This window comes from Periophthalmus magnuspinnatus, chromosome 5, assembly GCF_009829125.3.
Source record: "Periophthalmus magnuspinnatus isolate fPerMag1 chromosome 5, fPerMag1.2.pri, whole genome shotgun sequence".
Taxonomy (NCBI): Eukaryota; Metazoa; Chordata; class Actinopteri; order Gobiiformes; family Gobiidae; genus Periophthalmus; species Periophthalmus magnuspinnatus.
Genome location: NC_047130.1, coordinates 18,504,448 through 18,648,626, shown reverse-complemented (window position 1 = coordinate 18,648,626; position 144,179 = coordinate 18,504,448). Strand labels below are relative to the sequence as shown.

Genomic DNA, 144,179 nt, shown 5'->3' with positions numbered 1-144,179 from the left:
AAACTTGATTGGGCTCTCCCTGTAAACATAAAGATAAATGGGGAAAAAAAAGTGTTTCTTTTGCGATGGATCAGACCTGGATGACAGAGGGAATACACAGATACATGGGGGTTTTAAGCCTCCTGATGTTTTTGATGACCATCATCTATACTATAAATGCAAAACAACAAGACGTTTTATACCAACATTATGATGGTTTTATTAATTGAAAAATGTAAAGAATAAACATAAATAATTTCTGATTTCCATCAATAATGCAATTTATTTTTAAATACTCTATCTAGAGGCTTTCACTCACCAGATTTCAACTTTTATTTGTTAAAAAATGTATTTTTAAATATATATAATAATTGCATGATTCACTGTCTAATCAAAATATAACTGCTGACTAGTCAACTAGAGAAATTATCTTTTATTATCACTTTACCACTTTATTATCTTATCTTTGTATTGTTATCTTTGTATTCTTTGTGATTTTATAACTGTGTGCAATTTGTGTGCAATTTGTGTTGTGTCTCTGTTTTGCTGCTGGACAGGTGAATTTCCCTGGCTGGGGATTAATAAAGTATTTATCTATCTATCTATCTATCTATCTATCTATCTATCTATCTATCTATCTATCTATCTATCTATCTATCTATCTATCTATCTATCTATCTTTTATTACAACTCTATTGCCTGATCACAATCTGGATTCTTTTCCCTGGCGTTAATTCTAGCTAGACACAATATCTTGGTGTTTTATTGGTGTTTTATTGTTTTATTGTTCTTTGCTTATGTTTATTTGTTGTTGACTTTTATGTGAAGCACTTTGGGCATCTTAAGTTCTATTTAAATGTGCTATATAAATAAAATTGATCTAAACTGAACCAATGAACGTGTTTGCATACACATACTTTTTTTGACCTCATGCACTAAACCTCTATAGGCTGTAGGTTAAATCATACACTCAGTTCTCAGAACTGAACCTTTGGAAATCTCTGTGTCCATTGCAATAAAACAGATAACACCAGTGATGCTCTGATATGACCAGTGTTCAGAGCTGTCTCATTGTCCTACTGTATAATCCCAGTATACAACCCATGCAGGAAGAAGCATACAGAAGCTGTTATTTGAGAAACAGTATCAATGTGTAAGTAAATGTACTCTCATATAACTTCAGGTTGTAGTAATAATAGGAATTTTGCTGTTACTCAGACGCATTTATTTATTTATTTATGTATCTTTATACAGGGAGAGCCCAATGAGAGCACTCATACTCTTTTTCATGGGGGCTCTGTTCAAATTACAGAAAAAGATGCAAACAAAAAAGAAACAAACTTAATAAGTCCTATTAAAACATTAAAAACAGGTGTGGGTGTGTGTATAAAAGCTTGTTACCAGATTATTAAATTGCATTAGTGGCTACAAAATATACACTTTTTCTAGTCCTTAAAATATATTCCATTTTGGTGAAGCAAAACAGCCAAAAGCATTTTTTCCTATCTCAGTTCCAGTCCTTAGACTTAAACAACCATGTGATCTTGTATTAAATGCTCCATATCAGTGATTGAACAGCTCTTGTTTGTTTTGGTTCAATAAATCACAATTTCTTCAGGAAGTGTCCTTAACTGTATAACATAATGTAATTCTCTGCATGTTTATCCTATTGACTTGAATAAGCATAAACATGAATACGTCTTTTGTAGAATTTGAGGTTATTTTTTACTATAAATCATAAACCAGATATTCAAAATGTTCATATCTACAAAAGAATATTGACAATCGTATCAATATGTAGCCAATTTATATGGGGGGAAACTTGAACTTTCAGAGATGATAAAAGTAACGTGGTTTTATTTCATTTCCTGGATATACTGTTATTACTCCAGCCATACATCGTGTTAATGTCACTGGTATATTATGTGAAGACTACAGTTCATGGGAGGCTTAAACAGTTGACCTCAGATAAACACAGAGGTACAAGGTTAACTGGGCTCTATATTTCTTTACATTGACCATAATGTGCATGAAACAATAACAATAAGGGGGGAACAAGGAACTGATTAATGAGAGTAAATTCATTTGTTATATAAGTAAGAATTAGTACATTTTTAATTAAATATTTGTTATTCAGACTGTAAAATATAGAACAAATGTTAATCAATCAGCAAAAAACAGACCAAAATAAATGTAAGTTGTTTTTGGTTGGATTTTTTTTTAATTATTATCATTTTGTTTGTGTGTTGTGTTTGTTGTTATTTATTGTTGTTTATTGCAATGAAAAACATGCATCCTTATGGTGAGAGGGCTTGCATCTCCACAAACCTGACTCATATGTGGCATGGAAGAGGGCCTCGTCCTGCTTGTTTCCATGGAAATGTCGTTCTTTTAGCTTTAATATTCTAGAGTATGACATAAAACTCATCTGTCAGGTGATGTGTAACCTCCAGACAGTTACGTATCCTTAAGATATAAACAGAGTAACAAAAATAAATAAATAAAAGCAAAATAACTTTTACAACTTGGCATTAAAGAATTATGTTCAACCTAATTAAAAACTTTTTTTTTTTTTCTTTATAAATAAGGCATCTATTTGTGATTTCTTTGCTATAGGACACATTTTCACAACTTGTGTATTTTGTCCAAAACATTATTAGTGAATGACAATGGCATCAGGATAATAAAACTACTATTACTACCAGCCTGAGTGTTATAAAGGGAGGCAGTGCACAAGATTCTGTCTGGTCACAATCTCTAGTTGAACCAATGAACATATTTTCATACAATCCCACAATACATACCTTTTCATAGTGTTCAGTGATGAGAAGAATACTTTGAATACTTACATGGCACACTGATAGTATTCAAATCGTAGACTGTATATATATTCTTTGTACAGTCTATGGTCAAAATACACTTGACTAAATCTTGTTAAATGAATGCAGACCACTATAGACATTGTATCACTTTACTTTTTCAACACTGGTTAATAAAAAATAATTTCATTGCATTCAACAATTCAACACAATTCTACTTTTTATAAGCCGTAGATCTCTACTCTCAAGGACGTGTTCATTGTAAATCCCTGCACTTTGTATTGTCCATCACAATCAGACAGATAACACAAATGATAATGCTCTGATATCAACAAATGCATTTATTTATAGAGCCATGAACAATAACACCGAGTAGACCAAAGTGCTTCACCATACGCAGAACTGTCAGAAAACATTGATATGATCTGACCATTAAAATAGAAGAAGCTTTGTTATTGTCCTACTGTGTAATCCCAGTCAGTGGAGGGATCTAAAGAAGTAAAAGTAGTAAAGTACTATAGTTAAGTACAAAATGTATGTATCTGTACTCAATTTAATTACATTTTAAAGTGGATATCTGTGTAATGCCTCAGCCGTCCAGGTATGAACCATAGTAAAAGAAAAAATCTAATCTGTTAACTGGACTTGAGAGCAGTATCTGTACTCTTCCACTTATCCGGGGCCAGTTCTCACAAAAATCTGCACAAAATACATTTACTTTTTACTCTTTAAGTACTTTTTTTTTTTGTTACACAAGTAACAAAACTGAGTACTTCTTCCACCTCTGATCCCAGTATATAAGTTAGGCATATGAATAGGGCTGAACGATTTGGGGACATGATGTAAATGCAAAACAAGTTTTGCAGGATTCTCTTTAAAGTTCACATTTTAAACTCATCCTGAATAATTGACGAATACAAGAATCTACAGTATTAGCAGTTTTATGCAGAATACGACAAGAGGCTTCGTTTATATTGGAAATGATGATACTTCAAAAATGGCAGCCTTTGTGTGGTGTAAGTTTTTTATTTATATAACGTTTATTCAACCAGAAAAGGCCCACTGAGACTCAGAGATCTTGTTTACAAGGGGGTCCTGGCCAAGAGGTATCAATGTCAACCCACAGACAAAACATTTCATATAAAACATTTGTACATGTGAGAATCTTCATTTCTGGTGTAAGCCTTAGAGAGGACCAAGAGTCTGAAACATAAAGTCAGAAGGGTTTAATGAGTTTCACACAGGTAATGTGGACAGTGAAGCGACAGACTACGGAAAAGATAGGATGAGACTTGTGAAATGTGCATATTTACAGTTTTTATAGTGACTCTCATGTATGTGTGTGCAGGAGGATCCTCTTCTGGTCAGCATAGCGTTATCTTTGTGAGCTCCCATGCAACGCCAGGGCCGCAGAAACTCACAGTTCTGTCCTTGACTCCGAGCAATAATGTCTGCTATTGTATTTTATATGTAATTTTACCGGTATTCACGTGTTATTAACTTTAGGACATCAAGTTAAAAGTTTAAAGTAGTGTGCACTGCCAAGTGTAGATACTTTACACACACAAACATAGCTACAAAAAGGCGTTTACAATATACATCAAATCTTGTGAACATACGGCAGGTAATATTCCAATCACTGATAAGATGTTGAATGAAGACTTTCTATAAGAAACGTTATTGATTTTTTGTAACGTTCATTGGGATGCTTTGACCCTTCTCATCTAAAAATGGTTCCTTCTTGAGAACAATCCCGGTGTCGAAGTCCGGAGGCACATCAAAAAACAACTCATCGTCAAAACAATCTTCATCCGACGGTGACGCCATGAACTTCAAATTCATCATCAAACCCGTCAGCAACCCTCCCACTGTAGAAGCTGCTATGGTCGCAAACACAGCAGCTAGCTGGAATAGCGCTTGTTCCTTAGCTGTGCGACCCAATCCTGGTTTTAGCCCCGGGATTAGCTGCTGAAGTTCGAGTAGTTTTGGATCTCCTTCTGGTGGGGCGCGATGAGAGAAGATCTGATACAAACTAGGTCCGTACGTTTCTTCCGTTGCTAGCAAAATAGCGCAAATTCCAGCTGTTGATGAAATTATCCCAGTTAATCCATGCAGATTATGAATACCACACTGGTCTTGAATTCTCAATCGTTTCGCCATGAAAGGAGTTAAGTATTTATACCCGAAAAAGCAAGCGGTACAACCCATAATTCCCAATGCGAACGCAGCGGCTGGAGAGATCATCATATCCACGGAAGCACCAACCGTCACTCCACCAGCGAGCGTAACGTTTTGGATGTCCGCCATTGTTAGTTTACCGCGCTTGTTGAACATGGCGGATAGTGCGAAAGCGGTGATGGTTGAGGAGCTTAGTCCAATAAAAGTGTGTAGGACTGCTCGATGCTGGTCGTCACCTTTAAACGTCAAAGCGGAGTTGAACGAAGGCCAAAAAACCCACAAAAATAATGTACCCATCACTGAAAGAATGTCCGAATGATAGCTGGTTGTTTCTTTGGGGTGTCCAGAGTTCAAACATGGTCGATATAACACGAAAGTTACACCAAGTCCAAAGTAGCACGCAAATAGATGGATTAATATGGTACCACCAGCATCGTTGATTCGTATATACTTCAAAACAGCCCATTCGGTTACTGCAAACACTGGGATTTCAAGGGCAGCCATAACCACAAGCTGAACCGGACTGGTCTTTCCGAGAACAGCTCCGTAAGAAATTAGCACAACTGCGCATGCAAACTCGGCATTCAGCAAATTTATGACGCCAATGTGAATCTTCCCATCATAGTAAAACTGGAAAAATCCTTGGACTAAAATGGCCCACTGGATTGAAAAGGCAGCAGTGAGGAAGTTGAAAACCATCCCACTAAACCCATAAAATCTGCAGAACGCAAGCAGGCACCCAAACCCAACAAAAATCATCACTTGGACGTCGGCGAAATAAGGGTAATCCCGATACAGTGAGTTTTCCATTGGGTCTGTCTGGTTGTTTTGTAGCTTGGCGTTCCCATTGTCATCGTAAGTGACAAAAAAAGAGTAAAGAACTAGCATGACAATTTCCATGACAAAAATGAGCACGGGCAGACGCACTTGAAGGCTTGTGTGCGACCTCATTTTGGTGAGTGCACAAAGAACTGCCTGGTCCTAACATTCAGGGCTTTTATGGCTGTTCAAAGAAGAGATAAGCGACGCTAAGATGAAGATCAAATCATATCTATTGGACGACATGTTTATCATTAGGATGCACTTTAGTCCAGAAGCACAAGAGAAAGGCAGAGAGGATTGGGATGATTGATAGGTTGGAAGAGGTTAGTTTTTTCTAAAGGAAGGTACGCCACCTTCTTGGCTCCATCGAGATGTCATTGATTTGTCTGGAAAGTTCTACAAAATTTTAGCCATAAACTCCATGTCCATGGAGACAAGCAGCCACCAAGTTACATGAAAGATCTCTGGAGAGGTGAATTCTCTTACAAAAGTTTTTTTGCAATAAAATCATCTATAATTAAATAATGTTTATTGTCATACTGGTGAACATTCTAGGCCAAGCAAAAATCTCCATGGATACCAGTGGACGGCAGACCCTCCGCCAGAAAAGTGACATAGTGCACTTTAAAAGTGCACTTTAAAAAAGAACAAAGGGATTAGGGATTAGTCTGCTGCAGTGTTATTACTTTTTTGTCCTTTTTTACCCTATGATCAGGTGTTTTGGTTCATTCACACATGTTTGAGTAATGGTCCACATCTACATCAGGTCTTAAACAATAATAAAAAATACTTTTACTTTTCAGTCCTGTTCAAAAATGTAGTGAAGTAAAACTATACACTTGACGTACAGATAGCCTACCTATTTTGTTTTCTTCATTACAGTACTTTATTACTTTTACTTGTTATGTACCACCACTGCATTTCAATAAATCTATAACTTTTTTTTTTTTTCTTTTTTTTTTACCTCAGATCTAGATACACTCTAGAATCTATAAAACATTTTAAGTAGAAATAAATAATTTTTCATAGGTACAGTGACCACCTCAAAACAGAGGCATGGACTCAGGGAACTTAACCTCATTGATAATAACTGAAATAACAATTTTCATGTTTTTATTTATCATAATGCATATACGGAGGTTGGAATAACAATAGGTTCTCAAATTTTTAACATCAAGTACCACCAGATCTAAACCAGAACCACATCAGGTCTGAATTACGGCTAAAATGAGACTAAAATGAGGTCTAAAATGGCACTAAACCACTATATCAGGTCAATATACACAAAAGCAGGTTGATTTGTATAGCATAATTCATACACAAAGTAAGTCAAAGTGCTTTACAGAATAAGAAAGACATTAAAATCTCAATTCAAACAAATCAAAACATAAATAATCATGAACAGAGTGCAGAATAAAACCTGAAAGTCACGAGCTAAACCCCAAAAGTCTTGATTTCTTTGTAAATATAGGTTTATAAAAAGAAAATATAGATTATCATGTAAATATTTTTGAGACAGTGCGTGCATTAGTTAAAAAGTGGGAGATTGTCTGAACACGTGGGACATGTGGGGTAAGTGGCTGTGTATGGGGACCACGTGACCATTGTCCTCAAAGGTGATTGGCGTACTCCTCTTCACTGTCCGGGCTGAGCAGGATCTTGGCTTTGGTTTGGACTGACGCGTACAGATCCGACACGGCCGACCGAACCTCTGCATCATCCGGGTCTTTCTCCAGGTCCGGCTCATGCTCCAGAACCGAGGGGCCGAGGGAAGAACTGGGCCCACAGGTCAACGGCGCCCTCTTCAGGCTCAGGTTGGCATAGCAGTCCTATCAGTCAGAGGAAAAAAAACAAACAAACAAAAAAAACAAAGCTAATTAATATGAACTAGATATTTAGATGCAGAATGTTTCGTCCTTGGAAAACAAAACAGCATGAAAAGTGCTGTTTTGTTTCCCAAGGATAAAAAAAATTGCCTAAAAATAAGATGTTGTTCTGTCCTTGGAGCTCATCAACATTTACTTTGAACATTTGGGCGTACTCTGAAACTTTTCTGTTGTTCCTCTGGAATGTTCCACAGTATGGCATTAAACTTAACTATCTTACATTATTCCACTACAGGCTGCTTTACATAAAAAATAATAATAATAATAATAAAAAATGATTCTGGTGTCACTTTGAGAGTGTCGATGGAGATAGATAAGTTTAATGTCATACCGTGGAGCATTCCAGGCAAAGCAATAACCTCACCATGCAAGAAGGAGAGAAAAGTTACATAGTGCTCCTTCAAAAGACCATGTCCTCTCCTCTCACAGAAGAAAAACTATATGTCTACAAGGTGATATTATTATTATTATTATTATTATTATTATTATTAATTATCTATCTATCTATTATTATCAGTACCTGAGAAACTGCATTGACGCTTCTCTGGTCTCTTCTCACAGATGAAGTGAAGGAGGTTTCAGCATCTATAAGGAACAGAAGTAACAAAGACCTAAACATAACAATAATAATAATAATAATGAAGTTCTTACATATATCATTATTGTTATGTTATTCTCAGAAATGTTGTGGTTGAGTTTATTCCTCCAGAATCTCACTACATGTTTAACATGAAATCTCTGCATTTCTGCTGAATAATAAAATAATCATCGGCATTTGCTGACACTGAAACCCCACATTTTTACACACACACACACACACACACATTTTTTAAAAAAACATATAAACACACACACACACATGCACCCCCCCCCCCCCCCCCCCTCCACACACACACAAGTTCACACTTTGTTGTGGCATTATATTGTACATTGTATCTATTTATTTTCTTGTCCAGTGTTATGTCTGTATGCCTGCACATACACACACACATACACGTACACATGCATGCATGCACGCACGCACACACACACACACACACACACACACTTCCCACTTTGCTGTGGTGTTATATGCATTGTATTGTATTGTATGATATGTGTCTATTTTCCTGTCCTGTGCCTGCTGTATGTCACAAATTAAATTTAAAAATGGTCTACTCACACTGAATTAATAGGACAAAAAACAGACGACATAAACTGAATGGTTTCTGTTTTTGAGAGCGTGTGCCCTGCAGACAATGCACTGCAGAGCTGCTCTACACTGTTCACTGTGGGAAGTGAGCTCAGATTCAAATCACAAATCTTTATTTTAAACCAAACTGTGTGGCTTTTGCTCCACAGAAGTCTTCTGTTTTGTCTGTGTTTATACGTCTGTGTCTGTTTTAAAATTCAATGTTCAGTTAATTGTCATTTTTTATATCTTTATACATTTTTTCTTGCTTTGTTTAACAGAGATGAACAGAAAAAACAAATACATCCATGTATCAAGTGCATTTTGATAATATCGTGCTGTGTAATTTTTCTGAATGGCCTTGATGGAGATGTCAATGCTTAGCCTGAAATGTCTGCAGTATGGCTTATCTATCTAAGAGACAAGAAGATGACGCTACCATGACAAGCTGCAAGTCAAATCTGTGGAGATGCAAGCCCGCTCAATCTAAGGAAGCATGTTTTTCAAGTTGTTTATGTTTTATTAAATGCATTAGATTGAATAACTTATTGTGAAACATTTCCATGCTGACAAGTGGCAGCCTGGCAAGCTGTGGATTTTTTTCATTTGTACCAAAATGACTTTGCAGCACCACCAAATTTTATTTGTAGCACTGATTAAGAAAATAAAATTGGAGACTGAAGTGCGTACGTCACAGTGGTGCGTGTGTCAGTGGTGGTCAAAAAGGGAATTGATCGGCAACATTTCATCATGAGAATAAGTGAGTAAAGATTGATCAAACTTGCATGAATCACTTCAAGAAACACTTTGATAGGGCAAATGAGAAGAAAACAACTATAACATGGTCAAAAGCTCTGAAAGGTCTGCTTTAAGATAAGATCCTTACCTGTCTGTGTGGTTTCCAGAGTCAGATTTCCATAGATGGGGTTCTCCTCCATCCGCTTCTGGTTTTGGCTTCAAACAACAACAACAAACATCTTATTATATTGTTATAATTCTCTTCAATTTTATTTTCTCTGCTCAGAGTTCATACCTTCTTTTAGATTTTTTGCTGGTTCTTTTCCCTAAATAGGTTATACAAAAATAATAAATACATGAATTCATAAGCAAAAAGAAATGATCGAAATGATAGTTTAAAAGAAAGACGGTGATACCTGTGTATGTTGTTGCACAGAAGTAAATGTTTAGAATGACTGAAACTCCGAGAATAAAGACCAGGACTCCGAAGAGGATCTGCTGGTGCTTACATAACTCCTCAATATAAGGGAGCTCTAAAAAACAAATAAATAAATAAATAAATAAAACATATATTCCACTGAAACTTACACTAAGCTCTTAACCTAAACTAAAAGTCTGCATGTTTAACCACCTGCTTGTCTCCACTGAGATGTTCTTGCTTTCCCTGAATTGTTCCAAACTACCTCCTATCTACCTATCTCCATGGAGACAAGCAGGTGACACCTCTAGGCCAAGTTAAAGAGCAGATCTGTGGAGAGGCGACACTGTTTAAATAAAAATATATGGTTTTCAAGTGTTTTTTGATCAATAAAAACACCAGCAATTTAATAAATGCAAGAGAGACGGACAAACACATGAGCTCTGTCTTAAAGTCCAGTTTCTGTCAGTTGAAACGCTTGCCCAAAGTAAAGCTCTACCTTCCACAGGTGGATTTTGAAAAAGCAACGTGGCATCTGGAGTATTCTAACAGTTTGCATGTGGAGCTGGACCAGGGCTCCCAGCAGCACGTCTCCTGACACGAACTAAGAGATGGGACACATTAGGCCTGAGCTGTGTAACCTTCTCTGGCTCCTGTTTCATATCAGGTCAATTCAAAATGTTATTGTGTTTAAATGTGTGACTCTATGGGTCCTCTTTAGCTGAGGGAGTTACTGCAGCTCTATACTCCACCCAGAGCCCTGAGGTCAGAGGTCAGAGGTCAGTTGATCAGCTCCTGCTGCTGAGCCCAAAGCCAGACTCAAGACCAGAGGTGACAGAGCCTTTTCTGTGGCCGCGCCCAGACTATGGAACAGCGCCCAGACTATGGAACAGCGCCCTCTGCTTGTCAGATCCTCTTAGTCTTTAACACAGATTAAGACTAGACTGAAAACTCATCTCCCTGGCATTTAACACTAACTACACAGGATATCTTGGTGTTTTATTGTTCTTTTCTTATGTATCATGTTATCTGTATCTGTTTTTTTGTTGACTTTTATGTGAAGTTCTTTGGTCGGCTGATGTTGTTTTTAAATGTGCTATTTAAAAAACTTGAATTGAATAAGATTAATCCATACTATGGTTACAGGCAATAAAATTACATACATACATACAGTATAATTACATAGTGCACATCTTTGACCCTGGTCACACCGGATGTGTTGACATGGAGCTAATAGATGTGTCAAGTTACACTTCTAAGAATATGCAAATTAGTAAAAGAAATAAAAGTAACAGTTCATTTTTTTCAGTACACATATTTGTATGGATTATATTTAATATATTAATATGATTCAAAAAATATATTTACTACTAATATATTTGCCACGTCAATAGCTACACATTGTTAGCTTCAGTAAAGCATGAACAAAGCCTTAAGTCATGATGAACATTAAGACTGATTCAGACTTAGTTACTACTTAATGAAGGGTTAGTCTTAGAAGTCAGGTGTATGGTATTAATGAGGTAGTTACTAAACCTGGATTATCCATAAATTTACATACACTAGACAAAAAGTTACGTGCTCTTATTTTTCTCACTGACGAGAAATCAGACTAAACTTTTCCAGTTTTGGTCATTTCAGATCACCAAAATTATTTCCATTTGCTTAATGGCAGAATAATGAGAGAAGGATTTAATTTTTTTTTTTTTTTTTTTTTTTTTAACATTTTTTCACAACTTTCTTCAAAAGCAGGTGTTTACATTTCATTAGTATTTGGTACCATTTCCTTTAAACTCCAGTTAAATGTTTTGGATATATCCTTCCACAGGCTTCTCACAATAGTTGGCAGGAATTTTGGCCCATCATTGTCCATTTGGAAGACCCATTTGCGTCCAAGCTTTAACTTTCTGGCTGATGTCTGGAGATATTGCTTCAGTATTTTCACATAATCTATTCTGTGAAGTGCACCAGTCCCTCCTGCAGCAAAACAACCCCACAACATGCTGCTGCCACCCCTGTATTTCACAGTTGGGATGGTGTTCTGAGGCTTGGAAGCTTCCCCCTTTTTCCTATAAATGTAACAATGCTCATTATGGCCAAACAGTTCAATTTTAGTCTCGTCAGGCGACAGGACATGTCTCCAAAAATTAAGATTAAGATTAGTTAGTATTAACTGTAATCTGTCTTTTTAATGTATCTTTTGGAGTAATGGCCTCTTCCTGCAGCCCATGTTGGTACAATAGTCATTTCACTGTGGATAATGACACATTCTTACCAGCTTCAGCAGCATCTTCATAAAACCTTTTGCTTTTGTTCTTGGGTTAATCTGCACATTTCAGATCAAAGCACGCTCATCTCTGGGACACAGAGCCCGTCTCCTTTGTGAGCGGTGCGATGGCTAGACATTCTCATGGTGTTTATACTTGTGTATAATTGTTTGAACAGATGAATGTGGCACCTTCAGACATCAGACTTGTACAAGTCCACAGTTCTCTTCCTGTTATCTTGGCTGATTTCTTTTGACTTTCCCATGATGTTATGCAGTGTGTTTCAGGTGTGCCTTCAAATACATAGGTGTGTCTCAAATTAACTCAAATGTTGTCAATAAACCAATCAGAAGCTTCCAAAGACATGACATCATCATCTGGGTTTTCTCAGATGATTTAAATGCATAGTAATCTTACTGTACGTAAACTTCTGACTTTGAAGAAAGTAATGAAAAATTGTCTAAAATAATCTTCTCTCATTATTCTGGCATTTAACAAATAGAAATCATTTTGGTAATCCGAGTTGATCTAAAACTGGAAAGGTTTAGTCTGATTTCATGTCAGACAGGGAGAAAAAAAAAGCATATATGTTTTTTATGTGTTAAGTGAATGTGAACTTCTGGTTTCAAACTGTATTTGTTCTTAAAGAATTATTAAAATTACACTATATCATACGTCCATTCGGCTCAATGAATATTTAAAAGAACATTTTAAACATAAACTATGGATTCTGCTTCTGTAGACATCTTGAAAAACATGATGTTTTTAGATCCTACATGTTACTACGTAAACCATGTAGCATATATCGCTGTACACGTCTTGGTCATATACAGGCAGACATCTTATGTGAAGATAAAACTAAACTACCAAGAACATGAAGCACAAACATTTAAAGCAACTGAAACTCTGAGAGCAGAGACCAGGACTCCAAAGAAGAGCTCGTGGTAGTCACATAACTCCCAACAAAAGACAAAAATAAATAGTTCCATAGTATGGCATTAAACTACCTATCTCCATGGAAACAAGCAGGTGACACTTCTAAGACAAATTACAGCTCAGATCTGTGGCGAGGCGACCCCATTTAAACAAGAATCTAAATATTCAAACCACTGGGGTAAAAACAGACTTTGCAACAACAGGGCACGATACAGTCATTTATTTTTCTATCACTTAAAAATCTGGGCAAAACTTACTCAGTCCATCTTTAGTGCCTTCACAGCAGCCCATCGTCCAACAAGTGTTACTCCAATAAAAGTCTAAATGTGTGTGTGTGTCTGCTGTAACCCATATAAAAACTCTACGAATTAACAACGCTCCGTGAGCTGAAGCAGGATGTGTGCTGTTGCAAAAACCACAATATGAAAATGCAAAAAGTGTGATAACATCGTCTATTTTTAACACTTCTGACGACAATATGATTTCTGATGGATTTTTCATTTTCATTTTTTTCCCATTTCTTTTATCTTTATTTCTACAGAGAGCCCAATGAGAATACTTTAACATACAGAGATACAAACAAAAAACAAACTGAACAAAAAAACTGCATAAATCCATTTAAAACATTAAAAACAGGAGCAGGTGTGAATATAAAGGTTTATCACCAAATTATTAAAGTGCATTTGTGGCACCAAAGTATTGCAGTAGCAGTTTTGCATGTCCTGTGTTCCATGTATTCCTTTTTTGGGAAGAAAATAACAAATTTCAGCCATGAGATCTTGTATTAGAAATTCTTGTAGGAAATTTCAACAAACAAGGGAGATATTCAGGCAGTCCACAGTCATAGTCCCTTATAAGTATATTTTATACAGTGTTGTTGTAGGTTTGAAGTTCATTACCTGAATTAAAGGCATACTATGTAACTTTTTGTGTCCGTACATCTGCTTTGCTTTGCCTGGATGTTCCACAGTGTATTATTACATTTCTCTATGCTGCTTTTATTCATTTACAAATGTTTTTAATCCTGAAAAACGTTCATTCTTAGTGTGAGCGGGGCCGGCTCTCCACAGATCTGACCTGTAATTTAGTCAGGTGTTGTCTTTCGAGTAATTAACAAAACAGACAAATATTTTAATGACAAAAACAAGTATATTTAACCCACATAAAAATGAACACTATTCTGACTGCATCGACTATGAGGGTATTTTCTAGGAGTAAGAAACAGAAATATTCAATTCACTTCATATTGACAATATAAGTACACAAAAGTAAAACGTAAAGTACAGATACCTAAAATTTTTACTTAAATGTAGTACTTTACTACTTTTACTACATATTTATTCAGTACCTGATTTGTATTAAAGAGAGAAACAATATGACCATATGCCAAGTGCATAAGTACCACAACAAGTACTCAGTAAAGTCCAAGTCCAAGTACTCCATTTTGTTACTTAAGTAAAAGTACAGCAAAAAAAAAAAAAAAAAAAAAAAGAAAACTCAAGTAAAAATATCTGTTTAAAAATGTACTTAAAATGTCAAAAGTAAAAGATTTTGAGATATAATAAATTAATTTTGATAAAGATTTGTGCCAAAATGAGTTCAGTAGAAACAACTGAATGTCTGTTGTTTTGTTTTTTTTTTAGTTGTTTTAATTTGTATATTTTTCCTCAAACTATGAATGTGTTAAAAATAAAAATACTAAGACAATAATAAAAAATACATTTACTTTCCAGTTCTGTTCAAAAATGTAGTGGAGTAGAAAGTACAGATACTGCTCTCAAGTGTAGTGAAGTAAAAGTAAAAAGTGAAGTACAGATACCTAAAATTTGTACTTAATTTGTACTTAAATATATATATATTCCAGCACTGGTAAAGTCAATGGGGCTGATAGAGGTGCTGCAGTATCAATATTAAAATAAATGACGTGGGTTTTAAACAGCAGAAGTGGTTGAGAGTACAAAGTATTGCATTATATATGGCTCTCTAACCACTACTCACTCGCACGCCACATTCATTATGGACCAGCTGGGGGAAGTGTCTTGCCCAAGGACACAACAACAGCATGAAATGGTTAAAGCAAAACAACCACTCTATCATGACACACTTACAATAGCCCGAAAGTACTTGTCTCCATGGGGATGTTATTGCTTTGCCCAAAATGTGACACAGAATAGTTTTAAATATATCTCTTTTTATTTATTCAAGTACTGGTGGTTTATTTTGGACAAATCTGGTATTTTAAGGAGAAGAGATACAGAAATGTTCAAAACCGTTAATACTGTCAACATAAAGCTTTTGCCACTTGTAGAATGAAAGTAAAAACAAAATAAATACAAAAAACTCAAGTAAATGTTGCATGAATGAAACTAACTAATGCAACTATAGAACTATCCACCCCTAGAACAGCTCTGAATCTTTTGGATCTTTTGACTTCAAAGAGCCGTTCAAAAGACTTCCTCTTTTTGTATTTAGTTATATGACAGAAGCCAATGTGAGAACTTATTTTAACAACAAACTAATCACAGAGAGAAACGACCAAGCAAAGATTTGTTTCAAATTGTTCAAACTGAAAGTGTTTACCCATTAAAATGATGCAGAATGTAAATAACACTTTAAACTACAATAATAACTCTTATAATGATGTCAAATATGTTTTTCTGTTCACAAAACTCTCACTCGTGTTGTCTGATCCACTGCTGTGTTGATTCTTGTGTTGGTTTCAGTGTTAATCACCTCAAGTCTCTGCACTGGCTCCTGTGGCTCAGAGAATAGACTTTAAAGCAGCTCTGCCTCTGAACAAGTCTCTCCATGGACCAGCACCAAAGAACATCTCCCACATGTTAGAGCCACATGTACCATCTCACACTCTGAGGACTTCAGGGACCTGCCTTTTTTCTTTTAATGTTCATTTGATGTTGATGTTTATTTAAGTTTTAATTTTTTGTATTGTGATTTTAATGTCTTTCACCACCTTCACGGCTCAAAGGCTTTACATCAAGGAACCGCTCCCCCTTTCACACAGACATTCATACATCAGTGCACACAGACACTGGACAAACACTCAACTGAGCTACTGTCACCCACAGTTAAGGTCTTGCTATGAAATAAACCCCATTTAAATTCCACAAAACCAGGTCTTGATCAGTTAAAAGACTAGACCAGAAATCACCTGTAACAGGAAGTCAAACCACAGATCAAAATCAAATCTTTAAATAAACTGTGTGAATGAGTCTCTCTCTCCAACAGGGTCATATTTATTCAGCACCTGGTTTGTGTTGAAAACAGAAATAATGACCACATGCCACAAGTACTCAGTAAAGTCCATGTCACAATTAGAGGTGCTGCACTAGCGGTATAAAGGCATGCTATGGGTTTTATATGTTTATTTATATAGCACATTTTAAAACAACTTCAGCAGACCAACGTGCTTCACATAAATGTCAACAAAAGAAACAAAAAATAAATAAATAAAACAAATAAATATATAGATAATACATTACATAAGAAAAAAACACCAATATACCCTGTCTGTGCACTGCCACAGAAAAGGCTCTGTCACCTCTGGTCTTGAGTCTGGCTTTGGGCTCAGCAGCAGGAGCTGGTCAGCTGACCTCTGACCTCAGGACTCTGGGTGGAGAATAGAGCTGCAGTAACTCCATCAGATAAAGAGTAACTCCCTCAGATAAAGAGGACCCATAGAGTGCACACATTAAGCACAATAACATTTTGAATTACACTTGATATGGAATAGGGAGTCACTGCAGGCCTGATGTTTCGTCTTGTAGTGTTTGTAGTAGACAAGCTGCAGTGTTCTGGACATTCTGTAAGAGCTGCAGTGCTTCTCTCTAAGAGCTGCAAGGAGCCCTGGTCCAGCCCCACAGACATTTAGTTTAATATTGAGCCCTCAACAATTTGCTGGAATTTGTCCTTAGTTCAACATTCATTGTTTAGTTAAATTCTCCCAAAAAGTTACAAAGTGCACCTTTAAATTTGGAAGGAATCAGAATTAGGAATTAAATACGATCTGTATTTTGCAATATTACAAAAATGGTATAGTTTAATCACAGATATGGTACAGTTTAACTTGCTGAATAAAGGATTATAGAAGCTGATCTGAAGCTCCAGCCTTATCGTGTAAATCTACTGACCACAGTGACATCTAGAGGCCAGAAGCGAAGTTACTAAAATGATTTAAGTTCTGCGTTTGTGGTCCCTCCCCCCCGCGCTTTGTCTCGTCCAATCAGCGCCCGGGTCCACCTCTAGCCCCGCCTCTACCCCGCCCCCTTCTCCTCCTCTGTCCCTTTTTCTCTCTAATGCTGATGTGTTACTAACTTACTACAAGCAAGTCTGCAAAATGTTCAACTTTGTGTCAAAATTATCGCTACTTTTCCTCCTCGCCTTTCCCTGTGGATTGGTATCGATCGGTAAGTTGCATTTAACTTCTAAAAATCTAACTTCAACCGTTCGTTTCTTGTGTAATCTCCCAAAAAAGTTTCTGAACGTTCTAATAACATATTGACGTGGCAGTTCTCGTGTAAAAACTTCTATACTGCTCGTAATACTACACCTGAATTATACAGTTATGGGTACGCAGTATAATTGTTATTGGTTCGGTTGGTTTTACGCATTTGGCTAACTTTTACGAATAACTTTTACGCATAACTTTTACGCATAGCTTGGAATGATTTCAGTCACGTACTGCCGCTCGTTTAGAAGCATTTCCCGAGTGTAAGGAACATATATTGCTCATGAATTGTGTGACTAAATGTGTTGTTTTTTTTTTGGTGAATGAAGTGAAATAAAGTTGAATGGGTTTGAATTGGGATGCTCGTGCGCTGTAGTAAAAAAAGGGGGGGTCACGCTCAGAGACACGTCACCAAAGTTAAGCTTATCAGTGATGACGTTTAACTCACTTTTCCGACTATTTCAACACAAAACAGGACATTAAAAATAATGTTTAGTGTAATAAATTTGGAATATTTATAAAAAATGTGACGTTGTCTTAAGCTTTACTATAGTTGTGCCATAAAAGTTGAAGTGGTTCATTTATTCACTAAGAGTTTATCAAAGAAGCTAAGGTCCCCCTGATTTATATATTGTTTAAAATAAAAATACTTTTGACTGGAAGTGTATGTTTAAACAATGCTTGTCAAAAGTTTGTCAAAAGTTTGGACAGACCAAACTTTTCCTAATTTTTACTACTTTTAAACATTTTAGATACATATAGAAGACACCACATATATGAAGCAGGATTTATGGAATTATGTAGCAAAGGAAAAAAGATTAACATTTTTTGGTAAAGCAAAGGGAAGCTACTTTAAGGATTTGAATATGAAATATACCCTTTTTCTTTGCTACATAATTCCATCTGTGTGTATATAAAATGTAGAAAGTAGTAAAAATAAAAATAAATATACAACATTGAATGAGAAGGTGTGTCTTTTGACTGTTAGTGTATATTTAACAGAAGATAATACCAAGTGAATACCATTTGCATAAGAACCAATTACTACCATTTTGTTTCTTTTCTATGAGTGCTGTGGGACTCGCTTGTTTCCTTGGAGACGTTATTGCTTTACCTGGAATGTTCCACAATATGGCATTAAACATATTTATGGTTAAAAAAAAACAACAACATAAAAACACACATTCTTACCGTGAGCATGGTCACATCTCAACAGGTTTTGACCTGTAACTTGGCCTGATGTCGTCACCTACTTTTCTCCATGCAGCTAGGTCAGTTTAACACCATACTGTGGAACATTCAAGGCAAAGCAGTAACATCTCCATGGAGACAATCAAGTCCAGAACCTCCACCAGGAAAAGTTACAGAGTGCTCCTTTATGTACAATTGTCTACAGGTCCAAGAACCGTACCTTATATCATAGAATAGTACAGCAGTATTATAATAGTAATTAAAATCTTAGTAATTAATTCAAATATTTTGTAATTGCCTGTCTCTTAAGCTCATGTCGGCGCTGAACCAGACTCCAGTGAGGACTTAGATCCAGATGTGGCTGTCGACGAGGAAGAGGAGGAGGAAGATGTCGTAGAGGAAGACCAGCTTCAACAAACTGTGAGTAATACTGAAAAAAATCTAAGTTTAAGAGACAGTAGCTTTGAAATGGGAGACGAAGTCATTTGTACTGCACGATTTATGATGACAACATGAGACAAAGATGCCCTGGAGCTGATTGATAGAAATATGACTGCTCCATCCTCCAACTCCATCCTCAACCACCTGCATCACTCACTCACCTTATTCATACATGGAAGGATGAAGTGTCTTGCCCAAGCACACAATGACAATACGCACTGGTCAGAGTTGAGATTGAACCAGCAACCCTCTTGTTATAGAGTAATCACTGTCACCAAAAGACACTATGGTTATTTGTTAGTTTTTTTTCCCTCAATACAATTATTTCATAGGTACATTTCATTTTTATTAACTCTTATTTTATTAACAATTTGCCTATAAAGTATACTTCAGCAGTCAAACCAGTATATTATAACATACAAATACAATTTATAAATGAGTATCTAAAAGTCACTGGTAATGCGAGATGTAACAGATTATTCCATTGCTTTTGTTTTTCAGGAGGATGAAGAGGAGGAAGAAGCGTCCGATCCTGGAGCCCTGACCTCTCACCCCGACGCAGACACCACCATCGTCTTCACCACCGGAGAAGGTGCGACAGTTTAGAGATTAATTCATGATTAAACTTGGAGTACCTGATTTTCATACTGTGGAAGGAGGAAATAGGGGTTTAAATCTGCCTCTAGCTCTCACAAACCTTTTGGCACATTGTGAATATCCACATGCATTCATTTTGGGACCCTTTAGAACAGATTTTTTCAGACAGTGACATGAAACTGGGGGTGGACCGTCCAAGTGCAGCCAATCAGAGTGCTGCTTGAAGAGAAAGAGAATTTACTTATTTACAAAGTCAGGCACCCCAGCTTTAATACAGAAGCACTGTCAAAAGTGTTGTTCAAGACCATTACTCAGCTCTAGACACTATACACTAGACACCTTTTTTCCACCGGCACTTTTGGTAGCATCCATTATAGTGACCAACCATAGACTGTATAAAGAAGTGGACTAAGGGAGTGTGGCATCGAGTCGGCATAGTCAGAGTTTCATATTTGGAATTCTGACCATGAGTATCATAGCAACCAAAGAGCCAATCCAGAGCGAGGCTGCTCAAAGGTAATGCCCCTTCCCACCCGCACAACTGGTTTAATAGGGAGCGGACGCTTAGCAACATTGTCAATCATACCTGTTAGCTAATGCAAGCGGGAGTGGCCTTGGTGAAAGAAGACGCCTGATTTGTGTTTTATTAATGTTCTTGATTTACAGACACAATAGTGAAATAAAAAATACCAGGATCATGTAGAGCGGGTTAATATGAACATTTAAGATCAAAATGATGAGCTTGACAGCAGCAGTTACAGAGAGAGAGGTGACAGTTTTTTTCAGTAAAAAGTGAATTGAAGCCAGAATCGATAGAGCCGTGCCCATGCTCACTTCCTATTTGGAGCACCGCAGCTAGCAGGTTAGCTATGTACATTTCTATATAAAGTCAATGTGGCCAATCAACTTCCTCTCATCATCACAATGCATCAGGAACTGGTACTCACAACAAAACTATATCTCTCCTGTTCTATCTGGCCATTCTATAATAATAATATCTTTCTTTCTTATTTTATTTTTCCATGTAAAGCATCTTGAGCGTGAAAAATGCTTTTTAAGTTTTATGCATTGTTTACTAGCTAAGTAATCTGTTCCTTGTATCCATAGAGTTCCCAGCCAATGAGATCGTTCGGTTCCTGGTCGGTTTCACAAACAAAGGAAGTCAAGATTTCAGTGTTCAGTCTCTGGAGGCCTCCTTCCGCTATCCTCAGGACTTTCAGTTTTACATCCAGAATGTGAGTACAGATCAGGGTTACCAGATTTTCCGAGAACAACAAGCGATCAAGACTTTGCAAAAAAAAAGCCCAAAGCAAGTGACCCGAGCCTTACAAAAAGAAGGCTGAAATAGGACGTGACAAACATTATGTGCCACAGCCATAGACTGTATATTCTAAATGGACATAGCTAACCTGCTCGCCGCCGTGCTACAAATGCTGTAGGAAGTGCTTAAAGGCGGGGTTCCAGCTCCATCGACTCTGGCTCCAACTCACTTTACATTATAACTTGGGGTTGGTGGTTATATATATTATCTAGACGTCTACAATAAAACATCAAGAAAGTCGTTTTGAAGGCATGCAAAATTAGCACATTAATATATTGTTTGTAATGAGAAAACTTAAAAAAGATGCAAAAATTGTTGATTAAAATAAAAAGAATAGAAACGTGCAGGGTAAGTGAAAAAAGTGGTTTCAGAACTTTCTGTATTAAAATTTATACTTAAATCTCAACCATGACAAGTGCAGTTTTAGTTGATGCATTACAAAAAAACATGGTCTGATTGTAGAGAATAAAAAAAAAAAAATTCAGACATTCTCCCTTTTGAATATCACCCAACTCTGGTATGAGAAATGCCAAAAAGTATCAAAGGATTTAAATAAACGTATAACTACTACAACTAAAATATCAACATAGACCTTAAATCAGACATGTCCAAACTGTGGCCCGGGGGCCAAATGCGGCCCTCAGACCAATTTTTCTTGGCCCTCAAGCTTCCAGGTGAATTGGCCCATATTACCTTGAACATTACTTTTTACTGTATATTTCTGAAAATCTACTTTAACAAGCCCATATAAAATATTTAAAGTGTCCCACTGAGGATGTGAGCATGAATAAAGGTCTAGTGGTTCAGTCTAACTTGTAATAATAACACAGATTTGAAGTATTCACTGTATTGGCAAACAGTCTCTGGCCCTCAATCAGCCCTCAGCTTTGTCTGTGTTTTTACATGTGGCCCTTAATGAGAAAAGTTTGGACACCCCTGCCTTAAATGAAATCTGGTTACAAAGAATTACTAAGAAGACATTTAGGGAACTGTGATATGAAAGTTTTGGTGGGTTGATATATTGGGTGGATATTTGCACTTTTTGGCTTAAATTTAGTGCCCTGAAGATCCAGTAAAGACAAATGTAACCCTAACCCTGTGTGTGTATGTGCCTCTGTAGTTCACAGTTTAACCCTGTGTGTGTATGTGCCTCTGTAGTTCACAGTTTAACCCTGTGTGTGTATGTGCCTCTGTAGTTCACAGTTTAACCCTGTGTGTGTATGTGCCTCTGTAGTTCACAGTTTAACCCTGTGTGTGTATGTGCCTCTGTAGTTCACAGCACTCCCTCTTCAAACTCTGGTGAAGCCTCAAGTCCAGGCCACATTTGAATACTCGTTCATCCCGGCTCAGCCCATGGCCGGACGCCCCTTCGGCCTCGTCATCCTCCTCAATTATCTGGACTCAGAGGTACAGCACTTATGAACTCTATTAACTATAAGTATATTAACTACTACTATTGCTACTACTATTACTGCTACTACTGCTGCTGCTACTATTACTGATACTGCTACTACTACTACTTCTACTATTACTGATACTGCTACTACTACTACTACTACTGCTGCTGCTACTATTACTTATACTGCTACTACTACTACTACTGCTGCTACTATTACTGATACTGCTACTACTACTACTACTGCTGCTACTATTACTGATACTGCTACTACTACTACTACTGCTGCTACTATTACTGATCCTGCTACTACTACTACTACTGCTGTTTCTACTACTACTACTGTTAATACTACTACTACTACTAAAATCTGGAACATAGCCACTTTCTAGCTTCTTTACTTTTTCACTTTTCTACAGTGACTTTCAAAAACAAAACTACACACTCTCTTCAGGAACATGCTGACAGTATAGAAGTAATTGTATGTCATTTAAATATCTATTTTCAGAGTTCATTAGATTCATAGTGTTTTATAATGAATCTAGTCAAATGAGACGTTTGTATGATGCAATCTTAAAACATTTTTTTTAATTGACTCAGAGCTTTGGGTTGACGTGTTTGTTTGTTGTCATATTGAAATCAAACATTAAATCACTGTATTCTCATCTCTTTCTTTAGGGTAACTCTTTCCAAACAGCCATCTACAACCAGACAGTGACCATCACGGAGAAAGAAGAGGGACTGGACGGAGAAACGTAAGACTTTACATTACACGCTGTATACTGGGGTTCCTATTTTTGTGGGCATATTACGTGGCGTGTGTTTTTTCATGACCGATGTCAATACCGATTATTTAGAATACAGCACAGCTGAATGCCCATAAGCTCTGAGCTGATATATGGGGCCAGTTTTGACAATTTTCCACAAATTCTGTATTTTAAATTTACTGCAAACTCACCCAGAGGCCTTTTTTACCTCAAACCTTTAAGAGAGCTGTTTAGTCACATTTAGTTCAGTTGTCTCTTTGTATTAATGTGTTAAAATAAAGCTTTGTGTGTATGTTCTAGGCAGCAAATCAGCAAGTACTGGAAATCTAGGGCCAATAGTTGATACGTTAAAAATTCCAAATATCATCTATATCGGTCTATCTCTAGTATTAAGATTTATATGGCCTACAGCAGAAAGGAGAGTGCTTGGAGTTAATTTGTTTTAGATTAATAGCGATGGTATTGACCTTATTCCGCCCCGCCCACTTTTTCCATAAATGCGACTTTCTTTGCAGTAGTGCTTCCGGTTGAGTGGGAATCGCGTTACTTTCGATGAAGAATTTGGGGAAAGTTTCGCCACCTAAAATATTATATAAAGTAGGTTGTTTTGTGTCAAATGTTCAATGTTTATGTGCAACAACAAGTCAACACTGCAGAGATTCCCTGGGAAGCTTCAAAACGGCTCTGTAGTCCCTATAGAACTTATTTTCTGTCAAGATCGGCAGCTCCATACAAAATAATACAACCCGAATGACGATGGCGGCACCCAAGGCAACAGCCAGAATAAGGCGAATTCAGAGCTTTGTCCCGCGTCACAAACTGAACTCTCTTAGTCGACAACCTGCTGCACAAGGCCCTAGAGCTCAGGACTGAACAAATGTATTAGTGTTTTGATCATCGTAATCGTCATTTGGACTATACATCTTTAGTAGCCTTCAGTCTCCATACTTCGAACTTTATTTGGTTAAAAACATCACTGAGAACAGCACTGTATGAAATGTACTTTATCTAAAAGGGACTACTTCAAAAACTGCCAGAATTCTTCACCTGTTTGTTCATCATTGATACTGGAACAATTAATCCCAGATCACATGACTGCATAAGTCCAAGGACAAGCCACACCAAAACTGAGGCGGGAAAGAGGCTTTTAGCTGTTTTTCTTCACAAAAACACAATATACTCCAAGGAAAAGCAAAACTGGATACATTGCTGACATAATGGCACTTTAATAATCTGGTAACAAACTTTTATCCACACACCTGCTCCTGTTTTTTTATGTTTTATATGGACTCGTATACTTGTTTTGTTTGTCTTTCTGTTTGCACTTACACTCTCTTTTTCACAAGGCGCCCATGAAAAAGAGAGTCTAAGTGCTCCCATTGGGTTCCACTGTATAAATAAATAAAGAGAAAGAAAGAGTAAGGAAAAACATCTAAATTGGCAGTAGAAATCATCATTTGACTATTTCATTGCCCTAAGGCTAGGTTCAATATTTAGCATCTTAAGTCAAAATCAGATACTGAGACTGGTAAATGGTATAAATCACATTTTGATATAGCACTTTTCCACCTTCAAGACACTCAGAGCGCTTTACATCAGGGAAGAGTGGGATTCAAACCTTCAACTGTCTGGTCAAGGGACAAACACTCTACCAAATGAGCTATTGTCGCCCATAATCGTTTGACTTTTTCGTTGCCCTAATGCTAAGTTTAGCCTTTTGCATCTTAAATTCCCCATGGGTTTAACACAATGGTTTAACATATTCTGCTTGTATCACTGTACTCTTTACAATATACAGCGTGATGAACAGTATGTAGGAGGCACACAGACACTTTTAATGACAAGAATGTACAAAATGCATAAATGTGTTCTTTGTGTTGGGCCTTATGTAAGAGGTGTGAATGTGCTACCTCCGTGACCACTGCAGCTCGGGCTTACGAACTGATTCAGCTTCCATTAAAACAATAGGTATTTCATATGTAGTTTTGGCCGTATAAATTCACTTTGTAAATAAAACTGTCCACATCAGGGTTGTCAAGTGTTAAAAATCAGATACTAATCCATACTTAAACCAATATTGAAAATAGATACTCAGTTTAACAAGTGCTGATACTGAAAGAATCCCATACATGGCCCAATTTGACCTTTCTCAGTGTAATTTTGTAGAGCCACATGGTAACTTAAAAAAGTTAAAAAATGTATAAACTTAAAGTGCTGAAAATTACATTACATTACATTACTATTGCCTAAGTGTTGTTTTATCAGAATTAGCTTTGAGCCTTTTAGTATCACGGCAACACTAGTCTACATTACAGTAAATAGTGCCTCTCTATTTCATTATAATGTACAGGAAACATCATTAAAAGGTCAACACAAAACTTGCTTGAATCAAAGTGTTTTTGTTGAGTTAATTTATTCAATATGTTTTTTTTTTTCTTCAGAATCTTCATGTACATCTTCCTTATTGGACTGGTGTCGTTGATGGTCTTCGCCATGTACCAGCTCCTGGAGTCCAGAACGGTACGTCCCACAGGGCAGAACACGGGTCAATGTGACATGAAATTCAAACATAATCTTTCATTTAAATGTTTGAGTGTGCGTGTGTGTGCATGTGTTTATGTGTATGTGTGTGTGTGTGTGCTTGTGTGTTTGTGTGTGTGTGTGTCTGCATGTGTCTAAGCATGTGTGTGTGTGTCAGTGTGTGTGTGTTTGTGGGTGTGCATATGTGTGTGCATATCTGTGTGTGTGAGAGTATGTCTGTGCATGCGTAGATGTGTAGGTGTAAGTCAAGGTTGTATCTATTCAATATGTATTACTTGTATTGCACAGCCTCATGGACATAAACAGTGTAGGACTTTAGGCCTTTAGTCTAATAATCCGTTGATGGTTGTGAATATTTCAGTATTTTGTCTGTAGGTTGAAATCTCAAACATATAGAAAATCAGAAAACAAAAATCCAAAGCCCTCAGTTCAGGATGAAAAAAACACACACACCAAAAAACAAACACATATTTTGGCCAACACAGCCTGATCAATGAGACGATAGTGTCTTAGTACTGATTATTTAATGAGGATTGTAATATGGCTTCCAGTATTTCGCTGTATATACAATAGTGTGTGAGATCCTGGTACATTTGAGAGCTGTGCTGGCGCTGTGCTAAGGCTCCTTTTTAGATAAGTGATGCTCAGAGTCATAAAGGGCCCATATTACACTATTCTCTGATCTCTGTTATAATGTTGTTTCTTCATCACAAACAGACCTGGAGTTGTGTTTTGCTTCATTCACACATGTGTAACACACAAACTCTGCATATTTAGAGTTATTTCCTCAAACTGAAAACACTCTGTTCCACCTTGTGATGTCATATGGTAATACAGGAAGTGCTCCACTGTGTTTTTAAACTCCACACACCTTCACTAGAATCTTTTGGATAATTTAAGGCCTGGAATTGCCGATCTCTACTGAACTAAAGGTAAAAGGAGCTGTTAACTTAAAAACTACCATTCCATGACATCACAAGGTGGAACAGAGCATTTTGAGTGTGGGAGGTGTGTACAGACTAATAATAAAAGATTACTCAAGCATTTATGAATGAAACAAAACACAACTCCAGGTCTGTTTTTGAGGAGGTAACATTATTATAACATGACTTAAAGCTCACATCAATTTTGTGTAAGATGGGACCTTTGAAGTTGAACATTTCTTTTAGCCGATTACAGCCCTGGACCAGAGCTGTTCCTTGATCACTGACTTCAGTGACAGTGGGTGGGGGACCTTCTGTGTGGAGTTTGCATGTTCTGCCTGTGTCACTCTGGGAGGGTTTTTACACAATTTAAATGAATACAATCTAACTTCCCGAATGTCCTCTTTGTTTTATTTCTTTTGCAGAGAAAGCGTCTGTCTGTGAAGGTGGAGAAAGGCACAGGAAACATGAGCGACGTGGACATCAGCTGGATCCCTCAGGAGACACTCAACGTCATGAGTAAGACCCGCCTTCTGTCACCTGTCAATCAATCTATCAAAGAGCAATAATAGGGTGACGTGATATTACAACATTCAAAACTAACCCAAAGACAGGCAAATTAAAACTAATAATTTTTAACTCCTGAAAATAAACAAGACGCATTTTGAATAATTTCTTTTTAGCAACAATATAAGCAAATTTCCAAACTACTTCTTCTGACAGAGGAATGGCTATAGATCTCTCAATTAAAAGAACAGTAAATGATTTTGATTGTGTTTTTTTTAATTTTTTTTTATTCATAAACATGACCTATCTGTGCCCCCATATCAAAATTTAATGTAGCTTTTCCTGATAACCATTCTAATGCTGATTTATTCTTAATTATAAAAGCATTGTCCAAGTTGTTTATGTTGTAAATTTGTGTTTTGGTTCAAGACAATCATCCAATCAGAACGCAGAATGAGCCTCACATTAGTCTCTCATTTGTGTTGCCAATTTTAAAGCTGAAATCCAGTTGGTTTAAACCTAAAATGCCTCTCTCTGATCTGAATTGTCACTACCTAAACCCCAGCACCTGCAGCCAATCATGAATCAGTGCTAGTGCAGCCTTTTCAGCTCAGTGAGTGAATTCTGGAGGTTCACATGAGGCCTGTCCATACACTCAGAATACATTCTCCCTCAGTGCATTCGTTCCTCTTCATTTCCATAGCGTGTAGTTTACTGCTCTTGATATTGCATGGGCGTCTAGGTCATATTTACGTTTGTGTTGCAGATAAGGCCTCTCCTAAAACATCTCCGAGGAAGAGAGCCAAGAGGGCGGCCGGCACAGATCAATAAACGGCTCTCCTCCGATCCATCATGACCGCAGCTCTCAATGCACAGCCCTCTCCGTTACTTAATACCCCACTCACATAAAGCCACAGCCATCATCATCTGCTGTTGTTGTTCTGAGGGTCCGTTTGAGAGCCGGCTTCTTCACGGCAAAAGGAAAAACACCTGCGTTCTTGAGTAGTTTTTGACTCGCTGTTTAGATGTGTTAAAGGTGCATTGTGGAACTTTTCTGGTGTAGGATATACAACATGCTTGTCTCTATGGAGATGTTATTGCTTTGCTTAGATTGAAATGTTCCACAGTGAGGTTAAAACTGAGGTTCAACTGCATCACCAGGCCAAGTTACACCCTGTGACTTTGCTTACTGTGAGAATCTATGGTATTTTTTGAATAATAAATGTGTAATTAAATCAATTCTGAACATAAATGATTAAAGCCATAGTGTGTAACATTGCAGGCAAAGCAAAAACACCTGCCTTCATCTGCTTGTCTCAAACCCTAAACCAGAAAAGCTCCACAGTGCACCTTTAAAGAGGAAATTGAGCATGTCAAACCTGCTTGAATGAAGATAATTATTCTGATTCAATCCAGAGGCACTGCTCTGTATTGTGGAGGTTGTAACACTAAAAGCAGAATTTTAAAGGGAGTTTTTCTGATAAATGTTTTTTTCTTTGAGGAAGTTGTAAAAATGGCCTGGTTTGTTTCATATCAGTGTTGACATTAAAGTTTACACAAATGGTACAGTATTCTTGCTCTAAAGGGAATTGTGAGTTTAAGATCATTCCCGGTTTATCCACATTTTATTTTCAAAATTTTCCATAAAGTTGGAATTAAATATTGTTAATTCATTTAAAACTGTGCCTTAAAAACCTATAGACCTCACCTGGGTACACTGCATCTGGTTTTTAAATAAAAAGAATGTGCCTTACAGTTGCAATCTTTGGCAAAACTATGCATTTAATGAGAAATATTTACATTTCTTAAAACTGCAGCTAAACCAAACAGTGTTTTCAAGTTTTAGGAATTTTGTTTAAATAAAAAAGATAAACAAGCTACTGTCTGTCTGAGTTTATTTTTGCAGAAATCATAATCATAGTTCTATTGTTTTTTCACGTTCTTTGTTTGCAGTTTTTGTTATGAAGATAAGGGGATAGGCCTATGTATTTTTGTGACATAAAAATAAACTTTCCAGGTTAAAATAAGTATAAATGGGCAGAGCTAACCCGCTAGCCACTGCATTCCAAAGTTCTCTTGAGCGCGTTTCCTACTCCATCGATCGGCTCCAGTTCACTTTCTATTCAAAAACTGTGGCCTTTCTCTGTAACTGCTGCAGAGCCTCGACATTGTGTTTGTATTAACTCGCTCCACATGATCCTGGGGTTTTTATTCTGCTATAGTGTCCATAAATCAAGATATGAACATTAATAACACACAAATCAGGGGAATTCTTTCCCTGAGGTCTCTCTCGTTAGCTTAAATAGCCTCATTTCACATTGGCTCTTTGGTTGCTATGATACACATGGTCAGAATTCCTAATATGGAACATTGCGCCAAATTGCTCCTATAACTGCCCTAGCAACGATGAGCTTCATTTGAGTGGAGCCAAACACTGTGGGTGACGTCACTCTCACTTAGTCCACTTTTTTATACAGTTTATGGTTAAAACCCTCAACAGTTTGTATGTTTCAAATGTTTCGTTTGATTAGATTTTTTGATGATTGGAGAAACACTAGTACTTATAAGTCAAAGTACATTTTTGAACCAGGCTTTCAATCCTCCGAGCTCAGAGTAGAGCCGCTGTTCCTCCACATCAAGAGGAGCCAGCTGAGGTGGCTTGGGCATCTGTTTAGGAGGCCTCCTGGATGCCTCTGCTTCATTATTTTGCATTATTGCTGTATTAACACATGCACAAAGAAATCAAACTACTCACATTAGCTTTTTCAGTCTACAGTAATCAGACAACACTAGAAAACACATGTTGGTTTGCACATTAATGTACATAGCCAATTTGCTCCAGTTGGATCAGTCTGCCTTCTTTACATTGGTGTCTTTTGATATAGAGATGCTTCCATTTAAAAGTACAGGCTTTGGGTGTATTTCTTGACTAGAGTTTGCAGTCTAAATGTTGTCTTTTAGGTCATAAATATTGCATCCCTCTCTGCTCTGTTCTATTAGCCTTTTTGCCCCGAGCCTTTTTAGACAGTTCAGTGCAAAAAGCCTGCATCAGTGTGTCAGGTTGAACGAACATCATTTGAATTGGCTTTTAGGCTCTTACATTAAATTCTATCATTCCAGATTCACAGAAACCTCCCGATGAACCGCCTAATGCATTAAAGAAATATTTAGGGTGTTTCAAGCTATTTTTCCAACAGAATTATTCAAGCTTTTTGTATTAAAGGTGCACAAAGAACGTTTTCTGGTGCCTGCTCGTCTCTATGGAGATGTTATTTGCCTGGCATGTCCCATAGAATATGATATTATTACAATGACTTGCTAAAATTAAAATATAATAATAATTAAAACTGCAAGCAGTGACGAAGGCCCTCGCCACCCCTTGCGACTGCGGGGTACACGCCACTGCGGAGATCCTGCCTTTCGTTCCCGCTTACATCGCTCCTCCCCCCAAAATCAGCGACTGAGTAATACTACTCCATTCATTCCAATGAGACCATTTATGACATTGTCACGCCTGCATGGTTGGAAATAGAGGTATGTCTTCCATGGCTTTTTTGTTCAGTATGATGAATTGAGAATATGATGATTCAATGATCTATGACACAGTAATTATTTTTCATCCTTGTTGACCAAAACCCATGTATTTCAATGAGAAATGTCAGACGTTGCCATGGCAACACCTTTAAAAATACAGGTATGGTGTCCTTGACTTTTTTGTTCAGTATCGGAATAGGGATGTCCATGCCAAATTTCAAATGTTTGTGACATAATTTTTTTGACATGCCATTTAAAAATTTCAAGGGGGCGCTGTGGAGCAATGTAATATTTGATATGTGTAAATTGCATATCTATGCACTCAGATCAAGATTTTGAACAAAATATATATTAATGCCAGAAAATAGGAAACTGCATGTTTGAGCTACGGGGCCATTTAAAACTTCAAAAAACGTATTTTTTCTTTGCAGGCTGGCCACACCCACATTTTATAACTTAGAAAATTCCAAAAGAGTTCCCTATAATCCCACATGGGTCTAGTAAATTGTGACCATTTTGCAAGTTTCTTGAATGAAAATTCAAATGTTAAATTTTGAAAAAATGGGGTTCCACCCACAATGGCCGACTTCCTGTAGGGTTTAGGGTGGGGTCATAATATAATTTTTTACTTGTCTTGACATGTTCTATGTTTGTACCAAATTTCATTTGTCTACGATGAAAAAGGTCTCTCATTGCCGCAATGTATTTCAAATGTTGAGGTGGCGCTATTGAGTCATTTTGAAACATTAATTTTTTTGAACATCAAAATAATACATTTTTCACCAACCTTGAATTTTGGGTCCAATAAAATTGACTTTTCGTTAACGTTCAGGTGGTCAAAAGTGAATTCAAAGTCGCGAGCAAAATAAGAATAATAATGGAAACGCATTTTCCACCCATTATTTTTCTATTTTTCCTAAACCGTAAAAGCTACAGTCATGTGACTTTCTCACATTGTGCCCCATCACAAATAAGGCTCCTGTGAATTTTTTCACACGTCCACGACAAATCGTTTGTCATCTATGAATTTTTGAAAATGAAATTTGAAGAGGGCGCTAGAGAGCCATTTTGTGAGAGAGTGCCTTGATTTGCATATCATTGCGCTCAGCTCACAAATGTGCATAAACGCTGTATTAGCGTTTTCCCAACAAAAAATGTGTGAAAGAGAATTTTTTTTTTGAAATTTTCCAAAAATTGCGATTTTGTTGAAAATTCACCCTGACCACACCCAAAGTCATAATCAAAATGTAATTGATAATCTTTAATCACACATGGGTTTAGTGGGATTTGGCCAAATTTGAAGTGTTTGTGATGAAAACCGTGCAAGAAAATGTCCTAAATGCGAGGGTGTGCACTTTTGTCATTTACGGGTTTGATCCAATATGGCCGACTTCCTGTACATTTTAGGGCGGGGCCATAATATCATTTTTGTCATGTCTCGACATGTTCTGTTTTTTGATGTGAGTTTCAGATTTTTACTTTGACTTTTTTCCGAGTCGGGCTCCCATTGGCCCCATGAAAATCAAAGTTTGAGGGGGCGCTACCGAGTCGTCTTTCGTTATTTTTTCTCGGGGTCTTTTGTGACAATTAGAGCTCGTCGAGTTCTAATTTTTGACACCACTCACTGCCATGTCGGGGCGTGTTTACTACTTGATTTTTGCCATTTTCCATGCTCCGGACGCGGTTTTAATGAGTCCCTCGCCGGGAGTAGTCCCAGGCTCGGGCCTAATAATAATAAGAAGAAGAATGGAAACGCATTTTCCACCCATTATTTTTCTCCTAAACCATAACAGCTACAGTCATGTGACTTTCTCACATTATACCCCATCACAAATAAGGCCCCTGTGAATATTTTCACATCTCCACGACAAATCGATTGTTTTCTACGAATTTTTGAAAATCAATTGGGTCTAATGACAGAGACACCAAATCTGTAAGCTAAAGTAATTTCTGTTCATACTCAACACTTCAATAAACCTGTGGAACCTTATTTCTGGACTCGGCTTCTTTCGAGAGAAAGCACCCACACTGACAAAAACATTTCAGAGTGCTTGTACTATTTGGAGACGTTGCCCTACCAGTAAACACACACAGGCTGCTCCCAGAGGCTGTATATCCTCACATATCATAAATATTGTACACCCAAATGTCACGTTGACGCGCATTCATCCTCATATAGACTTGGTTGGAGGGAGGCGGGTCTGTCTCTCTCTCTGGGTGCTGATGCTGCTTGGAGCTGGACTGGAGGATGGAGGGAGGGAGGGAGGAAGAGGAGGAGGTGAGAACTGTCCGGTGAAGAGCAAATCGGGGGGACGCATGAGCTCAGACGCACCGGGGGGCAGGTAACGTCACCAGCAGCAGCAGAATACCGCGCACAGGGCCGTGTTTTTTGGAGAGCGAGCGGTCTATAGACAACACAACCGCCTTTTCCATCGCGTTTAAACCAATTGTCTCGCCTTTAAAGCCACGAATGAACCTTGGACAGCTCATGAGCCCCTCCTCGTGACACGCCATCGCGCATCTCCAGCCGTGCCTCTCTGAAATGGGATATGTCGGCGCACAAGAAGATCGGAGGTGTTCTAGCGACTGCCATAGGTGAGCACGAAATCCACTTTTTAATCACACAAAATGGCGTTGTTTTACTATGTTTGGATGCCTATACGACTGGATAATTTGTGATCTTTAATATGAATGAGAGTAACATGTTGGAGATGCGTGATAGTAGCGCGCGCCGTGGCTGACATCTTCTTTAACACACCCACTATACACATCCGGAGGCTTCAGAGCATGGGGCGCAGCCAGCTATTACTACAACACTATCACATAACCAGAGAAAATGCTCTTCAACGCGGGGCTGGAGTTACATTGTGCCCAAAATAGTCGAGGCTGCCTTAATTATGTCTACTGTGTGTGTATCTGTTTGTCTTCAGCTGCCTTAGAGCCAAATGTAGGTTTCTGTTTCATCTTTAGCCTGTGCAATACTCTAAATACGCTCCAAACACATTGGTAGGCTACATTTAAATATATGATGTCACCTTTTTCATTTCGTAGGTCTGTTTTTTATATATTGATCCAAAACAAATAATTTAAAGGGCCCATATTACACTGTTTTCTGGTCTATGTTATAATGTTGTTTCCTCATCACAAACAGACCTGGAGTTGTGTTTTGTTTCATTCACACATGTTTAACACACAAACCCTGTATATTTAGGCTTAGGAGTTCTTCTCTCAAACAGAGAACACTCTGTTCCACCTTGTGATGTCATCATGTGGTAATACAGGAAGTGTTTTTAACTCCATACACCTTCACTAGAATCATTTGGATCATTTCAGCCCTAGAATTGCCAATACCTACTGAACAAAAGGTAAAACGTAGCTGTTAACTTGAAAACTCCCACTTCATGACGTCACAAGGTTGAACAGAGCATTTTGAGTTTTGGGGATGTTACAGGCTAATAATAAAGTATTACTCAAACATGTGTGAATGGACAAAAACACAATTCCAGGTGTATTTTGGATTAGTAGTAACATAATGGCTATAAACTCAAAGGATCAATTTTGTGTAATATAAGGCCTTTAAATTATAAGATGTATGTATTTCTTATGTAATTATTCATTTATGTTATTTGACAGTGTGGGTGCCTTCTCTCAAAAGAAGCCGAGTCCAGAAATAAGGTTCCACAGGTTTATTGAAGTGTTGAGTATGAACAGAAATTACTTTAGCTCACAGATTTGGTGTCTCATTCATTAGACCCAATTGAGAGAACCCAGACCAGTTCAGTGAGAAACAAGTGGCTCTGAATCTAAAGATGCCCAACAAAGCCCCGAAACCCCAGTAAAAGCCCCAGCAAAGCCCCAGCAAAGCCCCAGCAAAGCCCCAGAACCGGGTGTGGCTATCACTTTTATTAGATCTACTCCACTGGAGGTTCCACCCCTTCCTCGGACCGTCCACCCACCTGACACCATTTGGTGCAACTCTAACACCGGACCTAACTCTGACCATAGAAGGGAGTGAGACGGGGTCTGAGCCCAATCTAGCATCTGGTTCCTCTGGGTCATCGTGACATTCACTTCCAAAACATTTCGCAACATCTTTTGCACAAAGTACATATTCTGGGAAGCAAGATGAAGTTAGCTTCCAGGAATTATCAAAACACCCACAACAGAAACATTATGCAATAAATAGGCATAGACCAGCTACAAATTCACTTTCATCCGTGGTCCCAAATAAGGCTGAAGCAAAGTGACAGCAGGTTAATTCATACAATGACCCGAGCAGCTACAACATTTAAAACAGAGCTATGAAAATAACAAGAAACAAGCAGCAGCATATACAACCAGGGCTGTCAAAACGATCGAGAATCAGATACTAATCAATACTAAAACTAATATCGAAACTAGATACTCATTTGAGCATTTATCAATACTGTAAGAAATCACATTAACATTTGAGCTTTCCTGAACAGTTTTGGTGTGATTTTGAGCTTCATTCAATTCAAGTTTATTAATATAGAACATTTAAAACTTCAGCTGCCGAAAGTGCTGCACATAAACATTAATAAAAAAAACAAATATACAACTCAAATGACACACAGAAAAAGAACAATAAAACACCAAGATATTCTGTCTAGCTACTGTTAAATGCCAGGGAGAAGAGGTGGGTTTTCAGTCTAGTCTTAAACTGTGTTAAAGACTGACAGGCAGAGGGCGCTGTTACATAGTCTGGGCGCTGCCACAGAAAAAGCTCTGTCACCTCTGGACTTGAGTCTGGCTTTAGGCTCAGCAGCAGGAGCTGGTCAGCTGACCTGGGTAGAGTATAGGGCTGCAGTAACTCCCTCAGATAAAGAGGGAGTTACTCTTTAAATGTGTGTGCATAGAGCACACACATTTAAAGAGGACCCATAGAGCGCACACATTTAAAGAGGACCCATAGAGTGCACGCATTTCAAAATTAATTTAAGACCTCATGCTAAGATCAAAAAGTATCATTATTTTGTGAACGAAAATTACATTCTATTACTGAAAAAGGAACTTTTCTTCCTCATTGTGGTATCGTAATCGGTATCGAGTTAATTCCTTAATACTGAAATCAAGTTTGCAATTTTAGTATTGTGACAACACTATATACAACCATTTAAAGCTTAAGCTTAAGACTTAAGAGTAACATTTCTGGAGGTGGGGTTCACTACCTGCTTGATTATGTCCACAGAGATGGAATGTTCCACAGTATGGCATTAAACTGATCCATTTTGAATTTTTTTCAATTACATAAGTTCATCACCCACCTTGACAAAAACACATTCATCACATTCACAGGAAAGATAGTCAAGTTTAATGCCATACTGTGCAACGTTCTAGACAAATCTATGTATAATCATGAAGACAAGCAGGTGACGAACCCTCCACCAGAAAAGTTACTTATTTATTTATTTATTTATTTATTTCAGGAACAGTGCATATTAGTCAACATTTGCAACTGTAGTCCCTCGACAGATGTTAGGTGTCACTTCTACATAACAGAAAATCACAGTTACATAGTGCAGCTTTAAAGTATGCAGTATCCAATTTTTTATTTATTTATTTTTCATAAATTTGTAAATTCAGTTTTTGTATGATTTTTTGTGCAAATGTAGGCCTGTCATAATAAAGACGTTTTAAGTGTGATATGTTGCTGAAGGAAATATACATGATAAAGGATAATATTGAAAGTAACTGATTCTAAATTTACACTCTTGTAAAAAAAAACAAAAAAACAACAACAACATGAGTTGCAATGAATAAACAGCAGAATGAAACACTTTAGTTGTTGGTTTGTATCTGTAATGAGTCATAGAAGTTATTCATTCAAAACTGCAGCTCAAACCATATTGTTTCCTCCACAGCGCCCAGACTATGGAACAGCGCCCTCTGTCTGTCAGATCCTCTCCATCTTTAACACAGTTTAAGACTAGATTGAAAACCCACCTTTGCTCTCTTTTAACACTAGCTAGACAGTATATCTTGGTGTTTTATTGTTCTTTTCTTATTGTGTTGTGTTATCTGTACATTTGTTTTTTGTTTAGCATTTATGTGAAGCACTTTGGTCAGTGCGAGTTGTTTTAAAGCGGGCATATTGTGCTTGTGTCTGCTCTATAGTTATAATCTATGACCCCTGTGGATGATTCTGTTATAATTTGCACATTTTAAAGTCCACTCACTTCTGCGTTAGAAAACTGCGGTGTCCAATGGAAGCTGACGTTGCCATAAACATCATCACAACAAAGAGCTGTCGACTCCTCCTATGGATAGTCGCAGATCAGCGGATTACCAAACACTGCTGAATCCTACGTGTATCACCGATCAAAAAATAAAATTGGAGAACAAAGTAAGCACAGAGCAGTGTGTGTGTATGCCAGCCAAAACGGGGTTGATCGGCAAAATGGCGTCTTGAAAATAAACAATTAAAGCTTGCTCAGACATGCACGAATCACTCCGAATATAAGTTCAAGAGGGTCAATGAGAAGGAAACAACTATAACATGGTTAAAAGCTCTGAAAAGTCCATTTTGCACAATAGGTCTGCTTTAAATGTGCTATATAAATAAAGTTGAGTTGAACTGAATTGAAATTAAAAGTAGCCACAATAAACACAGACCCTAAATTCATCCATCTTTCATACACTGAACGACAAGCCGATATGGTCATTATCGTGACAACCCTACGCAATAGAGCTCACGGATTGCTAGTTCTATAACCCAGAATATGAAACAGAAATGGAGCGATTCTTATGCAAATGGATTCATAGCTTGTGGCTTGTGTTGCAGTGCTGCTGTTCGTGCTGGAGTGGGGACAGGCCGTAGATGTGAGGTGTGAAAGTGCGTATAAAGGCTTCTCTGACTGCGTCCTCGCGCTGGGAGAGAGCCTGGACAACCAACAAGAGAATGTGACCAGCGAGACGGGCGTGGCTGCGGTCTGCGAGTAAGAACCAATCATGTGTTTTAAAAGGAATATGCAGGAATAATGAGGGGAGGTATGGGGAAAAGTTAAAGGGGCACTGTGGAACTTTTCTGTTATAATGCTGTTACATCATCTAAAACAGACCTGGAGTTGTGTTTTGTTTCATTCACACATGTTTGAGTAATCCTGAATTATTAAGCTGTCTACAAGCCCAAAGCTCAAAATGCTCTGTTCCACCTTGTGATGTCATGAAGGGGTAGTTTTCAGGTTAACAGCTCGTTTTACCTTTAGTTCAGTAGAGATCAGCAATTCCAGTGAAGGTGTATGGAGTTTAAAAACACTTCCTGTTTTACCGCATGACATCACAAGGTGGAACAGAGTGTTTTCCGTTTGAGAGAAGAACACAGCCTAAATTTGCAGAGTTTGTGTGTTAAACATGTATGAATGAAACAAAACACAACTCTAGGTCTGTTTGTGATGAGGAAACATTATCAGAGATCAGAAAACAGCATAATATGGGCCCTTTAATGCCCAACCATGGAACAATATAGAAAGACAACTTTATTTTGAAAAAGTAACACTAAGACATAATGAGGGGTGCATTGGAACCATGAGTCAAGAAGTTCTGTCTCTAATGGAGAATGCTTTGTCTGGAATGTTCCACAGTACAGCATTAAACGTATCTATCTTCCACCTATTCAATTACAGGTGTGTTCACTTTTAAAAAGTACATACAGTCTTAGTATTCTTAGTATGAGTGAGCTCTCATCTCCACAGATCTGACATGTAACTTAATCTGCTTGTGCCACCTTCTTGTCTCCATGGAGGCTGACAGAAAAGTTACATGATGCACCTTTAATCAAGTAAAAAAAAATCAACAGATCAACAGTTAACTTAAAATACATGCTGATAAACTAAAAGGGTTGGAGGAAAAATAAAGTATTAAAAATACAAACAAAAGCCTGGTGGAATAAACATTTAGGTCGCATACTTTTGCATAGCCGAATATCACAACAGGGGTCGTCTCTTTGGGCTTCTCAAAAATTGTTGATTTGACAAACAATGAAACATCAAACAGGCCTTTGCCTCAAAAGACTCTCCTTCTCAGCAAGAAATAACTGTGAATCCCATTACAGCCTTGGCCCTGTTTTCCCTCAGATACAAAAGACTTTAGCGTGTTGCTTGTTGATTCTGCATAAATCCACGTTCTTTATCTTTTACTTGTAAGCCGCAATGTTTGTTTTGATATGAACAGAACATGCATTTCTCTGATTGGCTGATCCGCCTGACAATCACATCCAATGGAAATCAGGGAAACAGGCAGCGGTGGATGAAGTACTCCATTTTGTTACTTCAATCAAAGTATAGATACAGAGATAAAAAGTTACTCACGTAAAAGTGTCACATGAAAAATCTACTTAAGTAAAAGTATTTAAGTACGTGTTTAAAGAGTAAAAAGTAAAAGTATTGTTCATTTGTTAAAGTGTAAATGTAGTGATATTGTTTAAAAATGATACATACTTTGGTCAACAATAACAATATGTGTGAAAGTAAAAAGTAAGTAAAAGTAAAAAGTACCCACTGTAAAATCTACTTAAGCAAAGTACAGATACCTCAAAATTCTAGTACAGTACTTTACTACTTGTACTTCCATCACTGGAAACACGTTATGGCTCCAGATCTCAACTGTCTTATAAAGTATTGTGAAAGTGTGTGGTTTTGACTGGCCAAGCTAACTGTTCCATGATCAGGTTGAATTTTTATGTTCTCCCTGTGCTTGGGTTTTAAACACTGCAATATAAGGCAAAACTTTGTGACACAATATCAATATCATGAGGCTGGAGTGCAGTCAACAAAGATCAACAATTCTGCCTGGACAATAGAGGACAGCCAAAGTATTTATTACAGACTAAATACATTGAAGGCCCTGTAGCTGATATTTCCCATGTATTTGAGCACCCCAGTACAGATATCAGTAGGTTAAAGGGCCCATATTACACTATTTTCTGATCTATGTTCTAACGTTTTCTCATCACAAACAGACCTGGAGTTGTGTTTTGTTTCATTCACACATGTTTAGCACACAAACCTGCATACTTACGCTGAGTTCTTCTCTCAAACTGAAAACTCGTTCCACCTTGTGATGTCATGTGGTAATACAGAAAGTGCTCCATTGTGTTTTCAAACGTCTTCACTAGAATCACTTGAGTAATTTCATTTCAAGGATTGCTGAATGACGTAACAACATTCTAACACGGCTTAAAGCTCACAAGAGTCAATTTTACGTAATATAGGACCTTTAAAGTACTGTGTACTGCATCTAATTAGAAAGTGTTTTATTCCCCAGTAATCAGGAAATGAGCATTAGCATGCTAGTTGTTGTTAGCTTTATCGTTACAGCATCACAGTGACTAATTAGGATGTTAGGAATACATAAGGTAAGTGAGGAACATGTTTTGACCACTGCAAACCATTTAAAGGAACTATAGTTTTTCAAGACTCAGTATCAAGAATCAGGTACAGTGCCTTTAACTGTTAACTATATATTGTCTTATGTGAAACATACAAACATGGGAGTTGACAGGGGGGACAAAGGAGTCTGTTGTCCCAGGCCCCAGTGTCTTAGGGGCCCAGAATTGGACCCTCTTCTTATTAATTTATATTGGAGGGGGGCCCAAGTGAGTGTTCTTGTCCCACATTTCTGTTAACGGCCTGACAAGACACATATTGTATTTGCAGATTATAGACAGCGCTCACCATATGATAAATTGTACTTAAGTGGTTCTTACTTTTGCTACTTGAATTACGGATTTAGGCTCAAATTAGCCCTGGTTGAAATGAAGATGTGTTTTTTTAGTTTTTGTCCTGTTCCAGTTATTTAGGCTCTGTTCCTTTAAGTACCTGTACTTTTAAGATGGAGCTGCTCTGATTGATTGTAATTAAACCAGTATTGACCAGGGACCCTCTGAAAAACTCAATCTTCAAAGTCATTTTCAGAACAAAGTGCCGGGTGATTGAGCCACAAAAACACAGCAAATAAGGAAGGCTCTGGACTAAAGTGGAACTAAAAATAAATCAGAGTCAAATTAAATCTAAATCAGGACTAACTTGAAGGACAGGTCTAAAACATAACCGCAGATTAAAGGCGTAATACACAACTGTGCAACCTGATTGTTTCTGCGAAGATGTTACTGTTTTACCTGTAATATTCCACTGTTTGGCATTAAACATATCTATCTCCATGGAGACAAGTTACAGATTAGATATGAAGAGATGCCCTTCTACTTCAAACAGACCACCATCCGTCAAAAGACTCTCCTTCTCAGCAAGAAATAACTATGAATCCCATTACAGCCTTGGCCTTGTTTTTCCTCAGATACAAAAGACTTTAGTGCGTTGCTTGTTGATTCTGCATAAATCCACGCTCTTTATCTTTTGCTTGTAAGCCGCCGTGTTTGTTTTGATACGAACAGACCGTGCGTTTCTCTGATTGACTAATCCATGTGTCAGTCATGCCTAATGGAAATCAATGAGACAGGCAGTGGTAGACACATTTCGCTTAAAGTGTACCCTAACTTTGACCTCCATGAGATAAGCTGTTGGAAGAGCCCTCACCAGAAAAGTTACATAGTGCAGCTCTGTTTCTATAGCGACCTCGAACCCAGGTTTCTGAAAGCCTGATAGAGGAAGAGTGAGCAGATGCCACAGTCTCAGATGGGAGAGCAGATATGAATGGAGCAGAGCCACTGTGAACTACTGTACTCCATAATTTATGACTTTGCAGCAGAGGTAATGAAATTCTCTTCTTCACTGTTATCACACGGACCCTAAAACAAGTCACTTTATTGGAGATTTACACATAAACCCTCTAAAATTATTTCACAAGAATCCCACTGTTATGTGCCGTATATTACACAGCTGCGTCTCCAACAACACAAAAGCTCAAATGGACTTATATTAGACAGAGAGGGAATTCATATATTAAAGTGCAAATTATGAGTGGGTTTTCAAAAAGCTTTAGGCACAACAAACATAACGCAGCGGAAAATCCAGGGATTCACATTATATTTGAAAATAATCCTTGCAATATTAAAAAGTTTGAAATAACTGTTGTAAGAAAGTATTCGTAACACAAAGGTTAAAGGTGCACTATGCAACTATGCCTGTCTGCCATCTGTTTGTCTCCATGGAGATGTTATTACTTTGCCTGGAATGTTCCACAATTTGTTATCAAAACTACCTTGAATTTATTTAAGTACAGGTGCTTTTTTTTGCTCAGAAATACCTTTAAAAACATGCATTCGTACTGTCATCGGCATCACCTCTCCACGGATCTGACCTGTAACTTTCTGGTAGCATCATCTTCTCATCTTGCTGGATATGTTTAATGCCACACTCTGTAGCATTCTAGTAGTACTAATTTGATCCTGCTTCAGTGTAGATACAGTTATTCAGATTGTTATTTCATTGCTAGTAGTACGGTGGTTACAGCTCACATGCTATGAAGAATTGCACTAAAAGACACATTTATTTGCAGTATTGATCTGTTGGGGGCGGCTACATCAAATCAATAGTTCTATATTTATCATCTGTCAGTGATATGTACATTCCAATGTCACACACTATTTTCAGAGGAATAGGAAAAAATGTTAGCATGATGAACAAGAGAGGCCCTTAAATACACCCCTGTGGAACACCTTATTATTATTATTTTGAGGGGAAAAAAAAGTTTTATCTATCTGGTCTGTCCTCTGAAATTACCCCAATGTATAAAAAATCTGCAAATATTAACCTTAAAGATCCACTATGTAACTTTTCCAGTGGAGGCTCTGCAACCTGCCTGTTTCTATGCAGATGTTATTGCTTTGTTAGGAATGTTCCACAGAAAGGAATTAAACTCATCTATCTCCATGGAGAGAAGCAGCTCACAGCAAGAATTCATATTTTGCCAAGGTGTTTTTATCAGCAATAAAACACCTGTAAGTAAATGAAAAAATACAATATCGGTAAGTTTAATGCCACACTATGGAACATTCTAGGCAAATTATTTATTTATTTGCCAAATCCACAAAAACATTAAAGCACATTTTGAAGTTCGATATACAGTATTGCTAAAGAAAATACAGACAATAAACAATCATATTTAAAGTTTTTATGCAACTGACACAATAACCCAAAATTCAGATTATCACCCAAAAACAATTGTAAGCTAATGTAAAAAAAACAACAGTAAAACAAAGAAAACATACCAACTCACTCCTTTCAGTTTGAACCATTTTAAACACCTCTGAGCATTGGTCATTTCTCTGTGATTAGTTTGGAGATAAATTGAGTTCTCACACTGGCTTCTGTCACATAAATAAACACAAAAAGTGTCTCTTTGAAATGAATAGATCCAAAAGATTCAGATCCCATAAAAGAGCCAAAAGTCCCATCACTAATTTTGTTCCATCTATCATTAACACACCTCCTCGTCACAAGTCTTATGTTTATGTTGTTCTTATGTATATTTTCTTCTCTTTATTTCAGTCACTGGGAAAACTTCCACTCTTGTGCCCTCAAAGCTCTGGCCAACTGCACAGGTGAGGTGAGGCTGATCTGGGAGACGCTGCGACAGGACTCCAAGAAGATGCCCTTCCAGGGGAGCCTGTTCGATCTGTGTCCCAGCGCCTCCCCCAGCATCAGTGCTCCTCTCTGGGTCACTGTGCTGCCGCTGCTGGGCTTTCTCCTGGAGCTCGGCGGATCAGACTGGGGAGGGGTATAGGAGAGGGGTAGAGTTCATCTAAAGAGAAGAGTGAAGGTAGTTTATATTTGACACTGAATTTGGTAACAGAATTTGATTGATATGAAATTTGAGAATATCATTTATGGGCATTCAATGGGACTGATATGCAATGATGTCATCAGTCGACATACAGGTCCCGCCTCATTCACTTTAACTGCATTTTGATTATTTTAACTTGCTCCATGGCTTTGTAGAATGGAGTTTAAACAAATATTAGATACGCTGTTTTTTTAGATGATTTTTGAACTAATTATAAAATATGTTACCGTTATAATCTACTCTTTAAAAATGCTAAAACATTCCATTGTGTTTTGTGCAAAAGAAGTTGTGTTAAACGAGCGTAAATTAGTTAAAACATGTCCCCTGATATGTCTATTTAGGAGTTTCAGACAGGTTCAGCTATTTCTACTGTTTGTGTCTAGAGAACTGTTGGACCCATGATGTCACACTAAACATTCCATTACATTTTAAAGGGCATTGCAAAAATATTTTAAAAAGCACATTTTTACCCATAATATTGGTTGGTTTGGGACAGTTATATTAAATCAATATATTTATCTTCTGTCAATGTTTTTACAGTTGAATACGATCTGTAAACAAGTCTAAAACAATAAAGTGGAACGGTCCCCAGATTGACCCCTGGGGAACCCCACGCAGAGCCGGATCTAACATTCAGGGGGCGCTAAGTAAAATCTGACATGGGGGGGTCTTTGCCACTCAGGTTCAAGTGATTATTCAAATACCACAACATGATGCGCAGCTGTCAATATCCACCTAAGTGTATCTGTATAACCCACATCAGAACATTTTTAATATTATATACCTCTTTCCTGTTTTCTAGTGCATTTTAATGTTTTCCAGTTGGCTAAAGTGCAATAACATTCATGGTTTCTGTGATGCAGGAAAACTTCAAATAAATGCGGAACTAATTAGTGTTTGAATCCATGTATAATACGCACACAAACGTACGAGTAGCTGACATTTGCACAAAACTCATTAATTATGTACAAATTATGTACATTAATTATGCTCATTCACTCACCCACCAAAGACAAAGCTTCTCTTATTAACAGCAGTAAGAAAACAGCTGTAGTCCAAAGCTGCTGAATTCCTGATGAGAGCCAAAGTCAAGGCTACAGACAAACGTGTAGTAAACTTATAACAGTCCTAGCGTCCTCGTGCTGTTGCTTAGATGTGTTTAAGAACGAGGACGGAGGGAGGAGGAAGGGATCAAGGGCAGTGTGCCGTATTGTACAAACACATTAACCATTCAGAAGTGATATTTAGCAAACCAGGGCCCTGTTTTGTCATAAGTAGATTAACAGAGAGATATGAATGATAAAACTATCTGGACTCGGGAGGTGGGGCCCTTTGCAGCTTTGGGGCCTTATACAACGTGCATAGTCTGCAAATAGGAAGATCCAGTTCTGATGCCACATACTCTGAAATCTGATCAGTTTACAATTTTAACAGATTTTACATGTGTCATGTCCCCTGGCACTAACAGCCGTTATTTTTGAGTATAATAAATGTAACACGTGATATATTTGGTTTATTTTAGTTATAGTTATATTTTAAAATAGCATTAAAATCAATTCAGTTTTATTTATCAAGCACTTTTGATGCACAGAGACAACTTAAAATGCTTTACACAGACTTAAAATGACAACAATAATATGAATTTATATAATGTACACATCACTCAGTACAGTACAGCAGTCCATGGCACAACGTCTACGTTAAAAATAATAAAAATGAAGCTGGTATCGTGTCTGTTCTTTTAAAAAAAACAAGCTCAAACTGTTCCAAATAAATATTTACTAGCATCAAATTCAATATTCAAACACCTCAAACGTATTACCAAATTCCAGTGTCAAAACAGGTATCAGTTTGAAAAAGTGACACAAAACTACCTTTGTTTACGAGTTTCAAAATGGTGCCGTCCTCTTGAGCACAGAATACACACTAAAGCCAAGGATTTTCGGAGAGCTGAATGTTTTATTAAGGATTTGGTTGGACGCAGAGCCACAGATGTCCACAGGCAGCAACAGGCCCGTCGATGTTTAGACTGAGTCATGATGGAGCCAATGACACCTGTGGTAATGCATCACCAATCCAACGCGGTGGGCAGACTTTCATTTTATCATTTCTGTAACATTTATGTACATTTTTGGGCAAAACACAAAACTCTGCAATAATGAATATGGCTATGTAATGCTTTTATAGTTGAGTTTATGTTTATACTTTTCAGGTTTTTGATAATGTGGATCAGTTGCTGTTGCATTGTTGATATTATGTTTGATACTGTTCACCCCGCTGCTGTTTTAGTGTTTTATAGTGTTAAATATTCATGTTCTAATGGGACACAAATAGGCATGTTTTATAGTGGCCCTGAAGGGAAAGTCGCAGCACTGAATGAGAAATGAGAGACGATATAGTGGTAAACATGGTAATATGCTAAAGCGAATAACAAACGGAAATAATAATTGAACTGAATCAAAACACTGCAAGCGAGAATGCATTTTTATGTGTTTTGTCTGAAAATTCTATTCTGTTAAGTTTAAGATAGACTTTTTTCTGTTGCTACGGATTCTACCAGGACAGGATGGATTACACAGACCTCTTTACCTGGTGAAATAAAACTTATATAATGATACAATTAAATACAAATGAAAAAAAGAAAACAAGAAAACACCCACACATACACAAAAAAAATGTTGACCTTAAATAAACATATGATGCCACCTTTTATATTCTGATTTGAACAAAGAGTTATTTTTAGGGTAAACTTTTGTATGTGTGTGTGTGAAATATAAACACAATATATAGGCTTATGACATATTAAAACAAATTGGTTTGGCATTTTACCATTGTTAAACAACTTTTTGCTGTGACTTGCTCTTCCTGATTTTCCAAAATGAATAATTAAGGTTCCACATTTTAATTAGTTTTCCATAAATCCCAAAACTCTTCAGATGTTTCAGATTATCGGCCCCAACATGAGTATTATTTGTGTTAATGACAATCACAGTGTATTAGTATTTAAATGACCTACTCTTCCCACACTCGGCTGCTACAAGACACCAAAATATCACCCATAGCTTTTGTTTTAGCCTGAGAATATTTCTGTGAACAGGAATACATCAACTTACATACTGTGATGTCATTCATATTGCATATAATAGTTTCAAAAATGAAACAAAATCATTATATTTATTTAGTTACTATGTATATTTACTGGCCACTTTATTAGGCACATCTGTTGTTCACAGTGCACTTATTTTATTAGCTAACAGCGCCCGGCAACCTCACTGTTAGCGTCACTACTTCCTGTCCAATTGTGTCCATAGACTGTATATATAAATGGACATAGCTAACCCGTAGCCGCGACATTCCAAATAAAAAGTGATCATGGGCGCGCTTCCGGCTCCATCGACTATGGCTCCAATTCACTTTACATTGAAAAACAGTTGCCCCTCTCTCTGTAACTGCTGCTGTCAGGCTAGTTATTTTGGCATTAAAATGTTCGTATTAACCCGCTCTACATGATCCTGGTATTACTGTTTCACTATTGTGTCTGCAAATCAAGATACGAACATTAATAACAAACAATTCAGGCTCCTATGTTACCTGAGGTCACTCCCACTAGTGTTAGCAACAGGTTTGATTGACAGCGTTGCTAAGCGACCACTCCATGCTAAACCATCGTTGCGACTGGGAAGGGGTGTTACCTCCAATAGCCTCGCTCTGGATTGGCTCTTTGGTTGCAGTGATACTTGCTGTCGGAATTCCAAACATTTAACGCGGCTCCAGATTGGCTGCTATAATCGCTAGCTTCGATGAGCTTCATTTGTCTGGAGCTATGGGTGATGTCAAGCTCCCTTAGTCCAATCTTTATACAGTCTATGTTTGTCAGGCTAAAATGAACACATGTACACATTTACAAGAAGAATTGCAATTTCAATAGGTTATTTTTTAAGTTTTCTGATTTTAATAAAAGTGACTGTTAGCTTTGAGTCACAGAGAGCTAGCTAGCGTACTGCTGTGGACATGAATGGAAAAAGGATGCCAGATGTACTTGATACCGTGGCCACTAAATCTGAATCATAATGTGTTAGCCAGCCATAGAGTATGCAATAGAGCCGTCTAAACAAGAGCTTATTTTTGTAAATGAGCTATATATGGAGAGAAATTTGTTGTGAAATGACAGTGTTTCATATCTGAATTAGTCTTATTGGTCTAACGGTTTAACGTAAGAGTCAAAGCTATTGGTCATAACTCGCAGGTGGTGTTCACATATAGCCATATACTTTATCACTAATTGTATTAAAATTTTAGCTTGAACAAAGTGTGTTATAATAAGATTTTGTTCAGAAATTATGTGTAAAAGTCAGTGTTGAGTTCCACCATTTTAAACGGTGCCACGTTGTCACCAAAAACTGCAATGAGGTGACGTGTTTATGCGACCTAGGAAGCAATATACGATTTAACTGATTTGTTAAAGCTGATATGGAAGTTGATATGTTGCTATTTATGGACAAAAATCTTGAAATTGTAAAATGTGAATGTATTGTCATAATACACAGAATACTTTGTAGAAGAAGCACAGATTTGTCAGTGATATTAACTCAATGTCTCTCATTGTGTAGCTGTTTTGGTTGAGGCTCCACCACCTGCTTCATAAAGTCACTTCCAGGTCCAAGAAAGGCAAAACTGAGACAAAAAAACAAAAAAACAAAAGCAAAACAAACCTACAACAGTTGTGAATTTCCCAATTGGACCCAGAAGTTACATCATCACTTAACAACTCTATCGCTTTGCCTGGAATGTCCCACAGTATGGCATTAAATCTGTTTATCTAGCATTTATTTCATCACTGTCACTCAGAAATACTGTGCCGAGTTGCAGGCCTCTCCACAGATCAGACCTGTAACGTGGCTTTGGTGACACAAGTGCCACGTCTCCATAGAAGATAATTTTAAAGCTATACCGTGGAGCGTTCCACACACAGCGACAACATCTCCGTGGAGACAAACAAACGGTGTATCCTCGACCAGAAAAGTTACAAAGTGCATCTTCAACAACCAAAAATGTTTCATGACCTGGCAGCATTACTTTTCCATAACGGGCTATTTTATTTGTTTAAATTATGAGTATTTTCAACCCATTTATCTGTTTGTTCATGTTTCTATCCCTCCTTTTTTCTCACAAATGCATGATCTTTGGAAATCGGACCGTTTGTTGATGTTAGCTGAGTCGTGCATGGCGTTATAGTTTAGCTCCTTCCTTAAACCACCGTCTATCGGCATGTTCTCTCTAGCTGTTTCTTAGCTCCCACGAAGTAAAGTTGGTAGCATTTTCGTCACCCACTGTGTATTCAAAATAGTTAAAAAAACGCATGAGCAATATTGACAGGACTGTATTACAAATTTCATATGCTGTTTAAATGAAGCATGAAGCAACGCCATAGGAACTCAAGCCTCGTGACGATTTGTACTGGATTTCAGAGCAGTTGAAGAAGCTTAAATATCGTGTTGTTGTCTGTTTTTTTTAGTTTGCAAAAAGATGCACTCTATTGACAATAAGCATAAAGCAATATATGGCAGAGTTACATACGTGTTTGTATTAATAAAGCACCATGTTTTAAATACATCTGGAGTCTTTTATTTTGAAATATTAAAGTTCCAATACGCTGATCATGTCTTAGGACGGTAGCTCAGAGTGTTTGTCCAATGATCTGAAGATTGGCTGTTCGAATTCCGGTCTCAACATAATTCATAACCCCACAGTTTGGCGGTGCGATTCCAGCTCCCACAGATTAATACTGCCATTGTGTCCTTGGGCAAGACACTTAACCCATTGCATGTCTGAATAGGTGAGTGTTTCCTTAATGTAAAGTTCTTTTGAGTGTCTTGAAGGTGGAAAAGCGCTATATAAAAATGCAACCATTTACCAAACTCCACATTTTTGGAATTTGAACCAGAGATCTTATTGCAGTGAGGAGACTGGATTAACCAAATACAATAGTGCCATTGGTGTACTTTCCAATTTTAAGTTTATCAATGCAGAAACACAACCTAGCAAGCCAAGTCAAAATTCTTGGTTTAATTGGAGTTTTCCTTAAGCAAATCTCTAGTTCTAATAAGAAGAACTCTCATTATCCCAGTCCCATCTGTCTGTGTGCACCTGGAGAAAAGCCTCGGGTCAGAACCTGCAAATAACCTCAAATTACAAAGCTATTTTAAACAGCTAACACCATCTGACTCGTTTAATCTGCCTTATGACGTTGTCTAAATTCATGTCCCTTTCACTGCATCTAAATATCCTCTTTGGTCTTGGTCTAGTCTCTCTAACCTCAGCTAATAATGATAATAAAAACAATACATTTATCCTATACAGGGATGCAGCATAACAAAGTAAACGTAGTAAAGTACATCTGTGATTTTACATTGGATACTTTTTAGTTTTACTTCACTACATTTGAGAGCAGTATCTGTACTTTCTACTCCACTACATTTTTGAACTGGACTGAAAAGTAAAAGTATTTTTTATTATAATTTGAGACCTGCTGAAAAGGCTGAGGGTTTATTTTTAACACATTTGCATTTTGAGCAAACAGAAATATACAGATTAACGATCGATTCAGTTGTTTCTATTGAACAAAATGCAGCATAAAATCACTACATTTGAAGCCTTATTAGGTCCAAAATCTCCATCAAATACTTTTACTTTTTACTCCTAAAGATACTTTTACATTTTGATACTTTTACTTAAGCTGATGTTTACTTTTATTTGAGCATTTTTTTGTTTCTTGGTGTCTGTACTTTTACTTAACAAAATTTTCTTCCACCAATGATCGTACATAGCATTTTTCCAGACAGTTTCACTTTACGGTTTCAGTCCTTATCCAATCACTCTGTACTTAGTTACTATTACTAGTACTCTGGTACAGCTGCAGTGGGGTGGAGCAGACAGACTGAAGTATCACCCCCTCTGCACATTTGTACTATAGTCGAGGTTGGAAAAGTCGTCTTGTAGCTCAGTGAACTTTGGCTAATTAAATGTGCAGCATGTTAAGGTTGACTAAGTCTGTGTCAATGCTTTAAATTGAATGGGAAACGTGTTAAAACCAGGGTAAGCCGTTTCCATGGAGATGTAATTGCTTAGCCAAGATTGGTATAAAAAGGTTTCAGTTTAAGGTTGTCAGTCGGGGTCTCATTTATAAAGTACAGAAAGTGTTTCGTACATGACTTTCTATCATCGACTAATATTAGCGGAAGTCACCTCGGGGAAAGAAGGAGCCTGATTTGTCTGTTATTAATGTTCATATCTTGATTTAGTGTCATAAAAATACCAGGATCATGTAGAGCGGGTTAATGCGAACACTTTAAGGCCAAAATGTTGAGTATGACAGCGGCAGGTACAGAGAGAGAGGCGACAGTTTTTCAATATGAAGTGAACTGGAGCCAGAAAATGAAAATGTGTGGTCCGGTCCAAAAACTCTGAACTTTGGGGATTAGGACTTTCAGAGATGAGACAGGAGAAGAGACAAGAAGTTAGCAAATTTGAGGAAGTTTGTGTTTATTCCCTACTCTTTCACTAAGAATTCCAGATAGTGTTTTATAACAGAGATCCCAGGACAATGTTTTTGAAATTGAGGAATTTTGACCACCCTCTGGAAGTCAATTTCAAACAGAAGTTGGACCAGATTTGACAACTAACAGACAAATGAGGGAGTACACTGAACTTGCACTGCCTAGAATGTTCCATTGTGTAGCATTAAACCTATGCCTCATCTATGTCCAAGGAGATCCGACCAGGATTTACATCTCATCTGTGGAGAGCACTTGGATTATTTAGCTGTGGAACCACCTGTAACTCCAAGATAAATAGGTTAAAGCCAAAGTGTAGAACATTCCAAGCAAAGCAATAAAACTTCCATGGAGACAAACAGGTGGCAGACCCCCTACTGGAAAAGTTACATAGTGCACCTTTAAGTTCAAAAGAAAAGAAACGCAAAAAACTGAGTTGATGTCTGGAAAGTGGTCATGTTTTGAGTATTGAGTATGGAAAGAACGCTGTGCAAAGGAGCTCAAAAAGGCCTTTATGACAAGAGATTTTCCAGATGTTACATATTTGGACAAATTCAAAAATAGTTTGGACACAAGAAAATGTAACAAATGTGAAGCAGCACATAGAACAAACACAACATAATATAAAGAATACGCCCTTTAATGTGCACTTTCTATGTATTGTTTTCAGTGGTGGAATGTAACGAAGTACAAGTAATAAAGTACTATGCAATTTTAGGCATCTATACTTCAATTTTTATTTTAAAGTGGGTTTTACTTTTACTTCGTGACATTTGAGAGCAGGTATCAGTACTTTCTACTCCACAGCATCGAAAAGTAAAAGTATTTTTTATTATAGTTTGAGACCTGCTGAAAAGGCTGAGGTTTTATTTTTAACATGTTCATAATTTGAGCAAATAAGGCAAATAAAAACTAACTAAAATATTGATTCAATTGTTTCTGTTGGGCAAAATTCTTTATCAAAATCACTACATTTGAAGCTTGAATACATCTCAAAATCTGCATGAAAAACTTCTCTTCAAGTACAATATTAAACAGGAACTTTGCTACTTTTATTTAAAAAGATTTTTTCATGTGATGCCTTTACTTTTAGTTGACAATTTTTTATTTATTTTTTTGCTCTGGTATTTGTACTTTTGCTTAAATACCAAAACTGAGCACTTCTTCCACCACTGTTCAGTTGAGATTATTAAAAATTTGCACTGTTACCATAGCAACTCAAAAGTGGTGCCAATTACCAGGAAGTTGAAACCCATAAATTAGACCAGAACAACAAAAGGCTGGTTAAACAAATGTGAACAAAAATACACTTGCGATAGTATTGACTTTTAGGTTCAAATTACAAAAGAGGAAGTCGTTACATCTGACCAGGCTTTATAATGGCATTACTATATATGCACTATGTAGTTTTATCAAGAAATATCAAATGATCTTTTCAACCATTAGGGTGATGCAATTTGGGAAAAACATCTAACAAATTTTTTAGATTGTGATTAGATTTTTTGATTAAGGTTTTAATGAAAAGATTCTGTTCAAAGTTCACATTCTGAACTAAGAAATTACAAAAAGACTGAAATATGAACTGGCAAACTAATACAAGAATCACATTTCAGAACATGTTTATACAGATCTAAACTACAGGGTTAGCAGCTTTGAGTCTGAATAAGATATTTTGTACTTTGTGGAGAAAATTGTGGTACTTCAAAACTATCTTAGCCAGCCCTACAATGTTGTTTATGTTCTATAGTTTATCTCATTTAAAAACTTTGTCGACGTGTCCCAACATTTTTGAACGCATAAAGATTTAAACCTCTCATAATTTACACTGTTGGCTATAAACAAGATATCGAGCTCATTACGTAGTGTGTACAGTATTTCAATGGGTCACTCCACTTACACAAATGCCATTTACTCCCCAGTTATAGGTACAAATGTTTAAAGGTTTCTTCTGCATGCAAAAGTCTGTCAACTGCACATATGGCATAGAAATACCTGGTCCATTCCCAGTCCCGTCCCAGTCCCGTCCCAGTCCAGTCCCGAGCATCAGAGTGTAGAAGCAATTATGAGACTTTAATAGCACTATTGGCCCTCATAATTATGTATTTTATTTGTAAAATATGCAAGTAATTTCTCATGTGGAATCAACACGTCAGGAAAAATGGGTTTTCAAACTCTTCGCACCAATTAGCACCCTAAAAAAATACGTTGGCTTTCTGAGTACCATCGGATCAAAACCAGGTTTAAACATGGTCTGAACCAGGTCTAAAATAGGACAACACTGACTAAAAAGTTCTGAAGAGTTAACCCAAAAGAGGACCATTTCTGGTTTGGTTTAGTCCATATGTAGATTTGGTTTGGTCTAGTCCCAGTCCAAGTCCCGGTCCAAGTCCCGGTCCAAGTCCCGGTCCAAGTCCCGGTCCAAGTCCCAGTCCCAGTCCCGGTCCCAGTTTTGGTATTTCTTCTCCATTCTGATGCAGATTTGTCACAGAACAAAATGCAGTGAACTACCTCTATAATTTGTTGACTCAATACTTGCATTCAGAACATAATAAAGTGACCATATATTCAGAATTTCCATCCACAACCTCTACTGTTACTATAGAAGAAAAAAAAAAAAAGTATCTCTAAAACTGTTCTTCCATAAAAATGCCAACACGAAAGCTTGCAACAATTTCAAATGAAAAACACCTTATATAAAGTTCTTGTTCACAGGATTTTACCTCTCCATTGGTTTCCATTAAAAAGCACAGTCTTATTCTTTTCAATAGCAGTTCACCGACAGCTTTTAATAAATAGAAGTCCATCTCGTCATTATCAAAACAAAAACAAAAATACCCAAGAGTTAGCATGGCACGCTACTTGTGGGCATTCGTAATACTCTTTCAGTGAAAATACTTGTTCACATTGAAGTCTATGGAGTTTTTTAGAGGTTGGATTTAGGTCCCGTGTTGACCGGTATCGCCATGAGTTCAGTTCGCATGCACAAGTATTCGCCGATCACCGCCATCAAAGCCATGGACGCTACGTTGACGAGCCACCAGGCTAGAGAGGCGGGAAGGTGAGAGTTATAGATCCAGCAGCCAATCATGTGGAAGAAGTGAACAGTGACGGTGAAGTCCAGACACTGTTTTCCCCGACGAATGAAGAACCACAGACCGAGGGCGCTGTGGGACAAGGGAAACAGGGGAAATCGCACATGTATTTTATATTGCATTGAAAGCCTAACTAATTGAATTTATAAATAGTCATTTTAGTCAATAAAATCACATACAAAGCATAATGTTGCCGAATATTTAAAGTTCCTATATTACACAAAATGAACTCCTGCGAGCTTTAAGTCATGTTATAATTGTTGTCACCTCCTCAAAAACATACCCAGAGTTGTGTTTTGTTTCATTCATACATGTTTGAGTAATTCTGCATTATTATTCTGTTACATCTTCAAAGCTCAAAATGCTCTTTTACACCTAGTGATGTCATGAAGAGGCAGTTTTCTAGTTAACAGCTACATTTTGCTTTTAGTTCAATAGAGGTAATTTCAGAGCTGAAATGACCCAAATGATTCTAGTGAATAAGGCTTCTGAAAGCTCTAGATTTTTCTGATCTATGTATTACAGAAAATGCAGTTAGCAGGTGGATGATGTGTTAATGTGGACAGGGTTCTTACCAGGGGAGTGAATTTAATATGAATGCCATCATTGACAGCCTGCCTTGCATTGTGGCAAAACCCAGGATCTGTAAAGGATAGATGAAAAATGTTATCTATTACTGTTTTACTCAAATGAAAAATAATGAAGAATATTGAAACATGAAATAAATATATAAAAATATACATGTACACACCCAGATGCACATTAATATATGTAATGATAAGGTGTGGATCATTACAACATTGAAGTTTGGTTGATATTTTAACTGAACTATGTTAAGAGAATTCAACTATAGATATTAAAAATAAACTGGTGACTGGCGGTTTTGCAAATTAGCCAACACATCATTCATATTTTTTTTCTTTAGTTTTACTACTTTCTACATTTCATGTACATACAAAAGACCTCAAATATATGAAGTAAGATATATGGCATGATGTTGCAAGGGGAAAAAAAGTGAAGTAACTCTTTTGAATATATTTGTTTATATTTTATACTCAAATCCTCATAGTAGCCACTCGTTGAAAAATATTTAGTAATTATTTGAGTTGTTTAACCTTTTTTTTTTTTTTACTTTACCACATAATTCCATATATCTTACTTCATATATTTGATGTCTTCTGTATGTATATAAAATACAGAAACTAGTAAAAATAAAGAAAAAAAACAAACAAGAAAGTGTGTCCAAGCTTTTGACTGGTAGTGTATTTCGGCATCACCTCATAACTGAAGATCTGGTTGAGAGAGCGACTAGTTTGGACCAGACCATCGACTCCAGCCAGCCACAGGCCCAGAAAGCTGTAATAGATGCACTGCATGAGGACAATCTGTGACACGATCAGAACCGGGTCCCAGATGTAGCTCCTGAAGTGGGCCATTCTGAGCCGTTCAGAACTGAGCCCAGAGATAAAGGAGAGCCAGAGACACTACACCTGCTGCTGATCACTGCCACTGAGCTGAGAGGAAGAGGTACAAAAATGCATTCAGTATGAGAACAGCACTAATTATGGTTATACTATATGTAGGGCTGAGTCATATGAACATTTATCACTAACTGTTTACTTTTTTGTTTTAGTGTTTATTTGAAAGACCAATGTAGAGAGACATTAAGCTCATAAAAACACATGTTTCCACAGCTAATTTCCATCTGCAGTCCCTGATTTACAGACATAAATAATACAATGCAATTAGGCCTGTCATGATAACAACTTTTGAAGCAAGACATATTGTTATATATACTGCGATAAGAGATAATACTCAAAATACATTATGACACTGACACAAAGTAGGATAATCCCAGTTATCCATTTATTAAATCTACAGTATCAATAAGGGCCTGAGCAGCAACAAATAAACAGCAGAATAAACGAATAATTACCCATAAAAGTTCCTTATTCTACCCTCCACAGCCTAAATGTTATTGTATTATAACAAAATTAAAAAAAAATCATGACCTGGCCTTATTTTACCAAGAACGATCACACTGTTCACTCTCTGTCCCAAACAAACTCATACAATATCAGATACAACCACACCTCAATAAAGCAAGCAAGGTTGACTGATATTTACTAATCACGATTTTCTATGCAATTCTATTTTGTGTTAATAAAACAAAACAAAAATAGCTTTCATACAATAAATCCTACACTTAAACAAAACAGACCAGCTATTTAACAGAAAGTGTCTGAACTCTGTTCTAAACCACATGTTCACTGACAGAGGACTGACTCTAGACTTCTTCATTCAAAGACCCAAGCTGTTCATTGGCGATTAGAAAATACAGAATCTCGTTAAATGTGATAAATTGCACAGGTTTATAAGCCAAAAAGTTCTAACTTGGTCTTCTCAGTTTGAGCAACAAAACAGAAACTATAAGACAAGCCACTGATAGGACAAAACTAGCCACGGTAAAAAAAAAAAAAGATAAAATGATAACTTAATCTCACAAAAGGGGACCTTAACCCTAACTAAGGCTGTTTAGATAAAAGCCAACTGTGCTCTGGATTATGAAAAAACGCATTGACTTAAATTGGCAGCGAAAGGCTTTCGTTGGCAATTTATCAAAGCGAATAACAAATACAAGACAAAGAAAATACTACCTGTAAAATGACTGTCAGCGCTGTTTACCCTTTGACAATTTAACTCCACGAAACAAAACGTGACTAAGTAATCAAAAACACCGAAACATATGCCATAAAACTGTGACTTCGTGTAACGGGACAACAACACGGAAGACGAGCAGCGCCGAAAACATTTTAAAACAACGGAAATCAACACCTTTTATCATTAAATAAGTTCATACACACCTTAAGAATGGTGTAGAATAAACTGTAGTGTTGGTCAGTCCGTATTTTAATTTGATTTTCGGGTTTTAGGCCTGATTTTAGCCACACGAAGCTACGATGAAAACACGGAAGTATCGGCGTCTGACCCGGAAGTACAAAGATTTCATTGTTGTGGTTTATCGCCCCCTTCTGGGCGCAGTCGAATACCACAGTTCATGCAAATCTATAGACTCTCTCCCAAACTTCCAAACTAACTTCGTGAAACTGACAAGCAATACGATATTTCATTACGTTTGACGGGTAAGAAAACAAAACCTAACGCAATTTAAGTCAGATGCGTTGAAAACCTGTCGTTTATTTAAGTGTTTTGTAATTTGGTTGGTTTGGTTGGTGACGACATTTTTTTTTTTTTGTTAGGTGTTTTTTACTATTCTTATGTATTTTGGCTTAAATGAAATGTTGAAATAGCTTAATTTACTAATTGCTTGTCCGCATTATTATTATTATTGTATTATAGTAATTTAAACTAAAATAAAAAATAGGCCAAACTGGTTAATCCATTACTTTTCTCTCAACTCTCCCAACTTTGGATAAAAAAGATTTCTGTAACCAACTGTTTTTATGATTTGATTTCTCGCTTCTATTTTCAATAATTATTGACAGATTTGATCATATTGGTTTTAAAAGAATTTATATCTGCGTTGATTTTGTTGTGTTTGAAGGGAGTGGTCTCACTTCTGAGTTTACTTGCTGCCTAGTTGCTTTGGTTTAAACTTTACATCATCACCATATCTTTAAATCACCATATCTTTAAACTTTAAAGACACTTTGTAACGTTACTCCATTTGTGCACTTTCTTCTTTCAATATTTCATGGCAAAGTACAATGTAATCATTAGGGAAATCTGTCTCAAACATCAGCACTTTCTAGAGTCTGGAAACCATCTATGCAAGTAATTTTTTTAACTTTATACCAGATGTTACAATACTCAAGTACGACGGACTATAAGGGTCACTTAAATTAAAAAAATAAATTAAAAAAAATGCGGGCGCTACGAGAATAAAGTCGTAGCATTTCAACATTAAAGTCGTAATTTTACGAGAATAAAGTCGAAGCCAGAAAAAGTCGTAATATTACGAGAAAAAAGTCGTATTTTTATGAGAGTATAAGCTGCTGTGCGTGAATGAGTGACCAGTGCGTTGTGTGTTATGGAGAATTTGGAGCATTTTGTTCAGATAAACTTTCAACTGGGGTTTACGCAGGGTGAAATACTGTGTCTATTAGCCCGCCATCACCACACTATCATCAGTATAAGTACTTTGAAGGGACACTGCCAGCATTTGAGTTTGTTTAGTCGAAGGAACCATACAGATTTAGAAGAAATTGCTATATCTGAACAAAATGCTCCAAATTCTTCATAACGCACCGGTCACTCATTCACGCACAGCAGCCTATATTATAAAAATACGATTTTATTCTCGTAATATTACGACTTTATTCTCGTAATATTACGACTTTTTTCTCGTAATATTACGATTTTTTTTCTCGTAATATTACGACTTTTTTCTCGTAAAATTACGACTTTAATGTCGAAATGCTACGACTTTATTCTCGTAGCGCCTGCATAATTTATTTTATTTAAGTGACTCTTATACTCAAGCTAATATCACTAGGTCAACTTGATTTTTGTGGTTCTAACTAGTCTTATCTTGTTTAGATCAAAGTTCACATGTGTAATAGTTTATGATTGTCTCTTGGGTTTAATAGTTTACAAGGTAAAGTACGTGTGTTACTATTTCAGTTTTGTGTCATTTGAACAGTACACAGGCAGGAACAGTGTCTGAAGTGAAGTCCAAGAAGATGACCCAATGTCTGCGAATTCCCTCAAGATTTACAAAGCTGCACCATTCTCTGGGTAAGACTGCAGATTGACATATTTCAGTGGAGGGCTGGAACCTATTGTAAAAAGCAGCCGTATTCTTGTGAATGCAGTTTGGGTCAGATACACAGATACATAATAGTTTTGAGAGTGTTTGCCACATCCCCTTCTTAGTCAACTAACTGATACTTTTTACTCGACCGAGAAGTTTTTTAGTTGATTACAGCCTCTTACAGCCCCGGTTCACTAGACAGCAACAAAATGAATGGGGAGGACACAAGCACTCAATATTTAAACCTTCTTTTGGGGCATTTATTAAAAAAGATGTAATGTATTGTAACATTCTGATGTAAGGAAACGTGGCACATTTCTTCTGGTTGCCATCAACTTATCATTCCTATCAACCAAGTGTCACATACAGAAGCAGTTACCTGTTTTCAGATGGCTGTGATTGACAGGTGGATCAGGCAGTCAGTCAGGCAGATGTATGGCCCATCTGTATCAAAACAAATATGGCTGCTTATGAAGAAAAAAGAGAAAAAAATCACAAGAGGTTGAAAAAATATCACAGGTTTCTGCAGAATCAATGAGTGAAGCACTAAACTCTGTTAATCTGATGTGAGAGAAATGTTATTTTTTTGTGAATCTTTGTTTTGCATATGTCACTAAAATAAACAAATCTGATTGTACTGTCATGTTTGGTTTTGACTCAAGACACAACAGAGGAAGTGGGGACCAGACTGATATCACTCTGTATAAAAAATCCATGGATATTATTCTGGATTTGCCTGACAACAGCAAAAAGCTCTCACTCGTGTTCTCTACTTCTGTGCAGATTTTTGTATTGGTTCAATGTTTCATTCATCTCATTCGTGAACATCACATCACTAGTTACATGTTTTCTTCAGGTGTTTTGGCGAGCGTTCGTTGGAGTAGCAGTCTCAGACCTGGCCCCCTGCTTAGTGCTGACCCCTGCAGGGCACTCATCAATGAAAAGATCTGGATCAGAGCCCGTTTCCTGCCCCCTCTCTCTCCGGTGACAGTGTCCACTCAGATGTACAGTGAGGAGAGAGACCTGTGGCAGTCCTACGCACACTACAACACAGACTCAGAGGGAACGGTCAACTGTGAGTCAACATACAGTTCAATACAGTGAATATAGAGATGAAATGATATCCAAATCTGTCGCACGATATTTACTGTTATGGGGAGGCTAACAAAATTGTGAATATGCTACCCTTTAAAATGTCTTGACAAGCTTTTGGTTCTGCCAGAATCTAAATAATTAAGATTTAAAAGTGCTTAATTACAGTTACTTCTTCATGTAGTCTGCATTGAAACATTGCATTGGATCATGGTGTATGTAGTTCCCTCTGTTTTTTAGCGCATGGTGCACCAAAACACTGACTTTAAGCAAAGAGACTTGTATTTCGATATATTGTGATGGACCACAGTTTTATTGTGAGACTTCTGACGATACAATATAACGATATTTAGCTTTTTCTTACATCACTAGTAAAAAATGCTTTCAATATTTGTTCTTGACTTTTGTGTGGTCTGCTGAAGTTGTTTTAAATACACCATATAAATACATTTGTATTTATTTGAATTGAATAGAGGCAATATTTATAACTGGACTCTTATAAATGTTTTTTGCTTCAAGCTGTTAGAAGATCCTAATCCAATCACTTACGTTATATTATTTGTCTTTTTATATTTGCTTGTCTCCTTGGAGATGTTATTATTTTTGCCTAGAACGTTCAGCAGTATGTGAGTGAGATCTCCTCTCCACAGATCTGACATGACCAGGTTACGTTACAGGTCTCAATGAAAATAAGGTTAATTTATGCCATTCGAGGCATAGCTATAACATTTCAAGCAGGACAAGCAGGTGGTGGGCCCTCCACCAAAAAAGTTACATAGTGCTCACTCTATGAGAAATTATTTGTACAAAAACAAAAGCTTTTTATTTATAATTTCTCATTGATTTAATGTCAGTTTACTAATAACTGTTTAAGGAAGACAAAACATTTTCTGTTATACTTTATTGCTTCAGATTCCATCATTCTTCAGATGTAAACCCTGATTATAAAACACCTCTATAATTTCCATGTCAATACAACATATATATATATAGTGACTTAAAATTAGGGTTATAAAAAGCATCAAAAATCCGATACTAATAAATATTAAAACTAGTATCGACACTAGATACTCATTTGAGCAGGTATCAATACTAAAAAAGTCACATTCACAGGACTGAAGTGAACCTTTCCTGAACAGCTTTAGAATGATTTTTGAGCTGTATCAGAACAAGTATAAGACACATAGACTAGTATACACCCATGGACCACTATGAACCTACTGGACACTGAGGGATTGCACAGATATAAGGCCACATGGGAATATAAAACAAAGTACTATGATTTAATGTTGAAAGTCACATTCTATTGTCTAAAAAAAAAAAAAGGTGTTTTTTTTTTTAAATTCTTATAATTACCGTGGTATTATAATCAGTATCGCACTCAAGTTTGACATTTTTGTATTGTGACACTACTTACAATAGGAATAGTTTTTTCTTCTTTTTTCAGCTAAGTTTGATTTCCCTCTCCTCTGTCTGCTCCTGTTTAGTGTGCAGAGATGCTTCAGTCGGGGGCTCGTATGTCGGCTGTGAACCGATGGGGCTGTTCTGGGCTCTGCATCCGGCTCCAGGAGAGAGAGAGGGACTAAGGCAAGTGAAGAAATGCACTACTGACAAACCAGCTGTAACCATGGATACAGGAGGAGTCAACAAGAGCATCATTAATGAACCAGAGGAAACTACTGCATCTGCTAGCTCTAAGCCCAGCTGTCATGTTTTTGTGGAAGTTCCAGTCACAATTTGGATATACATACAAAAATATAAACAGATACTTGTGAAGAATTGGAAAAACATGGTTTCAATATTATTATGAGAATATAAAAAATATTGTATATCACCCACTCCTCCTTTAATGGTGCACTGTGTAACTTTTCTGGTCAAGGGTACACCACCTGCTTCTTTCCATGAAGATATTTTAGCTTTGCCTAGAATGTTCCACAGTATTAAACTTGTTTATGTCCATGTGGACAACCTGGTTCTGCTGCCAGGCCAAGTTCCAGGTCAGATCTGTGGAGAAGAGTAAGAAGTAAGAAAGCAGAAGAAGTAAGTAAGAATGCAATTTTTTCAAAGCAACAACATCTCCATGGAGACAAGAAGATGACATATTCATGGGTTTGAACTTCTGGTTTATCGGCGATATCTTGAGGACTCTTGCCCATTCACTAAGATATAATATTTTGTTTTGTGCTAGATTTTCACCACTCTGCAACCTGTGGATACACTCTGCCATTAAAGTTACACAGTGTGCCTTTAATAGTGGTTTTCTTCTGTTTGTCCACAGGTTAATAAAGAGGGACGTGCGCACTCCATATGAGTTTAAAGTGTCTGTTTCGGAGGGACATGTTTCTCTTGGCCACCGGGGGGCAGAACACTCAGAACTGGCCTCCATCAGCATTGAGCGCTCGTACATGGCTCCAGGAGTCAAGAGGGTGGAGATCCGGGAAAATGGACTCGTGGGGACCTTATTCCTACCTCCAGGTGATCACACACAGGCCGTGTCTCAATTCGCCAAATGCACCTTTTGAAGGGACTCTTCGAGGTACTCCTCAAAGTGTGGTTTTAAGTTTCCGGTCGAGAGTGTGTCCTCCTCAGTGTAGCCGCCATCTTGCTGAAGTGGGACAGGCCTAAACCAGGGACCGCACTTCCACCGCTGTCTTTGAGCATACATACATACATACATACATTACGTACGTTATTTTTAATGATTTATGCTTTAATAGAAGAAAAGTCAAGATGTCGTCATCACAGCCGTTTCTTTTTGTTTAGATTGAATATCAATAGGCAAAGATAAGTTTCAAGGTGATTTTTTTGTCAATTGTAGCTACTTCATAACTTTAACAAAATAAACCTTGTGAAAACGTAATAACAGACGGAGGTAACAATATAATTTTACATTCATAGTCTATAAACCAGAGAACACTGATTAGTTGTACATATAGTGGGATATTGCAGTTTAACATTCGGTATTTTGGCCAGTGGCTACACTACTTTAATAACAGTAGAGGGCGCTGTTTCCCTTCTATGCTGTGCCAATTCTTTTCATCTGATTATTATAAGGTATTTTCTAGCAGTGCAGCGCTACATCAAGCTAGTATCTTGACTTACTAACACTAAGGTAAATGACACATGCCCACGAGGGGCGCAGACGTATGGAATGTACCGGAACACATGAAGATTTTGTGCACGTCTCAGGACTCTCTTCTGTCCTTTCTGGAGAGTCCGTTGCTTCATTGTTCACATTACCTATGTGGAACTCATTAAACCTTCTGACTTTGTTTCAGTCTCTTGGTCTTTGACGCTTACAATAGAAACGAACATTCTTACATTATTCTTATTGCAATAATAATTTCTCATGATAATAATGTCTTCTTATTGTCTAGCAATAACTGCACATTCCTTTATTCCATGTAACTCCCCTCCTTTTTAATCATCAAACACACGGCCTGTACTTATCTTTATTCAGATTTAACAGTTTCATGTCGCACTGTTGTAGATGAGGTAAACCAGTACGAACATTTGAATGTGTATTGCGCAGCAGACTCCATTTTCTTCTCTTTTTTGCGTAGTTGCGGTACATGATGGGATATAGAAGTGCGTGAAGTGTGCATGGATGCACGCTTCGGCCACGTCCGATCTCCATGGAAACGGTGGAAAGGGGAGGGCAGGTTTGTGGGCCCATTCAGTAGGGTGGGTTGAAATGGGACAGCCCTTGTCACGCCGGAAATTACGTAACTGCCCTTTGACGCACACTTCCAATCATGATCATAAGGCCAGTTTGGCGAATTGGGACACGGCCACAGATCCTATTTTTACTTTTAATCTGTGTAGTGCCTCTACACAGATTAAAAGTAAAATAGGAACAGCGTGATTGGCCTAACAGGTATCCACACTTCAAGCTCCGCCCCTGTGATCAGAAACACCTGGCTTTAATCAAGGCAGTTCTGTTTGATGTTACATGGTTCTGGAAATAACTGTGGCCACTGAGGACGCCACATACTTAGATTTAGACGTTTTTGACCTAAAAAGCTGCAGATTTACCTAGTTTAAACTAAAATTGCCCCCCAAAAAAAATGACTAGGAACAGTAGATTTTAGTAGAATTTATTAAATGAGTTAACAGTGTATGCATTTTTTGTAGGTCCTGGTCCATTCCCGGCCGTTTTAGATCTTTTTGGGATGGCTGGAGGTTTGATGGAGTTCCGCTCGGCTCTGTTTGCATCCAAAGGCTATGCTAGCTTCTCCTTGGCATACTTTGGTCACAAGGATCTGCCTGGGCCACTAAAAACTATCAATGTTGGGAATGCATACTTCAAGGTGAGACAGAAGTCCATCCAGTTTTTACTTGGCAGCCGTTTTGAAGTTACTTGAATTTATTTCATATCAAATATTTATCTCAATTTTAAAGCCCCAACATATAACTTTAGCCAAAAACAAAAAAAAAATCTTTAAAAAGCATGATTTTGTTTTTTGTTTTTTATTGCACATGTGTCCTTACTGCAAGCATCCTTGCATCTCCACAAACCTTGACTTCTACAGTCTGTCATAAAACATATCTACCTCCAATGGATAATGCTCCAAAATATGGTTTAAACATCTTCATGCAATTATGCAGGTGATACTAAGTCCAGAAAGTTGAATAGCACTGTCACTCAAATCACGCAATGAAGAAAAGATCCATTAAACATGAACTTAGCAAACTTAGCAAAGTCAACTATTTTGGTGAAAAAATCATTCTCATAATATTTTATAATATTTTAAGTTGTGAGTCCATTGCGGGTGCATGGGAGGGGCGTCTGCACAGTGGAGAGGGGCATCATCACCGCTTGCAGCTTTAATAAACTGTTTGTTCATTATGAATTAACTCTTTGTTCATGCTTTATTTAGGCTAATTCAAGCTAAGGCTAAATATGATTAGGGTTGTGAAAATTACCAAAAGTCTGATACTATCAATAATAAAACTAGTATTGAAACTAGATACTCACAGGTATCGATACTAAAAAACCTTTTACAGGATAGAAATGAACGTTTCCTGAATACCTTTAGAATGATCTTGAGCTGTATCAGAACAAGTGTAAGACATATACACTAGTATACACCCATGGACCACTGAGGGATTACACAGATATAAGGCCACATGGGAATATAACAAGTACAACCATTTAATGTTGAAAATCACATATTGTGTAAATACAGTGTTTTTTATGATCAGCGTGGTATCGGAAATCTGTATTGAGCATCAAGTCAATTCCTTAGCATCAAAATAAAGTTAAAAATTTTATTATCGTGACACTAGTTACTGTAAAGTGTTACCTATTTTTCTGTTGTGAAAACTTGACTTTGACTCTTTTTTTGAAAATATTTATACTTGAACAGTGTGGTATTTCATTTCTAAAATTGTTTTACAGACAGCGTTTCAGTTCCTCCAGGATCACGATCAGATTTGTCAGGACAGAGTGGGAGTCCTGGGCATCTCTTATGGAGGCTACCTGACTCTGAGAGTATCAACTTTACCTGGAGTCAAGGTACGTCTTAAATGTATTCACTTGCATCCTTGTTTAAGCCCAGTTTAGTCCTGATCTAGACTTGATTAGGTCCTGTTTTAGTCCTGGTTTAGGTCTTGGTTTAGTCCTAGTTTAGTTCTAATTTTGAAAGGTAATAGAATGGTGTTGAAACTTCCACGTCCAATAGTATTTTGATTGTTTTGCTCTGATGTCCATGATAGGAGAAATAAAAAAAGAGCTGGCTATAAATCTCTGTAAACATGTTACTTTGAAAACTTAAAGGCATTGTAAAAACTTGAAAAACAGAACTAGTTAATATTAAACAGTTTGCAGTGGTCCAAAGTTATTCCTCATTTACCTTTTTATATTCAGAGTATCATAATTATTCACCACGATGAGTTTATAAACACTCTCCACAACTTTCAGAGCCCAGAACAGAGTTTTGACGGTAAAGCGAACAACAATTAGCTTTCTAATGCGCACATCCTGACAAGAAGATGCTTTACAATTAGATGCATTACATTACACAGTGGACTTATTTTGACCTAAACAGCTGTTTTTTTTAACAATATATTTGTACTGGGGCAAAACAAGAACATGGAAAAAATACAGCACATCTCATATTTATTTATTTTTTTCTACAGCCGGCCTGTTTGATTTGCATAAACGGACCAGTGGGCAGCACCGCTCCACTTTCTGATGACGAGGGGAGAACTAAGGCTTTTGAATTGTACATATAAATCATACATTTACAGCTACCAGTTTGCCCTGTCACGGTAACACATTTTGAAACACAATTTATTTCTACAGAGTTGTAATGCAATAAATGATACTATTAAAGGTACTTTATGCCACTGACACATTATAAACCAAGGTAATCCCAGTGGAGCCAGGGGCAGCAGTCTAAGCAGGGACTCCCAGACTCCCCTCACCTGAGACACGTCCGCCAGCTCCTTCCTGGGACCCCAGGGCGTTCCCAGACCAGCCGAGACATTTGGTCCCTCCAGCGTGTCCTGGGTCTTCCCCGTGGTCTCTTTCCATTGGTACATGCCCAGAACACCTCCCTAGGGAGACGTCCAGAAGGCATCCTGAGCCAATGTAAAGCAAGAATCGAGAGCTTTGCCTTTTGGCTCCGCTCCTCCTTTACCACAATAAAAATAATATATAGATCCCTAAATGTATTGTTCCAGCTTTCATATATTGAACGATAAGTCCATATATAGGCCTAGTAATCGCGACAGGCCTACTACCAGTACAACTGTTGCCCATAAAACATTGCACCTTATTTTGACCTTATTCACTAGCAGGGTAATATGGATAGATGTGGTGGCTGCGGAGAGGCTAAGGATAGGGGTGCGCTCCAAGCCGATTCAAGACACCTCCCCATCCTTTCTGTAGATGATGAGGTCTTCAGGCTGAAAGCGGAGACAGGCGTTGTTGCTGGGATAGGCTTGTATAAATAGGGCTTCTGGGTAATTAGAGGTGTGGTTGAGGTGAGCTGTGGTTCGCTGGCGAGATCCGGGAGCAGGACCACGCCTCAGGCTCCTCCTCCAATCGATCTTGCTTGTCTCCATTTGGACGATGGTTATATTCTTGTTGTGTGGAGGGTTCACCACCTGCTTGTCTCATTGTTGCTCTTGCTTGTCTTTAAACTAAACTGTAGTTAATCTGTTTTTGAGCAGTAAAAACATGTGTCATTGAAGTGATATTTAGAAATGTTTAATACCCTACATTCAAGACAGACGAATGACATAGCCATAGAGACAAGCAGGTAGCAAGCTCCCACCAAAAAGTTACATATTTTCCCTTTTAAGAGGATTACTGATGTGTTAAAAGACAAATATGAGCTTATCGGCAACGGTTTAGCTTTTTTGCTAGACAATTTAGATATATTTTATTTATCAAACACTTTGTATTTCTGTTTTAGTGAACAAAAACACTGGAACTTCACCCCCGAGGGCTATGTCATTTTCAAGGACATCTCGTTCCCAGAGAATTTACCGGAACCGTTGAGAGTCAAGGTGATGCAGTATAATTTTAATAAATATTACCATTTAACTAATTCCTGGTTTTGATTTGAAGATTGAGGAAATTCCTTGTCCGGTCATGTACATTGTGAGTGAGGATGACTTGAGCGCGTGTGCTGCAGAGAATGCTGATGTGGTAAGGGCTTAAATCCACTGCATCATTCATTATATTGAAGTGCAGATGGTTTTCATGTTTTTCTAATTATTACTTGGTTTGATTGAATAGCCTCACAGTTTATCTTTATATCATAGTTTTGCATTAAAGTGTCAGGAAGTAGTGATGAGTTTTCAAACAGAATACTTCCACCTCTCTCGTCAACATAGGAAAATGCCTTCGTTGTGCATTTTGCAAACACATTCATATGGCTCTAACACAAACTTGGGCAAATTACGGCCCTTTGGCCTTATTAATCCGGCCCGCTGAACGTGACCAAATTATATAAAAATAGGTAAGGGTAAGCCTTGTTCAAAGCTTTTCTGCCATGTTTATTTAACTGAAATTTAATAAATTATTAATTAAATGAATGCATTTGGAAAACTATTTGTACAATGAGTCTTGCATATTCATGCTTTACTACATGTTACAGGCCAAATCTCTAATGTAATATATAATGTATATATCCTGGCATTGTGGCCCATGTGTCAAAAAGTTTGCCCACCCCTGCACTAACATGTTCACAAGCAAAGAACATCTCCCACATGTCTCTCCATGGACCAGCACCAGAGCTGCTTTAAAGTCTATTCTCTGAGCCCCAGGAGCCAGAGACCTGAGCACAGGACACATGTGTGAAGTATTTCCTAGTCAGGACCCAAGCAGTAGTGTTCTGGATGTACTGCAGCTGTCTTAACACGCTGAAGGGGGAGTGACTTAGTGTGGAGAGCAAAGGGAGGGGAGAGTGTCAGAAACAAAATATTAAAATGTTAGTGCATTGTTTTTGCTGAATATAGCATTTCAAAACAATAAACATAACATAACATGGTGATCCATGTTATGTGTTATCAGTTAATACCCCATAGAAGTGAAATACCCCTTTGTTTCACACTTTTTCCTCTTGTTCAGTTGGAGCAGACCCTAAACGCCTGTGGTAAAGGTCACCTGTTCACCCGCCTGTCATATCCTGGAGCCGGGCACCTCATTGAGCCGGCATATTCCCCACACATCCGATTGTCTCTGTGGACCGTCAAACCAGAGAAACGTGAGTCTATTGCCACTGTTGCCAATACAACACTGCAGGGGCATTACGGTGTCTGAAAAGGAAATTCACATTCATTACTCTCCATTAAATCAAATGTTTAACATGGGATTAAATGTGTGTGTGTAAGTGGCGTTAAAATTAAATGAGTGACGTTTTCTACTATACTTCAAACTAGGTTAATTAGCAGCATTGTGGTCTAAAATGGTCAGAAATCAAGTGTGTGCTGCCAACTATTGGTAAAGTTGGCAGCACACACTCGATGCCACTGCATTTTAAAAGGCATGTTACACATGTCTCTGCTCCCAGTTTAGTACTGATGTGGACTTCGTTTGGTCCTGGTCTGGTCCTGGTCTAGTCCTGGTCTAGTCCTGGTCTAGTCCTGGTCTAGTCCTGGTCTAGTCCTGGTCTAGTCCTGGTTTTGTTCTTTTTCCCTTTTATACACTGATGTCTCTCCCGAATGTTTAATTAGCCCTGCTTAAATACTCTCCTGTACAGGAAGCACCTCCCCCCGGTATACAGGTGCTGTGGGTATAACATTGGCTGTAGCTCATATTAAACTTTCTCTCAGGGCCCAAGTCCCTTAACTAAATCGTGTTTAACAAAATAAACTATAAACATTGAAACAAAATACATAAGACACTGACACAAGGAAATAAACTTAAACCAGTTCTCCTCTCCACATGGTCCGGCCCATGACCACACCCAAGCCTATAAAAATGGCCGACATAGGGCACGCTCCCTCTTTGTCTGGACCATGTGGAGATTCAGGTAAGTGGATTGCGGAATTAAACTGAATTGACTACATTTAACCAAATAAAATATTTTTAAACTAACAAGTGTGTGTGGTGATTAAACTAATTGAAAAACTAAAAACAAACCCAGGATAGTTCTATTTTGTTTTATATTGGAAAATTATTGAAAACTAACATACGTGTGAACAAACAAAATGCTGGTAATATTAAAAAGGGACAAAGGCCCAAATTGTCACACCTTTTCTCAAATATTTTGTTCTATCTAATTGTATAGAATATAATATAATTTATACATAATTGAATCATCATGAGTTAAAGGAACTGTATGTAAACATGAACAATCTGTGTCCCCAGATGCAAAGTAAGGATCTTCAAATTAAATCTAGCTTTTCCTGATAACAATTCTAACGCTGATGTTGTCTTAACAAAAGCATTGAACATTGTGGCCAAGTTGTTTTATGTGTTTTGGTTCAAGGTTATTATCCAATCAGAAAGCAGAATGAGCCTCACATGAGACTCCCATTTGGGTTGCCAGTTTTAATGCTGCAATCTAGTTGGTTTAAACCTACACACAGGCTACATACAGTTCCTTTAGTTTTCAGAAAAGCCTAAAAAAACAAGTTTGGATAATTGACTTGATTATGTTTTTTTGTGTTAGTGTTTGTTCTTTGGGGGGGGCAGCCAGCCCCTCACGCTGTTGCTCAAGAGGACGCCTGGAGAAGGATCCACCAGTTCTTGGATACTCACCTCAGAGGAGACAGAGTTCACTAAAAAGTTAGGACAATGTGCATGATACATGTATGTATGTCAGTTACTGTGGTGACACAATGCACACATTACACACGGCTTATTGCTAGGATGTGGGGTCGGGAGGATCGGCCTCCTGCGATTGGTCATTTGAAGTGATGAAGTTTAGGGACACGTTTTTTTTTTAAGTAAAGAAGCGGGTTTTGGTTAAAGTTATGGTTAAGGTTAGGGTTTGGTTAAGTTTTTGAACAGGGTTATGTTAAGGTGAAGAAAATGGGTCAAGTTTGGGTTGGGAAAATGTTTTAGGGTAGTTAACATGTTATATAACATCGGCATCGACAAGCCATAACTACACTTGCACTACTTACAAGCCATAACTACACTGTCAAATCACTTTTAACATAGTCAAAAAATAGAAAATGGATTTAAAAAACACATTTTCAGCACCCTGAGATCAATACGAGCGTTCATGGTCTAGTTTAGATGTTTGATTTTCAACAAAAAGGAGAGAGTGACTCACTGAAAACTGTTGGCTAATGCTAGCTTCTGCAATAGTACTATCAAATTCTACCAAATGAGTTATTTTGTTATTGCTTTGTACCTGTGCTGCTGTGAATTTGTAGTCGTGTTGCCAAGCAACACGCCCTCAGAGCTGTGTAGCATTTCTGAGGTAAGACAAACTACTTTAGAGTCCTGACAAAATATTATATTTTTGCTATTGAATGTTCTCTAGTTTCTTTTCCAAATCATTATGTATTGTATTTTAATTAGCTACATTGTATTTCAATGCAAGTTAATTTTAATCAGTATACTGTGAGGTAATAACCAAACAGTTACTATGTTAATTCACAAAATACAGAGAATGCAGACAGCACATGACCAATTAGAAGTGATTGGTTCAGGAACATCACATCACTAGTATTTACCTCCAGTCGGCTCTTTTGAATGGTTCCTTTCTCATTTTTATGCATTTTTACACAGATTAACGCTGAATCAAGAGAAGAATCAGTACAGAACATAGATTGTATACAGTGGTCCCTCGTTTATCGCGGGGGATTACGTTCCAAAAATAACCCACGATAGTAGTAGGATAGTAGTTTTTACAATTATTATATATGTTTTGTAGCTGTAAAACCCCTCACCACAAACTTTATACACTTTTTCTCACACAGGCATTAACATTTTCTCACATTTCTCTCTTGTTTAAACACTCTCAAAGTTCAAACCTTTGTAGATAAAAAAAAGCACAGTATTATAGAACGAAACCAAATACTGTACTGTAAATAAAAATGACAGCTTTAAGAAATACTGTAACAAATAAAATTTTACTGATCAGCCTACGAGGTTGGACACATAAGAAATGATTAATAGTGACTCACGCGTATTTCACAGTTCCTCTGACCGCACCTCTTCGTCCTGGCGCCGCTCCGCTGTAATGTCTCGTAATGTTCTTTTTCCTGCAGTCACTGATCCACAAAGCTAAAGCAGACTCCATTGACACAGTGGTCTTGGTGTGGGCAGTTACAACCCTTTTTCCATTCGTCTTCAAACTTATTGCTGCTGTCGTCCTTATGTTATTTTACATGCAAAGTCTCTAGCCCGTTACTACCGAGGGTCCCCTAATTTGGGGACTCTGGGAAGCGAATTTCTGTTTCGCCATGAGCCAACACACTAATCACGGAAAATACATTAATGTGGCACATCAAATTAAACAGCACCGCTAGCGCTGCAAGGCTATGTAGACTATTTTCGCCGTCCACAAACACAACTCAGATGACACCCAAGAGAACACCTCAAAACAAAATCCTCCAACCTCAGTTTGGCCAAACCACTCACCGCATTTACGGCTCCACAACAGCTGTACTTCATGCTACCCACACAAACAACCGCGCAAAAGAAAAGAAAAGACTCTACCGGTTCCAAAGATGTAAGCCCCAGCACTGTACACCAAAGCATCGCGGAGATATAAGCTTTTCAAGCTTGCTTTTCAAAACCACATTAGTAAAAATTCTTACCTTTGTCGTCTTGCCGTGAAAAGTTTATTCTACTGTAAATAAAAGCTATTTAGCCCCGACTGTTGTCCACCACTTAACAGTCTGAGAGTGGTTCTATCGTGATATATGGTTCCTACTGAGCACTTACAGTAAACCAATGGAGAAGCATGGCACTTTCACATGGCTTTGTTTTCCCCCTTCTGGTTGGCTGACTGTGTTGTCAATCTTGTATTGCAAGTTATAGCCTCATTCTATTGGCTTTCACGATTCCAGAGAGGGGTCACTCATGCATATTGACCAATCCGCTGGGGAGTAAGATCTGCACGCAAAGGGAAGAGGCCAGAAGGACCATTACACACAAGGACGCAGAGCGCACGGGACAAACTTAGTTTTGCTTCTTTCACTAAATTCATTTCTAAAAAATCAGTCAAATGCTTTATGTGGTCATTTTATTTGTAGGGGAAACATTCATATACACATATTTACATTATTGAATTATTAATATATATATATATATTTTTTTTTTTTTTTTTAATCCAAAATGCTTTGGCATTTTGGATTAAAAAATATATAAAAAATATAAAATGTTTTCTTTAGGTCTACTGAACACCATTAGTGATATAAAAATGAAATATATAACTTTTACATGACAGAAATGCAAATGGCACTATGTGTGCCAAATGGTGCCAAAATGGAAACCTCGCCTGACATACCTGTACTAAAATCTTTTTTTGATCTGCTTCATCTAATCAGTTTCAACCTTTGCAGAGATAATGTTCACATGTTTGGTTTCTATTTTATGAAGTAAAAAGGTTATATTGGCAACATTCCAAAGAGTTATTCATCATAAAACATGTTTTTTTTTATAGGCGAGGCTAAAAAAATCTAAATTTTTGCTGCGTTTCACCCTAATTTTCTCTTTATCAGTAACACATACATGGATAAATGACATAAAATTATTCTGCCAAATGATCCCTTTACAGTGGCACAAAAATCATTCAAATACACCTTGGGGTTGCTGAAATAGACCAATTTCTAAATGGATATACATTTTTTGAAAATTTGTCTTCAAAATAGGCTTAGGTAGTAACAGGCTAGTGGACGCATGTCTTGGCCGTCAGCAGCGCAAATCTGGCATTGACGCACCGTGTCTTGAGCGTTCAGGTGTCAGACGCTCTGTTCGTGCATCTAAAAGTTGAAAAAGCTGAACTTTTTGACATTTGATGCGCAGTGTCAACCAATCAGACACTACACTCCAGTGACAGTGACGTCATTATCCAGAACACGTAGAAAGACATCAGCTGCAAACTAGCGGCAACTTAATTGTGCTGGGCGCACCAGGTAGCATAAAAGCTAATCGTGGAGCCGATCACTTCTGTTAAATTTTACAGTATGTAATAAATACACTAAAGTCACTCTCTCAACCTGGTCTGCAGCGTTCACAAAGACACAGGGAAAACAAAACATGCAAAGGCACTCGCAGACCCCGTGTCCGTGACGCGCGTCGGAGGTGTCTGCCCTCAAATGCAGAGGTGGCCAACATGTTCTTGATGCCCCAGTGTTTCAGAGTCACACTGCTAGCATCGAACATTTATGTAAATTTTGGCTGAACGCATTCTGTACTGTAGAGTAGACACAGCACGACCATTAGCCAATCAGGATGCAGAACACAATGGGCGTTCATACACTGTAAAATTGCACACAAAAAAAAATCTGAAACGGCAAGACCGCGAAAAGTGAACCACGATATAGCGAGAGACCACTGTAGACTTTATACAGTCTATACTGAAAACGTTACACAGAAAACACAATCTCTGTAATTAGTTTGTAGATAAAATAAGTTCTAACATTGGCTTCTGCCATATAAATAAATAGTAAAAGATACTTTTTGAACGTCTCTTTGCAAGAAACGGATCCAAAAGATTCAGATCTCATAAAAGACCTGAAAGTTCCATCTCTAGTAAACACATTTCCCGTCCTTTTTTCTTTAACTCAGATATCAGCTTCCTTCAATGCACCAGAAAAAGGGATTTTATGAGGTCAGATATTGAAAGGTGTAAGATTAGTGAATAAGAACAAAATTGAGTGTTAAATATGATCTCTTAATTCTTCAACAAATCAGGCTCATTGTTACTAAGAATCATGTGAAACCAACTGCCTGATATCTCAGACACTTGAATCTCTGCCTCCTGTTTGTTTTTTGTTACTGTTGAAAATGCACTGACAGAGCTTTGAGAACTATGAGGAAACAAAAGCCTGCACTATCCCAGACAGTTATTTCTGTGTCCTGGTGCTATGTCAATGTAGCAGAAAGGACTAAGTGGGCAGGGCTAAAAGTTGGAAATAGATGGCTTGAAAATGCTTTGAAATCGGGCACAAACCCTTTAAACTTGCTCAGGGAACTTAGCAGTAGATGTGATAAATTGCTGCTCAATTTTTTATTTTTTTTTAATTTTTTTTTTCTATTAAAATTTTTGGACTACTTGAAATGGGAAAGAATGTCACATAAACCATGAGTAACTTTTGTTTTATTGAGAGATAAACATGACTGGGTTGTTCTTGGGAACCATTATATTTGTAAGATGCATTTTTAAAAGATGTTTCTTTTTCAGACATTTAATACAATTGTGAATAAAAATAAATAAATAAACAAATAAAAAAATAATAATTGTAAGTTTTATTCTATGATGCCTCTTTAGGGCGACAGGCTTGTCATGATAACACATTTTGAAGTGCGATGTATTGCTGAAGAAAATATAGACGATAAACTAATATTGGAACCACATCCTGAAGTAGAATTACACCAAAAAACTATTCTAAATGCACAATATTGTTAAAAAATATGAACCGCAATAAATAAACAGCAGAAAACAACACTTTAGTTGGTCTGTATCTATAATGAGCCATAGAAGTTCATAATTCAAACTTCTACAGCTCAGATTTGATCATAGTTCAGAAAAATAACAAATGTTCCCACTGGTAAAAAGAAAAAGTCCCATGGTAAACACTGACCCACAAAAATGATTGTTCCATCTGTCGTGTGGAATGATAAGGCGATATCGAGACAGAATTCGTAAAAATCATTAAAAAACAGCAAAGTTGCACTGAAATAATAATGTTCAGGGCTATATTTTCACACAGTAACAAGTTTAAAGTTATAAACAGTGGTGGATGAAGTACTCAGTTATGATACTTAAGTATAAGTACAGATCCAGAGCTAAAAATGACTCAAGTAAAAGTATCACGTGAATAAAATCTAAGTAAAAGTGTTTAAGTTCCCATTTAAAAATGTACTTTAAGAGAAAGTATTTCACATAAGTGTTGTGAATTTGTTAAAGAGCAAATGCAGTGATATTGATTAAAATAAGACATATTTTGGTCGACAGTAGCAACATGAATCAATTTCTTAATGTTTTTTAATGAATTTTGTGTATTTTTGTTTGCTCGAAGCCAAAGCTTGAACTCGAAAAGTTATTTCAGAATGTGGAAAATAACCTCCCAAAGCATATGAAAAGTACTTTTTACTTTTCAGTCCAGTTAAAAGATGTAGTGGAGTAGAAAGTACAGATACTGCTCTCAAATGTAGTGAAGTAAAAGGACAAAATATCCACTGTAAAAATGTACTTTAGTAGAATTTTTAGGTACCTGCACTTTACTACTTTTACTTTATTACCGTCCACCACTGGTTATAAATGATCCATAAACGTTCTGACAGTTGAAGATATAAACAAGCAGTTAGGTGATCAATCGTGTTCAGTCCTGTTGGATACTGCACCTTTCATGTTAATTAATACATTGTGTTTTATCATTTCTATGTCTCGGACTGGTTGAACGTGAAATGAATGCAAAAGAAAATATTAACTTTTATTGAAAGATAAACAGAACTGGTTTGGTCTTGAATCTTGACACTGTGCAGTAAAACTTGTTATGTGGAGCTGACAAACAGAAGTTCAAAACAAAACTGCTTTTAATCTGGTTCTGAGAATGGAGAGAATGTGGAGAATGTGTTGTTTCTGTTCAGGTAGAGCATTCAAAACAAGAGATAAAAGTTGCTCCATTCATAATCCATCCCTTAAAGGTGCACTGTGTAACTTTGTAAGGGAAATGTTATTGCTTTACCCGGAATGTTCCACAGCATGGCATTAAACTGATCTATCTTCATGAAGTTTCCAAGTGATGTCACCAGACCATGAAACCACAAGTTCCGATGAAACCACATGCAACTGAATAAACAGTTTAATGCTGTACTGTGGAACATTCCAAACAAAGCAATAGCATCTCCATGGAGACGAGCAGGTGGCAGACCCTTCACTAGATGCTAAAAATGTCAAAATATTATGTGATATCACAGCATTCAGGTCTGAATTTGCGCCAGTTTTATTTTCAATTTATGCAACGTGAACCCAACCAATGCCATATAAAACACTTTTATGGCAACATCTTTAATTTTTAAAAGTTTTTCATGTCTCTGAAGCCAAGAGATTTTTAAAGCTACCATCTGTTATTAAATTGGCCCCGTTCTCATACTTTACCACATGCTGTCCACATTACTGCTGTCTGATAGTGAAGACCAGAGAACACAGAGTTTGAACAAACGCCAGGTGAGGGGAGGAGCCAGGTGAGGGGAGGAGCCAGGTGAGGGGAGGAGCCAGGTGAGGGGAGGAGCCAGGTGAGGGGAGGAACCAGGTGAGAGGAGGAACCAGGTGAGGGGAGGAACCAGGTGAGGGGAGGAACCAGGTGAGGGGAGGAACCAGGTGAGGAGAGGGGCCAGGTGAGGGGAAGAGCCAGGTGAAGGGAGGGGCCAGGTGAGGTGAGGTGAGAGGCGAGGGGATAAAGTTGCAGATAGTAGCTTTAAAGTCTAAATGACTGTCTAGTTTAGTGGTAGTTGGGCACAAAGAGCTCATGGCAGGCGGATGTCACCATGGCGATCAGAGTGATAAACTCTGGGAAGTCGATCTCTAAGTCTCCGTTCTGGTCCAGGTCTGTGAACAGCTGGTCCAGGGTCTCGTTCTCATGGATTTTCTGAATAAAAGAGACAATATATACATAAATATTTTTGAATCTACTTTCTATACAATTTCAAACTCAACACTCAATACTGATTTTTTTATGCCACAATGATGATAAAAAAACACTTTCTTTACACATTAGAATGTAATTTTCTACATACCATGCAGTCTTTCTTAAATGAATTAAGATAATTATAAAATCATTTAGGAAGGATCCAATTGTGTCTGCGAATTGAAAGCAAACACTAATGTCCCTGTTGCAGATCTGACCTGTATGAAGTGGTTCATCTCGTTGTTGATCAGTTCCTTAAGCTCCGCCTTCTTCAATTTGCACTTGTGTCCGGAATATTTGTGGAAAGCTCTAATAATTGTCACCATCCCGTTCTCCAGCTCCGACATGTCATCCACTGACGCCTGGGGTCGCAAAAAACACTTAATACAAACGGGTTACTTCAATTAGAAATCAGATAACTATAAAATAATAACACAAGAATTCGATCTGATTTTTTGGTGTTTATGGCACAAAAGAAATAATCCAAATTATATAACGCAAAATTTACTTTTATGACCTTTAAGCCCTGTTATAATGCTGTAGCGTCCTCAAAAAAATACCTGGAGTTTTGTTTTGTTTCATTCATACATGTTGGAGTAATCCTGGAATATTACACATCTCCAAAGCTCAAAATGCTCTGTTCCACCTTGTGATGTCATGAAGTGGTAGTTTTCAAGTTACCAGCTCCTTTTTGCCTTTAGTTCAGTAGAGATTGGCATTTCTAGGTCTGAAATCACCCAAATAATCCTAGTGAAGGTGTGTGGAGTTTAAAAACATAGTGGAGCACTTCCTGTATTACCACATGACATCACATAGAGCCTAGGCATATTTAGGAGTTTGCCGAGTATGTTTGTGATGAGGAAACCGACATCACCTTCATCTTCCATTCCAAGTTCTTCAATTTTAAAGGACTTACAATTTACAAAGCACAATTATAATTTTATTATAAATCAAACTGTCTTAAAATAAACAGTCGTCAGATTTCGTTGCTTCCACATTATCAAATGACCTCAATTAACTCAATCACAGGGACATGTAATGAGTCTGTATACTGAATATAACTGTCCAAGAACTTAGTCACTCTACACTAATCCTTGTCCTTTATTAAGTCTGTTTCTCGTCTTTACAGAAAATGATGATGCATGTTCCTTACCTCCATTTCAAGCTGCTCTGTCTCTGCTCCTTCTGCCTCTGACGCCTCACCCTCTCCTCTTTCTCTTTTAACTCCCTCTCTCTCACTCTTATTTCCCCTCTCTCTCTTCCTCTTCTCTCACTCATCTCCTCCACTCCTCTTCCCTCTCTCCCTCTTACCCCCCCTCTCCCTTCTCTCACCTCTCCTCTTATCTCCACCCTCTTTTCCTCTCTCCAATTTCTTTCATTTTCTCTACTCTCTCTCACAGACACACCTCCTCCCCTCCTCTCTCTCTTCTCTCCCTCTCACCCCCTCCTTCTCTCCTCCTATAATCTCCCTCTTTCGCTTTCCCTTTACTCTCCACACCACCCCCTCTTCTCTCTCTCTATCTTTCACTCTCCTTCTCCTCTTCCCTTTCTCCCCTCTCCCTCTCTTTCTCTCTTGTCTCTCTCGTTCTCTCTTTCACTTTCTCGCGCCATCTCTCACTGTCTGTCCTCTCTCTCCTCTCTCTCATCTCTCTCCCTCCTCCTTCTTCTCTTCCCTATCTCCTCTCTCTCCCTCCTCCTTCTTCTCTTCCCTATCTCCTCTCTCTCTCCTCTCTCCCTCCCTCTCTGTCCTCTCACTTTCTCCCTCTCCTCTTCCCTGTCTCATATTTCTCTCTCTCTTTCTCTCTCTCCTTCCTTTCCTCTTCCCCATTTCTCTTTCTCTCTCTCTCTCCTCCCTCTCCTCTTCCCTGTCTCCTCTCTCTTTTTCTCTCTCCTCTCTCTCTCCCTCCTCCCTTTCCTCTTCCCACTCTCTTCCTCCCTCCTCTCTCCCTCCCTCTCCCTCTCTCTCTCTTCTTTCTATCATTATTGATCCTTTGTATTAGGCCTCTGCACACGCCCCACTCGTCTCATAATCGCTCCGGTAATGGACGGCACTGTGGTCAGAGCTTTGACCAAAAATGCATTTCCTGGTTCGGTCACATGATGCGGTTGAAGTTGTGGTCTGAAAGTGCATGTCTGAGAAGGAGAGAGAGAGACAGAGAAAGAGAGAGACGGGGTGAAGGAGAGGGAGGAGAGAGAGCCGGGAATTACATTATCTGAACTTTATAATGCGAACCCAAAAGGAAATATGGCACAGATGGGAAAATTTGATCATGAATTTAGCTGCAGTAGAAGAAGATGCTCTCCATGGGTTTTAGAATGATACAAAATTATAACTGTTTCCATAGCAATTAATAATCAAACAAAATATGGCAAGAAGGCCTCAAGTGTTGCATATACACCGAAAGCTGAAACCCACAAGAAACCACAAAGCTTACACTTCACATCTGAAACTGCAGATTAAAGAAGTCAAATTGTGTATAAATAGAAAGTTTCCTGTGTCAATGCGACTGTTACCAGCAGCTATTAATTTATGCCTGCACAACTCTCTGCAACACATCACTGTTTCCTCCTTTCCAACCCTGGTGTTAAACTGATTCTGTAACTTTCAACTTGTATAAAAACTCTTTCCTGTTTTAAGTTTGTTGTGATAATTTTACTTCCTGGTTGGACATAGAAAAGCTGTCAACGGTTTTTCTGTTGACAGCTGACTTGGCTGCCCCTTGACGATCTTCTGACCGGACCAGTCCTTCTGTTGACTTGCACATTTTGTTTGTTTTTTTTAGTTTTTCTTGTGTTTTAATTATGTATTTGAACTGCTTTGAATACTTACATTTTCCTACAGGGATAAAGACCGTTATTTGAATGATTGGGGAGCAGATGTCAGGCAGGTAGGAGGCAGGTAGGAGGCAGGTAGGAGGCAGGTAGGCGGTGGTGTAAGAATATACGTTTCTGGTGTAAGCTTCAAAGAGGACCAAGAAACTAAAACATTAAGTCTGAAGGGTTTAATGAGTTTCACACAGGTAAAGTGAACAATGGAGCAGCGAACTCTCTGGAAAGGACAGGAAGAGATGTGCATGTTGACAGTTTTTATAGTGTCTACCAATGTATGTGTACATGTGTATGAGGAGGCTCCTTCTACTGATCTGCACGGCGCCCTCGTAAGATCCACGCTGGTCTGCACAACATCTTCATGAGTCCCCATGCATTTCATATGTTTGCACCCCCCCGGTGGGCACGTGTTATTTACCTTAGCATTTGATGTACTGCTGCACTGCAAGAAAATACCTTACAGTGGGACGATAGGTAGGAGGGAGGTAGGAGGAAAGCAGGAAGGCAGGGAGCTTCCAAAAATCAGAGGACAAAGCAACTGAAGCACAAAAAACTTGTAAAAGTGAACTGTTTTTTGTGGAGGTAAACACATCTACTTACTGAAGTAGTACTAACAACGACCTAGCAAGGAGTGTCTTCTTTTTGTTCTGTGACTTTCAGTGTGGACTTATACCCCAACCCCTACCGCAGTCCAAAACAGTTTTAAAATCAATCAGTTCTCATTCTTTTTGACGCATACGTTGGAACAGCTTTTCCCTCTCATTTGAATATCTATCACAGCCCATTAAAATATGTTCTAGCACCTCCAATCCATGACAGTGACGTATTTACCCATTTTAAGCAGTGTCCTGTTTAAGTGTGTCCCTCCTTTTCCCCCATAGTGTCAGAAACAGCCCACAGTTTGTTGAAGCGACTGAAGATGTATCCCCTTTCTTTCTTGGTCCCACCCTTGCGGCCATACTTAATATATATTTTTAGGAATTACACTTTTCTCCTCAGACTTTGCTAATAGAATAACATTGTATACAGAATGTCTTTCCAGTGCTCTCTTGGCTATCCCGTCAGCAGTTTCATTCTCCTCAATATTCTCCTATGGGACCCACACAAACACCTGGCAAGGAGTTACTGCAGGTATCAAGGACGGGGACTGGATCCAGATGTGCCCGCTGCCACATCAGGTAAGGTAAGGAGAGAAAGAACACAGAACGGAGGGGGAGGCGACAGGGAAAATAGCAGACGGCAGGATCCTGATTCAAAGTTTCTGTAATTTACTTAATATCTGACAGATAAAAGCATTCTTCTATAGCAAAACCTAAATGAATGTTTTAACTTCCTCACATTTTTTTTCTTTACTAATGTTAAATAATAGATAGATAAATAGATAGCAAGCAGAAGAATGTGACAATATTTGAACTCCTATGTTTTAAAGATGCACTACATAATTTTTCCGGTGGGGAGTCCAGAAATTGTGTTGCTCTCTGGAAAATGTTCCACAGTATGGTATTAAACTTGCCAATCTCTCCACAGATCTGACCTGTAAATTGGCCTGCACGTCTCCATGGAGGTAGATAAGTTTGATGTCGAACAGTGGAATATTTTAGCTAAAGTAGCAGCTCTCCATGGAAACAAGAAGTTATACTAAGTCACCTTTCCATCAGAAAAGTGACTTAGTATATCTTTAAAGTGTGTACTAGTGTCTGTTGTCGTGCCGCTCTCTTTTCTTGTTGTTCATAAACTGCTCATTATAATGCATCGTTTTACTTCCTCAGAATCTGCAGCTTTTTTCTGACTGAAGGTTGTGCCCTGGGGAAGTATATAAATTGATTTAGTGGTTTTTCAGACATCATCTGATCTGAGTAAACAGTATAATGTAATGTAGCTCGTGTAGGAATAACCTCAGTGAGACAGATGGATTAAGCTCTGTGTTATTGTACTTTGGGTTGAAGTCGACTTGCTATCTTCAGTCCGGGGTTGGGGACGAAGTTTTACAAAAACAAATGCACATAGTCCATACATGTATATTGTTAGATATGTCTTCTTCTTTTTTTATTTTTTTATTTATATAGTTACATCTCAACATCAGCCCAAAGTTATACCATCCTGTTTACTAATTCACACGGGCAAGGTGGTGAGTAAAGTGTATTGCCCAAAGACACAACAACAATAAGCCAGGCAATTGGGGTTCAGTCTTCCCATGTCATATAAAGCACACTACTACCTCACCTAATTCAAAATAGGCAAGGCAAGTTTATTTGTACAGCACAAGTCTTACACAAAGTAATTCAATGTGCTTTACAGAATAAGAAAAGCATTAAAATCACGACACAGGACAACAAATCAAAACATAAATAATCATCACAAAATGAACATTAAAAGAGAAGAGTGCAGAATAAAAAACCTTTCAGTCATATGCACAGATAAACAAAACCCTTTGGAGCCTGGATTTAAACATTGTCAAAGTAGAGGCCTGTCTCACATCTTTGGGGAAGACTGTTCCAGGTTTGAGCTGCAGAAAACTGAAACACTGATTCCCCATGTTTAGTCCTAGTTTAGTCCTGTTTTAGTCCTTACTCTGGGCAGCAGGAGGCCTGTCCCTAAACCAGGATTAAACCAGAACTGATCTAGGACTACATCAGGACTACAGCAGGAGGCCGGTCCCTGAAGTCCTCAAAGTGTGAGATGGTTCATGTGGCTCTAACATGTGGGAGATGTTCTTTGGTGCTGGTCCATGGAGAGACTTGTTCAGAGGCAGAGCTGCTTTAAAGTCTATTCTCTGAGCCACAGGAGCCAGAGACCTGAGCCACAGGACACATGTGTGAAGTACTTGATGGTTATAGCTAGGACCCGAGCAGCAGTGTTCTGGATGTACTGCAGCTGTGTTAACGCTCATTTGGAGAGGTCAGTGAGCAGGACGTTACAGACAAATGCAGAGATATGTCCCTCTAAGTCTGGTTTTGACAGTTTACCTTTGATGTTTGCAATGTTTTTTTAGGTGGTAAAAAATTGCAGATGTTATTGATTTGATGTGGCTATTAAAGTTCAAGTCTGAGTTCATTATTGCCCTTAGATTTCTAGCCTGATTTGAAGGTTTTAAAGAGAGAGAGACTGGAATACTGTTCATTACCATCATTAGGCCAAGCAATTTACCAACTGACTTGTTTTCAAAGCCTTAAAACACTAAATAGTAGTTAGGCTGTAGGGTTGGTCATTTCACTGCCCTGTTATGTTTGTGTAATCCCTCACTTCTTCAGTCGTGATCCTGTACAAAACCAGGTTTGTTGAGGAAAACAACCTTTTCCTCTTGTGTTTGTTAGTTTCTGCTTAGATAAAGAATACATTTGAAACAGAAATAAAGTCCAGATAATTTACTTAAACAAATAGAAGAAAGAAATACTTATACAAGGGGTCTGTGCTGACATTCACATGCAGAGACTGAATGTGTACACCTCTACAGTGAGTTTTATATGTAGAAGAGAACAGAGGCATGACGAGGAACATCACACTTTAAAAGTGTAGTAAGTAATTTTTCTGATGGAGTATCCGCCACCTTCTTGTTTCCATGGAGAGCTGCTACTTTACCTGAAATATTCCACTGTTCAACATTAAACTTATCTATTTCCATGGAGACGAGCAGGCCAATTTACCATGGTTTAGACTGTGACGAGCATCCTTCTGGAGTGTTGTCTGAGTAACAAGTCATGGCATCATCTCTATCAGTATTTTTGGCCTATTTAATTAGTTTGCTCTAAGACTGGAGTATCATGTATTTGTCTTGACATATATCTCTGAGATCACAGTCCTTATCTTCACATGACCTCAGTACAATAATGAACTATAGCAGTGGTTATATAAAATAGAATAAATAACTGTGCTTAGCTAACAGGTTAAAGGTGTAAATTGGAGGGTCCACTGCCTTCTTGTATTCAGATGCTATTTGAGATCCTATTTCTTTGCTTGGCGAGTTCCACAGTATGGCATTAAACTTCTTTACAACCATTGGAACAAGCAGATGCCACCAGGCCAAGTTATAGATCAGGATCTATGGAGAGGTGAGTCCGCTCACAGTGCAAATGCTTGTTTTTCCAATGTAACAGGGCCGGCCCCCAGACTAAGCAGCTGTTTAGGGCCCATTGGCCACCAGAGGGCCCCCAAGAGCCTAAACATTATACATTGAAAATAATATAATTTATAAAGTTATACTAGAAACAGTGCTTGGGCATTTACAGCACCCTAAATATCCCTCCATAAAGATTACATTTGCTTTTCATACATAGTAACAAAATGTCTGCTGCTTGATATATTTCTTTAGCAGTATAAAAACACCTGTTATTGAATAAATGCCAGAAAGTTACATAGTACATCTTTAAATTATAAGCCTTTTCTTTCTTTTGCTGTGACACTAAGTTACATCAAGTCCAATAATAGTGTAATAATAATAATTATGTTTACTTCTATGTTTACTAAAATAATGATTTGACACAATGCAAGAAGTAAACATAAAAGTCAGGTGACAGATTTGTGCTCGTTTGATCTTTACGTTACGTGTACGCGCTTCTGCTTTCTGTACGTGCGCGCTCCCTGCTCTACGTGAGCTCTTTACTTCCTGGTGACGTCGCTGTGACTTTGCCGCTGTAGGGAGCTTAAAAGCCAAGCCCTTCTTCCCCTCAGCGGAAACTTTGCACATTTCTCTTAAAATAAACTAGACCTCCGCGCCTTACCGAGGTCTACCTGCTCACTTTACCCGCCTTAAGGAGCTCACAGGGCGGACAGAGGACGGCAGCGCACCGGGGGGCTACTGAACCAAGGCAGATAGCAGGGTTAAATCAGTTTTTTGCAAGAGACAGGTGAAGTTACCCAACATGTTTTACTTCTGCACTGATTTTTAAAGTATTAAACTGCTATAAGTTCTGCACGATTGATTTAAATCTTTTAAACTGTTTTATACCATGAAATGAAGCTTATAATAATGGAATAAGCTAGCTACAACTGCTATGTTTACAACAGTCCCATCATGGCAGTGGTTATAGTGGCTCCTGTTTTATTTCTTATGAGTGAAAAAGATAAGCTAGGTTACTTCAAAAAGATCCAACATATCTACAGTATTGCTTAGCAGTAAAAAGAAAAAAAAGCATAAATTGCGTGTCTTGTTATTCAATGTAGATGCAAGAAATAGCTTACTATTACACTGACTTAAAGGTATATGGAATTAATTATTCTCATATCTATACTACTACTACTACTACTGCTACTACCTAAATGTATTTGGTTATCAAATCAAGATCTACTTTTGAGTCAGTTAACTTTGAATTTAATTTTTACTTCTACTCATATCAAGTGGTGGAAGTACTGTACTTATTTTAAGGTATCTGTACTTGAGTACATTTTACAGTGAATACTTTTTACTTTTAATTCTTTTCAGCAGGTATCTACTTTCTACTCCACTACATTTCTGAGCAGCACTTAAAAGTAAAAAGTACTTTTCATATGATTTGAGAAGTTATTTTTAGCATGTTTGTAGTAACATGCGGATTAAAGTTTTCAAGTTCAAGCTTCAGCTTTGAGCAAACGAACATAAATACACGAAATTCATATTGCAAGTTTTGACCAAAATATATATAATTTAAAAAATCCATATCACTACATTTACACTTTAACAAATTAACAACACTTTTACCTTTTTACCCTTAAAGTACATTTTAACGGGTACTTAAATACTTTTACTTATGCAGATTTTTTCATGTGATAATTTTACAGATACAGAGGTAAAAAGTAAAAGTAAGTTCATCCACCACTGCTCATATGCATAACTACTACTACTACTACTACTACTTCCACTACTACTACTCCTGCTGCAGCTCTTGTTTCTGATAACAAAGCTACTACTACTTCTATTGTATTTCAAGTCTACTATTATTACAATGTTATCATCCAATTACAACTATGTTTATTTATGTGTATCTTTTCTGTACCTTTATAACTTACATCTCAATATTTAAACTTTTACTGAAATTTAATTTTGCAGATTTCCTATCTTTATGCTCTGCAGTTGAAATGTTAAAAAGTTCCCCACCCATTTCTGTAGTGGCCCATTTTTATAGCCTATAATTAGTCCTCTGGCCTGCTTTCCACACCCATTTTCTCACATTGTGTCACCCTCTGTCTGCACTATGGAAATACTAGTTCATGTTTGTTTAAGCTCCCCTTGACATCATCTTTATCACAGGATCTGCACTGTAAAAAATGTAATAGATTATCAACTTGTCTTAGTGTCCAACAGATCCTAATTGAGTTGTTTTGAACTTACTGTATCAAAATAATCAAAATGTCTTCTATTTAGTCCTAATTGTTCATAATCATTACATTTATATTTTTAAGTTTTATTTTCATGTTGTGCCACTGCCTTAGGAAATTTTAAAACAGGTTATACTGTTTAAGAAGTATAACTGAGTACTGTACAGTATTTTAGGTTGTGTTGGATAATTAAAGTTGCACTATGTAACTTTTCTAGTTTGCTTTGCCTGGAATGTTCCACTGTATTGTATTAAAATAATCTATCTCCATGGAGACAAACAGATGACGTCACCAGGCCAAGTTACAGGTCAGATTTGGGCAGAAGCAAGCCCATTGTGGTAGTAGTGGTCAGAGGGGCAGATGGTGCAGATTGGCAGTCTCTCTCCTGTTACTCTACCCCAGGGCAGCTGTGGCTACTGAGTATGGAGTGAATGTATAATTATTCATCTTTAAATGTCTAAAATATCTCTTCACTCCTGTCCTTAGACATGGCGTACTTATTGAAGTGTCTACTCCAAGTGGCAGAGAAGGCGGCTAATGTTGCTCGAGTCTGCAGACAGGAGGCGCCACTGTTCCAGCTTCTTGTTCAAGAGAAAACCGGAAAGGACAAGAACAAGAAATTTGTCCAGGATTTTAAAACACTCGCCGATGTGATCATTCAGGAGATGATTCGGCACGATGTGGGAGCTCAAGTAAGACACAACATGAATGTTGTATTTTATGGACATTTTTAAATTGGTTTTGGACACCTAAAGCCACAATTTGTAACTTTTTAGCTAAAAAATAGACTAAAATAGAAGCATGTTTGGCAAGTCTGTCTTAAATTAACTGAAAAATATGCGTTCACTTCTTACTCTAAGCGGCCTTGCATCTTCACACACCTGACTCCTCCTGCTCGTTTCCATGCAAATGTTTTTCCTTTGGCTAGAAGCATGCCATAAAACACATCTATCTCCATGGAGAATGTCCACAGTATGGTTTTAGATTTCTATTTTCATGGAATCGGGCAGATGATTTTCCACGTCTATAAAGTTGCATACTGTACCTTTTTAACTGTTGGAGTTTCATATTTCATACGTAACAAAATAATGTGAATAGAAAACTTTAAAAAGCCAGTCCTGAAGTGCCATTTTGTTCTCTAATGGTGTAACTTTATTTCATTTTAATTCATTTATTTCTGTAGTTAAAATGTATGAAACTGTAACAGAACTATTTAGTACATATCATTTTGTTCTGTTTTGCAGTTTCCTGAAATGGCTGGTTTCATTAATGGAGAAGAATCAAACAAGTTTGAGAATGGCCTTGGTGAGTCTGGAACTGCAGCAGCATTTTACTAAAGTCAAATTTAACCACATCATTTGTGTGCAATAGAACTAAAGCAGTGATAATATTTTTGTGATCTGTGACTGCTAATACAAGTCTACAGCAGAAATGCAATGTTAAATTCCCATTCATATTTCTCTTTGACTTTTGTGGAAAAATAAATAAAGACTTTGAAAGCTCAATGGTGGCTAATCAGCAATGAGGTATCTAACAAGCAAAAGACTTGTGACCATATTTCATAGTTTTAGATTTGAATATGGTCACATTATGGAAATTAGTTATCAAATAAAAACTTTAATTTATTTGAATTTTTAAAAGTCTATGGGAAAAAATTATGGGAATTTAACCAGAACCAAACCAGACTCCAAGGTCAACAAGACTGTTGATGTTGATTGGGATATATCAGGGGTCTGCAGCCGCTCTCCAAAGAGCCACATGCAGCTCTTTAAAGCCTCCAGTTTTCACTTTGAGGAAAATAATGTATTTATGAAGTATTTGACAGTGTTTGCAACATACCAAAGAGTATTCATTCTATTTAATTTTTTTATTGTTTTATATTTTTTACTATTTCTCTGAGCAAATCGTATGCATAAAATCGGAAAGAATAATGATCATTTTGCAGAGTAAATATTACACATAAAACGCACCAGAATGCAGGAAATTACATATAATTTGTTCAAAAACCCCAGACTCCATTTAAAAACACCAAATAAGTCCACAAAGTTCATAAATACAAAATTACATATTCTTAATAATGTGTTAATAGCTGCAAACAGCTGACGTCTTTTAAATAATTTTTTGTTTGCCACTTGTTACTAGTTACTTGTAAAAAAAAAAAACATTGACTTTCATTTGGTTTGAAATGGGTCAATGTGGCTCTTTTTCTGTGTAAGTTTGCAGACCTCTGTGTTATATAGTACAATATTCAGTCAGTTTACCTCTCTCTTACATATACGTCCCCAGTAACTATATGATGTCAACTTTTATGAAATTTTAAAGATGCTATTACCATGTTCTCTCTTCATTAGTTTAGTCAAAGATATATTTTAATTCATGCATGTTTGAGTTGTCCTGAACAAAATAATGATATAATAGTAAACACCTAAACTCTTCTCTTGACCTGATTTCCTCTTGTTTTTTCAGGAGAGAGTGTGGAGGTGACCGTGTGCGCCTCTGAAGCAGAAACTGCGTCGTTATTGTCCAGAGTTTTAGACGGAGATTCTACGGCGGCTTCACTTTTGGCTGGAGCGATTCACCAGGACCCCACCTCCATCTGCACAGACGCGGACCAGCTCAGCATCCCCCTGCACCCCTCACAACTGGGCATCTGGATAGACCCTATAGGTAAGAGAGAAGTACGACATTGGGGCTATAAGATCCTTCATGTATGAGGATGATTATTTTATATTTTTCTTGCTCTTCTACCCAAAAACTGATATCTGCCTTTGTCAGTATCTTTTTTTGTGTATGGCCGGGCTCGGAAATTGAAATAATATTGTAAAGTTGAAAATGAACTCTTCACTTTTCACAAAATGTACAGTCAGAATAAACATGTAAAACACATTGTATTGTTTATATCCCTGATTAAATAAATACATGTTGTTATTACATGTGAGATGTGTTTGTGTGCTGCAGATGCCACGAGTCAGTACATTGAGGGTAAGGAGGAGGAGCTCCAGCAGGGGGTGCTGTGTCCCTCTGGGCTGCACTGTGCTCTGGTGCTGATCGGGGTTTACCTCCGGAGCAGCGGGGAGCCTGTGATGGGCGTCATCAACCAACCGTTCAACCACAAGGACCCTGACGGCAGGTGAGTCTGGAGTGGAGTACTGGGATTGAAATATTAGAAGCACACACTGGCTTCTTTGACCTTTGACCCTGTAACGTATATATGGAATTAATTTTATAATCCAAAGTGGTCCTCTGTGTTTTTAAAGTCGATTCACCTTTTGATGTAGTGCTCAGATTTCCTCTGCTACACCATTACTAGTTACAAGCTTGCACTTGTAATGGGCTTATGTAATGTCTTATAAAAGCACTAAACTGCCGGTGTGCACCACTGGCCCCTGACCATGTCCGACACATTCATAAGAGGCAAGGTGGGTGAAGTGGGCATTCATTTGAGGCCCGGTGCCTAGAAGCATTTTTTGTGCTGTCCTAGGACCCACTACACAGCACAACTTGTTATTATAAAGAAAATATTTTTTGCTACAAGTCGCATCTGGACTTGGGGTGACATTGGCTCAGTGGTTAGAGCAGTAACATACCAATGTGTCACTTTGACAGGCTTCGTCAAGATTGTAAAGTGCATTACAAGTGTAAGGCATTATTATTATTACTGACTTGCTAGAGTTGTCTTTTAACAGTACCCTAGGCAGGAATAATGGTTCTGAAAGCTTGTCATTTGAGGCGTTTTAATATAAAATACTAATTACATTATTACATAAGACTTCCCCCATCAAATTAACTTACAAACCGACTTCTAATGATTCTTGATATTGTCTTGTGTTCTTCCACAGTTGGCGCGGGCAGCACTTCTGGGGCGTGTGCTGTGATGGCTTGGACCTGTGCTCTTTGTCTCGGCCCCAATCTGGTTCTGGTCTGGATCTGTCCATGGTCCTGAGCTCCAGTGAAAAACCGTCTGTGACAAAAGCCCTCTCCTCCATCTGCCATCCAGATAGACTCATGTATGCTTCAGGGGCAGGGTTCAAAATCCTGTGCGTAATTCAAGGTTTGGCGGACGTCTACGTGCTGTCAGAGGGTAGCACCTTCAAATGGGACTCATGTGCTCCTCATGTGCTGCTTAAGGCCTTAGGTGGGGGTGTGGTGGACCTGAGTAAGGCTCTGGAGTCTGGATTAAATCAAGCAGAACTGACCTATCACCAGCCCAATACAGAATGTGCAGGAGCGGACCGCTGGGCCAACAGTGGAGGACTCGTAGCCTACAGGGACCGGGATCAGCTGTCTAAAGTTATTACAGCGCTGAAAGGCAACATCTAAACAGAATTTTACAAATTATTTTATCTCTATTTAAAAAGTCCTATTATGCTTTGATTAGAAATTAGAAAAACTTCAAATGAACTGCCTTTCTATACTGAATTCAATGCAACTCTCATAATCTGTAGTCTTATATCCAGACATTATTCATTCACTCCACAATCAGTGTTGATAAACTACTTCTGTAGACGCATTCACTCTTGGCATTGTGGGTGAAGTGCCTTGCCTAAGGACACAACAGTTTTTACGACCATGAGTCCTACAGGGACCGGGATCAGCTGTCGAAAGTTATTATGGTGCTTAAAGGCAACATCTAACAAGCATTCTTCTGATTCTAATTGATTTTCTCTTGATTTTAAAGCTACCATCTGTAATTAGATTGGCCGACCGGCCCACGTTGTATTCTCAGATATCGCCACTGGATGCTGTCTACGTTACTGCTGTGTCACAGTGTGCCAGCTTTGGTCTGACAGAAGACCAGAGAGCACAGGTGAGACTGAACAAAGGCCATCTACTGGTGAAAACAAGAATCAAATAAACTTATAGATGGTAGCTTTTAAGATCCTATATTATGCTTTGATTAGAATTGGAAAAAAACTGTACCACTTAAATTGCCACTGAATTCAATGCAACACTCCGTCCTAAAAAAAAATCTTACGGACAACAATTAGCTATTCTTCCAGCTAGGTACTCCTGACCCTCTCTGCATTTGACCCATCCATTAAATGAGTGAGTGCAGTGGGATGCCCTAGACCCTTGCATTTGACCAGCATTTTCTGATTTTATCTTGATATAAAAGATTGTACATTATGCTTTAGTATTTGGAGGTTTTTACTCATGTCTTATTATATATGTCCTTCTCAAAAATGCACCTGGAGACAGTGTTGTCACGATATTAAGATTTAAAACTTGATTTTAGTAATAAGGAGAATATAACACTTTATTTAATATCACCATATCTGCACTAGTTTTGATCTAGATTAAGGTCATTGTAATATTCTTCAGGAAAGGTTCAATTATTACCACTTCTGTGATTTGTGCGTGCTTAAAGGACCTACATTACACAAAACTGACTCTTGGGACCTTTAAGCCATGTCATTATGCTGTTACCTCAACAAAAACATGCCTGGAGTTGTGTTTTGTTTCATTCACACATGTTTCTGTCTACATCTCCAAAGCTCAAAATGCTCTGTTCCACCTTGTGATGTCATGAACCGGTAGTTTTCAAGTTAACAGCTCCTTTTAGCTTTAGTTTAGTAAAGATTGGCAATTCCAGGGCTGAAATTATCCAAATGATTCTAGTGAAGGTGTGTGGAGTTTAAAAACACAGTGGAGCACTTCCTGTTTTACCTCATGACATCATAAGGTGGTGTGTGTTTTTGTTTGAGAGAAGAACTCAGAAAACGGCGTAATATGGGCTCTTTTAAATGCACGACACTGTGTAGAGTTTTTTTTTTTTGTTTTTTCAATATCTATTGCTAACGAAATTGCTATCAAGTGTCAATCTACTTCATTTCCTATGAAAATCAAGTTTGAAATGTTGGTATTGTAAAAATGCATTTGGGATTTTTGAAATGCTTTACGAAAATGGAAGAATGGTTTTGGGCAGCTGCAAATATCTGTTTTGCTATTTGAAAACTGTAACTATCACGATGGGTACATGGTTTTATACACTGAAAAAAATAAAACATTGGTTTAACTTACAATTTACATAGAAATAATTCACATGTAAATATTGTTAATTGTTCATAATGATGTGTATAAATTGGTCAAGCTATAAAAGTTTAATTTGTAGCAGTGAATGCATTATAAATAAGAAATATTCATTATTTTTCCTTTTTTTACCTTATAGTTTTCCTATAATCTTAGTCATTTCACAGCACATTGGCTAATTTTACTTTTTATCAGCAACATGCAAATTGAACATCACTATAAAATGTATAAAACATAAGTGACACAGGTATGTAGTTCTACTAAACAGTTACATCGTAAACAAATGCCAACGCTCCCTTACAATGATTATGAAGTGTAGAAAAAGAAGAAATATGAGACATTACCTTCATTTTATTAAATGTTGAAACTGAAATTTCTTTCTTGAGCATAAAACTGTGTGACAACTTAGTGCAGAGACCTATACAGGAATCCCTCCAATACTTACTGTCAAATATCCCACTTGACTGATCTACAACAATTTTTATTTTACACAGGTACCATCTCACCAAACAATTTTGCCAAACAATTTTGCCCATAATTCAGGTCTGGCGAAAAATTTATGTTTTTATGTGGTGCATCATTGGACATAAAAAAAATGGCGCAACAGCACCCCCTGCAAAAGTCAAATTTTTGACGTCAATGGGAGACGTCGACGTCAACTTTTTCATACAGCCACCAAATTCGGTTCATGCATTCTTCAAGTCATGCCAAACAAAAAAATATTATTATGGCCACGCCCTCTGACGCACCGGAAGTCGGCCATCTTGGATTGAAAATTCCAAAATGCCGAGTCAGCGTTTTCGCTGACCTCGCATTTTCGTCAACTCCTCTGAAGGCGCATCACCTGCAGAGCTGAAATTCACTGTACATCATCTAGACAAGTGGGGCATCAAAAGTTATCCAATTTATGATGATCCCTATTACGGTTTCCGTGCAGCGAAGCCGCAAAATTCCATCAGAATTTTTGCAATTTTCAAAAGTCAAAATTTGCTCTCGTTTGCACATGCAAAGTCCGATTTGGCTCAAATTCGAATCAGTTGTAAAACTTTTGGGCCTAAAGCAACTCATTATGATAGAAACTAAATTGGCGCAATAGCGCCCCCTACAGAACATCTAATATATTTGTATGGAAGGCCGAAAATTTAGTTTTCCCAAATGTTATCAAATTTGACACAAAATTCCATTGGGTCATCCCAATCAAAAAAGTCAATCAGACCCAAGTCATATTTTTCATTGGGTTGCCATGGCGATGCGCGAAAGCGCCCATGTTATCCTAATGGGAAAATTTCCAAATTTTCGTACATTTCAAAGTCTAATAACGACTTATTACCGTCAACGGCGAACATAAAATTTGGCACAGTGATTCTTCAGGTCGTCCCCGACAAAAAAGTCCAGGGGGCCAAGTTTGTATTTTGCACTGTGTTGCCGTGGCGATGCCTGGAAAACCCATGTTTTTGCATTTTGTGCATCAGCACTTCCAATGTGTTTTGACTTGTTTGGGGACAAGTGCAGCCCAAAGCCGCAATAAAAAAGGGACAAGTGGCGCGTTAGGGCCACCCACTGGGAGTGCCGGGTCGGCCGAGTGTGAAGCACGGCCCGCGAGGGCCGTTCGATGCCGCTTGCGGCTTTAATGTTATAGTTGTTTCCCCTTCTCATTTCCCCTCTCAAATTTGTTTTTGAAGTGGTTTGTGCATGTCTTTAATCTCTTACTTTCATTATTTATTGTCACCATCTTGCCAATCAACTCTCGTTTTCACTGCTACTGGCTTACACCCACTGCTCTGTACTTACTTCAACCTTCAATTTTATTTTCTTAATCAGTGATACACATAGTAATTTTGATGCAAACAAAAAATAAAATAAAAATCTACTACTATATAGATTGTACATGGTTTCTTTGTGTATTCCGTCAGTAGTATTAACAGGGAACTTGGATTATTTTAGTTTGGGAAACAAAGATGAACAGGCCACATTAGAAATCTGACACATTTATTAATTTCAGCCTGGATATTTTAAGCTAGTGGACTTTGAACAGAGAGGGACATTCAGCAAATTGTCAAAGAGAGTCTGCTGTCCCGACATCGAGACAGGTCGGCCTATGATGCCATGTAATGGGAGCTATTGATCATATTTAACAGGCTTTGGGTTATATACACTGGTGGAAAATAAGTAAGTAAAGTTTAAAGTAGATACTTTTTACCTGTACTTCACTTTGAGAGCAGGTATCTGTACTTTCTACTCTACTACATTTTTGAACTGAGCTGAAAAGTAAAAGTATGCTTACTATTGTTTGAGCCCTGCTGAAAAGGCTGAGGGTTTATTTTTAACACGTTCATAATTTGAGCAAACAAAAATATACAAATAAAAACAACTAGATGGAGTCGTTCTTATTGAACAAAATTCAGCACAAATCTTTATTAATCAAAATCAATACATTTGAAGACTTACAGGACCTCAACATATGCGCAAAATGACTTCTTACTCTTTAAGTATATCTTGAACAGGTACTTTCTTTGCTCCTATATGTGGACTTTTACTTAACAAAACTGAGCGTTTCATCCTCTCCTGGTTATAGATGACGCAAAGACGCGCGCGTGGTGACGTCAGTGCGCACCTGCGTCCTCTTGTTGCCAAGCGCGTGTTTCAAACACTCCCGTATCCCTGCAAATTTTGCAAACCTGCGACAAAAATCTGCATTTGTTGACTTCATTTGACGATTTCTTCGGAAAGGAGACCTAACTTTGGACTCAGACTTCACCCAGACGTCTACTGACCGCCTCCTGACTCGGAATAGAGACGTTTGTGAGGAAAACAGGTGAGGTTTGTCACTTTTCATGTTCACGTTATGGGGTTTTACACAGAATACAACCAATATATCAAAATGGCATTTTAACAAAACCCAGATCAAGCTTACAGTGAGTTTATTCAAAGAAATGTGAGCCCTTGTGTGTTTGATTTCCTTTTCATACAAAATGAAAATGATTAGTCTGTGTGTACGGGCCACAGGCAGAGGCTGTAGTGCTCAGTAGACAAATACAGCAGATATTAATACTATATTTACTTGAGTAACTATTTATGTATTTTTTACAACAACTTGAGTAATTTAGTTTTAATGTAAAACGTACTTGGCCTACTCATAAACTGAATTAATTTTTGGGCTAATCCATTCTCAGTGCAGCCGCTATAATGCACAGGGAGTGGCTTCTGCACATGTACTGTTACCATGGCTACATATACTGTTAGCTTGGTAAATATACTATAAGCTTGGTACATATACTGTTAGCTATCAGCGGATGAACGCACTTGGCTCTTTTTGGGAGAGGGCCGTGACCCTGTGAGTCACAGCCAATGTTCCCTCTAATTTTTCACGAGTCTGAGCAAACACACAAACTCCCTGAGCGTCCCCACTGTGGTCATGCTGGAATCGCATTCATCCAAGTTAAATGGTTTATTAAAAGAATCAAATTACTGCATTTACATTTCTGTTATAAGACTTTTAATTAAGTGCTTTAGCCACTTATACAATGAAAATGACAAAAATCTTGCTCATGACCTGTGTAGTATGTTAATGCTATTGGAAGTATAAATATTTCATTTTAACTATAGCAAAACATGAGCTCCCAACCAAACCAAGACAACTGTAAACTCCAATGTTGAAAACACACTTAACATTTTTATTATAAAGCTCTGACTTGTTTTATGAGTATAAGCCATTGTGTGAAGCTTTTGCTGTGCACTGAGTGAGATTGTCCTACTGTGTCTGAGCGACAGTCCGGTAACTCTTTTTCAGTATATGACACGATCATTTGATTTTTACAACTCATAAACTAGTGACAGTATCAATGACCAACACACACTGAGGGGAATCTGTATCTGCACAGCTGCTCTATTACTGTACATTTACATAACATATCAAAACACAATATAAAATGTGTATTTGTATATTTGGATATAAAATATAGTCAAAACGAGTGGTATGGGTCCAAATAAATATATATTTACAAACCACACACTGCAAACAGTGAACAAACACACACACACTTCAAAATGTGTGCTAATGATTACGCGTGATATATTTGACCCACAATTAAGTCAATAGCAGAGTAAACCACACTTACCGATCAGGAACAGCATCCAGTCCATCAGCACATAAGGTCCTCTGCTCCTGAGTCCACCATGAGATCTTCACTCGGTTCCACGAACCGCTCCGGGTCCGAGATGCCTCTAGTTTAACTTGTACAAACATCCACAGTGTCCTCGGTCGCGTACTTCTTTTGTTTTGTCCGTTTCGTCATATTTAAAACGCAAAACTGCTGCAAAACAGTGCGTAACAGTGCGCCCGAGGGCGGGCCGTCGGAACGTTAAGGGGATAAACACTTAGCATCATTAGCATCATTAGCGAGTCTTCACTCCACATCGGCTAAAACTCTGGTAGCGGGACATGAGGAGCCTGTCAATGACGTGGATAAGCTGCGCAAATACGTGTGTGAATCACATAATTGGCTGGAGCAGCTCGTCCCCGGTCACACTCACTGAATCACATTTAAAAATAGCGCAGAATGAATCGTTGTGTGTTTATTTTATTTTCAATTCCGGTTCGATTTGTTTGTGCGCAGCACAGATTTTCTGTGCGAGGAGACCGTGTCAGCAGTGCGCCATTGCGCACGCGCGCAGTTTAGAGGGAACAATGGTCACAGCTCTAATCCTCTTATCATTCACTCTATGGTACTATTGTTCCTGATTTATGTTTATTTATTATCCTTATTATATTTATTCCATTCTAGGGCATGTATCTGCGCCACTTTCACTTGGGCCTACTGGAGCAAAGAGCAGTAGTCTAGATGAAAGTGGACTAGAAGCAGTTAGTAGTGACAGTAATCCTGTGATAACTAAATGAAATCTTAGTTTGGTTAAAAAAAACAAAAACCGCTAAATCGCTAGATCATATTTTACAGGCTGTTATAGATGACGCAAAGATGCGCGCGTGCTGACGTCAGTGCGCACATGCGTGTTGTTGTTGCCAAGCACGTGTTTCTAACACTCTCGTATCTATGCAAACATTGCAAACCGGCTGCGACCAGAAAACTGTTTTTACGAACTTTTTTCGACATTTTCTTCGGAAAGAGAGATAACTTTTGAACATTTTCACCTACACTTCTGAACATTTTCACCTAGACTTCTAGACTACAAGACTTCTGGGAGAAAAAAAACGTGAGGTTTGTGACTTTCCACATTCACGTTCGGGGTAGTTATTTCACAGTGCTTTTCTAGCAGCATACTTTTACTTTTACTTTACCTATTATTGAAGTAACAGTACTCTTACTTGAGTGAAAGTTTTGGCTACTTTATCTTCTCACTGTGAGTAAGATTACAAGCTTTTGTTGACAGTACTACATTATTTGAACATTTGTGTTTCTTGCAGTACTCTTTAAGATATGATTTCGTTGTGCTATTTTTGTGGTCTGTCATTTGAAAATACCACTTTTTATGCATTATTCAATATTTTATCTTTTAAAAAAACAAACAAAACAAAACTATTAACCTTCTGGATTTAACCTTAGACTACCAGAAGACTATATGTTTTCACCTACTGCTTTTTGCATTGTTGCCTTTCAGCAGCTGAGAATACAGTGTTGTACAGGACACTTTAGAGCAGGGGTCCCCAACACTGTGCCCGCGGGCGCCATGTCGCCCCCAAGCCCCACATGAGTCGCCCACAGACCGGTTCTAAAAATAGCACAACTCACTAATGAGCTGCATCTAAAATTTAATTTTATTCTGTTGCTATTTTTTTAATCACCCTTGCGTTTATATAGATTTAAAAATGACAATATCTTAAACATATGTTCATTATACGTGAAGTTTAGATAAGTTAAGGTGAACTTTGACCTACTCACTTCAAAGGTCAGTATTGTGCACGTGACAAAACCAGTGCTCCGCTCGCGAGCGCTGTGAGGATGCGCTGAATGCAGTTTCTTTGCAGGTACTGGGTACCCCTGTGCATAAAAGCACTGTAACATGTCTTCACTCTGCAAATATAGTTGACCTAAAACATGACAAATTCACTATATTAGTTCAGGGTAATACATTAGAGTTAGATAAATAATCAAAATACTGTTGATCAAAATCACTGTTGATCTAGTACTGCAGACATGTTAGACACTGAGAGGCCAGAATAACTGGGTTAAGCCAACTACCAATGTATTATTTCAAAACATTCACATGCATTTGGGTTTATTAAAACATAACAAAACAGTATCTTCTAATTTAACATGTATGCAAAGAGCTCAACAATTGCTGTTTTGCCATGTGCGTTCAGCTTTTGGCATAAACTGAAATTTTAGAAACGAACATGAGAAGCGTTTTGGTCTCTACAGTTTTGTCATTTTGGTTCCTTCTGTTGGGTTTGCTGTATTCTTGTATGTTTGTAGCATCAGTGTCTGACACAAATGTTTCTCTCCACAGATCTGTGTGAGACAAAGCCCAGCTCTGCTCCGGACGTCCAGACCTCCTGCACACGTCCTCACATCAGGAGCTAAGTCCTCACACACTCTTGCACATACACACATACACATTTACACAAATACACACACACGCCTCCGCCTTGCCTACCCCCGCCGTGTCCCTCCTTGCTACCCTCGCTATGCCCCTACCCGCCACTTCCGCTATGACCCTCCCCGCTACCCCCGCCATGCCCACCTCTGCTGCCCCCGCCATGCCCCTTCCCACCGCTACGGCTACGCCCCTCCGTGCTGCTCGTGCTATGCGCCTCTCTACTCGTGCTAAGCTGCGCCGTATACGTCTTGCTGAGGCCCGCGTTGCTCCACATGCTAAGATCCACCCTGCTCCTTCTGCGATGCCCCTCCCTGCTCATCTTGCTAAGCTGCTCCGTATTCGTCTTGCTAAGGCCCCCGTTGCTCCTCCTGCTAAGGTCCTCCCTGCTCATCGTGCTAAGATATTCTCTGCTCATTGTGCTAAGGTCCTTTCTGCTCATCGTGATATGGTCCTCTCTGCTCATTGTGCTATGCCCCTCCCTGCTGCTCAGGTGATCCGTATTCATGTTGCTAAACCCCGTGTTGCTCCCCCTCCTGAGGTCTTCCCTGTTAGTCCTGCTATGCTCCTCCCCGCCGCTCCCGCCATGCCCACCTCTGCTGCCCCCGCCATGCCCCTTCCCACCGCTACGGCTACGCCCCTCCGTGCTGCTCGTGCTATGCGCCTCTCTACTCGTGCTAAGCTGCGCCGTATACGTCTTGCTGAGGCCCGCGTTGCTCCACATGCTAAGATCCACCCTGCTCCTTCTGCGATGCCCCTCCCTGCTCATCTTGCTAAGCTGCTCCGTATTCGTCTTGCTAAGGCCCCCGTTGCGCCTCCTGCTAAGGTCCTCCCTGCTCATCGTGCTAAGATCTTCTCTGCTCATTGTGCTAAGGTCCTCTCTGCTCATCGTGATATGGTCCTCTCTGCTCATTGTGCTATGCCCCTCCCTGCTGCTCAGGTGATCCGTATTCATGTTGCTAAACCCCGTGTTGCTCCCCCTCCTGAGGTCTTCCCTGTTAGTCCTGCTATGCTCCTCCCCGCCGCTCCCGCCATGCCCACCTCTGCTGCCCCCGCCATGCCCCTTCCCACCGCTACGGCTACGCCCCTCCGTGCTGCTCGTGCTATGCGCCTCTCTACTCGTGCTAAGCTGCGCCGTATACGTCTTGCTGAGGCCCGCGTTGCTCCACATGCTAAGAGCCACCCTGCTCCTTCTGCGATGCCCCTCCCTGCTCATCTTGCTAAGCTGCTCCGTATTCGTCTTGCTAAGGCCCCCGTTGCTCCTCTTGCTAAGGTCCTCCTTGCTCATCATGCTAAGATCTTCTCTGCTCATTGTGCTAAGGTCCTCTCTGCTCATCGTGATATGGTCCTCTCTGCTCATTGTGCCACGCCCCTCCCCGCTGCTCCCGCCATGCCCACCCCGTCCGCTCCCGCCATGCCCACCCCCATTGCCCCTGCCATGCCCTTCCCTGCTGCCCCCTCCATTCCCCTCCCTGCTCCTCCCTCTAAGCCCCTCCGTATTCGTCTTTGTGAGGCCCGCCCTGTTCCTTATGCTAAACCCCGCGTTGCTCCTCCTGCTAAGGCCCTCTCTGCTCCTCCTGCTAAGGCTCTCCTTGCTCCCTTTGCTACGCTTGCGGCTGCTACTGCAGGGGCCCTCAGATCATCCATGTCCCGTTTTCTGTCATTTCTGACTCCACAGATGCCAACTAACTATGACATATGACTGACTAACTATGACACTGTATCATAATATACATAAGTGTTTTGTTGTAAATAGTGTGATTCTTGTGTTCCGTGTGAAACAAAAAAAAAAAAAAAATTAAGAAATCTGCAAAAATATGCCTGATGTTAAATTAAGTATAGTGTTGTGTGTATTACTGATCATTCTGTGATTTATGTTGTAAATAGCATGTAAATAGTGTGTGTTTAGTTCTTGTGTTTTAGTGTGAAGCAATCAAACAAAAAACATATAAATAAAATGTTAGGTATAAGATATTTTGTTTTCTGCTCCCCCTCTTCTTGTGTCGTGTGTTTGTTCCCACAGAGCTGGTGGTGACGAGGGCTCCTCCTGGAGCAGACCAGACCAACCCCTCTTCTCTGTTTTTGTGTTTTTGTGTTTGGGCAGCACGGTGGCAACTCTCATGCCTCACAGGAAGGCCTGTGTGGAGTTTGTCATGTTTCTCCCCGTGTCTGGATGGGTTTCCTCCGGGTACTCCGGTTTCCCCCATCAACTAAAACATGAACCCCCCCCCCCCCCCTTTCAAATCTTTCAAATAATATAATATTTTCTTAAAGCATACATGTTGTTTTTGTGATTCTTGTGAAATGCCAATTGAGTGTTTTTCTCCTTTGTGTTCAATGCACTTTGTTCAGTGGAATAGTTCTTGTGAAATATATATAACAGTTACAAACTAATAACACATTAACTTCCAGTACCTGGTTTTCATGATTAAGAGGTCACTAGTGTAGCATTTGTGTACACTGCACTGCTTTTATGTGTGGAGTTTGCATGTTTCTGCCTGTGTCTTAGTGGGTTTCAATGAGCAGCACACTAAACTTTGAGGTGAGAGAATTTTCCTTGTGACCAATGAGCAAGTTTGTTTCAAGCATCACTAAAATAAACAAATCTGATTGCACAGTAGGAGTAGAGACCGATATCCTGTTTAAAAATACAAAGGTATTTACTTTGGATTTGCCAGGTGACTAGTTAATAGTAATTCCACAGTTTCCATAGTCCCCCCTGTGTTTGTGTGTGTTTGTGTGTGTTTGGGGGTGTGTGGGGGTGAGGGTGGGGGTGGGTGTGTGGGTGGGAGTTCTGCACAACATCTTCATGGGTTCAGGTGCATTCCATAGGTGTGCGCCCCCTGGTGGCATGTGTCTTTTACCTTCGCGCTAGTAAATGAAGCTTGATTTACTAAGTTTGATGTAGTGCTGCACTGCTAGATAATACCTTACAATAATAAAATTAAATGAACTGGCACGGCATAGAAGGTAAACAGCGCCCCCTACTGGTATTAAAGTGGTTTAGCCACAGATCAAATGAAACCTGCGCAAATAACGAATTGTTAAACTGCAATGTCCCAACTTTATGTACAACTAATCAGTGTTCTCTGGTTTATAGACTATGAATGTAAAAATGATCTCTGTTATTATGTTTTCACAAGGTATATTTTGTTAAAGTTATGAAGTAGCTACAATTGAGAAAAAATCACCTTGAACGTTATATTTGCCCATTGATATCCAAGCTAAACAGAAATAAACGGGTGCGACGAAATAATAAAAAATAATGTACATAATGTATGTAACGTACGCGCAAAGACACCGGTGGAAGTACGGTCCGTGGTGTAGGCATGTCCCATTTCGACAAGATGGCGGTTACACTGAGGAGTACACATTTTCGGCCGGGTACTTCGATCGGTACTTAGGGGAGTACTTCGAATGGTGCATTTGGCGAAATGGGACACTGCCTATGATTCATCACACTTCGAACTTTGTTGGCTGTAATCAGGGCAGTGATGTATGATGTCAGATAGAAAAAAGGAGTCAGAACAGTAGACCATGCTATTAGAACACCTTATATACAGTTTAGTAGAAAAAAGCAAGTTGATTTAGTGTTTCGTTCAACTTTAATGCTATTCCTGAAATGTGGACTGTGTTGGAATGTGTTTTGTATAAATGTAGTCATTTCAAAGAGAGAAACTGGTCATTTTAGCAAATCATTTGTCATAATCCCTGCCCATGTACTTCAGCACCAAGGTCAGAGACACAAACCTGACAGCGCTACTACACACACTATGGCTCAGGGCTACAATGGGCTTCTCACATGGATCATTAGTACAAAATGACCACTGTGTCTGGCTCAACAGGGACTCAGGCTGATGTCTGGACAGAGGCTCGTGTCTTTTCATGTGGCATTGACAGCTGTCTAAAGATAACACACAGCGCCGCAGATTATCAGACAGTTTTTTGTAGCAGTGTCTCTCAGGGCTGTAGTCTGAATCACAGAACACAGCAGAGGAACAAAGGGAAGCTCTGTCCTCCTTATCACAGGCTCAGGGTCAGGGGTCAGAGGTCAGCTGGGACCGCTCCTTTTCGGTCCTCCTTCGCATCGGTTGATCCAAGGACAGATTACCTCCTCACGCTTATTTCAAGTCCTCATGTGTGACCTTAAGACCACCTCAAATTGTCCTCGGCACTCTAGAGAAGTGTGTATGAGTTTTAAAGCCACAGTATGTAACCTTTTAGCCGAAAGATGACAGCATGTTATTATTCTGGTTATGTTGATAGCTCCGAAAAATGTGTCCCTACAGTGAGCAGACTTGCCTCTCTACAAACTTTACTTTTACCAGTTGTTGTTGTCTTTGGCTGTTATCTTCCACAATATGACATAAAACCCATTTATCTCAATACAGAGTCACATCCAGAAAGTTACATACTGTACCTTTAAGGGCATTATTACAATTCAAGTCTAATTCCTGATAGAAAACACGTTCACATGGATCTAAGGATGCATGTAAAGTAGGTGTACTGCTGTGATTTCCAGTCGTAAGGTTCAGTCCTCATGTATCTGAAACAGTTGGCACACTTGAATAACCAAGACTGCAGGTGAATTAATATAGTTTAAGGTTCTGAATGACCCAAAATTGACTCTTGTGCGTTTTTATCCATGTTATAATGTTGTTACCTCAGCAAAAATATACCTGAAGTTGTGTTTTGTTTCATTCACACATGTTTGAGTAACCCTTTATTATTAGTCTGTCTATATCTCCAAAGCTCAAAATGCTCAGTACCACCTTGTGATGTCATGAACTGTCAGTTTTCACGTTAAGAGCTATCTTTTAGCTTTTGTTACGTAAAGCTTGGCAATTCCAGAGCTGAACTTATCCAAATGATTTTAGTGAAGGTGTATGGAATTTAAAAACACGTTAGGGAACTTCCTGTATCACCACATGACATCACAAGGTGGAACAGAGTGTTTTCTGATTGAGAAAACTCAGCTGATAATGTGCAGGGTTTATGTGTTAAACATGTGTGAATGAAACATGAAATAGGTATGTCTGCGATGAGGAAATATTATAATCAGATCAGAAAACGGTGTAATATGGGCACTGTAAGGAGAGTAGGGTGAACAGTACTCATGTTACCACACCCTCCCAAACGTAGTAGCTAAGTGTGCAGCTTGTTACTGACTACAGACCCATGTTTACTCCATAAATGAATCCAAAAGCATGAGACACTTAATATTAGTCCACTCATCAACCGTGCTCCTGGTGTGCACGTGAGACCAGCCCAACGTGATGAGGACCACCACTGTGATCCCAGAGGTAGTTTACTTCAGCAGCATCTTCACAAGGTCTGTTGCTTTTGTTCTTGGGTTGATATGAACATTTCAGACCAAAGCACGTTCATCTATGGGACACAGAACCCGTCTCCTTCTTGAGCGATATGATGACTGGACATTCTCATGACGTTTATACTTGTGTATAATTGTTTGAACAGATGAACATGGCACCTTCAGGCATCTGGAAATTGCACCCAAGGATGAACCAGACATGTGCAAGTCAACAGTTCTCTTCCTGACATCTTGGTTGATTTCTTTTGACTTTCCCATGATGTTACACAAAGTGTTTCAGTTGTGCCTTCAAATGCATCCACATGTGTGTCTCTGATTAACTCAAATGTTGTCAATAAACCTATCAGAAGCTTCCAAAGACATGACATCATCATCTGGGTTTTTCCCAAATTGTTTAAAATTGTCTAAAAATTCCTTCTCTCATTATTTTGATATTAAAATAAAAATAATTTTGGTAATCCTAATTGACCTAAAACAGGAAAAGTTTAGCCTGATTTCATGTCAGACAGTGAGAAAAAAACATGTCTTTTTATGTAGTGTATGTAAACTTCTGGCTTCAGCTGTATTTTTAACCTGATCCATACATCAGATTATTTCACTCTCACAGACAAAAAGAGAAAAACAAGCGAAACTTAGACCATAATAATACAAATGATAAAAGTTGAAGCTGTGTGTTTGTTGTTCCCAGGTGGCTGACATAAAGCGGCTGAATAACCTCATACAGAAACAAGACTTGATCAAGATCCCGGTGCAGAAACACAGCTTTCTCACTGAGGTGCCCCCCACTCAGGATGCCACCCTCACCTGATGCCCTCCCACCCTCACCTGATGCCCTCCCAGCCTCACCTGAGGAGGGCTCTCCCACAGCGCCCACACATGTCCGGGAGCTCGCACACTTCCTCATGGAGCTGGACAATGACATGGAGAGACTGATCCAGAGCACTGAGCAGGAGGACGAGGAGCTGCTGGAGGTGTGGGACAGGCGGGAGCACAGGGGTCACAGGAGACAGAGGAGTCAGGGGGTCAAAGGTCAAGGGGCATCAACTGTTGGAATGCCGTTATCGCCATGTTGCTCGTAGGCATCGTACTACTGCTCTTCTACATCATCTACTTTAAAACTAGGCCCTCGGAGGGTGGTCCTGCAGTGCACCCTCTGGTCACTAATAGCTCAGGGCCAGCAGGGGGCTCTCAGGGGCCAGTTCAGGGGCCAGGCTAATGTACTATCAGTGTGTGAGAGACGGCCCCCAAATGTGAGCTCATGAGGGGACAGTTAAGTGCCAATTTTAGCCTGGAAGTGTCTGTGTCCATGTTTAATTCATATGTGTTGAGGAGAAACAGTAACAGTGCTGTTGTATAGACTCCTGTCGACCTGTGCCCTGTGTCACTGACCTGCATTAGCATTTTAATACAGAGGATTCAGCAGGTTTTCAGATCCTCTTTAAATTATCAAATGTTATTGTTGTTAGTGATGCACTGATCCAGCTTTTTCTGTTCCGATACTGATACTTTGGCTTTAAATAACTAAAATATAATGTTAAACAGGGTCTGAAAACTTCCTTTCTCCACTGTAAATTATGTAAGATTATGAGGACAGTAAAGTTACTCAGGGAATATTCGGGTCATGCCACTGCACCGTTCACATGCACAATACGGCGTATGTTTGCCTTATATGTACAACAATCTAATTTTTACATGTACAAAATCCATAATATTATCAGACTATGGTATTTAATTCATTAATAGTTGTGCACCAAGTATAAAAGTGTTTAAATGAAAAAACACACAAACCTTGCCTGGTAAATCCAGTTTTGTCACCACTCCCACCATCCTCAAGCCAGAGCCAAACACGAACATCTAATCAGATTTGTTTATTTGAGTGATGTATGTGAAACGAAGGAGCCCATTGGTCACCTATCATTTTGAACAAAATCATACTTCTAATTAAATTCTACTTTCTATTTACACAGAGTTAATGCTTCTCTCATTGATTCTGCAGATATTCGCAATCCACGAGGGCCTTTCGATGCCGCTTGCGGCTTTAATTATTAGGCCCGAGCCCCTACAGGGCGTAGGGCCTATTGCTTCCGCAACGCTGAGTGCATGCCGTAGGCATGGGTTTGCATATTTGTTGTTGCTAGCATGTCAGCGTCACTTTTTGAGCAGGAATTTGACCCCCTGAACATATTCAAAAACTCACCAAATTTTGCCCAAAATTCAGGTCTGGTAAAAAATTTATATTTTTATGTGGTGCATCATTGGGCATAAAAAAATGGCGCGACAGCGCCCCCTGCAAAAGTCAAAATACATTGCGTCAATGGGAGACGTCGACGTCAACTTTTTCATACAACCATGAAATTCGGTACACGCATTCTTCAAATGATGCCAAACAAAAAATATTATTATGGCCACGCCCTCGGACGCACCGGAAGTCGGCCATCTTGGATTGAAAATTCCAAAATGCCGAGTCAGCGTTTTCGCTGACCTCGCATTTTCGTCAACTCCTCTGAAGGCGCTTCACCGGCTGGGCTGAAAATCACTGTACATCATCTAGACAAGTGGGGCATCAAAAGTTATCCAATTCATGATGATCCCTGTTACCGTTTCCGTGCGGCGAAGCCGCAAAATTCCATCGGAATTTTTGCAATTTTCAAAAGTCAAAATTTGCTCTCGTTTGCGCATGCAAAGTCCGATTTTTGACAGAAATTAAATTGGCGTGATAGCGCCCCCTACAGAACATCTAATATATTTGTATGGAGGGCCGAAAATTTTGTTTTCCCAAATGTTACCAAATTTGACACAAAATTCCATTGGGTCATCCCAATCAATAAAGTCAATCAGACCTATGTCGTTTTATGCACCGTGTTGCCATGGCAATGTGCCAAACTGCCAATGTTACCTAATGGGAAAGCTCCCAATTTTTCCCATTCATGGGAAAAATATTAGTTTCATGGAATAATGTGAAATTTGGCACCATGACTCTTCATGTCTTCCTGATCAAAAAAGTCAATCAGACCCAAGTCATATTTTTCACTGGGTTGCCATGGCGATGCGCGAAAGCGCCCATGTTATCCTAATGGGAAAATTTTCAAAATTTCATGCATTTCAAAGTCTTATAACGACTTATTACCGTCAACGACGAACATAAAATTTGGCACAGTGATTCTTTAGGTTGTCCCCGTCAAAAAAGTCCAAGGGGGCCAAGTTTGTATTTTGCACGGTGTTGCTATGGCGATGCATGGAAAAACTCATGTTTTTGCATTTTGTGCATCAGCACTTCACATGTCTTTTCACTTGTTTGGTGCCAAACGGAGTCCAAAGCCCCAATAAAACAGAGCCAAGTGGCGCGTCAGCGCCACCCACAGGGAGTGCCAGGTCGGCCGAGTGCGACTTTAATTTTTATTTGCTTTTTGGTGTTTAATTGTGTATTAATCTTAATTTTATTCATCTTTTTAATGACCGGGAAACTTGATCAACAGCGTTAGTTAAATTTAGCTCAGATATTCTTTAGTCTCTTTGTGCTAAATAATGATCGTGTATGAGGATGAGGTGTTAGTGTGTATGTAGTATTTGTTGGGGTCATTTTTAGTTATTGTGTGATATTTAATCATTGTCTGTTGCAGATTTGCACTTTTATTTATTTTCCCGCTTTTTATGACCTGGCGCAAAGCATCATTTTTCGTTGCCACATCAACATTAGTCTATGGAATTTATGTACGTTTATATTTATAAATTTGTGATTGCATCAATACACTGCCTTCAAAATTGTACTAACCTTTTATAATAATTACACAAATGCAATGATTTATAAATGTTGGTCTAGAGTTATTGACATTTTTATAATACTTGTGCTAACGGCTATGTGCTAACATCACTGCCTTTACTAGCTAAGCTCAATGTTTCTATTATTACTATTTTATTACAATTGAAATAAGCTGTAAATATCTTTCTTGCTGCTTTCAACAGCAATTCACATTGAGTATGATCTGTTTCAGTGTGATGCATCTGATCCACATGGGGCAGGCTGGTGTTCAGATGGGACAGGCCTGCTGGGAGCTGTTCTGTCTGCAGCACGGCATTCAACCTGATGGACAGATGCCCAGTGAAAAGATGAGGAGAGGAGGAGGAGACAACTCTTTCAACACCTTTTTCAGTGAAACAGGAGCAGGAAAACATATGCCCAGAACCATGTTTGTGGGCCAACTGTAACAGGTAAAGTTATATTTTAAAGCAGTTTTTAAAGTGAGTTCTTGGTACTTAAATTGTTAATAAAATGGCTACTACCATTTCACATCTAATGTATTTTTAGATGAGGTGTGTACTGGATCCTACCATCAGCTGTTCCATCCTGAACAACTCATCACTGGAGGAAGATGCTGCTAAAGACTTAACATAACTCTGCTCGTGGATATTGCACAGCTGGAGCAGAAATCATTGATCTTGTATTGGATAGGACTCAAACACTGGTGGGTGCATTTTTATTCTTTTTATGTTATGGTCATTCCATATGGTTATGTTCAGTGTATGATGTTCTATCACCTGTCTGTCTTTAGGTCGGTGCACCAGAAGTCCAAGCTGCAGTTCTCCATCCACCCTTCTTCACAACTGTCCACTGCTGTGGTGGAGTCCTCCATCCTGACCACCCACTCACTCTGGAGCATTCAGACTGTGTCCTCATGGTCAACCTAAACCAGTTTGATCATGAGTCACACTGTGTCCTCCATCACAGCTTCTCTTCTCTTTGATGGTGCTCTCAATGTGGATCTCACCGAGTGTCAGACCAGCTTAGTGCCATATCCTCGGATTCATTCCCCTTTGGCCACCTATGCCCCAGTCATCTCTGCTGAGGAGGCTGAAATAACCAACGCCTTCATTGAGCCTTCCAACCAGATGGTCAAATGTGACCTTCGCTACAGCGAGTCCGTGGCCTGCTGCCTGCTTTACTGCGGGGATGTGGATGCCAAAGATGTCAACGCTGCTATCGCCTCCATTAACACCAAGCACACTATCCAGTTCACAAACTGGTGTCCCACAGGTTTCAAAGTGGGCATCAACTACCAGCGGCCCCACTGTGGCCCCTGGAGGAGATGTGGCTGAGTGTTGAGAGCCGTGTGCATGATGAGCGGCACCACTCTGTCCACTGGTATGTTGGAGAAGGGAAGGAGGGAGAGTTCTCTGAGGCCAGAGAGGACATGGCCTGTAAAGTAAGATTATGAGGTAGTGGATCCTGATTCTGTGGAGGGAGAAGGAGAGGAGGTTGGGGAGGAATATTAACTTGTTTTAAATTGTTGAAAACAATACAATGTTCTGTTTTTTATTTGTTAGAAAAGTTTTATATAGATCTTAAAGTTCATTGAGGTTTCTTGTTCATACCACTTTTATCAGGTTTAGGAGTGTTACGTGATATATAAATAACAAACATGGCATTTGTTCAATAAACCACTTTTATGAACTAAAGGCGTAGTGTTAGCAGGTGTCTGCTTTCTATATAATAGAATAATGCTAAGTGCATAAACGATGAGAAAAGTTTTACTGTGAATCATAAACTGTATATAGGTCATTATTTTAATAGATCCATGATATAGATACTTATTGTAGCTATGATTTCAGAAATCCCGTGCATCACACCAAGAGCGGCCTTACAGCGCCCTTTAGTGGTTTATACTGGGCAGGACAAAGAGGCAGGAGCTTCAGAAAATGCTCTGACTGGAGAGAGGAACATTATTTGAGTCTCGCTCCACCGCGATGTTTTGAGGCCATCTGAACTGGTCTATCTTTACACCCTTACTCTGGAATACATACAGTATTTTAAGTTATTTTGCTTTTTGTGCTCAGGTGTTACTTTTTTCCTTTTAAATTTTGTGCTAGTTTTTGTTTCATGTGGATAGGTCCAATAATTACAGAGAGATTAACCATAAACCAAGTCAAAAAATCTGCAATCTGACAGTTACACAGTGAATTGTACCATAGAGCACATTTGGTTCATTAAAACACTCTAGACTCCTACAGTTTAAAACTGAGCTGGAGGACAGCTGAGAATTCTGTGGTAGATTTTTTTTTTTGCTTGTTGATTGATTGCCAATTGATTGCAAAATACTGATAAAAATATTCCCTACAATAAAATGCACTACGCAAAATGAATGTATTTAACAATTGTATCTAGTGATGGTGGTTAAAATCTAAACTAGACCAGTGAACATTTTTAAAGTATTTTTGAGCAATAAAAACAACAGTGATTAAATCTATGCAAAATGCCTAGCCGAAAAGTTACACAGTTCACCTTTAAATGTCCATCCTGGTCCTGGTGGTGTGTACACAGAAGGATAAAATCAGCCTCCAGACATTTTGAGCTTGGACAATCTGCTCCTTATAAGGAACAGATCAGGTCTTATGTAATCTCCATCTTTTTCCATTGTTTCAACACCTTTCGTCAGAGAAATACCGCGGCCTTATGAGGTAAAACTGATGCGCTGGTCTGAATAAGCGATGATGACTGGTTCAGGCATCTGTTTTATCTCTCAAGTATGTGTAATTTTCTTCAGTTACTTTTGTCCGAGGGGAGGACTGACAGTGGGCCTGTAGTGGTGTCACCTGGTTGTTCTTATGCAGAGAAGTGTTGGGAAGAATACTTTGATTTTACTTACAGAATAGACCAACAGAATCAGACATGCACTCACCAGAGAAAAATATTTTTTCCTATTATATGGTGTCCTTTGCTTTGTTTAAGAAGCTTAAACAAAACATTTAACTTACAATTGAAACCAGAGGTTTACATACACTATATAAAAAGACACATATGTAAACTGTCACTGTCTGACATGAAATCAGACTGAACTTTTCTTATTTTAGGTCAATCAGAATTACCAAAATTATTTCTATTTGCTAAATGCCAGAATAATGATTGAAGGATTTTTAAAGACAATTTTTCATTACTTTCTTTGAAGTCATAAGTTTACATACATTTCATTAGTATTTGGTGCCATTTCCTTTAAACTGTATGACTTTGGTCAAATATTTTGGATATTCTTGCACAAGATTCTTACAATAGTTGGTGGGAATTTTGGCCTAATCCTCTTGACAGAACTGGTGTAACTGAGCCAAGTTTGTTGCCTTGCTCACACATGCCTCTTCAGGTCTGCACATACATTTTCAATAGGACTGAGCTCAGGGCTTTGTGATGGTCACTCCAAAACAGTGACTTTGTTATCCTTAAGCCACTTTGTAACCAGTCTGACAGTATGCTTTGGGTTATTGTCCATTTGGAAAACCCATTTGCATCCAAGCTTTAACTTTCTGGCTGATGTCTTGAGATATTGCTTCATTATTTCCTCATAATGTTCTTTCCTCATGATGCCATCGATTTTGTGAAAGCACCAGTCCCTCCTACAGTAAAACAACCACACAACATGATGTCCTCAGGCTTGCAAGCTCCCCCCTTTTTCCTCCAAACGTAGCGATATTCATTATGGCCAAACAGTTCAATTTTAGTTTTATCAGACCACAGGACATGTCTCCAAAAATAAGGTCTTTGTCCCTGTGTGAAACTGTAATCTATCTTTTTATGTTTCTTTTGGAGTAATGGCTTCTTCCTGCAGCCCATGTTGGTACAATAGTCATTTCACTGTGGATAATGACACACTCCTCAGCAGCATCTTCACAAGATATTTTGCTTTTGTTCTTGGGTTAATCTGCACGTTTCAGATCAAAGCACGTTCATCTCTGGGACACAGAGCCCGTCTCCTTCCTGAGCCGTATGATGGCTCTTCCCGCGGTGTTTATGTTTATGTATAATTGTGGCAGAAAAAAAACAGGTGACAGAAAAGTTACACAGTGCACCTTTACATACATAACTTTCGCACCACTGGCTTTGGTTTTTGAATCTTTGCTGAAGTTGGTTCTGGAGTCAAAAAGTCAAAACAGTAAAGTAGTCTGTATAAGAGAGAAGAAACAAATTGTGCATGTAGGAAACTTTTATTTTGAAAACCAGAGAAAGCAGGAAAAGGACTTTTATTTTGTCTGCCTGGGACCTCCCCTCTGTATTTCCTACAAAACAATGATTGTCATATTTTTTGCGTAACTTCTGCATATTATTCTGTAAAAATTAAATTCTCAAACTCTCAACAGGTCTGCCCTCCTTTCCTTGGGCGTGCTACTGTTTGCCATTAGCGCTAGCCTCTACATTCTTCAAAACAACCATGTGGAGAGCAAAGCATCATGGGAAAAAGGTATATTATTTTCATTGTAAGAAGATTTGCAGATAACTAAAACATAGTTGATATTTTAGGCAGCTGACCAGAAACAAATTGAAATAGAGAAACTTAGCTACAACTTTGAAGAACATTTCTGTCATCGATCACTACAAAAATGCTGTCAACATATGGCAAAAACATGGCAACAAAACAATTTGAACAACATCCTTTCAAAAATAATAAGCCTGTTTCAAAAAGCAGGTTCAACTCAAACTCTGAATATGTTAAGCTCAAACCTGATCTGATGCAGCTCTCTGATTAGTTAATTCACTTCCTTAATTGAAGCTATTGATATTGTGATTGGTTGGATAGCTAACGTATGTGCTATCTACAAAAATATATTACTGACGCTTATTTATCCATTTACAATTTTGAGCCATTGCAAGATAGGGCCAAAAATACAAACACTAGCCACAGGGGGCAGTAAAGGAACAAAGAACTGGTTTTAGTAACTGCTTGGTAATTTTGTGAATGAATAAAAAACCTGAACTAGCGCTTATTTCTTACATTAAATTTTTACCATTACAAAATAAAAACAGTTTGATGATTGAGAGACATGCTTTGAACAGAGCATTTTACTTAAGGGATTTGCCATTGTCAGATAGGGCCAAAGCCTTCTACAGCAATATTTCAGTCAGACTAAAATCTCTTCAAACGTGACAGAATTCAAATTTATAAAAAAACAAAAAAAAAACAGCTGCGTCTTCTTTAGTTGTAAGCTGAACACTTATATTTCAGAGTTAGTTAAAACCCACTTTGCAAAATAGAGCCATTCTTCCAAAACACAAACTCATTAAAGAGGAGGTATTTTACTTCTATGGGGTATTAACTGCTAACAAATAAAATATTTAGAATGTGTTCAGACAAATTTACATAAATGTTGGATCGCAGTGTGACTCTGAAGTGCTGTATGTTTGCAAGTTTTCTCCCCGACAAAACCCACAATGTCGATGAAACAGTCTGCACTGACAAAGACGCCTACGAAGGTTTGAACTTTGAGAGAGTTTAAACAAGAGAGAAATGTGAGAAAATGTTAATGCCTGTGTGAGAAAAGTGTATAAAGTGTGTGGTGAGGGGTTTTACAGCTGCAAAACATATAGGATAATTGTAAAAATAAAGCTGACTACTTCGCAGATTTCACCTATTGCGGGTTATTTTTAGAACGTAACCCTCCCGATAAACAAGGGACCACTGTACTCTTTCACTTTGAACTCCCTGTAATTTTAAATAAAAATACCCCCTCTTTAAAGTATTATTAAAATTACCTCATTGAAATTCAAATTTGACCCAAAAATAACCTCATTTTTGAGCTGTTATCCTGATACCGCTACACACCTCCTACACCTCCGCAGCTGGAGGAGGCTCTGTGCAAATTACACAAATAAAAGCCAAGATTTTCATTTTAAACTCACGAAAAATAACATCATGAAATCACAGCAATAAATGAACTGGTGTCTTCAAATGGGAGTTCAACAATTTTCAAGTTTTCTCAAATCGATCCTGAATCAAACCATAGAATGTAAAAATAAAAAATACTCCAAAGAGGACGTTTTAACACTGCTGATGAAAAAGGCAATAATTAGGTTCTCTGGATTAAGTTGATTCATAGTAAATAAAAAAATGTTGCCAGAGTGATTTTAATGGTGCTGTTTGTTGTATATTTGTATTATTTAAAGTTTGTGCTGTGTGTAAATGTGGGAAAAATACGTTTTAAAAAGGCAACTTGGGACCATGGTAATTAAACTGCGCACTATGCAACGATTCTTCTTCCTGTGTCTCCATGGGGATGTTATCTATTTGCCTAGAATGTTCCAGAGGATAGCATTAGACTTATTTACTTCCACCGAGACCAATAATTGGTGCTGCCCAGCCAAGTTATAGATCAGATCTGTGGAAAGGGGGAGCCCACTCATATAAAGAATGCATACTTTTCAAGGTATTTCTTAGCAATAAAATAAATCTTGAATAACTGCAATGTGGTATAATATCATACTGTGGAACATTCCAAACCAGGTAGTAAAATTTCCATGAAGACAAGAAGGTGATGAACCTTCCGGTAGAAAAGTAACGAAGTGCAGCTATTAAAGTTTAAAAAGTGCCATTATATTATCCTTTATGCAAATCTGTTTTTGTTGTGGATTGAAAAGCTGTTAATAAAACCTGATTAAACAAAGTCAATTTGTACATCTGTATTTCACTATTAATACTTTGCAGCTGATGTCATCAACACTCCTCAGGTTGGGGGGGTGACACTAACTGGAGGCACTGCTCTGTCTGAAGCTCTGTTACTCCGTTAATCTGACCAGAAAGATCTGACTTAGTGGAACTACAACAGGTGAGTTCATTTGTGCTGTTAAACAAGTCTCTCCAAATCTCACAAGCTAGATAGCTCAAATCTTATCATCATGTTGAGTGTGCATTGTGTCACTACGGTAACTCCTGAAAATTCCATAGACCTACATGCAGTGCTCCCTCCCAGCATGATGTCACTGCAAAGTATCAATTCAAAGGAAAATGGTCAGAATATGGTATCTCTATAGAATTTGAGAAAGTTGCAGTTTTACTTTACTTTTAATTTTCTTTTTCTTGTGTGGATTGTAGTTGCTTAAGTTGAGGACATTTTTAAATGTTTGGATTCATTCTTCATAAAAGTGCCTCGTTCACTGTAGCAGTATGTTTTTCTTCACAATCTCTTTCTTCAGCAAATTCAACATAAAATTTTGAAAAACTAAAATATTAAAATGCAGGTGCAATTTTGGCAGGACAAAAAACATTACAGCTTAATTATGACCAACTCAAAAGGCTTCAGATCAGCAGGTTTTCTCAGTGGCTCTGGGTCAAATTTTGAAATATTTTGTTGTAAATTTTGTTGAAAAAAAAAAAAAAAAAGGCCAAATGAAAGTGTGAGTAAGTGAGTATTTTTCAAGACATAATGGAAAACACTCTGTTCCACCTTGTGATGTCATGTGGTAATACAGGAGGTGCTCGACTGTGTTTTTAAACTCCACACACCTTCACTAGAATCATTTGGATAATTTCAGTCCTGGAATTGCCCATCTCTACTGAACAAAAGGTAAAAGGAGCTGTTAACTTAAAAACTGCCACGTCATGACATCACAATGTGGAACAGAGCATTTTGAGCTGAGGAGATGTAGACAGACTAATAATAAAGGGTTACTCAAACATGTGTGAATGAAACAAAACACATATCCAGGTATGTTTTGAGGAGTTAATAACATTATAACATGGCTTAAACCTCACAAGACTCTATTTTGCGAAAGACAGGACCTTTAATGAAGTTAATATTTATTAATTTGTCCAACTTTCCATTGTGAGCACAACAGATCCACTGTCTGCTGCTCTCTGCTGGCATCTCCACTACACTACATGATGTCCAAAGTTTTATTTTAGTTGGATTGGTTTTGGAGGTTGTAAAATGAGTAATGCTGGCAGGATGGGAAGTTTGAAATGATTAAAAAAAAATTCTTTTGGAAAATATATAATCTTCAAATATTGCCCCAAAGCCAAAGAAAAACACTATAATGTGGCATGAATTCAAAGCACCAACAGCAAATCTTCATTTAAATCAGCTGTGTCTCTGTCGACCCACTGCATGTAAAATTCAAAATGGCCATTATTTCCTGTGTCCCTTCCTCAAACGTCAACAGAAGTCTTCACCTCTGAAAAGGCTTCCGCACTTTTTTCCTCCTCCTCTGCGGCTGCTTCCCAGTGTCTGCCCAGTTCTCACCCGACTCCGAGCGCTGATTTCCGGGCATGAAGAAGCTTGAGGGTCCCGGCGGTGGAGGGGGGAAGGTGGGTCCCGGCCCTGATGTGGTACCAGGGCCCGGAGGGGGGTGGGGAGCAGAGGGGAAAAAGGCGCCATTGGCAGACATGTCAGTAGGGGGCGCTGCTCCCTTAAAGATGCGGTTAAAGAAGTCCTGGAGGTCGGCCGGGTTTGTGGGGCCTGGGGGATGCTCGGAGGGTGCTCTGAAAAACAAGCTCAAAGTTAAAGAGTCTGTAGCCGATTTCTTTCCATGTATTTGAGCTAAATTTGTTTTGTCCCAGTATAGATATATAAGCAGCTCTTGAGGTCAAAATAAATCCACTGTTGTTGTTAGCGTTACAGTGATGGTAAACTCCGCTATAGTCTCTGAAAGTTGTGAAAAGCGCTTATAAACTCATTGCTGTGAATAATTAAGCTGTTCAGACGCATAAGGTTAATGAGTAATAACTTTTAACATGAACTTTAAGAAAGTCAAAATCAGGTACAGTGCCTTTACACACATTTTAAAGACGATGTTATGCTGCTTTTCATATGAAACTATAACATACATAACATAATTTTACATTTTGTTAATTGTAAATTGCAATATTGATCTGAAACTACCTAGTTATAGAAACAGGATCACTGACTTCAGAACTAAGAAGCTATTTTACCACAGCAAACAGTACATTTTTATAGTTATGGTTATAGTTTACGGTACAGAGCAGTGGCCAGAGATGGGGTGTAGGTGAAAATGGACATTTTCTGAGCATTAAAGCTTCTAAGGCAGGACAATACAGGATCACTCAAAAGTGCATGAATCAAAAAATAACATTGTTAGTGAACAGGCAACGCTGTTAATGTATTTTATTTGGATTATAAAAAGAAGATGGGATGGAATGGTGTTGGGGCATGGGGGTAACTGTGTGCATTTGACATAGTAAGGCACTGTTCTCTTCTGCCAATGCGTACTTGTTACATACTTGTTTTAAGAGAGATTTGGGTCAGATGTTCGAGGGTTCACACCTTTTCAGTCGATATCTTTAGTCTACCAACAATTATAGTTGACTAGAGCCAGACTAATAAAGTAAGAACTGAAGAAGCGGCTTAGATGAGCAGTGAAAGGTCTTCACCCCTACATCTTTTTGTCCAGCTGACAGATTTGAATTTTCTTTTACTGTCGATCATACCTCGACGACTGAGGGAGCCAAAATGTAATCATGTACAGACCTGTGCCGTGTGGAGCTGGCGTTCTTGGCTCCAAACGAGATGTGGTACGGCACACGGTGAGTGTCAGGAGAGATGCTGATCCTCTGACAGCCCGCCCACTCTGAAACCAGGACAAACAGAAGCAATTAGGCCTGTCACAATAATTACTAAACAGACTTATCGTTCAGGATATGATGGATGGATTGGAGGTTAATATTTTTCTGCACAACAATAAGAACTAAGCTGTTGAGGGTTGAACAAATTAGTCCTATGACCCATTATTGATACATACAAATTATGAAAGTGTTCCAGTGTGCTTTTTATTTATTGCAGTTTGTTTATTTTCTATTTTATGATTTTAATAAAAGTGGCCGCACGATCTACTAAAATTTGAATTAATTAAAATAAAGACTACCCAATTATTTTTAATGTAGAACACTTCAGTTTGTGGTGTTGTTTTAATACTAACCATTTCTCAAAATTAGCATTAGCGTTAGCAATAAGACACAAAAATCTCTCCTTCTAAACATGGGAGTGAAGTATTTGTGTAGTTTTTAACACATTTTCAGTGACATCCACCCACAGCTCTGTCCACTGCCTGATCTTTAAATATTTATTCATTTTAGCGTGACTCAGCAAAAACCTCAGATATAATTGAACAGGACATAGTGACGCTAACAGTGAAGTTGCCGGGGGCTGTTGTGCACAGAGCCTATTCCACTTTTGTGTCAATAATTTACTTTCCATATTATCGTTTCTCATCTCATTAATCAGCAATATATGGCAAAACATCTTATCATGACAGCTCTACAAGAGATTTTACACATTGATCATTAATAAACTGTTAGTAGTAGCAATGCTATGCGGAAGTCAAAGTTAAACTCATAAGTTCATGTACCTGTAATGTCGTAGACCTTGCCATCCATACAGGCAAAGTACGTGATGCGAAGGCCCAGCATGCTTGACTCCGCCCACAAGTCCCCCTCCTCGGCGCTATGGCAACGGTTACACTCGGCACAAAAACGCGCTTCAGACGGCTCACGGTCCATTTCAAAACGCCTGAACAGACAATATAATGTACCATTTACATTTTACCACTTAAATCTGAAAAAAGTTCAAATTTTTTGTTGCTGGGTTTAAAATTCCCTGCTGGAACAATCAAGTAACTAATCAACTTGAGTCCTGGTTTAAAGTTCTGATTATTTGTTTCTGCTTTTGGTCCTGCTTTTGGTCCTGCTTTTGGTCCTGCTTTTGGTCCTGCTTTTGGTCCTGCTTTTGGTCCTGCTTTTGGTCCTGCATTTTTATGCTGATGACACAGTTATTTACTGTTATGGATCATCGCTTGCTCAGGTCATTGAATCCCTACAGAAAGCTTTTGTTGCTCTTCAACACTCACTTATTCAGCTAAAACTAGTTCTTAATGCTGACAAGACTAAGCTAATGTTGTTTTCAAACTCTAAGAAGGTCCCTGAGCCTATTCCAGTGGTGTCCACCCTTGAAGGAAATGTCATAGAGGTGGTTCATGAATATAAATACCTTGGTGTCTGGATTGATGACTCCCTCCACCACATAGAAAAACTTGTAAAGAAACTGAGACTTAAACTTGGTTTTTACTTCCGTAATAAACAGTGTTTTTCTTTTGCAGTAAAAAGGCGTCTTGTCACTGCAACCTTTTTATCTGTGCTGGATTATGGTGACATTCTGTATATGAATGCTTCTTCTTCATGTCTTCTAATGTTGGACACAATGTATCATGCTTCCCTGAGGTTTATTACCAACTGCAGATCTATGACCCATCACTGTGACTTGTACTTAAGAGTAGAATGGCCCTCTCTGACCACTAGAAGGCAGGAACATTGGTACACTTTTATTTACAAAGCCATATTGCTGCCTCCTTATATTTGTACTTTGATCACAAGGAAAAATAGTGGCTCTTACTCCTTGCGATCAAATGATCAGTTGTTGCTGTCTGTTCCTTTTGCCCGCACAGAGCTGGGGAAGAAAGCCTTTGTTCACTCTGCACCTTTTACTTGGAACTTGCTGCAGAAAGACTGGAAACTGACTGAACTGTTGTCCTTAAATGTTTTTAAAACTAAACTCAAAGCCTTACAGACTGCCTCGATTATGTGCAACTGTTTTTCATGACCTATGCAATTTTAACATTGTTTGTTTGTATGTACTTGTTTTTGTAATGTGCTGCCTCTTGGCCAGGACTCCCTTGAAAAAGAGGTTTTTAATCTCAATGGGACCTTCCTGGTTAAATAAAGGTTAAATAAAAAATAAAATTGGTCCTGGTTTTAGTCCTGGTTTTGGTTCTGGATTTTGAGTCCTGTTTTTAGTCTGCTGTACATGATGAAAGACAAATATTTAAAATGTAACAGAACTATAATCAGTGGGAATATGATAACAGACGTACTTGTGTTTCCCTTCACATTTGGTGCACATCATGGTGTTCATGGCTTCTTTCAGGTCATCCTGGAGTTTGGTTAGAAACTCGTTCATCGACTTCGAGAGCTCAGACGCCGCCATCCTCTTCCTGTGTGGAAATAAAATACACAAGGCATAATCACCTAAAAAATAAAATAAAAGCAGACAATAGGATATGGTGGAAATACTGTAGAAGGCAGGCATGGAAAAAATGTGTTAAAATACATTTTGATTATTCTTTTGACAGGACAATTATTTCATATGTTCTGAGCGGTTTGTCCCATACTCACAGCTCGTACTCCCTCCTGGTCTCGGGGTTACTGACGATGTCCCAGGCGGCGCGCAGCACTTTGAATGCCTCTCCAGCTCGAGGGTGTTTGTTTTTGTCTGGATGAACCTGTAAAAACAAGCCTCAGATTCAACTGCAGAATGCTGCATTTATCATTATATCTATCTATCTATCTATCTATCTATATATGATGTATACAGGTATGATATATACATACATATATATATATATGCATACATATATATATATATACACACATATACATATATACATTTTATATATACATATATACATTTTATATATATATATATATATATATATATATATATATATATATATATATATATATATATATATATATATATATATATATATATATATATATGGCACAACACAACTATCAGACTATCAGAACAATTCAAATACGAATATAATTATAGATATATAAAATGTATAATAATAATAATAAAAAGGAATGACATTGTTAATTTTCAAAAAACACTTTGTATCAGTGTTTTCAATGGACACATTTATTTTGATGGAATAAATATATAAAACACTTGCTATTGATCAAATTCATTCAACTTTAGTTTTGCATATTTAGGAAGAATGTAGCAACACAAATGACTAATAATTGAAATATTCAAAGGTAATCTGCTTTTGCAAATGAACTTGTTTTTGCACTTGTAATTAGACTCCACAAAATGAGTCATGAGCCAAACAGATGCAAATACACCCCCTTCTTATGTGATTTCAAAAGGAGCCTTTCTAAATCGTGATAACGTTCATAGCTTTAATGAACTGTGAAATAAATATATAAACATAAATGCATAAACATAAACAACTGATGTACATTCTGAATTCAAGTAATTTTAACAAATTAAATTAATATCAATATTCCCTTTTAGTGTCTCACCTGCACAGCCAGCTGCCTATAGGCCTTCTTGAGCTCTGCCTCTGTGGCATGCACCTCAACCCCGAGCACCGAGAACGGGTCCAGCTCCTCCTCCGGGACATCGGCCAGAGCCAGCAGCCGCTCCAGCTCCTGTCCCGGTGCCGCTCTGACCCCCTGACCCCCGGGAGACTCAGGGCTACAGGGGGCACATCGCCTCCTAAAACAGCCCCTCACTTTGTCCAATAACCCCACCAATTTCTGCCAAAACCTTGATTCTTGAATATATGTCCAAAATCGCTTCCCTCTCTCTCCTCCTATTCGTCCCAACACTCCTTTTACCCAAAGAAATGCGAGAAATGCCAGTGCACAGAAAAGCTTACAGCAAGATAAGGCAGAAGACATTGTGAATTTTCCAAACGTAACCATTTTATCTTTAAAGTTCGAAGCGTGACTTTTAGTCCAATTGAACAGCCTCGTCGCATCCGCCTTCATCCCAGGAACATCTGAGATTTTAACAATAAGTTTTTGTCCAAAGTTGTACAGTCTTACTCCCCCAGCTTCCACGCCCACACCACAGTTATGAGTTAAAGTTACTATAATTTCTATCATCATATGGACGCAAGAGATACACCATAAGCTAACAGATCCGGATAGCATTTCTTTAAAAGACGAAAATAATTGGTTGCCAGTCCGTCGTCGGCCTCGGTTTTGTTGATGATGATGATGGTTGCGTCTTCGGGCTTGTTTATGTCTAGGTACGCTGCTGCCTTTGGGGACATAGGCAGAAGCTGACTCTGAAATTGACCCGCTGCTTCTAACTTTGCCTTTTCTCCCTGCATTCCTCCAACCGCTCTCTCCGTTCATCTCCTTCTGATCTTCTTCGTCTTGCATATTTTCAACATCAGGGTCTAGTTCATCTGAGATTTCCTCTGTAACTTCCTCGGCATCGTCTCTGGACTCGTAAAATCCAGATTCGCCAATGCCAGAATCATGAGGGCTGGACGGAGTTTGGTTGTCCTGTGATAATTCGTCATCTTCATTTTCATGATCTAAACTTTGACCCATAGATGTATCCCAATTACTGTCACTAATCGTCTCCTCGAGTTCCACTAACCCATCCAACTCCTTCTCATCGCCTTCTGCCGCCATCTTTGAACAGCTTATTAAAAAAATTTAAAGTCAATCTTGATTTCTTGAAGTCATTTTAGTCTGTACAGCATTCATGCCAGACTGTTGAGGTGATACGTTTCTAGGGCCACTGGCGTCCAGCCCAAGTTCACCACCATCTTAGCAGCGGTTTCCAGGAGTCGAGAGCTTGAGATGTCACATTGTTTTCTACACCTGAAAAAAAAAATTAAAATTCATTTGAAGAGTATTTTTATGCTATATGTAAACTGGCAGTGAGTTTCATTATATAATATAATTACTTTGACCTGTGCACATTAAAGCTAAGATTAATTAATACAGCAAGATTTGTGTTGTAATTTTGACAGGAAAAGGCTAGACACTTGGTACCGATTTAAATAAACCAAATTATTAAAAATATGATATAATGGAAAGTGTGTAGTTACTTTGCCCTTATATTGGTTCCGATACAGAGAAAAAAAACATTCTAAAATTATTCGGGAAAAGTGTAATTTTATTCTTCTTTTTAAATACTTGTTCATATGAGTATCTAGTTTCCATATTAATTTTAGTATTGATAAGTTATCAGCAGGGTATAATTTTGACAACTCTAACCTAAAAGTAATAATGCATTAATAATACAATGATAGTACATTCATAGTAGGCTAATTTTACATCACCAGTACATCAATCAGTTAAGTTCAGACTCACAATGCAACAGCTCCAGCAAAATAAAAACAGAAAACCCTTCTGTGATCTAAAATGATTGTAAAATGTTTCAAATAGAGCTACAACTGCTGCTGCCCGCTTTTACTGCTCTGTGTTATAACGCAATACCTTTGCAGTGAAACGAAAGTGTTCTCACTTTACCACGTAGAAAGTAAAACAAGTCAACACGGTGCCAATTTATCTTATAACTTTGTAAATATAGTGTAGAACGAGCCTTAACCAATCTACTGGTATGACAGTAATCTTACAATAGAGTTTTACAATGAATATTAAAAATGAATTGGTTTGGTTTGTAAGGACATACAGAGCACATAGCAGGATAAGGTTTGAAGATTAACGACACTGCGATATTATATGTTAAATATTAAACTTTTTAGTATTTGTGCAGGCTATAATCTTTGAAATAAAAACTATATGATTTGTACAAAGTGCTGAAAATAATATTTTTTTACGAGGAAGTTAGCACTACATGTCCAGCGACCACGTTCAATCATTTTTACATTAGTAATCAAGCTACAAAAACGCCAACTACAGGACTTTTCATATGCATACAGTCACTTTGATATTCATTAGACAGTTGGTTGAATTTCCCTAAACATATCCAAAGATTATATTTGAATTGCTAATGTTAGCTCACTCACAAGCCTGTCTCTGCACTGCCAAGTATGATTTCACAGTAGTCTAAATTTAGCATGCTTTTCCACAGTTACCAACGTTTAAAAGGCAGTAAATCAAAAGTAAAACGACTTCTTTAACGGCGATCATAATGCTGTGAAGGTAATAATAAAACCTATGTCGTTAATATTATTTTTTTCAAATTTTCCAAACAAGTTGCTAACCATGAAGCTAAGTTAGCAGTGAGCAGGGTTGAGCTAATATAAACGCCTTCCTGTAATGTTTGACAAGTTAAATTAGAGCTTTTATTGAACAGCTAACGACAACAACAAGAATGCAGGTTGTATTTCATTTGCATATGAAAAATCCAAATAATCGTGTACCTTTTGGTGCATTTGTGCGCTAGTTTGTGAAGTGTCCGTGTTGTTTATTTTAGCCTCTTCTGTTACTTCCGGCCAAACTCTTCTTCTACGGTGCAGAGTTTGAGGTTGACCAAGAAGCAAAAAGAAAAAGCGCCATCGACTGGGCCTCTAGTGTATGTCCAAAACAGAGAATTAAAGAGTGGGTTCACAACACCAAAATTGGGACTAAACTGAGACTAAAGTTTAAATTAAAACCAGGACTAAACCAACCATGGTGAAGTTGGTTGGATACTGGACATTCTACAGCTATTGAGATATTGGCTTTTCGGGTTCTTTAGCATTTTTACAGTATATTTTAGTTTGTTTGTTTTTTCCTCAATAGCTTTTGGGACATTTGACTCAGTACACCCCAAACCACTTAAGAATGTTCGTTCTAAATTATTACTATGAGGTTCTGCCATTTATATTTGAGTTTAAAAGCTTTTAGGAGTTTTTAAGGATTTTTTACAGGAAAATTTAGCATTTTTCTTCAATAGCTTTTAGTCTATTTGACCTGGTGACATCAAACCATGTCAAAATCTTACTACTACATCTTAATATTTATTTTATTTTATTATTATTATTATTTGTTTTTTATTTTTTGGTGTTTGCAGAATGTGCAGTACACTACCAACTTCACCACAGTACGAAACTAAGACTAGAACAAAACAAAACCAAATTGTATCAGGACTAAAGGAACAAAGGCGTGCAAGTGTAAACTAATGTCCTAACTGTACAGAAAATTAACTGATCAATATGAATATTTTTGAATATTGTGAATTTGAATGTTCAAAATATAAGAAATTAAGACATGAAGATTATGATTGAAAGAAAGGTCTAAATAAATAATAATAATAATAATAATAATAATAATAATAATAATAATAATAATAATAACAATAATAACAATAATAATAATAATAATAATAATAATAATAATAATAATAATAATAATAATAATGTAATTTTGAGTGTAGTCCAATTAGGAGACAGATATGTGTGTAAACCTCTATTTTATTATCTTAAAGTCTGAATTGAATTGAAAAAACAGCAACATTCAAATACATTACACTGAATACTCTCATTCAAATGGTCAGGGAGAATGATGAATTAGTTATGTTTACATTAGTCCAAATAAATAAGGTACAATTCTCATGTAGTCTGCAGTTTGCAGTTCTGACTGTTCCTGTGCTGTAGTAATTTGCTTTGTATTTGCCTGTAGACCTATATATAGAACACCTGTAATAAACATAAACCTACACAGGAGCAGCAGCAGGTCTCAGCGTCTGCTTCATGCAGGAGTATAACTGTCATGGGAATAATAATACAACAACAGTAAATCGTTCCCAGTCTGACTATTTGATTGTTTGGTTAACTTTCAAGAACATTAAATATGTACCATATCATGGTGTGGTATAGTATGCTTTTATTTGTACAGGAACAGTGTGCCACAACACAGTAAGACAAAAGTCACAGGAGAGATGTTGCCGCCAGGTTATAGCATAAATAACTTACACCTGTGGCCCCTGGGCAGGTTGGTGTGAAAACAGGACATGCAGATTAAATGTTTATAGATGAACTGACCACAAATAAATAAAACAAATATTACTAAGGGTCACATTATTCAATTAATATTCTAAAAACAACGTATAAACCAGTGGTGGAATGTAACAGAGTGAAGGTAGTAAAGTACTGTACTTAAGTAAACATTTTAAGTATCTGTACTTTACTTAAGTACATTTTACATTGGATAGTTTTTACATTGGATAGACCTCAAAATCTGCACAAAATACCTTCACTTTTTGCTCTTTAAGTACATTTTTAAATGGGTAGTTTAATACATTTACGTAAGTAGATTTTTTCAGTTGATACTTCTACTTTTACTTGAGTATTTTTTTTGCCCTGGTATTTGTATTTTTACTTAAGTAACACGTTTGAATGTGAAAATGCAAGATAGATTAACCCATTTATTCAAAGAAATTACAGTCATGCAAACAAGCAGTTGGTTGACCCGCAGAAAAGTTATACAGTGCACTTTAAAAATGTTTTCTCTTAGCCCCATATTATTGCATATATTTTGTCGATTTGCACTTTATTAAAATTGGCGTTTTTCCACAAGCATTTTTCCACTGTAGGCTGATGACTATGTGACAGAAATGAAGAAGTCACCTTGCATATTTGTACAGAAATTAGTTTAGTTTGTTTTGTTTGACTTAGTGACATAAACTGTTGATTTAGCAGATTATGTAATTAATAGGCTGGAGGCAACAGTACATTATAGGCTATAATAGTAAAATTGGCTGACTTATCATCTATTAAATCCAATCCACTTTATTTAAACTGTAATGTTTTCAAAGTGCTGCACAGAAAACCATTCAAAACAAACAAATACACAGCTGTTCTACCAGTGCTCTTAAAAATAACCGTAAAACTCTAAAATAATAAACAAAGACTGAAAATAAAATAAAAAAGACACTTAAAATAATTAAATAAATAAATAAAACTATTAAAACCACAGGGGACCACAAAACTCACGCGGGGCCAGAGAATAAAAGTGGATTTTGGCACAGTAATGGGAAACTCTTGAGATAATGTGGTTTGCTATGTTATGTCTATAGGCAACCCTACACTTTATGCTATATAAGTTAATATTATTGGTTAAGTTATATGCATAATAACTGGGCATGTCTAAGTGTACGAGTGAACTATGGGGACCCCTGTAGCAGCAGAAGTAGAAGTAGGAGCGGCAGTTCTTGAGAGACGCAGAGGGTTAATTTCATCCCCCCACGCCTACCACCCACATCTCCAATTTGAAAGCCGCCTCTCTACCGGGAGAGGAAGGCTCTTTTTCGGTCAGATGGCGTGCTGCAGTCCGCCCCCGCCATTCTCCAGCCCACACACACGGCAAAAAGGCAGCCAGCAACCAATACGGTGCGCGCGCGGAGGATTTCTGCCACTGACTGCTGCAGACGAGCCACGGGGATCCACTCCACAACAGTCTGAGCCGAGGACGCTTTGGGCAAAAACTGCAAGGTAATTAATTATTTTATATTTTCTTTTCGATTTGTTGGTCCATTTAGAGTTGAACCGGATTTAAATGCTTGGTAAAAAACATTTGGTGTCCGTCTTCACGCGTCAGAACATCGTAGGAGCGCGCTGTTGGTGTCGTCGTTCGTTGGGGAGACCCGATCTGCGTAATTACGTCGGTCCCCTCTCGGCACGTCCGTGTACCTGAGCGAAACAAGGTGAGCGCTGGGTCTGCCGGAGCGTAACACATGTGGTGCCATCGTGCGTAATTGTAATGCCTAGTTTTAATGCATTATAACGAGCCGTTTGGTGCAGTTATACACAGCTTGTTTGGGTAATATCAGTAACGCTGGGATCTCTCTGTATAGCGCTTTTGCCACGACTAGAGTTTGTTTTTCTTTTGTAATGAATGTGCTATCGTGTATAAATAGATGTACTAGTGCTGCCTACATATGGACCTGGACAATGGACAGCTGTTGAACCGTGCATCTGCAGTTTTAGTCATTTGTAATTACCAAGTTGTGGGTGGGGACTCAGAGGTTGTGGGAGATCTTTGCGTGGGTCACTAAAGGTTGAACATTATAATTTTAGTAATTAGATACAAACAAAAAAGCCATCTCATTTAGTCTGTGTTTTATTTACATTTTGAGCAAGAATTATGAAGAAAAATGCTGCAAAGTAAATGGTCAGATATACGTAGACACTGAACACTAGAAAGTACACAGGCGCTGGACACAAACGGAGGAGAGGAGTGTCTTGCTCAAGGACACAACATTATGCAATGTTGAGAGTAGGGATTGAACTTTCATGTTTGTTGCCAAACGCTCAACTCCAACTGCTGCCACCCAAAGGTTTATGCTCCAACATGCACAAAAATACACTTTGAGCCGTTTACATTTATCCTGAAATTACTTCAAGAGCAGAAACACTATAACTGTAGTCTTATACAGCACTTTTTCAGACGCTCAAAGTCGCTTTACAGTTTTGTGCATTATTCACTCACTTTGCCACAGCTGCCCTGGGGGAGACTGATCCAAGTGAGGCTGCCACTCTGTGCCATCGGGCCCTTTGACTATGACCAACACTCACAACATCACATTCATGTCACCCAATGGGTGTGGAGTGTCTTTCCAAAGGAAACAACAACAGTTTCCGCCGCTGCTGCCTCACTGCGGCACATGGTGCTCTCCATCCGAGTAATAACCAGGCCCAGCCCTGCTTAGCTTCTGAGATCTGATGAGATCGAGCTTTAACAAGGAGCTTTGGCCACATTAATTATTCAGCACCAACTTTTCAAGCAATTTTACATTATTTAGCAGTATACCTGCGCCTGTGTGCCTGTTATAAGATAAGACTTGACACTTTTGTACAGATATCATTATGGATCCTGTGTTATAAGATACAGGCCTTGACCCTTGAAAGGCTCTATTCTCTCCTCTAATGGCACTATATTTCTGCTCCCCTCTGCAGTGCCATGTCTCTCCCTCGGACCCTGGGTGAGTTACAGTTGTACCGCGTCCTGCAGCGGGCCAATCTGCTCTCCTACTATGACACGTTCATCCAGCAGGGCGGCGACGACGTGCAGCAGCTGTGCGAGGCGGCAGAGGAGGAGTTTCTAGAGATCATGGCTTTGGTGGGAATGGCTACTAAACCTCTGCACGTGCGGCGTCTGCAGAAAGCTCTGAGGGACTGGGCCGCTAACCCCGCTGTGTTCAGCCAGCCCGTGTCCTCCGTGCCTCTGGGGGCACTACCAATGTTTAAAGTGGAAGGGACAGGGACCAGAGCGGGCAAGAGTCTGAGCAACGGGCAGCCGGGGTCTCCATGTGAAAGGTGGGTGTGGATTTGTCCCAGCATCCATGAATAGGTATAGTTACATAGATATTTTTAGTTGACACTCGTGATCCAGAGTAAAAACAGACAAACTATAAAAATATTAAAATAAAACAATAACACACCCCCGAAACTCGTAGGAGAGAACTATACCAGTGTTACCACAGCTAAGAAGTCTAGCAGATGGCACTTTAACCAATTTAAATCTATAATAAAATCACCATCTTCTGAACATAACACATCACACACAAATTATGGTAAAAATGGGAAATGGTCAAGTTTTTATATAGGGCTTTTCCGCTTTACATCAAGGAAGGGAGGGGAAGATTAGCATTAATATTGTTTATTGTGAGAATCTCCAACAAGCTAAAAAAGCTAGCTAAAAGCTAAAAAATAAAAATAAAAATGATGAAGCGTCCTAGATCAAAGTACAACACTATAGCAGTTTAAAAATGCAGCCTGTACATAATTACAAGTCTAATGATTCATATCCGTAGCATTTTTAAACTGTCTGCAACTTTAATATTTATTGTGATGTTATTGTTAATCACAGTTATTTTGGCCATGATAATCGTGACGCCAAATTTCCATATGGTCCCATGTCTAGTTACAGGTCAGATCTGTGGAAAGGTGACCCTGCTCACTGCATAAATGAAATCGAGATTAAGATTTAGTCATTTCTAATTGTTAATAATCTGCTTGGGTCTTTTTAATGGAGAGGTGGTTTGGAAAGCAGTTCAGGAAATGATTATTGACGACCATTTTTATCTGTTTTAAATGAGCCAAGAAATAGAAATGCAAATTGGGATTGATTAATACAACAAAAGGAAATAGTGATCGTTTTTTTTGTGTCATATCGCTCAACCCTAAAGCCTCCAGTGACGTTCTTCTTCTCTCACAGGGAGGACAGAGCCTGCCTGACCCCCATGCACAGCGGCAGCCCCAGGAGCCCGTGCTCTCAGCCATCTCCCCAGCCTCCGGACCACCACTACCGGGACAAACTCTCTCCCATGGACCCCCAATGGCTTTGCCCCGACCAGGATGCCAACTGCCCCTCTGGCCCAGACGAAGATACCCCCAGCCCCCCTCTCCTCTCCATCTGCGCCCTGCCCTCCGCCTCCCCCAGCTCCTCCTCTACTCTATCGGCCTGGTCGGGCGGTCAACTTGATCCGGACACAGCCAAAGCAGTGATAGAGAGTGTAGATAGACTGTTAAGGACACTACCCAGATCAGATCCTACAGAGGTGAAGACGCTGCTAAGGATGAACAAGAAGATGGCAAAGACAGTGGGGCATATCTTCAAAATGGGGGCGCAAGATGTGAACAAGGAAGAGGAGATCAGGAAATACAGTTTGATCTATGGACGGTTTGATTCGAAAAGGAGAGAGGGCAAACAGCTCACGCATCATGAGGTAATAAATGGAATGATATTTACTTAATTAGTCTGAAAGGCACTGTACCGCATTTTTACTGTCTTAAAAAAAAACTTTAAAACAAAGCTAGTTCATTTTGCAGTGGTCCAAAGTTATTCCACACTTACCTTACACATTCAGAACAACCTAATTCTTCACCAAGATGAGTTTATAAGAGCTTTTCACAGCTCTTAGACACCAGAGTGGAGTTTTGCTTTGACAACTGGCCTGCTAATGTGTACTTCCTGATTCTTGGACAATAAAACGCTTTATAATTTGATGCATACAGCCCACAGTGGACTTATTTTAACCTCTAGAGCTGCTTATCTAATATGTCAATACAATACAATACAATACAGTACAATACAATGCAATACAATACAATACAATACAATACAATACAATACAATACATACAAGGCCTTTAATATAGCATTAAGAAAGATTTAAATCATAATGAACAAACATATTAAGATTATTAAGTATTATCCAGGCTTAATAACTACTTAATTAACACACTAACCTCTTGAGTAAGTTGTTAAGTAGTACTGTATGAATGTACTTATTATAAAGTTGTATCAAAATGTTTATTACTTTAAAATACAACAAATAAAATTACGTTTGTGTGTGCATTTTAGTGAATAATTTCTAAGTATATTTTGAAAAACACATTTTTAGATCAACAGATTGTGTGTTTTTGGAGGCAGTGTTTTCAGTTGTGTAGTTGTAAGTACGCCTACTGCAGTATGGAGGGTCATTTTCATTAGTTTAAACTTTAAGTGCAGTTAAATCTTTGTACTAAAAGCAAAAACCATAAGGAAATAGTAACACCAGTAGTATTTAAAACAGCAGCAGGTTTTATAACAGTGGTACTACTAGCAGTCACAATAAATGTAGGTATTGTACTAGCAGTAGTAGTAGTATTAGTAGTATTAGTAGTAGTAGTAGTAGTAGTAGTAGTAGTAGTAGTAGTAGTACCCACTCTTCAATGCACCTGGTGGAAATAGCAGCAATATAGTAGTAGTAGTAGCAGTAGCATGAGTAGTAGTAGTAGTAGTAGTAGTAGTAGTAGTAGTAGTAGTAGTAGTAGTAGTGCAGTAGTAGTAGTAATCGCAGTAGCAGTAGTAGTATCAGTAGTAATAGTAGCCTGTCTTCTCCATTTGACCCACACTTCAATGCAGTTAGAGTAACCTGGTGTAAATACTATCAATGTAAGGACAAGTTTTGTTGTTTTAGTAGTAGTAGTGCTAGCAGTAGTAGTAGTTGTAGTAGTACTAGTAGTAGTGAAGTGGCTTTATTCAGATGACCAACATAGGGCACACTGCATACACAAATCCAAAGGTCTTATTAAACACCTCTTTAGAAAAACAAATGAAACATAATTAACTTGTTTTTTGTTCAGCTGATCATAAACGAAGCGGCCGCTCAGTTCTGTATCCGAGACAACGCCCTCCTCCTCAGACGCGTCGAGCTGTTTTCTTTGGCTCGGCAAGTGGCCCGAAAATGCGCCTACGCCTCGACCCTGAAACATGCCAGGTAACTACCACTGTTAACCTCTGCCATAGCAACCGGTTACCAACACCCCCCCTGCCGTGCTAGCCTGATTGCACCTTGAGAGTGTAATTGTTTTGATGCTGTTTATAAAATGTATTGATGAAAAACCTTGGAGCAACTCGAACATGAAAGGAATGAATCACTCAAAAACATGCGTCGTGTATTTCAGTGGATTTTAGTCGCCATTCAAGATTTATGGAAGGATTCTGGTGTAAAAGGATGATTTTGCATTTGTTTTATTAATATATAATGTATTCAGAACTATAAAACTTTCAGATCAATCAGGTGAATCTCAAGTTTGGCAGTTCAAACCCTGCTCAAATGCATGGTATTGTTGCGTCCTTTGGCAAGACACTTTACCCACGTTGCCTGGTAAGACTGTGGTGTGTGAGTTATTGGTGGTGGTCGTAGGGGCCGATGGGGCAGATCGGCAGCTTCATTTCTGGCAGTCTACCCCAGGGTAGCTGTGGCGATAGTGACTTCATATGTAGCTTAGCGCCACCTACTGTTATGGAGTGTTTCACTTGTCAAGTGCAATACTGCAATACTGAAAGGCAACTAGAGCAAGACTAGACTGAAAACCCACCTCTTCTCCCTGGTATTTAACACTAGCTACAGGACATCTTGGTGTTTTATTGTGTTTTTCCTATGTATCGTGTTATCTGTATATTTGTTTTTGGTTGACTTTTATATGAAGTCACTTTTTTAAATGTGCTATTGTAAATAAACTTAAATTGAATAGAATAAATATGTTACAGGACCAACGCAGAGGAGAATCACATACTGCCTCTGAAGAGACCAAGACACGAGGTGAGCTATAACATTTATTTATTTATTTATTTAACAATTATCAGCTTTTGTTAAATCTGTTGTCATCTTTAAATGCCGTGACACATTTCAGGTTTTGGTTCCTGAAAACTTGTCTCTTTTGAGCGTGGAAGGCCCTGAGAATCTGAACCAACGCAACGATGAAGACAGTTTATCAGCGGAGAGTCTGGACAGTGTCTCACATGGTAAATGTCACACACTTTATTAGGTTCACCTGCTCTGAATGAAATATCTCAGTGGTGTGGGGCCGGGTGTGATTGACCTGGCAGATCAGCCAATCAGATATGCATCCAAGTGTCTGGATGTCTGGATTTTGTTCATAATTTGTCGTTCATTGTATAGGCTCTATGCACAGCAGCATGCTAGCTAGCTCACTGCGTCTCAAAGCTAACAGTCACTCTTTTTTTAAATCGGAAAATATAAAATAAGCTTAATAAACTTCAAATTAGTTAAAATAAAGATTACCCCATTTTTTATGTAAAATACTTCAGTTTACAGTGTTGCTTTAATATTTATTATGCCTCAAAATTAGCATTAGCAATAGCATTGAGACACAAACATCCCTCTTTCTAAACACAGAAGTGTCCTCCATTGAAGTATTCATTTTATTTGTGTAGTGTTTAACATGTCGTCAGTGACATCCACCCTCAGCTTCCTGTCTATGTGCTATTTAAATAAACACTTGAACTTGAGAACATATATATCTACTAAACAGTTGCATTGGTGATCGTTTCATTATCACATCATTCAAATACACTTCTGTTCTTTAGATGTCGGATCGCAGTGTAACAAGTCGCCCTCTCCCCGCCCACACAACGACTCGTCCAATCACGCGAACTGGAGTCGTCACCTGATGCAGCAGACTCTGATGGACGAAGGGCTGCGATTGGCCAGACTGGTGTCACATGACCGGGCGGCCAAAATCAGCCTGGCGCCAGAGGGAAACCATACAACAGGTAAACGCACAGATCATCATTTAACAATACTAAGATATTTATAATGAAGTGGTATTGGAAAAATGTCTCATATGTTGTGTCCCCGATAAGAAACCTCATGTCCGACTGCAGTGATGGTATAAGACTGCAAAAGGAAGGGCATCTGATGTAAAAAATTTGACTGATTCGATGTGGCAACCTCTAATAAAAAAATCTCTCGAGTGTTGCAATGGAGATGTTACTACTTTGCCAGGAATATTCCATGGTGTGGCTTTAAAATAATCTGTTTTCACAAGCTTATGACGCCTCAGGTCAAGTTACATATCAGATCTGTGGAGAGGCAAGCAAGCTCAGTGTAACAATGCATGCTTTTCAGTGAATTTCTTTAGCAGTAAAACATTTGTAAATTAACACATGCAAGATAGATAGAAGTTTAATGCCATACTGGGAAATATTTCTGGCGAAGCATAGACATAACATCCCCATGGCGACAAACATGTGGTGGATTCTCTACCTACAAAGTTCCATAGTGCATAGTGGAGGCTTAGTTGGTAGAGCGTTTATCCATTTATCTGAAGGTTGGGGGTTCGAATCCCGCTCTCGGCATAAACATCATTGGTTGAGCCATGAGATCCATTGACCCACAGGTTGGCGGTTTGATTCCAGCTCCCACAGATGAATGTTGTCATGGTGTCCGCGTACACTGGTGCATGGATGTGTGTGTGAATGGGTTCGTGGTTCTTTCATGTAATGATGCAATAGTCCTGCATAAAACTATAACCATGAACCATTTTACCATCTTTTTAACTGTAAGACATTTCATAATTGCATACATTTATTTGACTACTTCAGTAATGTTGTAGTAATTGCATTTTTGTAATAGTTTTAAATGTTTCTTACACCGCAGTCTGAGAATAAACAGTCCAATGCCCCTTACTCCTGTCCCTCAGTAGTGACTCACCGATATTGTCTTGAGGTTTTGTGTTGAAAATCCCATTGACAGCGATCCCTTTAACCTTTACTCTAACAATGAATATTTGCTGGACTGTTTTGAACCAGAGTGAGTCAGGATCGCGACGCCTCCGTTTGAGACGCGTAGAAAATTACACATCTCACAATCTCACAAGAAAAAAAGTGCCCAACAACACAGTGAAGAGGAGAGGCGAGGCTAAAGCTAACTTCACATAACTGAGAGAGGCATTTGAAATACTCAGGTCCGTAGTTCTTTAGTTGTAGTTGGGGTTTTATTTTAGTCCAGGTTCTGATTTAGCTGAGTTTTAGTCCTGGTTTAGAACAGTTTACACCTGATGTATTCCTGAGTTAGTTCTGGTTAGGACCTGGTGTAGTCCTGGTAGGTTTACTCCTGGTTTAGGCCTGGTTTAGTCTTGTTTACTATTGGTTTAGTCCTAGTTTAGATCAAACCAAGTGTAATTTTATTACTTTAGAACTGGTTTTACTGCTTCACACAGTTCATCAGAAACGGAACTAAAGTGGGACTAAACCTGGACTAGAACAGGACCAAACCAAGTCTACATTTGAACGAAAGTAGGATTAAACCAGGACAAGTGTGAACATAACGTTGTTGAAATCTGGTTTAGTCATGCCATTTCTATGGTACATTTCAGAACAAGTATGGTTGGCCAAAGTGTTTTACAGGTTTAAATCACAAAAAATACAACAAAGCCATGTATTCATGTTGAGTTATAGTTTTAGTTCTAGTTTAAACCTGACTTACTCCTGGATTAGTTCTGGTTAGCACCTTTAGGACTGGTTCAGACCCAGTCGATATTGGTTTAGTCCTAGTCTAGACCTAGTTTAGGTCTAGAAATTATATGTTGTTAGGGTTAGTGTTAGTAAAGTATAGAGTTAGTAAAGTATTTTGAAATGGACAACAGGAACAGCTGGTTCTCAGGAGCAGCTGTTGGGGATGTAAAAGGTCAGAACCTTCAGAATTCACTCACTGAGCTGCAGAGGCTGCACTAGCACTGATTCATGATTATCTGCAGGTGCTGGGTTTAGGTAGTGACCATTCAGATCAGAGAGACGCATTTTAGTTTTAAACCAACTGGATTTCACTATAGAAACTGGCAACACAAATGAGAGACTCGTGTGAGGCTCGTTGTGCTTTCTGATTGGATGACTCTCTTGAACCAAAACACCAGATTATAACATAAACAAGTCCATCCTGTCCATTGTTTTTTATAATGAAGAATAAATCAGCGTTAGAATAGTTATCAGGAGAAGCTATGTTTGATTTGAACATGTTTACCTCATATATGTGGACACAGATAGGTCATGTTCTTACATCTTACATATGGTTCTTTAAGTTAATATTTGGATTTACTCTCACAATATTTAGTTATGATTTGAATAAAGGGGACCCATAATTCTCCAGGACAAGTGCAGTTGTGACAGTGTGGAAGGAGGAAGCCGAGGCGTGGGCGATCGAGGAGGGGAGCAGGGGGGAGGAGAGGAAGTGCTCTGTGGGCGGTGTGCTCTGGCGCCCCCTCCCTGTGACTGTGGCTTTGACGTCAGACCGGCGGGCGGGCGAGCATTAGCGTGGGCACAGTGGAGAGAGAGAGGGAGGGAGAGACAGAGGAGAGAGAGAGAGCGAGAAAGAGAGGAGGAGGAGGAGAGAAATCCCATGTTTGTGGAGCGTGTACTGTAAAAGTTTGAGTCTCTATTTTTATCTCACAAACTCATATTATGTTTTGAATTTTATGATATTACTTATTTATTTTATTTGATAGCTGTTAGAATGAACTGATGCTGTTTAAAGTGGCGCTATATACTTTTTTAGGTAGAGGGTCCAAAACCTTCCCTTGGAGAATGTTCCACAAAATGATATTGGCTTAGCAATCGCCATGGAAACAATGAGGTAACTCCAGCAATGATTTCAGTCCTGGAATTGCTTATGTCCGCTGAGCTAAAGGTAAAAGGTGGCTGTTAATTTGAATATGACCACTTCATGACATCACAACGTGGAACAGAGCATTTTGAGCTTTGGAGATGTTACAGACTAATAATAAAGTGTTACTCAAACATGTGTGAATGAAACAAAACACAACTCCAAGGCGGTTTTTGAGGAGGTAACAGCATTATAACATGAATTAAAGCTCACAAGAGTCAGTTTTGTGTAATAGAAGACCTTTAAGTATCAAATGTGTACTTACTATATATAAATAAGAAATACTTAATAGAATAAAATACAATACAATAGAAAATATATTTAACTACATTTGAATTCACATAGATCTATTATCCTGCATATTTCGGTAACTAATTAGGTAACTCCACCAACACATGATGGATAGGTTTATACCACTGTGAAACATTTCAGTTTAATTTAAGTTTCAATGTATTTTTGTAAAGACCAAAGTCACAGCTCCACTAAAACTTACAAGACAGATTTATCAGATGTATAAAAATATTCACATTTTGTATTTTGTGTATTGATTAAGATGACTATCTATAGCACGGGCGACTGTGGCTCAGTTGGTAGAGCGTTTGTCCACTGACCTGAAGTCACTCTCAATATAAACACAATTGGTTGAATGGTCAGATCCACTGACCCACAGTTTGTGATTCCAGCTCTCTGTTGTTGTGTCCTTGAGCAAGACAGTTAACCCACCTCGTCCCAGTGTCTGTGTACACTGGTGTGTGAATGTGTGTGTGGTTCCTTGATGTAAAGCACTTTGAGTGACTGATTCTACACGACACTACGCATTTATTTTGTATTGTGTTCATGTTAGTCTTGTGCCTTTAAGCAAGACACTTCACACACGTCGCCGGTGAATGTGTTGTGTTGTTTTAGTGAGTAACTGGTGATGTTTGGAGGGGCTGATGGGTGAGTGTTTGGGTGTCTGAAAAAACAGGAGAGAAAGAAACGGAGGAGGGAGAGGAGGGTCAAGGGTTTATGAAAGGAAAGAAGATTTTGGAGTTAAAAGATGATGGAGATAGAGAGAGAGGATGGAAAGAGAGAAAGAGAGGGTGAAATAGCAAGAGAGAATCAGAAGTAAGGAGGGAAGGTGAGAAAGAGGACAGGAAGAGAGGGGGAAGGAGAGAGATAGGGAGAAGGAAACAGAAGTAGTAGTAGAGAGAGGAGGGAAAGAGAGAACAGGCATATATACACACAGAACGAGAGAGGAAGGGCAAGGATTTATAGAAGGAAAGAAGATTGTGGAGTCAAAAGGTGATGGAGATAGAGAGATAGACAAAGAGGATGGAAAGAGAGGGTGAAATAGCAAGAGAGAATCAGAAGTAAGGAGGGAATGGGGACGAGGAGAGGGAGAAGGAGAGAGATAGGGAGGAGGAAACAGAAGTAGTAGTAGAGAGGAGGGAGAGCACAGACATATACAGACATATAGAAGGAAAGAAGATAGTGGAAATAGAGAAAGAGAATGGAGAGAAAGAGGGAGAGAAAAGGAATAAAAAGTGAGAGATTCAGAAGTGGGAAGGGAGAAGAAAGAAAGGGAGAGAAGGGGAGGGGAGAGAGGGAACAGGAGGAGAGAGTGAGGAGGGAAATAAGGGGCTATTTATACAGGAGAAAAAGCAAGAAAGAATCAGAAGTAAGGAGGGAAAGAGAGAATAAGAGGGAGAAAGAAAGAGAGGGTAGGAGAGAAAGATGAAGGGAGAAATAGAGAGGGGAGAGAGGAAACAGAGGTAGAAGAGAGGGGGGGAGGGAGGAAGAGAGAGAATAGACATACAGAGAGAGAGGAAATGAGATAAAGGAGAAAGCTTAAAAGAATAGGTAGGGAGAGGAAACAGATAGAAGAGAGAGGGGAGGGAGAAAGAGATAGAATAGATATACACAGAGAGAGACAGAGGAAACAGAGGTGGAAGAGAGAGAGAGGTAGCAGGGAGAAAGAGAGAGAATAGACATACAGAGAGAGAGAGGAAGTGAGAGCTAGATAGAGGACAGAAAAAGAGAGAGAGTGAGTGGGTGTGAAGGGCGATGGAGCCGTGGGAGTTAATTTTTGGGGCGTAGTTCTGAGTCACAGTGACACAGCTCCAGATTAAGACGGGAGTGGGCAGATTCTCCACAGTGAACAGGACCCAGCACATGTCTGAACACAGACAAACACACGCAACATTCAACGGAAGGCAACCAAAGAATTAATCAGCAAATCACAAAATACTGGAAATATTTAAATGTACACTGTGTGACTTTTCAGGCGAGGTTGTCTCGATGGAGATGTTGTTGCTTTGCCTGCAGTGTTTGATATTTTTCTGACATCATTGCGATTAGATTTGCGATTTATGTTTTAATAGTAGGATTCTGTTCAACGTTTACATTTTAAAAACTGTGGTAGAAGGTAACAAACTAAAAGTAGTAAAGTACTGTACTTAAGTAGAAATTTTAGGTACCTGTACTTTTACTTAAGTACATTTTACAGTGTATACTTTTACTTTTACTTTGCATTTGAGAGCAGTATCTGTTCTTTCTACTTCACTACATTTGTAACTGGACTGAAAAGTAAAAAGTACTTTTCATATGATTTGAGGGAGTATTTTACCATGTTTGTGGAAACATCTGAACTAAAGTTTTCGAGTTCAAGTGTCGTCTTTGAGTAAACAAAAATAAATACACAAAATGCATAAGAAAAATAAAGAAACTGACTCATATTTTTACTGTGACCAAAATATTTCTCATTTTTTATCAGTATCACTACATTTAACACTTAAACAAATGAACACTTGCGTGAAATACTTTTACTTTTTACTCTTTAAGTACATTTTTTAATGGGTACTTAAATACTTTTACATGAGCAGATTTTTTCATGTGATACTTTTACTTCTACTTGAAATAGCAAAATTGAGTACTTCATCCAGCACTGAAAACAAGACAAAAATCTGAACTGACAAACTAAAACAATTACATTTCTGACACACAGGGAGGGCATCTGACAATTTCAGAACATGTTTGTACAGATCTAAACTACAGTGTTAACAGTTTTTATGCAGAATAAGACACTACATTTTTCTTGTTCTGTGGAGAAAATTATGACACTTCCAAAACTGCAGTGATTTGGGAATTGCACCCAATCAAATAACAATTTAGATTCAAATATGATTAATCTTGCTTCTTTAGTCCACAATATGGTTTTAAACTCCTGAAAAGTTCCATATTAAACCTTTAAAATGTGCTAACCCTGTAGTTTCGACCTCTGTCTGTTCTGAAATGTGATTCTTGCATTAGTTTGTGTTGTATTATTTTGGTCGTCTCTCAAATGTTATCTCTACTGATGTGTTTAAAATGTGCACTGCTGAATTCTTCTATTAAAACTCAAATCACAAGTATAATTACATTTGTTTTCCATAATTGCTCAGCTCTACACTGACGTCATTATCACCTGGTCACATCTGTGCAAATGAAACCTGCTGTGTGCTGTTCCCATGTGTGGGACTAGACCAAGTCTATGTCAGGACTAAACTAGGACTAGACCAGGCTAAACCAACTTTACATCAGGACTAAACAAGGACTAGACCAGGACTAAACCAAGTCTACATCAGGACTAAACCAACTTTACATCAGGACTAAACAAGGACTAGACCAGGACTAAACCAAGTCTACATCAGGACTAAACCAACTTTATATCAGGACTAAACAAGGACTAGACTAGGATTAAATCAAGTCTATATCAGGAATAAACTAGGACAAGACCAGGACTAAGCCAAGTCTAAATCAGCATTAAATCAAGTCTACATCAGCCCCATCAGCCCACTCAAGCATGTGGCAAACCCTCGACCTCACATGTTACATAGTGCTCCTTTAAGAGAGGGACCGCAGCAGCATACTGTACACTACAATCTGAAAACAGCCATTACATTATAACACTTTGCTTAAATCCAAACAACTAAAACTTTTTCATGTGCAGGTTAGACAGACTTTTTTATTGTACAGCGATGAGTTTCTGTGGTGGCGTTGGTCAGACCACGATGACTTCATGAGCGTGGGAGAATTTCTTGGAAAATTCCCCTGAAGCTTTAGTTTAAAAACAACTGGTTGCATCACAGACTTCTTTTTGTGTTTCAAAAGTTTTCTTAACCTTGAGTGCAGACCAGGGACAGTCACAGAATGCTTAACACAGCAATGTTTTACAGAGAGGAAGGCCTATAGTAACAACGGTTTTGCTCAAGTATGTGGAGTTTAATGAGCCGGGGGGGGGGGGGGGGGGGGGGGACATAAGAAAAAAGCATGTATTTGAAGGTATCTGAGCAGTAAAAATACACATAATTGAATAAATGTAGCACTGAAATTACAGTTCTGGGGAAAACCTCTGGGATTGGCTCTCATCCAAAATTCAGCTCCAGCAGGACAGGTTAACATGGGACAATATTATTTTTGGCATCAACCTGAGCAACTTTGCAAACAAAAAATATGTTATATAATCTGTTATTGCTGTCAAAGTGTTTTATTCTTTCATGCAAATGGGAAAAGGTAGAGCCTGTTTTTACTGTTTTAAAAGACAATTGGAAGAAAACTACCCAGAATTGTTAAGATGCATGAAATGTAAATGTTGCTGGTAAGCTTTAGAAAATCTGGAAATATTGGATCAGACCTTGGACCTCTGAAAAAAACCTCAAACAAAACAATGCACTAACATTTCCATGGCAACAAGCAGGTGCTAGACCTTTTCAATGACGTACAAAAGTCTCGAAAATTTCCTGTTTATTTTTTTCCATAGACATTTCAAAATAAATAATTAGTTTAAAGGCAGCTATACGTTAACCAATGTCCATAACTTGGATGTGTTCAGTCAAAACACATTTAAAACTTGAAATGTGACGAAATGTATAAACAAGGATTATAAAGTTTCAGAAACATCTTTACCTGATTTTTATTGCTTCAAAAATGTGAAAAATATCATTTTAAACTGAGTTTTTAAACACTTTTCACAACTGTCAAAGCCAAGACGCTGTTCAGTTAAGGCTGGACATCATGGTAATAAAAAAAGAATCATAAGCTCATTGTTGTGACGATCTGCTGCTTTTGTTAGATCACTATATTGTGATTCCCTGCTTTTCTTTTTCCACCACCCTCTCCTCCTACAGAAACAGCCGATCATTTTAGTTATCTCTTAAACACGGTATAAAAGATACAAAGAAAACATTCAAAATTGGGACCTGGCTCTAAGAAAATCGCCCTGTATTCGGTGTTTATAGTGTTTTCACCTTATCCAAGAAATAAATTATTTAAATTCTCTTACATATATAATACTGACTGTGTTCCTTTTCTCTCCAGAACACGACAACAACAGAAGAACCATCGCAGTGTGCAGAAGCAGTAGCCCCAGTGTCACCAAAGAGGAGTCTTATCATCGAGCCAAATGAACAAGGGCACTATTATAAACTCCATCTATCCATAAGAAACTATTATAAACTTAAAATCACAGATCCTGCTATGCTGTGAACATGTGCTGTATTCACTGGGGTTGTCAAAAGTATCGAAAATCAGATACTAATCAAAACTAAAACTAGTATCGAAACTAGAACTCATTTGATCAAGTACTGATTATATAAAAGTCATTGTGTCATCCTTAGTATCGAAGTCAAGTTTGAAATGTTAGTACCATGACAACACTAGTATTCACTAACATGACCACTTGCATGACTAAAATAAAAAACAAAATAGCTTTAAAAATTGTTTAAATTAGATACATTTTCTGTTAAGTTAATTATTTCCAAAACAGTGAATTGTCCATAGAGTTAAACAGGCCCCTGCCCTCTATCTGAAATTTCTACAACAAGTTAAACCCGTATTGTTGTGTGTATGATTATGTTTTCATTTGGCTTGTTTGACTTTGGTGGGGCAGTAGGTGGCAGTATAACTTTGTAAAATAAATTAATGTTTATAATGGGGCACGGTGCGGACGTCATTGTACAGTATTGTAACATATAAAAAATATAGAGAGCTTTTTGTAGATAGAGACGTGTAGATTTTGTGCAGCTGATATTTAGAGTTGTGGTAACAGATTAGCTCAAAACACAGTGTAACTACCTGCATTCGCTCATGTTCAGGAACTGTACTGTATATTATAATATTGAAAAATGTGTAACTTATATGGCTTGATTTTCAATGCAGCAGCTTCTAAGTTCAGATCTTACCCTCAGAGCAGTGGTTTTCAGTTGGCCAATCAGTGTGGTTTGGGGAATTGAACTGGTGATCTTCCCGTTCAGGGGTAATTGCTCCGTTCAAACTACAACTTATCAGCATCTCACGATGTAAAGGCTATGTTTTGGTAAAGAGGTGGGTAGTAGTCAAAAATTGTAAGTAAGAGTCCTGTTACTTCAACAATAATAGTAGTACAAAGATATTAAATTACTAAAGACATAAACTACTCAAGTAATAGTAACAGTAAGAGTAACTGTTTTGAGGTAACTTCAGGTTTGTTATTTGAAGTGAATGTAATTGGAAAGTTTAAATAATGAACAAAATCTGGTATTTTCAAACAGACACAAAAATGAGACAAACTAAATCATCTCAAATAATTTCATATCGTCAACATAAAGCTTTTTTCACTTGTGGACTTACTCAGTACGAAGTAAAAGTCTGTTGTGGGGATGAACTGACCCAGCTTTTTCAGTTCCGATACCGATATCAGTTCTTGTCGATACCTGATATTAACCAATACCTGTGTAGGGACAGAAATGGGACTTATTTCCTTAAAACACAGTTAGGTTATTACACAAGAGATCAAATAGTGTTATGTAACGGTTGTTTACCCTTCAAATAACAACTGAACAGCTTTGTATGAATAAAAGTTACAAATACTAGTTTTTCAGTATCGGCTCAGATATTTTGATACCAGTATGGGAATCTGTGCATCCCTAATTTTACTTTGTCAAATATATTACTCAAGTTGGAGTAAAAGTATGATGTCTGAAAAATCCTCTGAGAAGTACAGTTGTATTTAAAAAGTTACTGAGTAGTACCCACCTCTGTTAATATAGAAAGAAATACTCAAAGTATTGATTTTTTTGTATCTGTTTTGTAATAAAAACAACTTCTTCAAAAGTGAACAAATATAAAACATAATTTGATCGGGTAAATGTTGAGTCCAATTATGAAACCACTGCTTGTGCATCTTCCACCTTCCCTCTCGCAACCTCCAGTGACCTCTTTGGTTTATTACGTTGCAGATTTAGAGATTATTTATTTTGTTACATCATAATAAATGTTATTTTATTGCACTAAAGTGAGAGAATGGTTGTGCTTTGACTGGCAACACATGCGTCACAGTTTGGCTCCTGCTTTCACAATGATTCACCTGCGTCGTCTGCTCAAATGACACAAAAACACAATAGGATGTTTAGATTTATGTAACTACCCATCGAACACTTACATGTTATAAGAGCCAGGGGGCACCAATGTAATCAACAGGGAAAACAGGACTCCCATCTGAAAGTATGACTTCAT

At 38.3% G+C, this 144,179-nt stretch overlaps 9 protein-coding genes and 2 pseudogenes across 9 annotated transcripts; 7 read left to right on the top strand and 4 right to left on the bottom strand.

Moving 5' to 3' along the window:
* Positions 1–3,815: 3,815 nt before the first annotated feature.
* Positions 3,816–5,929, bottom strand: rh50 (Rh50-like protein). Its single transcript, XM_033966666.1, has one exon. The coding sequence runs from the start codon at positions 5,925–5,927 to the stop codon at positions 4,476–4,478; it is 1,452 nt and encodes a 483-aa protein (XP_033822557.1). The 5' UTR covers positions 5,928–5,929; the 3' UTR covers positions 3,816–4,475.
* An 11,575-nt stretch (positions 5,930–17,504) lies between these two features.
* On the top strand, positions 17,505–29,229 carry LOC117371400 (translocon-associated protein subunit alpha-like). The gene is made up of 9 exons (XM_033967076.2): positions 17,505–17,638; positions 19,181–19,290; positions 19,813–19,903; positions 21,016–21,143; positions 22,502–22,636; positions 23,304–23,380; positions 25,834–25,912; positions 27,282–27,375; positions 28,130–29,229. The coding sequence occupies exons 1-9, from the start codon at positions 17,569–17,571 to the stop codon at positions 28,192–28,194; spliced, it is 849 nt and encodes a 282-aa protein (XP_033822967.1). The 5' UTR covers positions 17,505–17,568; the 3' UTR covers positions 28,195–29,229.
* Positions 29,230–33,165: 3,936 nt separating this feature from the next.
* LOC117371442 (neuritin-like) lies at positions 33,166–49,254 on the top strand. Its single transcript, XM_033967130.2, has 3 exons — positions 33,166–33,492; positions 37,700–37,853; positions 43,362–49,254. Exons 1-3 carry the CDS (start codon positions 33,447–33,449, stop codon positions 43,594–43,596), a joined length of 435 nt encoding a protein of 144 aa, XP_033823021.1. The 5' UTR covers positions 33,166–33,446; the 3' UTR covers positions 43,597–49,254.
* Positions 49,255–51,659: 2,405 nt separating this feature from the next.
* Positions 51,660–57,300, bottom strand: sys1 (SYS1 golgi trafficking protein). The gene is made up of 4 exons (XM_033966579.2): positions 57,166–57,300; positions 55,579–55,815; positions 54,877–54,944; positions 51,660–54,373 (listed from the first exon to the last, which is right to left on the bottom strand). The coding sequence occupies exons 2-4, from the start codon at positions 55,735–55,737 to the stop codon at positions 54,133–54,135; spliced, it is 468 nt and encodes a 155-aa protein (XP_033822470.1). The 5' UTR covers positions 55,738–55,815; positions 57,166–57,300; the 3' UTR covers positions 51,660–54,132.
* Positions 57,301–57,355: 55 nt separating this feature from the next.
* Positions 57,356–72,780, top strand: LOC117371062 (acyl-coenzyme A thioesterase 5-like). Its single transcript, XM_033966652.2, has 12 exons — positions 57,356–57,444; positions 58,965–59,059; positions 59,932–60,150; positions 61,655–61,754; positions 62,446–62,642; positions 64,302–64,477; positions 65,569–65,685; positions 66,309–66,394; positions 67,592–67,685; positions 67,747–67,827; positions 68,752–68,887; positions 70,298–72,780. The coding sequence occupies exons 2-12, from the start codon at positions 59,005–59,007 to the stop codon at positions 70,408–70,410; spliced, it is 1,374 nt and encodes a 457-aa protein (XP_033822543.1). The 5' UTR covers positions 57,356–57,444; positions 58,965–59,004; the 3' UTR covers positions 70,411–72,780.
* A 2,403-nt stretch (positions 72,781–75,183) lies between these two features.
* Positions 75,184–78,646, bottom strand: LOC117371311 (protein S100-B-like). The gene is made up of 3 exons (XM_033966961.2): positions 78,595–78,646; positions 77,660–77,803; positions 75,184–77,402 (listed from the first exon to the last, which is right to left on the bottom strand). Exons 1-3 carry the CDS (start codon positions 78,598–78,600, stop codon positions 77,256–77,258), a joined length of 297 nt encoding a protein of 98 aa, XP_033822852.2. The 5' UTR covers positions 78,601–78,646; the 3' UTR covers positions 75,184–77,255.
* Positions 78,647–84,870: 6,224 nt separating this feature from the next.
* Positions 84,871–92,645, top strand: inpp1 (inositol polyphosphate-1-phosphatase). Its single transcript, XM_055221745.1, has 7 exons — positions 84,871–85,114; positions 87,048–87,253; positions 87,806–87,866; positions 89,028–89,228; positions 89,520–89,691; positions 90,401–90,918; positions 91,440–92,645. Exons 2-6 carry the CDS (start codon positions 87,050–87,052, stop codon positions 90,879–90,881), a joined length of 1,119 nt encoding a protein of 372 aa, XP_055077720.1. The 5' UTR covers positions 84,871–85,114; positions 87,048–87,049; the 3' UTR covers positions 90,882–90,918; positions 91,440–92,645.
* Positions 92,646–104,419: 11,774 nt separating this feature from the next.
* On the top strand, positions 104,420–105,691 carry LOC117371541 (lysM and putative peptidoglycan-binding domain-containing protein 4-like; annotated as a pseudogene).
* Positions 105,692–108,486: 2,795 nt separating this feature from the next.
* Positions 108,487–109,852, top strand: LOC117370781 (tubulin alpha-1B chain-like; annotated as a pseudogene).
* Positions 109,853–112,424: 2,572 nt separating this feature from the next.
* On the bottom strand, positions 112,425–124,248 carry dnajc14 (DnaJ (Hsp40) homolog, subfamily C, member 14). The gene is made up of 7 exons (XM_033967027.2): positions 124,157–124,248; positions 121,326–122,645; positions 120,411–120,517; positions 120,110–120,229; positions 118,592–118,752; positions 117,715–117,814; positions 112,425–116,708 (listed from the first exon to the last, which is right to left on the bottom strand). Exons 2-7 carry the CDS (start codon positions 122,451–122,453, stop codon positions 116,396–116,398), a joined length of 1,929 nt encoding a protein of 642 aa, XP_033822918.1. The 5' UTR covers positions 122,454–122,645; positions 124,157–124,248; the 3' UTR covers positions 112,425–116,395.
* A 2,790-nt stretch (positions 124,249–127,038) lies between these two features.
* On the top strand, positions 127,039–143,954 carry nab2 (NGFI-A binding protein 2 (EGR1 binding protein 2)). The gene is made up of 8 exons (XM_033966592.2): positions 127,039–127,207; positions 128,672–129,031; positions 129,933–130,443; positions 131,845–131,978; positions 132,755–132,806; positions 132,898–133,009; positions 133,595–133,780; positions 142,005–143,954. Exons 2-8 carry the CDS (start codon positions 128,676–128,678, stop codon positions 142,091–142,093), a joined length of 1,440 nt encoding a protein of 479 aa, XP_033822483.1. The 5' UTR covers positions 127,039–127,207; positions 128,672–128,675; the 3' UTR covers positions 142,094–143,954.
* Positions 143,955–144,179: the final 225 nt, after the last annotated feature.

Excerpts from the sequence above, each read along its gene's own strand:
- LOC117371400 (XM_033967076.2), top strand. The coding sequence starts at position 17,569 with ATGTTCAACTTTGTGTCAAAATTATCGCTACTTTTCCTCCTCGCCTTT. Across the intron at positions 19,904-21,015 it reads CGTCTTCACCACCGGAGAAG|AGTTCCCAGCCAATGAGATC; the intron begins GTGCGACAGTTT and ends TTGTATCCATAG. Across the intron at positions 27,376-28,129 it reads GGAGACACTCAACGTCATGA|ATAAGGCCTCTCCTAAAACA; the intron begins GTAAGACCCGCC and ends TTTGTGTTGCAG.
- LOC117371442 (XM_033967130.2), top strand. The coding sequence starts at position 33,447 with ATGTCGGCGCACAAGAAGATCGGAGGTGTTCTAGCGACTGCCATAG. Across the intron at positions 33,493-37,699 it reads TGTTCTAGCGACTGCCATAG|TGCTGCTGTTCGTGCTGGAG; the intron begins GTGAGCACGAAA and ends CTTGTGTTGCAG. Across the intron at positions 37,854-43,361 it reads GGCGTGGCTGCGGTCTGCGA|TCACTGGGAAAACTTCCACT; the intron begins GTAAGAACCAAT and ends TCTTTATTTCAG.
- LOC117371062 (XM_033966652.2), top strand. The coding sequence starts at position 59,005 with ATGACCCAATGTCTGCGAATTCCCTCAAGATTTACAAAGCTGCACCAT. Across the intron at positions 59,060-59,931 it reads AAAGCTGCACCATTCTCTGG|GTGTTTTGGCGAGCGTTCGT; the intron begins GTAAGACTGCAG and ends TGTTTTCTTCAG. Across the intron at positions 61,755-62,445 it reads GGAGAGAGAGAGGGACTAAG|GTTAATAAAGAGGGACGTGC; the intron begins GCAAGTGAAGAA and ends GTTTGTCCACAG.
- rh50 (XM_033966666.1), bottom strand. The coding sequence starts at position 5,927 with ATGAGGTCGCACACAAGCCTTCAAGTGCGTCTGCCCGTGCTCATTTTT.
- dnajc14 (XM_033967027.2), bottom strand. The coding sequence starts at position 122,453 with ATGGCGGCAGAAGGCGATGAGAAGGAGTTGGATGGGTTAGTGGAACTC. Across the intron at positions 120,518-121,325 it reads ATAGGCAGCTGGCTGTGCAG|GTTCATCCAGACAAAAACAA; the intron begins GTGAGACACTAA and ends TTGTTTTTACAG. Across the intron at positions 117,815-118,591 it reads CAAGGTCTACGACATTACAG|AGTGGGCGGGCTGTCAGAGG; the intron begins GTACATGAACTT and ends TCCTGGTTTCAG.
- sys1 (XM_033966579.2), bottom strand. The coding sequence starts at position 55,737 with ATGGCCCACTTCAGGAGCTACATCTGGGACCCGGTTCTGATCGTGTCA. Across the intron at positions 54,945-55,578 it reads ACCAGATCTTCAGTTATGAG|ATCCTGGGTTTTGCCACAAT; the intron begins GTGATGCCGAAA and ends TATCCTTTACAG. Across the intron at positions 54,374-54,876 it reads ATATTAAATTCACTCCCCTG|CGCCCTCGGTCTGTGGTTCT; the intron begins GTAAGAACCCTG and ends CTTGTCCCACAG.
- inpp1 (XM_055221745.1), top strand. The coding sequence starts at position 87,050 with ATGGCGTACTTATTGAAGTGTCTACTCCAAGTGGCAGAGAAGGCGGCT. Across the intron at positions 87,867-89,027 it reads CAAGTTTGAGAATGGCCTTG|GAGAGAGTGTGGAGGTGACC; the intron begins GTGAGTCTGGAA and ends TTGTTTTTTCAG. Across the intron at positions 89,229-89,519 it reads CATCTGGATAGACCCTATAG|ATGCCACGAGTCAGTACATT; the intron begins GTAAGAGAGAAG and ends TGTGTGCTGCAG.
- nab2 (XM_033966592.2), top strand. The coding sequence starts at position 128,676 with ATGTCTCTCCCTCGGACCCTGGGTGAGTTACAGTTGTACCGCGTCCTG. Across the intron at positions 131,979-132,754 it reads TCGACCCTGAAACATGCCAG|GACCAACGCAGAGGAGAATC; the intron begins GTAACTACCACT and ends AATATGTTACAG. Across the intron at positions 133,010-133,594 it reads TCTGGACAGTGTCTCACATG|ATGTCGGATCGCAGTGTAAC; the intron begins GTAAATGTCACA and ends TCTGTTCTTTAG.
- LOC117371311 (XM_033966961.2), bottom strand. Across the intron at positions 77,403-77,659 it reads AGATGAACCACTTCATACAG|AAAATCCATGAGAACGAGAC; the intron begins GTCAGATCTGCA and ends TCTTTTATTCAG.